Raw genomic sequence first — 142,372 nt, 5'->3', positions numbered from 1 at the left:
GGGACTTGTTCGTATCCTAAGTTGTAATAGGGCTCGAAGTCGTGTCCGATAGGGACATATCATGTATCTCAGGTATAAAAGTAAGCCCGAACCCTTGTAAACAATTAACGCTTAGTTCAATCAAATTCGGCGCATCGCCACCCTTTCGTTTTGTTCTATTTTCGACGAGTTCTTGCTTTCGAGTTGGGCTGCATCGGCTTCGATCTCTGACAAGAGGTAAAACTTGTTATGGCGGCTTGTGTTCTCGGGATTAGTGCTTCCATATTTATGACACTCTAATATTGTTTGTTGAGTTATCATATATCCTATATAGTTTCTGGCAATATTGTTATTTAACCTTCAATCGGCTAACATCTATGACTGGAAGGCAGCCGATCAAGTTAAATATCAACTTTGACTTAGATTATATAGGGTATCTACCACTCTATGAATCAACCAACAGCTTGACTTTCTAGATATTGTGATTCTCCTCATACTTATAGCTGCATCAGTTAAGTTTGACCTTATAAGTCGTGATTAGAATTTTAATCTCTAGCCTGCTTTCGGTTGCCGATTAGGGTTTCATCGGGGGTTTCAGCCGATCTTATCTGATTTAGTTGTTTTGTTTACTTCATGTTTACTTAACATGCTAAATCTGCCCTTTATATCAAGATCTCACTGTTATTAAATATATTAGGCTTATTATTAATCTGTTAATCTACTTTAACACTTGATTAATTCTTGTTCAATATATTTGGTCTATAATGATATCTTAGTATAAAGTTGTATTGGAGTATTAGCCGACACGTGTTAGGTCTACAACATCGGCTATGCTATGAGCACGTATAATCTTTATATTAAAGTACTTTTAGACATAAGTGATTCATGTTGTCTCAGCACTTGGTCCGATCCATACTAGTCACTTGGTTTAAATGTATCTCGATCTATAGATTATATATTGCTAATATCTACAGCCGATCGACTAGATCTAACTTTCCTTTTGCTTTATTTATCATTGCCGATATAATTCACGTTATATTGGCTAACCTACAAATGATACGTCATCGGCATGTGGCTGATCGGCTATTGTGGATTTAACTTTGTATCTGTGTTTGTTTCTTGTTGGTTGCAGGATCAAACCAACTGGCACGCCCTGAACCCGAAAGAGAGATTTTAGGTCCTGCACTGAAGTTAAGCAGATCTTCCAGGCCAGTGTGTGTTTTTCGCATCAACACGCTTTTGGCACGCCCGGTGGGACACGAGTGTGACAATCTTTCATCATGGTGGACGTCAAGCCTACTGATGATGATGGCAAGAGGACTGAAGTTGATTCCACAAACAAGATTCCGATAACCATCGACATGCTGACACCAGAGCAAAGGGGTTAATATGATGCATGGTTGAGCAAGCTACAGAACACATACTTTGATTCTTTTGCTCTGACTCGACAAGGAACAGTGATCCAGAAGCATAAGGTAGAAATCCCACCCCCTTCAAACAGTGAAGCTTCTGGTTCTGGTACTTCTGGACGCAACAAGGAAGAAGGCAAAGAAGGACTTAAACAAGAAGATGCCAACCTCGAGTTCAAGAATTTCCAAGACAGTGTTGACTATGCGGTTAATCATGCTCTCATCAATCAGTCAGGAATCTTAGCTAATGTGATGAGCAATGTGATGGAGAAGATGATGGATTGCAAGTTTGAAGAAAGGGGAGCCAGAGGTCCAGCGTTCTTCCCTGGTGACAAGTTTCCTAATTACAGGACCTTGGTTACAGATGGACTGCCTGTTTCTGGGATTACTTCAGGATAGCCGATTGCATCAACATCGGCTTAACCTAATCCAATAGGGGAAACTTCGGCTCTGCTGAACCCGTTGGGACCAAATCAACCTCAGATTAACTTGACGGGGACAAATTCGGCTCAACCTAACCCGATGGTGCCAGCATCGGCTCAGCCGAATTCAACTGTGATTTCATCAGCTCACAAACAACCAGAGTTCAGACCTCGTATCCTGATGAGACCACAACCTCAGCACGTTGGTCACAACATTCCTCAAGTTAATCAAGAGCAAATATCGTCTATGTTCGATGTCACTCAGCCAATTCAGCAGCAGATTCAACAGCCTGTTCAACAGCCGATTTAGAACATACCGATCAGGCCTTAGACTCCAATTCAGCAAACTCAGTTGATCGGTGCTCAGTTCATGTCTGATTGTCACGCCCAGAAATTCACTAGTAATTTCCGAACTCATTTGTGCATAAAATCCTCGTCCAGGAATCAGCCGAGGTACACAAACTGACAATTTAATATACAGATTCATCAATAACTAAAGCGAATAAATACTTACATAAGAGGCACTTAGTCCTCACCATGAAGAAAGCTGCAGCGGAAAAATAAAACCTAACGAGCTTCAGCTCCACTCCCACAGGCAGCTCAACTGGGGTATAAGCCAAACGTCTTCTTCTTCTGAATCCTTTTTCTTCAACTGAGGTTTGATGATTATTGCAAGGTGAGCATATGACATACTCAGCAAGCCACACAGCAAATATGCAAGTGCACAAGGATACCAAAGAATGGCATAATATAGGGCTTATTTGCAAAAGCAGCATTTAGCAAACATTTGAGAATTGTAAAACAGTAGAGCAATTAATCATCAATATTAATCAACACTATACAACATACCCATGCCGCACAGGCCCAACCATCCTGAACAACCATACCCGTCTGTACAGATCTATCTCCAAACCAGGAATGTACCATTCCAAACCAGGAGCTAATCAAATTATTACCAGTTATATCATCTTTCATTATGGTGAGAAGTGTGAGACTAATCACGAAAGACATTGTTAGACCCGCCCATAACCGCGGGCACGGCTATTCGAATAGTTTTACTCTGGCCAGAGGTGTACCACTGTACCCACAAGACACAGCCCCACAACATGTCACCATGCGCCTCGATATCACCACGGTACCTCGGAAAGGAGCTGTGACAGTACCCCTCGCACAACACAATCCACCACAGTGCACCGTTCCTGGATCATAATCACCCCCTTATAAACAAGGCAAGGACTCCCCAGCGACCCCCGTGGGCTTATCTCTGCCACTTCTCAGTCTGGTGCTCCGCAATGAACCATGCTATACAAAAGGTAAAGCCGTTGCCCATGCTGGCTTGTGGTTGGCACGGTTAATGTTTCACAACCGAAACTCGTGAACCGGTCCTTAATTGTCATGAGCACGACCATCAAAACCATGTGCTCACAACCCACCTTTATCAAGTTTTAGTTGACATATTAATTAATTAACCAATCACGATTAACCATCGTGAGCTTCCATTAAATATCCATAAGTGATAGTGAAGTATGATTTATCCCATTAGTGAGCTATTTTTTCTAAGCATGGCTAAGAATCTATTATAAGCATCTAGCTGAACCAAACCAATATATAAGCTTCTAGCTAATCAAATTCTAACCCATAGGTAAATAAAGTCATCTTCGGCCATAATTAAATGGGAAAGGCTCACCACCCGGTGACATTCGAAAATAAATGCACAATTGAAATAAATAGAGAATTTAAATGTAGGATCAACATGCTCAAAGGAATTGTGTTTGGGATTTGTGTGACTTGCCTTGCAAACAAGCATCTTCAATTCGTCTTCAGGAACTTCTCCAACGAACGAACGATCCTCCAAAACAACGGAAAACTAAACCTAGAACGCAAAACAAAGTAAAACACTAATAAAAAACAAATGAATAGTACAATTAAAGTTCATAAATAGGTAGAGCTTGAATTTAGATGAATCATGAGACTTGAACGACCTCATTCTGAGTTCGTATGAATTAGATATGAATTTTACAAGATTTAATTCTAATTAAACCTATTAAAGAAAAGACTATTCCAAATTGATTAAACAATTTACAAATGATTTATAGCTGAGCCAGAAGATTAAAACATTTTCCGGAAAAATATTAGATCATATTTGGTAGATGACATATATTAAAAAGGAATAATATGTCATTGAAATGAGATGACAAATTTATATTAATTTTGGATGGCCAAGATGGCGCTGATGCCAGCGATGACATGGCTGCCACGCAGGATCGACGACCGCAAGCACGGGAACGGCAGTTACCAGCGAACCACGGTACAATGATGCAAACGGAGGGCACCGGGAGAGAGAGGAGATCAAGGCGACCCTTACCACCACTTACGCAACGACAGACGACGAGGGACATGGCAGGCGACGAACTCCAAAAGGCGGCGACCTTGGGTTGACGATGGCAACGGCTTTCCGGCAACGAGAGGCAGCAACCGAGGGGCGGACGGTCTTCACCTCGCTCCTGCGATCCCGAGGGTGGCGACGGTGAACGAAGGCGGCGATGGACGGCGACGAACGGCGCGGCTGAAGATGGAACAGATTGGCTTCACAGTGACGACGGTGCTCCGATGGCTTGCGTCTTCGCGGAGGTGGCTGCCGGGCTTGCTGTTGTCGCTGCAATGCCAACGGAGGAGACGGCGGGGTTCGGCGACCACGGAGTCGACGGCAAAGCTTCGCCGAAGATCAAACCGAGGCAGCGAACTCGGCCTTCACGGTGACAGCGGCTTCCGGCGGGATTTGGCGCAAAGGAACGGGTGGCCGAGGTGGATCTCTTCACTGCGAAGCCGAGGGAAGCGACGGCGCAGATCGGGGACGACCGGGGAGGCAGCACAGCGCGGCTGGAGCGGCGGCCGGCAAAGGAGAGAGAAGCCGAACGTGGGGAGGCGGCTAGGGCTATGGAAAAACTCGGGAAAAAGAGGGAAACGGAAGAGGAGGTCTTGGGACTGCTATTTATAGCCGGAAGAGGGAGAGATCGGCTCAGGAACGGATGGAATTGGCGACGGATTAGTTAGGGTTCGCCGGAAAATAGGAACTCAAAACCACGTCGAATCCACGCGATATACCACGGGATTCAAGGGGATTTCTTGGGGATAAGATAGAGGAGATCGAGGGGAATCCGTTTTTGCAACCAATTTTGGAAACGGAGCACGGGATGCACCGGATCGAACGGAGAAGGCGGCGCTGCAACACACGTCACGGGAGGAGCGGCCGGCTGGAGGAGGAAGGCGAGTCCGACAGGTGGGCCCGGCTCGGAAGAGAGAAAGGAGGAGGAGGGTGCTAATGCAGACTTCGGCCAAGGGAGAGGCACGGGCTGCGGAAGGGAGAAGGGAGAGAGAGGAGTGGGCCGGATTCAGCCCAGACTGAGGAAGAGGATTTAATTAACTTTTTAATTTAAATAATTGCTGAAATGATCTTTCAGTTATTAAAAATACTTCCAATGCTCAAATAATTCTGGGAAAAATCCAGAAAATACTTGGGCATACAAAGTATTTAATAAAATTTTATCTAGCTCAAGTTTAAGTTCAAATTTTTCATAGATTTTATTCACACACTTTCTTTAGTTATTAAATGATTTCTAAAAATTCCTTTTTCACAACGATTTATAATTTAGCGATTTTCAGGGTGTGACACTGATCCAATTCAACAACCCCACATGGTGCATCAGACTCCACCACCTTATGATGGGGGTAACATGTTTCAACCATACTCACCTCAAGGACAGTATCGGCTAGCACCTTCACCACAGCCGTAGTTTGTGCCTCAATTCAATCAGTATGATCTAGCACAGCAGCAGTTCCAGGGTGCACCTGAGCAGCAACAGCAGAAGCCCTGGGCCGATATGATAGCCTATATTATGAGGGAGTAGTTTGGTTTCAAGCCTAAAGATTCTGGTAATTTGTATCGGAAACCATATCTTGAGTAGTTTGATAGGATTCCATTACCACACTGATACAAGGTGCTAGATTTTTCCAAATTTTCTACTTATGAACATATCAGCCGATTTCTAGCTCAGCTGGGAGAGGCATCGGCTAATGATGCTTTTAGATTTAGGATGTTCCCTTTGTCTTTGTCTAGATCGGCCTTTACTTGGTTCTCTAATCTTCCATACAATTCTATCAGTAATTGAGCCGATTTGGAAAAGCAATTCCATAGCTACTTTTACAGTGGCGTTCATGAGATGAAGCTGACAGATCTGATTCCAGTCAAGTAGAAGCATGATGAATCTATTCAAGACTATATTCAGAGATTCAGAGATATGAGGAACAGATGCTATAGTTTGTCCTTTTCAGATTCTCAATTAGCCGATCTGGCTTTCCAGGGTTTATTGCATCCGATCAGAGAAAATTTTTCGGCTCAGGACTTCGAAAGCTTGGCTCATCTGGCCCAGAAAGTTGGAGTGCATGAACAACGGTTTTAGGAAGCTAAGAAGATTGTCAAAAAGATGAATAGTGTTTATTCTTACAATTATGCTTCTGATTCCGATTATGAAGATGAGTCCGAAGTAGCAGCAGCCGAATGGATCAGAAACAAAAAGGTTACTACATGTCTGTGGGTGAAGCCATCTTCCAAGGAGGAGAAATATGATTTTGATATCACCAAGGCAGATAAAATCTTTGATATGCTACTTCGGGAGAAACAAATTCAATTGCCTGCAAATCATGTTATTCCATCGGCTGAGGAACTAGGCAAAAGGAAATACTGCAAATGGCATAATACTGGATCTCATACTACTAATGAGTGCAAGCTGTTCTGACAACAGATCTAGTTGGCTATACAAGATGGTAAGATCAAGTTTGATAACTCCAAGAGGCTGATGAAAATTGAGCGTAATCCTTTTCAAGTAAACATGGTTCATACAACTGGGAAGACAGCCGATAAGAAGGATTATCGGTCCAAGCAACTCAATTCTGCAAGGATTATCAACAAATATCAGAAGAGACATGATCGGCATGAAGAGAAATTTTATGAAGATGATGATAGCTTTGACCCCCACTGGAGTTGTGAATTCTTCAGGTTTTGCTGGAATGAGGGGATGAGGCTACCATCTATCGAAGATTGCCCTAGTTGTAGTAATCATAAAAGGGGGCATGTTGCAAGCTCAAGCCGATCACGTCCCAGGGAGAATCGGCTACCTCAGAAGAAACTTCCTGTTCACCAGATATTGGGCCCTATTCATGAAGACTACTTTCAGGATGAATCGGCTCAGGAACGGGAGCAAGTTGAGAACAAGCAATGGTGTCCTTCAGGCCCTTTCACCAAGAACCAGAAGAGGAGAGTTCAGAGTGAGGAATAGGGAGCAGTTTGAGGAGGTGAGCAAGAAATCAACCATCAGCTGAATAAGAGGAGACGTGTTAGCCGATGAAGCAAAGAGGTTAGCTAAAGGAAAATCTGTTGTTTCTTCGTCGGTTAACATGGCTTTTGTGTTGCCTGCCAAGTTCGGTGTTGATCATGCCGATATGGAGGAAGAAGATGTGGTAGAGGAATCCTCGGCTAAGTTGGTTCTGTCACCTGAGCAAGCTATCTTTGAGAAGCCAGATGGAGCAGAAAATCGGCACCTCAGGCCATTGTACGTCAAAGGATTTGTCAATGGTAAGCCGATTTCCAAGATGTTGGTTGATGGTGGAGCTGCGGTTAATTTGATGCCATATGCTACTTTCAAGAAGTTGGGGAAGACTGCAGAAGATCTGATCACGACCAACATGGTTCTTAAAGATTTTGGTGGTAATCCTTCGGAAACCAAGGGTGTTCTTAACGTGGAATTGACAATCGGCAGCAAGACTGTACCTACAACTTTCTTTGTCATCGATGGGAAGGGTTCTTACAACTTGTTGCTTGGTAGGGATTGGATTCATGCCAATTGTTGCATCCCTTCGACCATGCACCAAAGCTTGATCCAATGGCAAGGCGATAAGGTTGAAGTTGTGCCAGCCGACAAGTCAGTCAATGTTGCTAATGCCGATTTGACTATTTGGGAGATGGATGGAATTGATTGCTTGTCTGGCAAAGTTTGGGAAGGAGATTTTCTAAAGGTGTCCGATTTTGACATATAGCCAATTGGAGATGGAGAGCCCCAATTGCTCCTTTGAGGGCGTTGTGGAGGGTTCAAGCTTCTACACCAAGGATATTGTAGATGATCTCGATGGCAAACTAGGACAAGGTTTCATGTCGGCCGATGACTTAGAAGAAGTTGACATTGGTCCGGGAGACAAGCCGAGGCCGACATTTATCAGTAAGAATTTGTCATCTGAATTTAGAACCAAGTTAATAGAGCTATTGAAAGAATATAGAGATTGCTTTGCTTGGGAATATTTCGAGATGCCAGGACTTAGCCGATTGATTGTTCAACATCGGCTACCAATCAAACCAGGATATCGGCTGTATAAACAACCTCCTAGAAGATGTAAGGCCGATATGTTTGAGGCTATTAAGGCCGAAATTAAACGTTTGTATGATGCTGGTTTTATTCAGCCATGCCGATATGCTGAGTGGGTTTCTAATATAGTGTCACGTCCCAAAACGACTCTAAAATACATCCTCTAAATTATGCCTAGAATAATTAAAATCCGTGTGAAAGCCTCCAAAAAAATTAAAATGTGCAAAGTTAAAAGTCAAATAAGGCTTGGAGGATTTTTGTATATTTCCTAAAAGCCTAAAATGCGTAAATAAATTTTAGTGGAATTTTCAGAGCACAAATAATAATTATTAAGAATAAACAAAGTTAAAATGGTTTTATAAAAAGAAAAACCCTAAAGGTCCCCTTTCCCTCCCTCCCCCTCTTGGGCCGGCTCGGCCCATCTCCCTCCCCCTCTCTCTCCTCTCCCCGCGGCCCACTCGGCCTCTCCCCGCGCGCGCGCCGCTGACGGGCGGGCCCGCCCGCCACCCTCGCTGATGGGTGGGGCCCACCCGTCATCCCCTTCCTCCCGCCGCTTCCGCCGCCTCGCCCGCGCCCTAGCGCCGCCGCCGCCGCCGAATCCGCCGCATCCCATCGTCCCCGCGTGCAATCAATAGGGGGAATTATTCCCCGTGATTCCCTCTCCCTTTCCACCCATTTTTCCCTCTCTCTCTCGTGTTCAAACGGACGGACTTGCCCCCGCAAATCTCGCCGGCGCCATTGATGGCGGCCGACCTCCCGCGCCGGTTTCCTTCCTTCCCCGGCCGCCCTCTCTTGCCCCGGCTCTATTTATACCCTCCCCGCACCTCCTCCGTCCGTTTCCGCCTCTCGCCGCCCTTCCTCCTCGCCGGAATCGAGCTCGCGCCGTCGCTCTCTCTCTCCGCCGTCACCGCCGAGCTCCGGTCCGCCGCCGTCGTCGCCCCGAACCACCTCCCACCTCGGCGCCGCCTCCTTCGGCTTCGCCGCATCCTCGCCGACCTCATCTACCCCTCCGTTCGCTCGCCGACCACCGGAACGCCGTCGACCCCGTCGACCCGAGCTGCGCCGCCGCCTTCCTCCGCTCCGGCCGCCTTTTTCGTCGTCGCCGTCGACCTAGGGTGAGCTGTGGACCACCGCCTCTTTTCCCCCTTCCCTTCCCCTCTCTCGGCCGCCGCTCCGCCGTGCCTATGGCCGCCGCCGGCGACCATAGAGGCGCGGGCGCCGCCTCCTGCCGGCTGCGCCGGCTTGGCCGCCCTCGGGCGCGCCGAGTGGCTGCCGCGTGGGGCCCGGCCGTCAGCCGCCCGCGCCCTCGGGTGCGGCTGACGCGTGGGACCCACGGCGCCGGCCGGTGTGAGCCCGGGTGCACCCGGTCCACCGTGGACCGTGAGGCTGCCGCGTGGGCCCCACTCCCGTGGACCCGGTCCGCGCGTCCCCTCCCCTCGGCTGACGCAATAAACCCTTTTAAAATTAAAATTTAAATGAAGAAATTCGCAAATATTCATTTAAAGAGGATATAACTTCAAATGACCATAGCTTGGCCATTTGAACTCGGAATTGGACCGTTCAAGTCTCTAATTTTTCCTTAAGAAGTCAAGAACCCATTTTTGTGCTTTGTTCCTGCTTGTTATATGGAGTTTATCAGAGTAAAAGCCTTTTCTTTTCCGTTGGTCATGTAGACGCTGCAGCTTCGGAAGATCCGCTCTTCGTGGAGGTTGAAGCCGACGTTTGGGAAAGCGAGCAAGGCAAGTCACATCATCCTTGAACATATTGAATCCCAGTTTATAAAATTATTTTGATTTAAATTATTGCATTACCGCTTTATTTAAATTCCCGCGTTATCACTGTTTTATCTAGCCATGCCTATTTACCTTTGTTATGACCTTATTATTGTTATTGTTATTATTTCCTTGTTCACCCTAGAATAAACAAAACCCCAACTAGTGGACACTCTACTCATGGTACCACTAGTATGATTTTAGGTAGATGCTTCGCTGATTAATTAGGCAACATTAGGTGGTTTTATAACTCTAGACTTTGGGAATATTCTCACCACCTGGACACTATGGAATAGTTGGATTATTGTGGAATTGGATTCACACGTCCCCCTCTATTCAAAACCCTCAAAATGGTTTTAGGCTGGGCTCGGGGTGCATGGTTTTGATAGTAGCACCTCGGCCATATAAGGACCGGTCTTCGGGCCTCTGTTGCAAAGCACTACCGTACTTCCACATGTCTAGTGGGTAAGGCTTAGTTTGTGGCTCAGTCTGGTTATAAACAAAAGTACACGGATGGAGATGGACGAAGTTGGGGGTCGATGGACATCTCTAGGACAAATGAAGGCTACACGAGCTGCGGCCCGGTAGTCGAGATGTCATGGCACAGGGCCGGTGTCCTGCTGCTAGGGGCTCAGTCCTGCCTACCTGTCCCGGGGGTTCCGGCCGTAGGTGGGGTTGGGTCGGTACTCTTGTCTATGGCTAGGATGGGTTGGAAACTATGTCACGTCTTCCGTCCGTATACCGTGGTGGTATGTGGCACGTGATTACACGTGAGGAAGATGTGTCTTGTGGGTAAAGATGTACACCTCTGATCAGAGTATAATCTATTCGAATAGCCGCGCCCTCGGTTATGGGCAAGCCGAGCAATGTACCCAAGTTAGTGTTTTAAATTCTTAAAACCTGCTTAACAACTAAAATGTGGAATGGTTAGCTTGGGTTGGCTTGGGACGAGCTGGGACCCAGGGTCGGGTTGCCAGTTCGGTCTGAATCATCGTAGGCCTTGGGTTAAGGCAGGTTCGTGTGGGTTCACGGCCTTGATTAATAATATTGTATAGCTCTAGAATCGTGTTTACAAAATAGCTTTGAGCAACTAAGTGTCTTTTAATGCTGTTTACTGCAAACCCTAACCCTTTATATTATAACCCCCTTGTACTCCCTTGTATTTATCCTGCACTTGTGGGTGTGTCTTGTTGAGTACGGTGGTTGTACTCAGTTTTGCTCAATTTTTCCCAAACCCAGAAGTGGAGTTCCTGGAAGATGAAGGCTTTGGTGTCTAGCTCGTGGATGCCGTCAAGCGCCTGTGATCGTCGCCCTAGTCTTCCGCTGTTTCCCGTTTGTCTTTGTGTGTGCTGGGCCTTCGCCGCCCATGTAATAAATTAACTATTTACGCTTCCGCTTGATAAACTCTGAAATGTATCAACTTTTGGTGTACCTTGCCTCCTGGGACAAGGAATAATACACGCACGTAAGGAACGCCCGTTGGGTTAATTCCGGTCGTGACATCCAATGACTTGATTTTCTAGGTATTGTTCTTCTTTTTATACTTATAACTGCATCAGTTAATTTTGATCTTATAAGTCGTGATTAAAATATCAATCTCTAGCCTGTTTATTGGTTGCCGATTAGGGTTTCATCGGGGTTTCAACCGATCTTACCTGATTTGATTATTTTGTTTACTTTATGTTTACTTAATATGCTAAATCTGCCCTTTATGTTAAGATCTCACTGTAACTAAATATATTAAACTTGTTATTAATACGTTAATCTACCTTAACACTTGATTAATCCTTATTTAATATATTTGGTCTATATTGATATCTTAATATAAAGTAGTATCAGGGTATTAGCCGATACATGTTATATCTACAACATCGGCTATGCTATGAACATATATAATCTTTATATTGAAGTACTTTTATACATAAGTGATTTATACTGTCTCGGCAAGCTGTCCGATCTATCCCAATCACTTAGTTTAAACATATTTCGATGTATAGATTATATATTGTTAATATCTACAGCCGATCGACTAGATCTAACTTTCTTTATGTTTTATATACCATTGCCGATCTAATTCACGTTATATCGGCTAGTCTACAAACGATACGTCATCGGCAAGTGGTCGATCGGCTATCGTTTATGCATTTAACTATGTTTCCTTGTTTGTTTCTTGTTAGTTGCAGGATCAAACCAACTGGCACGCCCTTTGACCCAAAAGCAAGATTCGGACCTACACTAGACTCAAGCAAATCTCTTAGGCCAGTGTGTGTTTTTCGCATCAACATGGAGCCACCGTCCTCCTCTACCGTGCCTTTCTCCCTCCCCTATCTGTGTCACAAGAAAGAAGAAGAGAAGAAGAAGAAATAGAGGAGGAAGAAGGAGCATCTGATAGTGGGTCCCACATAAACAGTATCTTTTATTTGATTTTATTTCAATTTCAAACTTTAGACACCCATATCTCTTCAACCACAAACCCAATCCCAGAAATTCTTTGATCTAAATTCATCTAATTCCAAACTCTTTATTTTGATACCAAATTACCTATTTTAAACATTTTATTTAAATTTCTTTATTTATTTAAATACCTTTTATTTATTTACATTCTGAATTTAAAATTGTTTTAAATAACCTTGTTAAATTATTATATTTTATTCAAATACCTTTTTAATTTATTTTATTTATCTTAAATACCTTTAAATTTAAATCTCTTGTTTTATTTAAAAACCCCTTTTAAATTAAATTTTCCTATAATTTATTTAAATACATTTTCGTCATTTAAATATCTTTATGATTTAAAATACCATTTCAAAATTCTTTATTACCCTTTTTGAATATTCAAATTTCTTTAATTAAAAACCTTTTTGAATTCAAATTCCTTTGATTTATTTAAATACCCTTTTTATTTCTAAACCATACCTATACCATCCCATAGCCACTAAACAGCCGCCGTGAGAACTTTACGCTTTCCATGGAGACATTCACGTGGTCTCAAACCCCGATGTCAAACCGTTGGTCGTAAAACCCGGCATAAGCTAATCCCAAGGTCAAAGTATTGCTCCTCGCACCCCACGCCTTAACGCGTACAGTGGTTGGAGCCTCACTACTCCATCAACCTCCATAGCACGCCGCACACTAGCTTTCGGGCTCTGTGCGAACCTAGCAGCTTTGCTACAACTCACAGCTGTAAAGTAACACTATTCCGCCCCACAAACCGGCACAAACTTCCCAACTCTCTAGCCGTTGTGTTGTTTGACTGTAGCATCAACTAGACGAGCCAATATTTAGCCGTGATGCTCCCCAACCTTAGCATCGGCTAACCAACTCCAAATATCTAGCCGTTGTGCTGCCCTACTCTAGCACCGACTAGAAACCAAATCCACCAAATAAACCCCACCTATCCAAATTACCTTTTCTTCAATTTTATTTGATTCCCAACCTATAGAAACCATCACCTCTCTTTTGTTTTCAAATTAAAATATATTTTGAACCATTCCTTTTTCCTTCGCCTTGCTCCAATTTTATTTATTTCTCGGTTTATCGTTTCTTTGTAGCATTTTTCTTATAGGCTTTATTTGCTATCTTTTTGGTATTCATACGTTAGACTGTACAGCAAGATCTATCGACATCCAAGGAGCTGACGTGGACTCAGATAGCTACGTTGAAGCCGCAGGAAACCTCGGGGCACAAGGCAAGACATAACTAAAATTTTGATCATATAGAAAACTAATTATAATCTTCATATTTAATTTGATGCATAATACCTTACTCTTTTAACATCTCATGGGTAGATGTTAAACGATTTCAAGCATTATTGCATGAGGTTATAGAAAGATGCATTGGTTATCATTTTATGTGGTTTACTATTTCAAACATCTTTAAAAACATAAGAATCCGGTTATAATGGGCATTTATGAGTTGAGGTCGTGAATGTTGAGGATTGTGAATGTTGAATGTTTATGAATGATGAAGTTTGTTGGTATGGAAGTTTGGATGTTGAGATAATTTTGGTGGTTTAACCGGATTATAATTACCCCCTTATACCATGGAAATTACATAGTTTGTGTCCATCCACACGATCAAGTAATTGGACTTAGCCTAGTATATTGTCCCACTATATGAAAGACTGTTGGTTGGCTCACTAGGAGCAGGTTTTGGGGTGAACGTGCGTAAGGAGTTTGGGCTGCATGCTTCACAACAGTGGGTCCCATGAAAGTATGATGATAAAGTAACCTTGCTTAGGCCTAGCAAGAGTTCAACTACTATGATGGGCCAAAACCCCACTGTGCACTAACTAGTAGTAAGTGGGACCTTCGAACGGCTCTGTTATTCTCAGCCTCTAGCTAGCTGTGGGCATCGTGTGGGTAAAGCTAGATAGTATCTACAGAGGTGAAATTAAATCATTCGAATGCGCTGTACTCCCGATTTTGGAGTTGTGTCATAAGGGTGATTCATACTCCTGAAGTATAAGTAGTTTTAAAACTAAAATTTTGAGCACAAAAATGATATATGATTTTATTACTACTCTTTTACTTTCTCATTGTTTTATTTATTCATATCTCTCTACATTTAATTATTTATAATATGCCTTGTTGAGTACATAAGTACTCATTCTTGCATAATTTAACATATAGAGGAATTGTGCTAACAAGAAGATCAGAAGATAGTGAGGTCTAAAGCAACAACGAGTTTTTCTAGGCTTGTCTACACTCGAGCTTTTGCCTATGGAGTTTATTAGTTGTAAATTAGTAGTTTAGGAGGTTAGTAGTTGGGTAGTTTGGATTCTTCCTTGTATTTTCAAATAAGGATGTGTTAGTTTGGAACTTTTAAACCTTTAACAGTTGTATAATTAGCTTGTATGATCAAATTTGTATAATTAATCAAAAGTTGTTATGTATATTAATCTGTGCGTAATCGAAATCCTGGACGATCACGAGTGGATTTTCGGGGCACCAGGCCTAATTTAGGTGTCCCCACATATATGCATACAAAAAAAGTCAATTTCCATTTTAGATAAAAATCAAGCTTCATTTTAGTTTTCCATTGAAGTTGAAAATGAAAAATAAACAGAGTACAATAATGCACATGGAATCCATGTTGGCAAGAAATGAATCATTGCAACGGAGAAGAAACCAAGCCTCATTTTTATTTCCATACAAAATAACATTTTGGGAAAAATCAGAAATTAACTGCGTAGAACCATAGCTATATCTTTACATTAGATGAATAATATATTCAGATTGTTCCTAATGAAAATACATCAATATATATTGTGGTAAAATCTAGTAGGTTCACTAAATTAATTAACTTATGATCTTGTAACATGTGTCACTAATATTTAACATAAAAATAGAACAAGTACCATGCAGTTTGTCTATTGCTCCCATTATGGCAATTTGAAAAGGATGCTTCTCTTCTTCCACCAGTTCATTGTGCCCTTTGGAGTAGATTGTTTTAATCAATTTATTCTCAAATGATTTGAAAAAAGAAGAAGCATATAGCAGTACCAAGCTAGCACCAACATGACCTTGCATGACACGCTTCCGATGTTCATGGAAGTTTAGGCAAATATATCAATCCTCTGTAGCCCCGATTGCTGCAGTACAGCACCCGCACGATCTCCAGCTACACATCCATCTGCGCACCCTTACGTTGGTATACTCCACCAGCTCAGATCGCCGGCATTGCACCTGATCAGAAGCCAAGCCTCCATAACTGCAGGAATCAAGCAGCAATAAAATCCGGCTTAAAACACAAGAATCCAAAATTTGAAGCCCCATCACTGCATAGGAACAGTGATCGATACTCTGCAAACAGAGCTACTCTCGTTCTCCAAACCGGGCGAAATGCTTCAGGCACCTAACAATTTGGCCAAGTTAAGCACCGCGAAGACTTGGGTGACCCGAGTTGGAGACTTGGAGTCAACAAAGCAAAATTATCTTTTCTTTAGCAAAAAGAGGATAAGAAAAGAATATAAACATGATACCGGTTTCCTTAATAAATCTGGAAATTACCTTTGGAATATCCCTGAAGAGTGAGGGAACGAGCGGTAGCACTAACCTGCTAGAAAAATCCATGTAGCTATTGCCGGAGATTATGGAGGGAATCGCCTGTATTCCTCCGCCCCGCCCACCCATTCTTCTCCGGCGACGGCGGCGGGGGTCGCACTCGCAGCGGTTTCCCCACCCGTCCAGACTATGGTGGGCCCAAACCTAATTTTATCTTGGAATAAGTTCACTTTGTGACCCTGAAAAAGTGATCGAAATCTAATCCGTGACCCTAAACCACGAAACCGGATATCTCGACCCCCAACTCTCAAAACCGGTTTTGGAGGGCGGTTTCACTGACGTGCGCCTACGTGGCAGTATTGACTCGGTCTCCTTTCCACGTGGCGTTGACGTGGCGCTTAGGTGGTATTAGAAATAAAAAATACTAGAGGATGCCCCGCACGTTGCTGCAGGACTTGGTTAACATCAATTTGTTAGATAGGAGGTACAATCTCAAGAAGAAACGGACAAAATAAATGACTTTCTTGGAGAAATTCTTTTTAGCAGCCCTATCCAAATTTTGTAGATAATTTAGATAGCACATTCAAAGCGTAAGCTATAAAGAAGCAAAATGGTCTAACATAAGTTAACAAATTGTAATGTCAACTAAAGGGGTGTTCGGCCATAAAGCTCTTTTTATACGGATTGACGGGCCGGATACATGTAGATGTGAATGAAGATGAGCCAATGTGTTCATGTGGGCTACATTTTGGCACTGAGGAGGTGAAGAGACTCACCCGGTACCTGATGGGTTGGGCTCTATGCCGCGTTCCATCCAACGGCTAAGAAGCGATCTAATGCATTCATCCAATGATTCACAACTGATGATGATGTGGAAGCATGAGGTTTGAACTTTTGGCATTAACTTTATAGAAAGAAGGGATGTGTGGGACCTATTTGTCATTCACCAAAAAATATGTGTGGGACCTACTGACATACGAGGCCGACGTAAATCATCCTCCTCATCCTCCCCCTCTCTTTCTCTTCCGTTCGCTGTCCGTGCGCTGGCAGGCGGGCCCCGCTCGCTAGGAGCTTCTTCTACCTCTGTCCGTCGTCTGTTCATCTCTCCCGTGAAACTCAAGCACTGCCGCCTTCGTTGATCTCCCTGCCCTATCGTTTCTCCTCCAAATTAATTGCAAAAATCGGTTCCTTGTGTAGTGGGCATCAATTTCCCCAACAAATCCCACTTAATCCCGCACTAAATCGCCCTCAATCGTCAAGCACTGCCGCACGTAGGGACGACGCCGCGGAGGCGGCCGGGAGGGAGCAGCGGGGCACGCGTCGATGTGGCGGCCGAGGAGGAGAAGGACGCTGGCCACCGCGCCGCGGCGGGATCCGGCGGGGAGGGCGTTTCTTGGCCATGGTCGTCGATGCCGGCGGCGGAGCAGAAGGATAATGAGACGGCATCAGTAGCGACGACGATGGAGCTAGAGGGACATGGTCGTGGTCACAAGCGGCGGCGACTCAGCGGCCAAGCTACGACGCAGCTGGTCGAAGAAGTTGATAAGCAGCAGGAGGAGGAGGCGCCGGCGCCGACCTGCAGCATTTGTCTGCAACCCTGGACCTGCAACGGCGACCATCGCATCTGGTACTATACGTTCCTGCATGCATGACACGTCTCAATTGATGAGCTACTCGATCGATTGTTAATTAGTACTAATTTGATAACTAATCAATTATATATATAGTACTATAGTAGTCCTCCTTAATTTATATATGTTAATTGCATGCATTTCCTCTTTCAGTTGCATTCCCTGTGGACATGTTTACGGCAGATCGTGCCTGGAGAAGTGGCTGCTACATGCTGTTCTTCAACGCGGCACTGGACAAGCAAAGGTAATTACTACTCCACTAATTAATTAGTTGTGCGTTGCTTGATTAATCAGCTAGTGACTATACTGAGCAGTGTCCTCAATGCGGTGAAAGTTCGAGCCACAGCGCATTTTTTAGCGAACGCGCAAAAGAATTGCTCGTCAATATATTAGCATGAAAAGAGTTTTTGTTACACAAAGCAATCAGCCAGACTGGCTTATGCCTAAAGAGGGGGAACAAAGTAAAAAGAAAACTTGAAGCGAGAAACTACTACGACGGTTAAAAACACAACTCCAAACAGCGGGAGGGGGTAGAGGCACGCTACACTCCAAGAAATCCCCAAAAAAAGCAATGTCGGCTAAAGACCACAGCTGGCCCTCCGAGTGGATGGACTCCAAAACGACTGCAACCGAAGCGAGCGCAGAGTCGAAAACCCTGGAGTTTCGTTCCTTGCACAGCTGCCAGGAGACTAGGAGTACCAAGGAGTCGAAGCCGCTGCGGAGGTGCTCAGGTAAACAGGCCCTGGAGGATGACCACCAATCCTGGAGCCAGCTGCCACGAGGGGGAGAGAGGGCAGCCCAGCCAGGAGGGGACATCACACGGAGCCAGACCTGCCGAGCGAACACGCAATCGATGAGGATGTGGTTCGCCGTCTCAAACTCCTGAGTGCAAAAGGGGCAAGCAGAGTGGCTATCGATACCACGCTTTTGGAGAAGATCGGCAGTCCAGCAGCGCTGCTGAAATGCAAACCAAAGGAAGAACTTGCATTTAGCAGAGCCCTTCGCGTGCCAGAGTAGGTCGGCACAGGCAAAAGAGTGCTGGCCAAGGAAGAACGCCCGATACGCCGATCACACCGAGTAGCACTGGTCACCCGTCCAACTCCAGACGAGGTGATCCTCAACACCCGGCGAGAGCTGGGTAGGAAGCACCGCGTCCCAGACTAACAGGAACTGAGAGATGACCGGGACAGTGAGGGCGCCACGTATGTCACCAACCCAGGAGTAGTTCGCTAACCCAGTAGCAACCGTGCGCGATCCCCGGAAGCGTGGAGGCACGGCGTGGAGGAGGTCAGGAGCTATAGAAGCTATCGAGCGACCATCGATCCACCGGTCAATCCAGAAGAGCTTGGATTGACCATCTCCCAGGATAGAGAAGGTGTATGCTACAAACATGTCGGAGACGCTCCGCTTAATAGGGGCCTTCAGATCAGACCAGTAGGGATGCCCCGAGCGCTGAAGCCAGAGCTAGCGAACACTCAAGGCAAAGCCAGCCATCCTGAGATCCGGAATGCCCGGTCCACCGAGATCCCTAGGACGGCAAACCCTCATCCAGGACACCCGGCACTGTCCCCCATTGGCCGAGTCCGTACCCGTCCACAAGAAGGCGCGACACTTCTTGTCAATGGCTTTGATAACCCAGCTTGGCAAGCCGATCGCCACAGAAACATAGACCGGAATGGAAGAGAGAACCAACTGGACTAGAACCGAGTGACCCGCCAGAGTGGTGAGACGGCCCTTCCAGGGGGGAGCCGATGGGAGACTTTATCCACAAGCGGTTTCAGGGCCGCTTTTGGCAGCTTGCGAACTGACAGTGGAATGCCGAGGTAGGTGTAGGGAAACTCCGAGATCGAGCAAGGAAAAGAGGATTGAACTAGCTCCAGGTCAAGAACCGAGCAGCGGATCAGCGGATCGGAGTAATCGAGCACTTGGTGAAGTTGGTCCGAAGCCCGGAAGCGGCACCGAAGACAGAGAGGATGCCTTGGATGAACTCAAGGTCCTGCCGAACGGGGGAAAGGAAGAGAACTAGATCATCGGCGTAGAGGGATGCACGATGTCGAATAGCACGATAATTGAGGGGAAGAAAACCACCCGAGTCAGAGGCTTTGCGGAGCAATGCATTGAGCACATCCATGACTAGAATGAAAAGCATGGGGGAAAGAGGATCTCCTTGACGAAGACCTCTCCGATGGGGGAACCGTGGACCTGGCACCCCATTAACCAGCACTCGGGAAGAGGAGGCACTGAGAATGAGGGAGATCCAATCACGCCAACGTTGACTGAAGCCAAGCTGGGCTAGCACCTCAAGCAAGAAAGGCCAGCTGACCGTGTCAAAGGCCTTCGCAATATCCACCTTGAGAAGAAGTCGGGGAACGCGTTTGGCGTGGAGCGCCCTTGCCACAAGCTGGACAAAGCGGAAGTTGTCATGAAGAGAGCGGCCCTTGATGAAAGCGCTCTGGTTAGGCGCCACAAGCTCGTCCAGGCGAGGGGAGAGACAAGAGGCTAAGATCTTGGAGAACAGCTTCCCAAAGCTGTGGATAAGGCTAATCGGCCTGAAATCCTTAACGTCAACAGCCTCGTCCTTCTTCGGCAAGAGGGAGATCAGGGCGTCGTTGAGGGAAGTGAAACCTTGGCCGTTGGTCAGGAACAAGGAGTTAAGGGCCACCAGAATTTTGACCTTGATCACCGGGCAGCAAGTCTTGTAGAAACAGCCTGTAAAACTGTCAGGACCGGGCGCCTTATTAGAGGGCAAGGACTTAATCACCGCCCAGACCTCATCCTCTGTGAAGGGACAGTCCAGCCCCTCAAGCTGCACAGGGCAGAGGCCAAGAGAGTGGAGGTCTAGGGCGAGTTCACGCTCGACGCTCGTCCCCAAGGTGGCGCAAAAGTGAGAGGAGGCAAGCTCTTGCAGCGCATCATGGGAGATGGCAAGCTGGTCACCATCACGAAGGTGCGTGATGAAGTTCTTCCGCCTACGAGCTCTGGCGTGCAGGTGAAAGAACTTGGTATTAGTGTCACCCTCCTTAAGCTAGACCAAACGCGAACGCTGACGCGTGATGGTACGCTCAAGTGAGGCAAGACCAAGACACTTCAACTTTAAATCTCGCCGCAGCCAGGTCTCCAAGGGGGAAAGAGACCGACTCTCCTGCGCAACATGAGGCCGGAAGACAAGTTCCTTCGCCATCTGAAGCTGTAGACGAACACTGCCAATGTGACGGTCACTCCAGCTCTGTAAGCGCTTAGCCGTGGTAGAGAAGCACCAGGCAAGAGCAGCAAGAGGGGGTAGGTTGGCAGGGGGATGCCAGGCGTCCTGCACGACTTGAAGAAAAGCCGTCGAACTTGGGCCAAAAGGCCTTAAAACGAAAACGATGCGCTTTTGGGGAGGTGACGCAGGTATGAAGGAGAAGAGCACAGTGAACTGAGGCGACAGAAGAGGCCGCTTGGAGGAGGCAAGAGGGGAAAAGCTCCTCCCAATCCGCAGAGAAGAGGACGCGGTCGAGCTTAACAAGCGTGGGCGACTCGCGCTCATTGCTCCAAGTGAAGCAACGTCCGTGAAGCGGCAGCTCCTGGAGTTCCAACTCGTCGATGAGCCGACGAAAACGACCCATCATATGACGATTGAGATTAAGGTTGTTTTTATCCCGAGCTTCGAGAATGAGGTTGAAATCGCCTACGATGGCCCACGGCCCCGTGCGAGAGGAGCGTAGTGAACGAAGCTCATCTAAGAAACGAAGCTTGTCAGGCTCCTCCTGTGTCCCATAGATGATGGAGAGCCACCAGGGGGCAACATCAGAAAGGTGCCGAACCAACGCGGTAAGAGAGAAATCCGCAAGGTGAACATCTGAGATAGACCAGACGGTCGTCCGCCAGGCAAGCAACACCCCCCCACTCCGGCTGACCGCAGGCAAGAAAGAATAATCAAACTCGAGGCCTAGCGCATTACCAACCTCTACGCGCCAGGAATCAATATATGGGACGGTTGCTGCAAAAACCATGCGAATGTTAGTTAGTTAATTAATTAGTACTTTATTATACATTGTCATGCATGCATGATCAATTAAATTCTTGTGCACAGGAGGTAGGAGAGTATTACAACCGTGCGTACGAGGGGCTGAAAACACAAATGGAGTCGACGATCGCCGAAGAAGGCGCTTCGGAATTCATCTCATCCTTTATAATATAATGGTACTTTTTCTTCTTTGTTCAGCAATAACTTAATCTTGGAATAAAACACTCGTGAAGGATCTGGAAGAATTGGATGGGCTTGTGAAATCGGTCGGCAGGCAGTTTGAGAGCCTTGAATCATCTGTCAAGACATTCCTGCTATCAATGACGGAGCGGATGAAGAAGATGGTTTCACAGCGGCCTGCCATGGATCTCGTTCAATATATCGAGAAGGATGCCCATGAAATCGTATCCGCGCTCTCCCAGAAACCTCCATAATCATCATCATCCAATCGATCCTGCGTGCTAGCTCATATGTGCTAGCTTCTTGTGGTGGGGTTCGTTTAATTTGTAGAGAGCGGTGATATAAGAAAATTACTTCTTGCAACTGAATTCTCGTTTGGCTCTAGAATTGGCTAATAGCTATATATAGCCTGGGTGATTTTCGGCTACGACCTCGATGCTGGCACGGTCACCTTCGCCACCGCAGACTGTGCGGGGAGCAGCCGGCTGGCGGAGCAGACAAGCGGCGAGCAGGCGCGCTGCGGGAGAGGAAGATGGCACTGACAGGGAGCGGGATGGGGAGAGCGAGGACGCCGCCGCCATCGTCGTCCACGGCCGCAGATCTCGCGCCCGCGCCGTCAGCGGCGTCGGCGGTGGGAATGTGTGAGCGCGGGGCAGCGGCGAGCCGAGCAGGCGGTGGCGGGCGGAGCGGGCACGACGCCGAAGACAACTTCTTCCCGCGCCGGCGCCGCCGGGCGCCTCTCCCATCTCAAGCGTCGCAGCCGTCGCCGCCTTCCTTCTTCCGTGTCGCCGCCGCCGCCTCCCGGGCCTGTCAAATGGTCCGACCCCGAGGTCGCATGCGCCGCCGCCGTCGCCGCCGGCGGTGGCCGCCGGACCTCCTCCCCACCCGCCAGCCGCCCTGTAGAGAGGAAAGAAGTCAGAGAAAGAGATGAGGAAGGAAGAGAAGAGGGGAGAGATAACCTGACATTCTGACATGTGGGACCCGCGTGGGTTGCACGCTGACTCAGCCGCCACGTCAGATAAAACCGGGAGCAAAACCACCGGAGGATCTAAACTAACGATTTTATTAGTTGAGGGACACCCGGTATCTGGTTTTGCGGTTAGGGGACCATTTTGTAACTCGATGACAAGTTGAGGGACCTTCGGTGTACTTTTTCCATTAGATTTCGATTAGTTTTGAGGTTCAAAGTGAACTTATTCCTTTTATCTTTCGGGCCAAATATTCATGGGCCTTTATGGATCCAAATTCTTTTGGGCTATTCCTACTCAGTATTCTACTTATTTGATGGGCCAAAAGGCCGCAAATTCGCCGCCGTGAAGCTCTGGATGCTGTTTCTCTCTCTCCTTCCTCGGCGCACCCGGCCGCCGGCCATCCACCGCCGTCGCATCCACCGGCCGCCGCCACGCCTCCTCCTCGCCACCACTTCCTCCTCCTGCCGCGTAACCACTACCGCCTCCACGCAACAATGCCCTCCATCTACTCTCGCCCTCCTCGCCGACCACCCGCACCCGGCCGTCGCGGAGTTCCCGCGCGCCGGCTTCTCCCGCCTCGGCGACCACCCCCTCCTCGCCCGCGCCATCCACGGCCTCGCCGTCCGCCTCGCACTCCCGCTCAGCGCCTTCCACCGCAACACCCTCCTCGCCTTCTACTTCCGCCAACGGGATGCCTCCGCCGCCGCCGCCGCGCTCCACCTGTTCGACGAAATGGCCGACCGGACCCCATCCACCTGGTACACCGCCGTCTCCGGCTGCGTCCGCTGCGGACGCGACGGGACGGCCTTCGAGATGCTCCGCGGTATGCGGGAGCGTGGCGTCCCGCTCAGCGGGTTCGCGCTCGCCAGCCTCGTCACCGCGTGCGAGCGCCGGGGCCGGGACGAGGGCATCGCGTGCGGCGCCGCCATCCACGCGCTCACCCACAGGGCCGGGCTCATGGGCAACGTCTACATCGGCACGGCGCTCCTGCACTTGTATGGCTCCCGTGGGATCGTGTCCGATGCGCAGAGGTTGTTCTGGGAGATGCCCGAGAGGAATGTCGTGTCGTGGACAGCACTGATGGTGGCATTGTCATCCAATGGTTACCTGGAAGAGGCATTGAGAGCTTACCGTCAGATGAGGAGGGATGGGGTCCCATGCAATGCAAATGCGTTCGCGACAGTGGTCAGCTTGTGTGGATCGCTCGAGAATGAGGTGCCTGGGCTTCAGGTTGCTTCCCAGGTCATTGTCTCTGGACTCCAAAACCAGGTCTCTGTGGCGAATTCGTTGATTACCATGTTTGGCAACTTGGGAAGGGTGCATGATGCTGAGAAGCTCTTTGATCGAATGGAGGAACATGATACTATTTCATGGAACGCGATGATATCGATGTACTCACATCAAGGAATCTGCAGCAAATGTTTTCTGGTGTTTTCAGATATGCGTCATCATGGATTAAGGCCTGATGCAACAACCCTGTGCAGCTTGATGTCTGTCTGTGCCTCCTCAGATCATTTCAGCCATGGAAGTGGAATTCATTCCCTGTGTCTCAGGAGCAGTCTGGATTCATCAGTAACAGTAATTAATGCTCTGGTTAATATGTACTCTGCTGCTGGAAAATTGAGTGATGCTGAGTTTCTGTTCTGGAACATGAGTAGAAGGGACCTAATATCATGGAACACTATGATTTCATCCTATGTGCAGAACTGTAATAGCACCGACGCGTTGAAGACACTAGGTCAGTTATTTCATACAAATGAAAGCCCAAATCACCTGACATTTTCCAGTGCTCTAGGAGCATGTTCAAGTCCAGGAGCCTTGATAGATGGCAAAATGGTTCATGCCATCGTATTGCAGTTGAGTCTTCAGAGAAATCTACTGGTTGGTAATTCTCTCATCACGATGTATGGGAAATGCAATTCTATGGAAGATGCTGAGAAAGTTTTTCAGTCCATGCCGACTCATGATATTGTCAGCTACAATGTACTTATTGGTGGCTACGCAGTACTTGAGGATGGTACAAAGGCAATGCAAGTATTTTCTTGGATGAGAAGTGCAGGGATAAAGCCAAATTACATTACAATGATAAATATCCATGGTTCTTTCGCATCTTCAAATGATCTGCATAATTATGGAAGGCCCTTACATGCATACATAATACGCACTGGATTTTTGTCAGATGAGTATGTTGCTAACTCTCTAATCACAATGTATGCAAAATGTGGCAATTTAGAGTCAAGCACTAATATATTCAATAGTATCACCAACAAAAACATTGTTTCATGGAATGCCATAATAGCAGCGAATGTCCAACTTGGCCATGGAGAGGAAGCTCTAAAGCTCTTCATTGATATGCAGCATGCTGGAAACAAACTTGATCGTGTTTGCCTAGCTGAATGTCTGTCATCCTGTGCAAGCCTCGCATCATTAGAAGAAGGCATGCAGCTACATGGTCTTGGTATGAAATCTGGGCTGGATTCAGACTCATACGTTGTTAATGCTGCAATGGATATGTATGGGAAATGTGGAAAGATGGATGAAATGTTGCAAGTGGTTCCTGACCAAGCCATTCGACCTCAACAATGCTGGAATACGCTGATATCTGGTTATGCAAAATATGGGTATTTCAAGGAAGCTGAGGAAACATTTAAGCAAATGGTTGCAACGGGTAGAAAGCCAGACTATGTAACGTTTGTTGCTCTACTCTCAGCTTGTAGTCATGCTGGTCTAGTAGACAAGGGTATAGATTACTATAACTCTATGGCTTCTTCCTTTGGTGTTTCCCCTGGAATAAAACATTGTGTATGCATAGTGGATCTTCTCGGACGCTTAGGTCGGTTTGCAGAGGCAGAGAAATTTATTGAAGAAATGCCAGTCTTACCAAATGATCTGATATGGCGGAGTTTGTTGTCCTCTAGTAGAACCCACAAAAATCTTGAAATTGGGAGGAAAACCGCCAAAAAGCTTCTTGAATTGGATCCATTCGATGATTCAGCTTATGTTCTTCTGTCAAACTTATATGCTACAAATGCAAGATGGGCGGATGTTGACAAATTACGAAGTCACATGAAAACCATCAATATAAACAAAAGACCAGCTTGCAGTTGGCTTAAGCTTAAGAATGAAGTAAGCACCTTTGGTATTGGTGACCGGGGTCATAAGCATGCAGAGAAGATCTACGCAAAGTTAGATGAAATGTTGCTGAAACTCAGGGAAGTAGGTTATATTGCTGACACATCATCTGCACTGCATGATACAGATGAAGAGCAGAAGGAGCAGAACCTTTGGAACCATAGTGAGAAACTTGCGTTGGCATATGGCCTTATCGTTGTCCCAGAAGGATCTACAGTAAGAATATTCAAGAATCTCAGAGTCTGTTCAGACTGTCATCTGGTATTTAAGCTGGTTAGCATGGTTTTTAATAGGGAAATTGTGTTGAGAGACCCATATAGGTTTCACCACTTCAAAGTAGGATCATGTTCTTGTTCAGATTTTTGGTGAGATAGTCGTCCACAAATGGGCTATTGGTTCAATGTTTAAGTTTGAGCATGCCTACAGAAGATCCTTCCACACCCCAAAGGACACAGAACAAAAAATGATAAAGATGAGAAATTAACTCCTATCTCCCTTTGCATGGGAACAGTGATTGTCATTACTGCGCATATGTGAGTGCCTTTAGTTCTGTTTCCACTTTCCAGTACATTGATTTTTATGTTCCATACTTGGTGCATTGACAAGTAGTGTCAGATGGGAGAAATTGATCAGCTGATTGCATGGTTCTTTTCCACAATTGGTGTCTTTGTCAGATTTCATAGTAGAGTCGGTGCAATGACAACAATGGGATAATGTTGACCACATCTTTTGCTTTTGGACAATGTTGTCACACTGATTCATGGTATCATACTGGTCTTCTTTTCATGTTGTGGTTGGTGTCTCTCAATTCTCTACAGCCTCAAAAAGTATTTCTGAGACTAATCTGTTCTTTTTTTTTCGTCTGCAGCAAGGATCAGCAGTTAACACCTCTAGTAGCATTGATGCTTGTTTGGAACCTTCGATGGTACTTGGCTGCACGAATCCTTTTAGGATTTACAAAAATTATATCCTGGGGAAGTGTTAACTGACACATAGATCAAGATTATGCTAATTTGATTTCGGACCCTAGCTCTGAGGTGAGACGCAACTGGATGAAACCACTGGATGAGTGACAGCTCTGATATATAGTATAATCATCTCTTTGGTGATCTCTGTAAGTATGTCTCAGCCACCTTTTGTTGCTTATGTAATGACCATCAGTTGTTAATATAATCAAGTAAACATCTTAACACAACTAATTCAATTTTTTTAGAGCTCACATTCACATATGTCTTCATTTAGTTGTTGGGTTGTTGGAAGTCATCCTATCTATACAGTGGCATGGACAGTGATTCTGTAGCAGGCTGTGTCTGCAGTATTGGCAGGCTGTATCTGCAGTATAGTTGTACTGTTGGTCGAATCCGCCGTATATATGCTTGATGGGATTTACATACAGTGAATAAGAGGACATGGACACCTAAATTAATGCGTGCAATCAAATTGCTTGAGAAACTGTGTGGCCTGATTTTGAAATTTGTCCTCACAAGAATGTCACAGTTCGAACCACCTTATTCTCATCTACTGTTGATGGCTTGCTGCGGCTGCAACTTGCATACTACTCCACGGATACACTAAAATGAAGGAACTGATCAATAATTGACATGAACCATGCCATTCCTATCCAGATCTCAACTACATTTCCTTGCAACTTAATTGAGTCTGTCCTGGGAGCAGTTGCCCAGGGAATTCAACAGAATGCTTGTTGTCCATGATTAAATCATTGTGTCTTAGCTAGCCTTGTTCCTTGCATCCCACACATCTTGTTTAATTTCTGCTCTCTTCTACATTTGCGTCTGGCACTTGGGATATGAAATTCAAATCCTCCAGGCTATCATGATCCCTTGGCAATCTGACGGGTGGCTTGAACAAAGAACTCGATTGTTTTTATGACTTCTCCATGTTTTTTTCCTCCTATTCTCTCCTTGAGAAAATTAATGCAATTATATGCAAAGTCTTCCATGTGTTCCTAGAAAAATGATTAAATCTGTTACTACTACACCAAAGAGCTGATCTTGTGGATGCTCTTCCTGGCTATGTTATGGATATCTGAAACTAAAAATCTGAACTTAATTAGTGTTAAGTCTGCAGTTAAAGTTTCCACGGTACAACTCACCGTAATTACTGATTCAGTACAAAACATTTTGCTTTTTCATGCAGGGTCGCAGCAGAAGCGCGGCAGTTCAATTATCCTGGACGAGCGCCGTGGTGGTCCTGGCAGTTCAATCACCGAAAGGAGACAGTACGAGCAAGAAACAACTGGTTTCATCAAAGGTTTGCTACTCAGATTTGGTCTGTCCATTACACTAGACTACAAGTTTTGGAGATCTGATTCTACCAGTTCAGTGTGGGCACGCAAGCTGAGCACACATGTATAGTACATAAGTACATTTGGGGATCGAAGGAGCTCGTGCTGCAACAGTAATAACATGGTACTGAACATAACTGTTCCCCTGGTTCAGAATTCGATCAGGGCCTCTCTTGTGGGGGTCCGTTCCTGTGCTGAACCTTTATTCTGTTGGTAGGTAGCATGTGATCCAATCCTGATCACCAGCTTTTTTTTTCAGATCATGAGGAGATCAGACGGCGACCAAGATGTAGACGAATTAAACATGACATCACATTTTTGTTCTCTCCCCTCGTAAGTGCGTACAACTCGGCGGTGCATTAATACAGTACTACTAGTACGTAACTACCACTTTGTTCATAGATCATGGTCCATGATTATAGATTCATGGCCCATGATGATAGATTGCTTTGCAGCGTATGGGCTAATGGAGATGTGATGGCTGGTGCTGAAATGCTCACCTCAACTACTGAACTTTGAATGCACAGCACTACTACTACAAGTCAAGTAGACTCCTGTTCGTTGTACTACGTGGTCACCGGAATTAGCAGGGGCAGGCAGAGTCCACCATGATCAGGAAGCTCAAGCATCGTAGGCTGATGAACTCTGAGCCGACATGAACGCAACCAAGCAAAGCAGATCAGTGTGCATTGCAGGTCGACGATCGACGTCGAATGCATGGGTCGATGGCCGCTGTTTTCATTGGGGTCGTTGTTTGCTTGAGATAGAGTGTGATACATTTACTTCCTTTCCCTCTGAGATAGGCGTCAATCTATGCATGAATGTCATGACAGTGAGAGGTTCTTGATTAATTAGTTTTATGCTAGAAAATGATTGTGCAACGATCCTTATGAAGTTATGATCCATTAATCGCTTCCACCGTCTTTTTGTTAGGCACCATAGATAATTGCCTGACAATGATTAGTAGTGTCACACGTTGTGCTTAGCTTTGAACATTAATAAATTTGATTAATAACTGACAAATAGCGTTTGTAGTCCAACGGTTAGCATAATTGCCTTCCAAGCAATAGACCCGGGTTCGACTCCCGGCAAACGCAATTATTTGCATGGTTCTTCCTTTTTCACTTGCCTGAAACCTTTTCTGATTCCTTTTAAAGTTCATCCTGTCCATTTTAAATACTTGAATAAAATACATAATGGTCTTTTCATGTCTTTAATTTAGACACTTTTTCACTTGCCTGAAGCCTTTTCAGCTTTTCTGATTCCTTTTAATGTTCATCCTGGCTATTTAAAATACTTGAATAAAATACATAATGGTCTTTTCATGTCTTTAATTTAGACCGTATAGAAGATCATGAAAGCCTTTTCTGATTCCTTTTTAAGTTCATGATGGCCATTTTAAATACTTGAATAAAATACATAATGGCATTTTCATGTCTTCAATTTAGACAGTACAGAAGATTATGATCCTTTCAAAATTAAGAGCGACAGTTTATTATGTTTTGTGCTGGTTTACATATTCTAGTATAAATGTTTTATTAAATGAGATAGTGGCATGTGGATTGCATTGTTGCTTCTCTATTATGTCATCTTCATGGAATGGACCCATGATAGATTGCATATTTCTTCCAACAGACAGGAGTAATGTTCAAACTTCCAAAAATTTTATCTTTCAGCTAGGATATGCCAGTCTTCATAATGAACAATAAATAGTTGATAAATGGTACTCCTAGATCACTTTCCATTATATGTTTACCCAAAATTTGTGGTACTACAAGTCCAAGATGCTCCATTTTCTCCTTTTGGGATTTTCTTCAGAGAGACAGCAAGTCTATGATTCCCATATTCACTTTCATTTAATAGGATGTCAGAGTATGTACAATAATTAATAGCAGGTTCTTTGAGTAGGTAACAAGGTAAGTTTGCTGATATACTTACTCTGTCCCACATTAAGTTTATTTTTAGAGTAATCAATGCATCGGAATTTGTAAATGTAGAAAATAATTGTATTTAGAGGTGGATAAAATGATGAATGGTTACATTAGGATTTGATAAAGTAGGTGTATTCTAGTCCTTTTCTTTTGTATTGATATGTGTGTAATGGATAAAAAAATAAACTTATTTTAGAACATAGGTAGTAGAAAAAAGAGGAGGAAGGAGAGAGAGAGAAACATACTAAGAGTAGGTACAATAGCGGACTATAAGCCAAAACTATAAACATATTTCGAGGAGATAAATGAGGAGAGAGGTGAGCAGCAGACTACAGATTTATAGCCAGCTGTAGCACTAACTTCAAGATGGCAATGTTTGTATGACAGGTGGGACCAGGTATTAATAATATAGTATATATATTCATAGGTAACTATTGTATGAATTAACTATTAAATTGACTATAGATGATTTGGAGCTAGTAGCTGGCTATACTATTAAACTTGCTCTAAGCTTAACAATGACTTAACATCAATTCTTAGCATTTATAAAAAGAAACTTTGCTTGGGGAAGAGAAAAGAAAGATAATAAAAACTTATCTTAGTTCACTAATTATTATAGCCTTTGTTATCTCAATGGTTATAAAATCATAGTCTACAAATAAACTAAAAGACTATATCAGACTCTATCTTTGAATATGCCCTAAGAAAATATACATAGATTTTTTTTAAAACAAGCAAATTGCAACAATGGTCGAGCATACCTAACAAATTAAATGCACTAATTAATTCACACACGTAGTAGTACTTTCTCTACAAGCTCCTTGATGGTGCCAGCTTCTTGTTGTTTCTATACAATCATTAATTTGATTAAAACACACAGAAGAAATCAACCTGATGAACACACCAGCCAAACTGAAGCAAGAATGAAATACAGTATAAACACACACCAAATTAAACTACCCAGCAACATAAAAAAATAATTAAAAAGATAAAAGAACAACCGAAATCTATCTAGAACTTTTTTGAGAACTTTTTTGGCTAATCTAATTCATAATTATTGCATCTTCTTCTTCCCCGGAGCAGAGTGGTTGTCTTGGGTGGTGTTGACGACGCCATCGTTGCCGGCGAGCATGAGGTACTTGTCCTTCCTGGTGAGCATGGTGCAGCGGTAGCCGAGCGCGTCGCCCATCCTCCTCTGCACGAGGTTGGCCACGTCGGTGGACGGCGCCCTCCGCTCCCTCGCCGGCGACGTGTCCACCCTCTCCAGGAACTGCACGGCGTAGCACGTCCTCGGGTTGGCGATGTAGTAGAGCGGGTCCAGGCACTTGAGCCCGCCGGCCGTCGTCGCGTAGAACATCGCCGTGTCGACGGCGATCCCGACGGGGACCACGTCGTCGCTCAGCTCCGCGAACAGCGGGCTGAACCGGAGCAGGCACGGCTCCCGGCACGTCGTCCCCTCGGGGCAGACGACGACGAGGTCGCCGCCGTCGAGGAGCCGCGCCATGGCGCGCCCGTCGCTGTCGCGGTCCCGCGTCAGCCGCACCGTCCGCCCGATCGGCGAGATCAGCTCCGACAGCCGGCTCAGGCTGTACGACACGGCGCGCACGGGGCGGTCCAGCGCCACCGACACGTACACCGGGTCGATCAGCGTCCGGTGGTTGCACACGAACAGCTGCCCGCGCCGGCGCGCGCCGTCGCCGGCGCCGGCGAGCGGCGTGGGGGCCTCGCCCTTGAGGCGCCACGACAAGCCCGTGGCGGCCAGGATCGGCGTCGAGTACCTGTACGGCACGGCGAGCGCGACGGCGAGGCGGGCGACGGCGAGGGCGGCGCCGAAGGGGAGCCAGGTGAACATGGCGAGCGTGTCGCCGGCGGCTGGCCGGAACGCGAGGCGGCCGTCGTGGAACACCATCGGCTTCGGGTACTTGTCGCGCGGCAGCGCCGACCACCTCGCCTTCTCCTCACGTGTCACCAGGTACACCTCCTGTGTTGTGTGAGTGAGTAATTAATAATTAACTTGTCAAATTAAATACAGATTTTTTGCGAATACGTAAAAGGATTGTACGTCAATATATTAGTAAGAAATAGAGGTTTTGATACACAACGCAATCGGCTAGACATACGTATGCTGGAAGAGAGTAAAAAAAAAATCACTGCAACAACCAATTGCGAAAAGAAAAGGACTACTGCGAAAAAAAAAACTACTCCAACAAACAAGAGGGAGGGGGTGGCACCACACTATGCTGCTAGCAAATCTCAAAAGTGGTTGGGGAAATAAAATGAAATGGAATGGAATGGAATGCATACAGTAATTCACATGAGGGAAATTAATTTGAAAATAGTGGTATTGGTTGTATCTCAAATTGTTCTCAAATTTAATTAACGTGGGGAATGGAACTGTTGTGTGATTAAATGGTCAATTTAATTACAGATTTGACAAGATGGAATGCATACAGCAATGCACATGAGGGGAATTAATTTTGAAAATAGTAGTATTAGTTGTATCAAATTGTTCTGATCAAATTTAATTAACGTGGGAACACGAAACTGTTGTATAATTAAATGGTCGAATTAATTACAGATTTGACAAGATGAAATGCATACACAGTAATTCAGATCTCAAATTTTATAACGTGGGAACGAAACTGTTGCATGTGTGATTAAATGGTCAGATTAATTAGAGATTTGACGAAATGTTGTGTATGCACTATACAGTACTACTTCACATGAGGAAAATTCTCTATTTCTATCAAAATATTCTCTATTTTTTTGGAGGACTATCAAAATATTCTTAAATTTAATTGACACGGGAAAGTGCTGGGGAGTTTGGGAAAAGGGGTAAAACCTGTGACTTGATGGTAAAGGTCACATTCTTTCTGGGAAAATTAATGAGTGGCCGTCTAACAGTAACAGATATTATGCTTTTGTTGGTCTCACATGATGAGATACAAAAAGAATACATAAAAAGAGGAAAAAAAGTATGTATATATGATCAATGATTGCACGATCAGCATGAGACCGGCCGTTGAAAAGACGTCGTGCACGTAATTAACTATTACATCTAATTTTACTTTCAGGTGTAAATATGCAGATATTATATACGTTGTTTCAATCCAATCACGCGTATTACATGCATGTCTAATACCTGAACTAGCTAAATCACACAAACCAAAAAGGGGAGTTTATACATGTAAAACTAGCTACCTTAGCTAGGTGATCTAAACTCACATGCAAGTTAAGTCAAATATATATATATATATATATATATATATATATATATATATATATATATATATATATATATATATATATATATATATATATATATATAACAAAGTATAAGAATTAACACAAACATGCAAATTTTACATGTTGAATTAATTACTTATGACATATTATACCTTGCAACAATGTGAGAGATGATGTTGGAGGAACTCCAAGGAGGTAGAGAAGCCCACAACATCAACCAACATTTTCTTCTCCTCAAGCAACACCTCCTCTTGATCACCACCTTCTTCCTCCTCCATGATGCCAGTGAAGAACCCCCAAATCACCTTCATCTCCCTACCTGAAACAACCTCAACCTCCAAGTACTCCTTCAAGAACCCTTCAACCATGATCCTAGGCATCTTTGTCACACACACCCTCCTCATGGCACTCCTCATCACATCAAACCCTTCCTCCCCAACATCCTCAAGGAACCACTTGGGAAGCACGGCTCGCCCGGCCCGAAACCGGCTTGCCCGTAAACCGCAGAAGGACACCATTGCCATGACCTTCAAGGCCATGTCACTTCCCATGACACATAGCAATGGGTAGAGGAGGAGGAGCACAAGGCCCCTCAAGAACCCTCCTGCCTCTAGTGCCACAAGCATGAAGTAGGGGAACAAGGAGGATGATCTAAGCAAACCGCCTTCGACGTCGAGTACTAGGGTTTTCGCGGCGAGCTTCTCCATGGGAGGGAAGCTTGAGGAGGACTTGTGCAGCAAGGAAGGGTGTGGCAATGTGGTGTTGGTGTTGGATGATGATCTAGAGATAGGCTTCCCATGAAGGAGTAGGGATACCAAGGCAGAGAACAGCCTATGTGACAGCTTCTTCTTGGGCATGGTGTACTGTTGTTGGTGGCAAGCTAGGTATAGTATGGTAGAGGAAGAAATGGATTGAATTGTGGAGAGGTAGATCAATGGTCCCTTCTTTTATAGGACAAGACAACACTTGGATTTCCTGCCTGATCATGCATGAAAGAGCTAGATAGATAGATAGGTGAAAGTTCCATACTTATTACTAGTACTTAATTTTCAGGGACCATATGCATGGCATGCATGCCTACATGGCTGTCCTTCTCCTTTAGTAACAAACTCTGAAATAAATAATGCACAGTTTACTTTCTTATTCAGGATAGCATGTTAGATATTTGGTCATAGATCGCACACTAGATGTCTTGATCTCATTGAGAACCGTCCAGCATGAGCTAGTAGCCATAGTACATGTATATTCATGGCAGGGAAGAAAGGGACTGTAGAACTACAGTAGGTGTGATCGGCTTCAATTTTTGTTCAATCTGACGGTTACATTGTCGCCACATGTGCAAGCAGTCGGTATACCAGCTTCTCACATGTACAAGCACTTGTACATTAGTACTAGCTACCTGGCCTGCAGGTTCAGTCTGAACTCTGAACCATGAATGGCCTCTTTGTTCTTCAGTTGATGGATGAATGCTATTGATTAGGCCAGCACATACAGGTCAAAATACCGTTAAGATGTTAAGTTCTATCTAGGCAGTAGGCACAATCAACAGCTGCCGAATTGTGAGAAATCGCAGCAGGTTTGGTCTCTGATTGGTACATGTGAAACAACAGAGCAGGTACTGCTTGAACTTTTTCCTCTGAATAACTTAACCTGAACTTGTATACCACGTGTCATCTGGAATTATGTGGGTGTTTCTACACTCCATATAACTAAATAATCATTATACACGGTGGTGGCCAATGATTTGTGCGTGATTTGCGTGCCAAAGTTGGCATTTTTGGGTTGAGAACTTGAGATAGATGCAGCATGCAGCCAAAGGAGTTTGTTAGCGTGCTTGGAAGAAAAATGTATGAGTACCACAAGAAAGAGATGGAGACTGCATACATGCAACAAGCATGAATCTATCGCTGACGAGGTGCAACCATATCATTTCAGATATAATCACAAACACTCACGATAAGTCGAGCTGACTAATGATAGTAGAATTTTTAATTTCCTTGCAGATCTAAGAAGATCAAGCAGTAAAGAAGTTCATTTGCTTAATTGTTTGTAATGAAAAACAACTAGGGGATTTTTCTGCGTAATTTTGCGTGAGATTGTAAGATTGGACTTGTTATACGTCTATTTAGATGTGTCTATTTACAACATATATTAAAACTAACTTTAAATTTAATATACAATTCTAATTCTATATATACATAATTATATTTTGTATACAACTATTATTATCGATTTACACTGTTATAATTTGGTTTCATCAAAATCTGTCTAACGGTTTACAATATATTTTTCTCCAGCTTTCTCCACGGTCCACAGAGAAAAAAAATTGAATGACTGATGCTGAGTAATTTTAGACCTACAAAGCGAATATGTTTTCGATCTATTCGTATAGATAGAAAAGAATTATGTTTTCAGTCTCCACGCTTGCCCTAGGTGCAGTTTATCCGCTTTAATTTGTGGCTCATCCGATATGTGTGGTGAAAAAAAATTAAATGTACTCAGTTTGCTTTTGTACTTACTTTGCTTTGGCTCGTCGCAGGAAATTAATTAAATGTTGAACTTGCTTTGTTAACTGACACCAAACTTCTTAATTTTCATAATGGAGTACTACACAGTGACAGTGCCTGTAAGATTCAAGAAACAGCGGTGCTAATTGAAACAGTACTGTTTATACTCTAAGAAATGCAAACAGTACGTTGCGTATGCGTCAGTGATTTAACCCCCCTCGTGTTGGTAGGTGGCTGTTGGACATAATTAAGTACCCTACAGTCTCTCGTAAACACTCTCTGTCTTTTGCAATGCATCACGGTAGGAGTATCTCCTGCTGTGTTTCCTGTAAAAAAGAATAATTAAGTACTCTCTGTTTTATATTATAAATCATTTGATTTTTTTTCTTATTCAAATTTTTAGATTTGATTAAATTTATTAAAAAATTTAATAATATTTACAGCACCAAATTAGTTTTATTAAGTTAATGTTGAATATTTTAATAATATACTTTTTATTAAAATTATTAGTATATTTTTCTATAAACTTATAGCTTGACTAAGAAAAAAAATCAAACGACTTCTAATATAAAAATTAGAAAAGGAAGAAGTATGATAATAATGCAGTAAAACATGCCATGTAAGTATTGATTTAATCTCTGCTCAGCAAATTTCATTTGATATATGTTTCGGACGAAGAATTATTGTTCCATTTCTCCTTCATATTAAAGCCAAATATTAAGCCATCAATTAACTACATGATCAGCCACAACTCTTTGTAGCACGCCTAGTACATCAGTAAAATGTTGGTCGGACATATAACTGTCCAATAATTAGGAATGCATGCAAATTAATGAGATCCAAGTTCAGTCGACCACCCTCAATACGTCCCCATCATTTTAGAATTTAATTCAAAGTTTTCTTTTCACTCGCAGGTTTGGCTTTAGAACAGCTAAGAATATGTAAATATAAAATCCTCAACGGTGATAATTTTGTGGTACCCTAAAATTATTTTTATCAATTCAATTATAATATGTTGTTGACTTATAAGCTATCGTGAGGAATTCTTTTTCATCAGTTTATTATATGTACTCGACTTATAAGCTACAGTTACGAAAAAATAGAATATGATGAAAAAAAGGAAACTAAAATCAAATTTATATTAATTAAATTTCAAAATTTGAGTACTCCATCTAATTCAGATTACTTGCATTCTAGGTTAATTTGTTCTGAATCAAATATTTCAATCTTTGACCATTAATTTCTATGCACTCATATGGTCTAATATTACAAAATTTTATACTTTTAGCTTCATCGTAAAGAAATACCTTCATAATAATACATAAATCATATGTTGTTAAATTATACATACATTCCTAAGAATTAATGATCTGATCAGACAAATCTAAAATATGATAATAATTAATTTGAAACCGAAACGAGTATAAGCTATGACAATAAGTTAACAAAGCAGACGATGAGAAGTATGACGTGCTTTGTACGTGCACACTTACTTACTAGTGGTAGTTTAATTAGGGGTTATAAGTTTTCATATCCCACAAGCAATTTGACACATCTGCAACCAAATTTACATAAGCAACTATATTGTCGGAGCAGCACGGCACCAACATGGCCGGCCAAGGTGGCGCCACAACGGCTGCCTAACATGCCGGTTAATTCGGCAGAGAAGCAACTTTGCACGTACGCCACGTCATCGACCAACATATATATGCACACATTTCAAAGCCGGAGCACTGTTAAATTTCCTCCCAGTGATTGGGACCGTCTTGTCCCTGAGCACAACCTAATTTTGTCCGAACCTAATACTCCTTCCATTTCCAAACATTTAATACGCACTGTTAGTTCAATTTTGAGCTAACCAACATCACAACATCAAACAAAAGGAGTATATTACTACCATATTTTCCAATACACACTTTTTTAATATATATAATACAGTTAACTTTTATAGTTTGTTTGACCATTCGTTTTTCTTAAAAATATTGAAGAAAACAAACAAGCATACACGTTTTAAATTAGCATGACAATGTGATAATATTTTTTTACTTCACGTTACTAAATAATTTAACAAAATATTTCTGATCAAAGTTTCAAAAAATAATTGTGTTATATAATATTAAAATCTAAGCTATGCATCTCAATCTGTGGTCAAGTCAATGGTGGTATGCTTGGATAATGACTTCGTGTACTGTGTGTCAATTCAACACCAAATAGTTTGACAGAAACCTGCGAATCTTCTGCAAAATATTATGGTCCTTTTCAGCTGCAGGGGTTTTGGTTTCTTTCGTTGCTATAGCTGATAACTGTACCGTGGTTTTGCACGTACGTCACTGTTAGGTTGTTGCTGCCTTTCACGACGACTCAAAAGAGTTGTTACTAACTTTTTCAAATGTTAAGATAAATTAATATGAGATATATAATTGCACAAACATATTAAGATTAAATTTAACTTCGATGGGTTGTAATAAAAGGAACAAATAGAGGCTGTGTTCGGCAGCCCGTGGCTGCGGCTGCAACGCAGCACTGCCGCTGCATCATAGCGATCTGAACAACGTGTGTACTGTTGCAGCGACTGCAGCCACCGAACAGGCCCAGAGTTAGTATGGGCATTCAAATTTATATTTATTATTATTTGTTATAATCTGTAAAGTTAAATTTGTACTTGTTTATCGAGTGGTATGTCACATATTAATTTAAATGTTGTTATTTTTTCTAAAAAAATCGTAGTATATAAAATAAAAAAGCGAGGGTACATTCCCTCAGAAAAAGAAAACTTTCCCATTGTCAAAATGATAGGATTGTGAATTGTGATAAAACGATAAGGTCCATATTAAGATGTGTCGCCTTGACATGCAGGCAGGCAAGCACGAGCTTTGCAGTTTTCTTCCTCTGAAGCGACGCATCAGTCAGTGCACGATTAGCGCCTCGATGACATGAGTATCTGCTGATATTCTTGCAAGTGGAAAGCTAGGTTTTTTACATGAGGTTGATTGGACAATCAGGCAGTAATTAAGTGCTATGTGCTGTGGCAGAGTTGAATCAGGATTTCTCCAGCCTGCTCAAAAAAAATCAACGGATATGATAGGTAATCTGGAAGCAACTAGCTAGCTAGCTAAAAGTGTGTTTGACTCATGATTCATCAAGCTACTTGATGGATGATGTGAAGTGAAGGACAAAAAAAAATTGCAAAGACCAGAACATATATATCAGGTTCCTTGAGGGGATTAAAGACGAATTTTGCTTGAAATTCAGGCATTTCAGTTCATATACCCTTCGTTTGTCAGGTTGGTCAATGGTCAGGCTGCTGGTTGCTACAGCAGGTCTGAAATTGCTGCAAGAAGATAGCTAGCTTGTGTTGATCTTTTGATTTGTCGGTATTATGCAGGCTTTGCTTATGGGATACAAACACTACTTATCAGATCGAGGATTGAATTCAGATAATATTTGAAGATCTGAACTGAAGGGACGATGCCATGCTCCTGTTATAGATTGACATTTTCGGAGAAAAACATGTTGCATATGCATACAAAATGTGATTCATATGCAGTCCTTATCTCGGGGTTTATGATGAAATTAAAGAGGTTATCACCGTTGTTTGTTTGAAAATGTAAGATCAGTCAAACTCATGTTTCCCTCTTTGCTTAGGCAAGGGGAGATGTTCCAAGAGAATTTAATTGTGCAGACATGGTATATGGTGTTTTTGTTTCCTTAGAATGGGTTGGATTTTTTTTTGTCCTTGTTTTGGTGGGATATTTGTTCCAATCACGCTTCGTTTATTTTCCCATCCGTGTGCGAGCCTCCCGCCGTCACCGGGCCAAATCTTAGCACCGCTGCCACGTCAATATGTCCCGCTGCCACATCAATATGTCTTTCCGTGTGTTTTCTCCTCCAATTAATTGCAAAAGTGGATTAGTTTTTCCTCATTATTTTTTTCACGATTTCTCTTTTCAATTCAGCTTTAATTTATTAGATTTAATCTTCATCGTTGATGATGGCCGACTGGCCGTTTATCCTTAGTTTTAATTATAATGTATAGTGGCCCTAATGTTTTAATTTATTGCTCAACTACTCATATATGTTGTATCATTGAAGAAACGTCTTTACCCGTTGCAACGCACGGCCATTTTTTCTAGTCAACACCCATTGCAACGCACGGGTATTTTTCCTAGTCAACTTTATAAGAGAATTCCGCCGTGGCAACTAACAGATTAGATGTTTTTACATCACTGACTTGAAAAGAGAATTTCGCTGTGGTAAATAACATATCAGATGTTACTACATGAATAATATAAGTGGAGAACAATGCAATAGTGAGGTTTAGAGTACGAGATGCATATTTTGTTTTCCTCGAATCTCCCAAGAGTATTACATACTGATAGCAAACATAAAATTCTCTCACCAACATGTTCTATATATAATACACTAGCTAGTAGAGCAAGATTGTTGTGTAAGAGAAGCTAGTAGAGCAAGATTGTTGTGTAAGAGGTTTCGATTTAGACATCAAATTAAGTAGCATCTCTCCATCATGCAATTCTGTCACGGTAAGTTTTGCGCCTTGAGAACAAGTTTCCTAACATTGTAATCGTGTGTTTGTGTATCACGCGAGCTGGTCGCAAAGGTTGATTTGCATGCGTATTCAGAAAAGATTCAAAATAAGAAAAGAAAACAGTGCAAAACAGGGATGATATAGCTGAAATCACATTCAGGATCTGCATCGATTTTGTCTCTTCCATTTACTCTGAACAGAACTGCAACGAATATCAAAATTTTCTTCTCTTCCTCTTTTATTACTTCCTTCGGAGAGAACACAAAAAAAAGGGTTAATTAAATGGAGAATTGGTTTGCAAATCTCGTTTCGACCCAATGCAACTCATAATGAGCCGTACGACTACAGGCCCAACCAGATCAGCCGGACTTTCATGCGGCCTCTGTGTCCCACTGAACGTCGGCCCAAGTAAGATTTTAGGGCCCAGCGCCCGCAAGCGTTCACTATTGCACCATTCCGGCCCAACTAAATTTGGAAACCGAGGCGGACCGTGTTCTCTTGGGAAAAAGAAAATGAGAGAGATTGAGTTTGCCGCTTGTATTTGATCGCTGCCTCTGCAAAGGAAACCGTCCATTTTACCTTTCTCACCTATAGCCCCAGTTTAAATCACATTTCTCAACCCTAAAATCAGATAGGGAGACTCCTTCCGCTATCGAAACTCCCCCGATAGATTGAATGGTAATTTTGTCCTTTGTGACCAGAAAACCTGTGCTAACGTGTCATCGACGTAAGTTCCGGTTAATTCAAGAGCTACTAGATCAATTGCATGGTTGGGCAGTCGTCCTTATGCACCTAGATGCTTCAGTACACTTTTGCTAAGAGGTAATACGAGAACAAGAGTGATGCACCCTCCACCGAGATCACCGCCTGACCTGGCCAGAGTGATCGGCGATGATGAGGGATCGGAGCTGCTATGCCTTCTGGCACATGCATGACCAGCTGGCAATGACACAACGGGAGAGAGCAAGGAGGGCACCTTAGCTTAGTGCTGGCCAGCCTAGCCCTAGAGGTGGCTAGTCCTGCTCCATCATCGGCTCGTGCGATGACAACGGTGGTCATCCACCATCGTCCCCATCATTGTCGCCGCGTCCTCCCCTGCGTTGGCTAAGGCTCGAGCTCTTACCGTCTCGAGCTCGGCACAGAGGACAGTTTCAGCGATGCGGTCAGTAGGCTAGTGGTGCGATAATGGGGAAGCAACATCCCACGGCGGTGCTCAAGTGATCGATTACCCTCTGCCGCTGGCCTACTAGGTTCTACAATATTATTTTTATTTAAGCTAATCATAACATGTGGGTTCTGTTGAGTTCTTTTATTTATTTTTCTAATCATATTCTCTCATAGACATATAGCACGATGAACAATGTCACATAGACGCCAAATTTATAGTGAGGTAGGCAGTTAAATTAATAGCTACGTGGCTCTCAACGGAAAGTAAGTACGGCAGACAGAAGGTGCCACATAGACGCCAAATTTATAGTGAGGTAGGCACTTAAATTAATATCTACGTGACTCTCCACGGAAAGTATGATAGACAGCAGGTGTGACAACCATGTCCATCATCCCTTCTATCCCCACGTTTACTTACATAGATCTCTTGGTAGACCAGGGATGAACTGGACACCAATTGATAGATTTTTATTTAGTTTAAGCTTAGTTAATTAATTCATAGGAATCCCCTCTAGTTTAAGCCTACCATTTGTATGGTAGAATCATGTTTGTAGATATACACATCTATTATTCGATATCCTTGAAATACTGTTAGGTGGAGTGTTGCAGCGGTATTCATACACTTGGATTTATTGGTAACTGTAACAAATACCAATAATAACCAACTACAAAACCCAGACATGGGTATCCTAATATGTTTCACTCTAATATTTCACCTCAAAACAATATTACTCAGACACATGTTTAATTTTTTTTTGCGGGGCAGACACATGTTTAATTAAAACCAATTTACACTATTTTGGTGTCATGTAGAGCTTTCTATGATTATATACTTACGTATTTATATGGAGAGATATAATATGCTAGCTAAGCTAATATCTATCGATAAAGGTCAAAAGAAGAACGATCTGCTTCTTTAGGAGTAGTGTATCGGCCATCAGGTCAGGATGCAACCAATCCCATTCTAGCCTAACATGTGTAGAACTGCATATCAATCAACCAACGCTTCGATGTTAAGAGGGAGCCTTCAACACTTGTGTTATCACTTTTCCGGCCCAACTAAATTTGGATGTTAGGAGGCAGCAGAGCTTAATTTGCAGAGGCAGCAAGCACATCCATGGGCGTTGCCGTCACTGATGCTGGTGATCATGCATGCATGATTAGATCATGGGATCATGCATTCGGCTACAAAATTGTGTGATCATGCATACATGCATTTACAGTGATGTTCCGATCCCTTGCAGCCCAATACTTAGAGAACTACTAGAAGTGTAACAAGACCTGTCAGCGCTTCTCAGCCCAACTAAATTTTGGCGCCCACATATGTGTCATGACACCATTCTAGCCCAAGTAAAATGTGTGCATGTAGTTGATTTCATATTCAAATTAAGTGCTTTGTAACACAAATAAGTATAATTAATAATTGTGGTACACAAACATAAGACCAGATGAAGATGGTAACTGACATGGCATCATTGATCATATCTTCTATAGAATTAAATAAATTTTCTAGTGTTAAATGTGATAGATCCATCAGGAATAGAATACATGCGAGTGTATGGATAATTATTTCTAAAAGATATTGATTATTTCACAACAATTATGTTTGTTCTAAGTTATAAGTATGATCAAATCAATAATTAAGGATAGACATGGCCATTTAATTTTGTTCTACCCCAATATCTCACTCCCGACCGCACACGTGACTGCTTGGGTTAGTCCTTATTTAATAATCTTACATATAAGGTAATTGTGACATACAATAGCTACTCTACATTCCTTAACGTATTTATACTGAGATTTTGGGAGAAGCATGCATTCTTCCCTTCATCCCATTTGTGTGTTAGGAGTGAACCGGTTATTTAATCAAGCATGTATAGATCATCATATCATGCATTCTGCTACAAAATTGTGTGATCGTGCTGTCACACCCAATCTGATACCGCTGTACAACGGTACCTGACAGGAGCGTGTCGTAGGAAAAACAGTGCGAACCGCTTCCTACGAAACCATGATCTCAGTACCAGTCCCAGGACATAGCGCTGGTACCCACGGTGACAATTATGATTCATCGCAATCCTTAAAATAAATAGAGGACTTATTTACCTTAACTTAGGTTGCAGCTCAGAACAGCCCAAGAATACAACCGACGACGCGGCAACAGGGCATGGGCGGCGTCAGGGCTGACGCGGCGGCGACCAGGCGGCATGGCGCGCGTGCAAGGAGCGGCTGGCGCGGCCAAAAATTGAATGGCGACGGGCGGGGGATTTGGTGCCGGAGTGACGAAGGCGGTGGAGGTTCGGATGGCGGTGGCGGGAAATCGGCGCCGGTGAGAGAGGAGAGAGAACGAGCGAGACAGAGGGGAAAGAGAAGACGGCGCTCTCTCGCTCGCTCCGAGCACGTCCGGTGCACGCGCAGGAGAGAGCTGGGCCGAGAGGAGGGGATGGGCCGGGAGAGAGGAACAGCCCATTGACAAGGGAGGCGAAATAGACTTTGACAAAGATTGAATTTGGAGAGTATTGGAGTTTAGGTTTGAATTTCAAATTTGATATTTGGACTTCGGGATTTGGGATTTGGATGAGAGGGAGGAGTTGACGAAGGAATTCCAAACGGGGATTTGGTATTCTCAGAACCAAGAGAAATATTGGCAAGGAGTTCAAGGACGGGATTGAATTTCGGTGTTTGACATTGGGAGTTGAATCAGAATTGACATTTTGAGGAGGGGGATTTTGATGGCGATGAGAGGGAACAACGGGATTTGAATTGAGATCCACGGCACGACTTAGACTCGCACACAAAGAACCAAATTTTTGAAATTATGATTTTGCCGAATTAGTTTCTAACGTCTGGCTAAAAGCGCGACGTTACACGTGCAAACATGCTTTGACAACCGTATTCCCTTGCGGCCCAAATAATCCATAGATTAGAAATAGAGACATGACAAGATCAGCCAGCGTTTCTCAGCTCAACTAAATTTGGCCGCCCACATATTTGTGATACTGCTCTGGCCCAATTAAATTGGTACAGCTGGGTGGAATAATTAAGAGTTAACGTAAATAAGAAACTTCATACGGTTATTTTGAATGGAAAATAATGTCTGAGGTTTAATTAAGAGTTAACATAATCAAGAAACTTCATACGGTTATTTTGAATGGAAAATAATGTCTGAGGTTGTTCTTAGATTTTGCAGTGATGCATGAACAGATATAAATGCTATATTAAAGGGAAATTAATAAAGGAATTAAGTTGGATTGTTCTTAATGAAACTGCTTTGTTTTAGAATATATATAGTGTTATATTATTTAAGCTTCAATTGATGATTCATCTCTAAAATTGGGTAATTAATCTATAGCTGCAGGACATGTAAACAATGATAAACTTTTGGAGTTATTCGGTTTGGAGTAAAAACAAAGGATTTGGATTTTGAAGGATTAATCTCTATGATTTTTTTTGTTTGTAAGAGCCTAAGCCTGGACTAAAGATTCCCTCTTACATCTTATAATTAAGAATCATAAAATTAGGTTAGTATATATACTACATGACTTACTATGAATAAATTTGCAAAGTGCTATATAATTTATTAGAACACATATAACCCCGAATAATAAATTTTTATAATATTTAGCAAAAGTTGAACAAGCTCATGCGAGTCGCTTGGTGGGAAACTGTGCTGGCTGAAAACAACATGAAGAATTAGAGGTTGTTGTAACTTGGAATATAATTACGAGTGCCAGATTCTATACTTATGTTACTATTTTCTATCCTAAGTTACCTATTAGCAAATTAACTGTTTATACATGATACCTTGCTAGCATTGTATAGTTCCTATAATTTGTTTCACTCCAATCTCTCGCCATATACATATAAGACGTCACATATCTCGCATAAAATTATTAAAGTCAGAGCGTACATTTCTTAATTAACATAGCATAGTTACCTTATATTCACTGATCTATTTATACCGAAACATTGGGGAAGCATGCATACTCCTTTCATGGGCGAGTAGTCATGAACCGATCATGCATACATAATGCTTGCAGGCCTAACAGGACAAGCCAACGCTTGTCGGCCCAATTAAACTTTTTTCTGTTCAAAATTTTGCACATCTGAAGAGATCTATTGTCATATATAAATACGTGTATATCCAAAACAAAAATGACAACAATTAACTGTACAAAGATATAAGGGGCATTTAATGCTGGAACATTTGAAATGACAGCAAAGAAACCTTAGGCTGTGTTTAGTTTAACACAAAGTTTGGATTTTGGTTGAAATTAAAGATAATGTGATTGAAAAATTGTGTGTGTATGACAGGTTGATGTGATGAAAAATGACTGAAGTTTGGATCCAAACTTTGAATCTAAACACAGCCTTACACATGGAAAAGCAATTAATTGTACACTAGAGATTTCTGAAGGCATAAATGCAAGAACTCATCTAAAAACATGAGCAAAGGTGCACAACAATGAGCGCATTGCGAAACAGAGCAGGCGCACATATATATATATACATATATATATATATATACATATATATATATATATATATGTATACATATATGTATATACATACACATATATATACATACATATATATACATACATATATATATACATACATATATATATATATATATATATATATACATACATATATATATATATATATATATACATACTTACTGTATACTGTACAATAACAGCTCGATCGGAGCCTGTTTCTTCATTAATCTCCTAATGGCAGCTACCAAGAGGATGTCCTACTCCATCGCGGCGGTTTTGATGCTTCTTCTGATCATGTCCTCCACCTTCTCCTGCTACGCAGGTAAGCATTGAACCCAACGAAAGCTATCCTACCCAGAATTTTTCAAACATTTAAACTGATTGTTTACCCTAACACTGCATGTGCGTTTTCTCTGTGCGTGTTGTTTAATTTGAGTGGTTCATGATGCTTCAATTGCGTTGCATTTGCAGAATTGCAGCTAAAGAAACGATGGACCAAGAAATATTACAGCACTATCGCAAAACAATGTAATAAAAAAGTGAACAATCTGGCAGTTTTAAGAGTAAAAATATGTCAAAATTTTGTCTCTTTTGTTATGACTAAAAATGAATTTAAATATCAGATTTCACATATAGATGCAATACTATTTAAAGTATATGTCCAATTTTTTCTAAAATTTTTAGTGGCATTTGTTATTTGTTAGTTGGTGTGCATGAAAAACTTATGTACATAGTATATGTTTCCCTCTAAATTTCTTCTCACATTTGTGTCACTTCTCATGTCTGGTGTCCTGATCGAATGTCAAAACACTTCCCAACGGGTGCCCGATGCGGAAGAAAACATGGGCGCCTCGCCATTATATAGGGTTTGAAATTTCGGTTCGAAATTTCTGAAATTTCAGCCCCCCACCAGCATGCTCAAATCTCGCCCAAAATTTTTGGTTTTTTGCAATGTTTTTGAATTTGGTCAAATTTTATTCAAATACAGTCAAATTTTCAAATAATTTTGGCTCAAAATTTCCAAAATTTCGGTAACCCCCAAGTATAATATTTAATTTCGAAATTGAAAACCCTGCCCTTATCCCATTTCCACATTAAGCGCTTGGTAATTTGCATTGCCGGTCACGAGCTAGTCTACAATATTAATTAATTTCCATTGATAAGATTAAGACTGATGAGGGTCGCGTCATTGTTTATCAAGGATGTGCCTTTTAGTAATTGTCGTATGATCACGGCCTCACGGGCGTTCGCTCGGCTCCAAACACACAACATATATACATATCTATTTGTTCCTGTCTACAACTCCGTATTCTCATTTAGCTTAAGCTGATCATACCAGCTCTCGATCTGCACTCAACGCGCTAATCCAATTGAGAGCTAGCTAGGGAGAGTGATTAAGATTGTACGGTATTCTGGATCGACCTGAGCCATGGCATCGTCCAGCGCTGGGAAGACGAAGATGGAGGTTATGATCTGATCGATCTATATGGCTGTTCTATATCTTTGATTAAATTAGTTGTTGTTAGTTGTTTTTAATTTGTTGTTGGCCATTATTCTCTGTGTTGTGCTTGCTGCAAGTAAGGAGCTATATATCTATACATGTACATTGGTTGGCTGATCTGCAGTATCTGTAGGTTGCAACGAAATTAAATTGGGGACTTATTAAAAAAACTTAATTTCGGGAAAAAATTGTAATAATTCTTTCAAATCGATCAAGAGTGGATTCTGGTTGAATGTTCATCGAATTGATGGCAAATACAGTACACAGCTAGATAACATATATAGCTATCTAATACTGTAGTACACTACTTTTCGTCTTCCCAACGCTGATCAGATTAATGATGAGCTAGCTAGCTAGTGCAGGCAACGTCGAAGGCGGCTATTGACCGGCAAGAGGTGCGAGTGAGCACCACCCCGATCCGGGCGGCGATCGCACGGGACCAACGGAAGGACGACTTCGAGGTGCTGGTGACGGTGGAGGCGCCCAAGGTGGTGGCGCCGGAGAAGCGCGCCCCCATAGACCTGGTCGCGGTGCTGGACGTCAGCGGGAGCATGAACAAGGAGGAGTTTGTCCGGGGAAAGCACATGTCGTCGAGGCTGGATCTTCTCAAGATCGCCATGAAGTACATCATCAAGTTGGTTCGCGACGCCGACCGGCTGGCCATCGTGTCCTTCAACCACGCGGTCGTCAGCGAGTACGGGCTGACAAGAAATTCAGCGGACAGCCGGAAGAAGCTGGAAAATTTGGTAGACAAGCTCAAGGCCAGCGGCAATACCGATTTCAGACCTGCCTTGAAGAAGGCAGTGGAGGTGCGTGCGTACGCAAAATTTAACTCTTTTAATTGCTTACTACTCCCTCCGTACTCTAATATAAAGGATTTTGACATTTTTCTTACACTGTTTGACCAGTTGTCTTATTCAAAGAAAATTTGGAATTATTATTTATTTTTATGACTTACTTTATTATCTAAAGTATTTTAAACACAACTTTTCGTTTTTAATATTTGCACAAAATTTTTGAATAAGACAAGTGAACAAACAGTATAAGCAAAACGTTAAAATCTCTTGTATCATGGGACGGAGGGAGTATATCCTCCGATGAGGTAAGACTACTCGATCCATTGGATTAACCTGTAGTACTAACTAGACGGTGTAAACAAGCTTAGCATATGCTCATCGTAAAAAAATTCAAGCAATTAATCCAACAACATCACTTGCTATATTTTTTAAATTCGATTAACAATATACAAAAGAATTTCTGAACTTCGCATATTTGTACATATAAGAAATTTAAATTAATTTTATGATAAAATCCCATAGAAAATTTGATATTAGGACATGAACATTCAGAATATAAAGAATTCAAGTGCTTATAACAACTTTCAGGTATTTTGAAACCGGACAGTACTTAATTTTATTTTAACACCCAGAATTTGATATTTTAAAGTACAAATTCGTTTTGATGCATTTCAGTTTCTTTCCGTACTACTAGTTTTTGTAGAACTTTTATTGGTAGCGAATTCAAATAACGGACTGCTACAGAACGGTATCCCGTCCGGACTAGATACTTGATAATGTCGTATCAACACCAATGTTAATGTCACTATATACGTACAGTTCGGTACCATGCATATGTGGTACCTATTAGTACCGAACATGATACCTAAGTACCATGTCTGATATCCTAGATAACACGTCAATGATGCCATCACTATATACGTCCGTGGTACCATGTGTAATACCTATTAGTACAGAACATGATACCTAAGTACTATGTCTGATATTCTAGATAACACGTCAATGATGCCATCACTATATACGTCTGTGGTACCATGTGTAATACCTATTGGTATCGAACATGATACCTGTATACTAGGTCTGGTATTTTATAGGTACCAAGTACGATATATACCTCTATGTACCAGCCATAATATTTCGCTACTAGATTGATACCTATAGGTACTAGATTCAAGACCTATATGTACCAAAGTATCATGATACAACTAAAATATCATTGCAATAAGAACAACAAATCATATGATCATCAAGAGAGAGCTAAAAAAAATCAATTCCAGGAAAAAGTTGCTATGGATGTAGAAACACCCATAGAACATGTAGAACACCCCATAATCAAACTCCAAAACAAACAATGCAAGAGCACAGGGTCACAAGCCCAGATCTGGATGTAGGATCCGCACCTTGAGAAGCCTTGTCCTTGATGACGGTGACCTTATCGACGATGGCCACCTCCTATAGAAAATGGCAAGCAGCTCTGTGTTCCATCATGTGCTTGGGCACCTGCCACACAAACAACTCCACACTCTCCTCCTCTACTCCACCCACACCTCCACCATCACCACCAGCGGCGCCTGTGACGGTGGCTCCTTCCACGCCCAACACACCACCGGCAATGGCTGCGCCGGATGAACCACCCACACGGCCAGCCATCATTGTTACCTCCGTGCTCATGGGGATGGTAGTCAGAGAGAGAGAGGTAGAGAGAATAGAGTAAATCTGTAGAGCGCTAGATATTTTTAATTAGGGTAATTTTACTATTCTTGAGAATTATATTTAGAGGTACCACATTTTCTAATATAAAATTTGGTACCTCAAGGTACCAAAATTTTTTTTCAAGTCCTATAAAATTCCTCTTTAGTTATCCCGTCCAGATGGTTGCCCGTCTTGTAGTATTTATGATATAACCAAACAAAAATATTCGAATTCACGAGCAGTTCAAATGGCCGGTATAAAGTTTGCATCTTTAACCGTACCGGAGCATTAATTTCTTGTATGGATGCATATGCTTAAATTTAGATAGGGTAATTATGGACCTTGGTGATTTCCTTTTTGCTGTGATCGATTTATTGATCCGAAATTAAAAAATAATATTTTTTATGGGACTATCTATACAACATTCGACTAAAAATTAGTCTAAAAATCTGTCAAATGTAACTGTAACATAATTACAATGTAATTTTCATAATTAAACTATATTTATACTATAATTACGTATGTAATTTTCATAATTACACTATATTTGCACTATAATTACATATATAACTTGCATGTAACTCGCATGTAATTATAGTATAAGTAAGATATAAGTTCAAACTGGATCATAAAAATATAGTAGCCCAATGGGGCAGTCACGTCTTCATCCTATGAGGTTACAGGATCGATCCCTAAATATGATTTTGTTTTTCTTCCTAAAAGCACATATCTTGATGCGTATTAAACTGTTAACATGAATCTAGGACACATCCAACGGTTTAGAAAGTGAAAGATTTAGCCATCAAAAATCTGTCAACAAATATTTAGCAATTCCGATTTTTTATTGGTGAAACAAATGAAAATTCAATTGTTTGCTCTTACCACCCTATAGGTCAGAAGACCTTAATTAAAACAATTTTCATTTCTACAGTATATCTTTATCTTTCTATACACCAGTAACATGCCCACACATTAATTGCAACGGGTCTATATGATTAGGATGGACTATACTTGCCTATATAATTGGGTATGGGTTGATAAGAATAGGATTGAAAATAAAGATGAGGGAAGGACTATACCGGCCTATATTACTGGGTATGGGTTAAGAATAGAGTTGGAGAGCAAGATGAGGGAAGAAGAATATAGATCTAACCACTTATGGCCGATGGGATTAAGAAGAGGAAAAAAGACAATTCCGAATATTAGCTTGATCATATATATTATTCTAACCGTATTAGAGGATATTCTCCCTCAACCAGTTGTTTTGCTGGTCTTTTTGTGGGAACCCTCTTTCTGGGCTTTCTGTTTCTAGTTTAGAATCTGTAAGACAATTATGCCGTTCCATTAATGGAAAGGGGGGCTTTGTGCCCTAGTTCTTAAAAAAAAACCGTATTAGAGGATATGCACAATGATAAAAAAAACGGAGCTGCTAAAAAAATGGCTCCATATTTTGTGGAAAGAATATGTCGATTCATAATCCATACGGTATATGTTAAGATTCGTGCAATACATAAAACAAAAAGAATCAGAGATCCAAGAGACGAGCAGAATTATACTCATGCCCTGAGCATTACAAACCAAGACGCTTACCATGCGAGCAACTAACTCATTTTGTCTAACTTACCCATCACTTCCATATGATTTACATATGTAATTTTAGGACTTACATTTTTAATACACTAAAATACATATGTAATTTTAGGACCTACATTGTTAATAAGCTAAAATTACATATGTAATTTATATGAATTTACAATGTAAATATATGGTGACTATTTTTTGGTAAAAAATATAGCGCCATAAATATAGCTACTACTAAAAAAATAGAGATTTCTTAGAGTTGTTAAGAGGGTAAGTTTGCTTACATGGAAAAGAGAGAAAGATAATGGCGACATCGACTCATAGCAATTTATAAAAGGAAACTATTTGTTGAAGGAAACTTAGCATTCTCCGTAGCCATATTTTAATCGGCTATTTCTCAATCCTTTAAAGATGAGTTACTCGTGAAGGATTGTGGATGTCTGAATCTGTAGTAGCGACTACTACTCATAGCTAGCTTGCTGAGTACTGACTAGTATAGGCCTGTTTAGTTCCCACATAAAAACTTTTCATCCTGCCACATTGAATGTTTGGACACATGGAGTATTAAATATAAAAAAAGGTGTAAAATACAAGACGAATCTTTTAAGCCTAATTACGCCATAATTTAACAATGTGGTGCTACAGTAAACATTTGCTAATGATGGATTAATTAGTCTTAATAAATTCATCTCGCAATTTATAGACAGAATTTGTAATTTGTTTTGTTATTAGACTACGTTTAATAATTTAAATGTGTATGTGTCCATATATATGATGTGATATGCCAAAACTTTTCATCTCTGGATGTAAAATTGTAAACACAGCCATATACAATGTGTCGTTGCCTGCATGCACGCAGATCCTGGATGGTCGCGGCAAGGAGGAGAAGAAGAAGCGCGTGGGATTCATCCTCCTCCTGTCCGACGGAGTGGATCAGTTCCAATACTCGAGGATCAATTGGGAGAAGGTGGCGAAGAGCACCGACGTCGACCACTCCGAAGTTGGCGCCATGCTCCGCAAGTACGCGGTGCACACGTTCGGCTTCAGCGCGTCCCACGACCCCGTGCCACTGAGACAGATCTCCGCGCTCTCCTACGGCCTCTACTCCTTCGTCTGCAAGAACCTCGACAACATCACAGAGGCCTTCGCCCGCTGCCTAGGAGGCCTCCGCACGGTCGTCGCCGCCGAAATCCGCGTCGATCTCAAGCCCAAAAGCAGTGATAAGCAGCAGCAGCAGCAGCCGGTGCTCATCAAGAGCATCGATTCTGGGGGCTATGAGAGTCAAGTCATCGGCGGCGGAACCTCCGGCAAGATCCTCATCCCGGTACTCTACGTCGACGAGGTGAAGAAGTTCATCGTCCACCTGAAGGTGCCCAAGGTGTCGGCCACCACCGTCAATAACCAGCAGGAGATTCTCACAGCCGACGGCGACGCCAACTCGGTGGACGGGAAGACAGTCCGCATTAAGGAACACAAACTGGCCATCCGGAGGCCGCCAGAGGTCGTCGACCAGGCCGACCTCCGGCCAGCACCACAGGTCGTGGAGCAGGTGGTGGTGTTCAAGCTGCTGGACATGGTACCCAAGACGTTCCAGCAGCGTAGAGAAGATGATCACAAGGGCGTGAAGAATACCAAGGTGGCCGTGCAGCTGCTGCAGCGGAACATGGACGAGATAAGGCGCTCCGATGCCTGGACAGACCTGGATGTGGGCACGAGGCGACGCATCGACGAACAGGTGAAAGAGATTGCGGACCACGTTGAGAAAGGAGAAGGGCCAGCCTATGTCAACTCGTGGGTGTCGAGCCAGGAGATGCAGCGCGCCAACACCATGGGCTCGCCCAACAAGGTGGTGGCCGGCCGAGTTCGCGACGCCGGCGATGAAGACAATAGTGGAGGAGGTGAAAAAGCCACTGGAGGAGAAGATCGTTGAGGGTGAGCCCAGCACGCCTACCAGTACCAAGACTACACCTTCTTCAGCTGATCCAAATCCAGCTCCGGCTCATCCGGCTCCCACTCCTATCAAACAATATTCTCCACGTCCTGATGAAAAACCAGCTGATTATCCGAAATCTGGTCAGAATCCACGTCCGGTGGTCCTGCCTTCTGAAGATCTAGCTCCGATTCAGCCTCCGGTACTTTCTTCTAAACAAGTCGTACCAGCTCATGTGGTCGTCCCTCCAAGCTGTTCAGAGGAAATTAGCTTGAGGTGCCCGCAGTGCGTGGAGTTGGACTTTGTCGACGAGCACCTCGCTTACTGGTCCAACGTGAAACGCGACCTGCTGCGCGTGCTAGACGACGCGGAAGCCGCCGCAGGGCTCCGCCACGGCGTGGCATGCTTCCATGACCTGTCGCTCGGAGCCATCAACCAAGCCATGTATCAGAGCGTGTGCCAGGTAATTCCTCCGTGTCCCACGGTACCTGTCTTTCTAGCATTAAAAGATACCATTTTCAATTCAAATTTCTTCCTATATATTCTACTCTCAACCACCATCCCATATCTAACTATACATTATTTATTAAGAGTACTATAGTTCTTTTCTTTGAACCTTAATGCATGCTAAATAATCTAGAAAAACAAGTATTCTGAAATGGATATAGCATGTACTCTCTCTGTCTAAAAAAACCAATCTAGTATTAGGATGTGACAATGAATCTGGACATAGATTAGTATGTCCATATTCATTGTATCGAGATGTGTCATGTCTAATAATAGGTTGGCTTTCATTTTTTAGGACCGAGGAAGTACTACGCAATCCATAGTAGTAGTATCTTGCATATATAGCTTAACCTGACTTTGTGTGTAGGCCGTCGAGCAAGCCCGGAGCCTGAGCAAGTACTAGCGAGCTGCCATGCCAGCCACATATATGCACTCATGCTGCAAGGAAGAATCTCAGCAAGGACGACTACTACCATCATCCATCCACATTAATTATCTAGCCTACTTGCTCCCTTCCGGTTGATAATATACGTTGTGGACAAGGTCTATTTGTAAACTTTCACTATTAATAACGACTAAAATATATTTGAGTTAGAAATATGTATGTACGTACGTACGTATACAGATTACTCTTAAAAATACTTCATCCGTTTTACAATGCAAGTCATTCTGTCATAAATATAAATGTGCATTGTAAAACGGAGGGAGTACTTTAATAAAATTATATATTTATTGGTGTTTCTATAAACTGTAAAAATGTTTGTGCTTTGCACGCAACCGATAACGGTGGAGAATCATAAAAATCGACATAAGCACTAAGGCTACATCCTTTTCTGCGTTTTCGAAGGAGCTACCTTTTCGTTCTCTGTGACCATATTTTCCAAACTGTTAAATTGTATGTTTTGTGTAAAAAAATACATATGTTTCTTCAAAAAGTCAAATAAATATGTACTTTAATTAATACTTAATTAATTATATGCTAATAGTTTTTCTCATTTCACATAAAATTCTCGCTATTCTGCTAGCTTGAACGGAACCTAAGAATTTGGTGTTGGCGAAACTACATGTTTACATGTAACTACATGTTTACATGTTTGGGATCGTGACATCACCTTGTTTATGTGTAGTATTTGGGTGTAATGGATCTTGTAGCGTTGACTCGATCGTATAGTTAGCTATCACGTCGCACTCACTTTATTTCGCCCCTCGCCTCGCCACTGCTCGAGCGAGGTGCCGGCAAAGCTGGAGGCTCATCAGGACTACGGCGGCGGGGCTCGCAGCTCCCACCTCTCCAGATCTAGACGGGCGGATCTCAAGTTAGAGGTCGACGGCGACACTTCGGCAGTGGGCAGAGAAGGCCGACGCTTGGGAGCAAGGCGGCGGCTCGCGGCCGGGTCACACGGCCAGATCCGGTGAGGGGCTGCGACGAGAGGGGAGAGGCTGCGGCTGGACGGCGGGTGGCGTCGAGGAGGACGCATGCGACGGGTGGCCGGCGGCGGCATTGACGGTGATGGCTTCATGGCGGTGGTGGTGGAGGACGCGGATCCGACACAGTCGCGCCAGATCTGGCTCCAGGTCTGGCCCCGGCATGGAACTAGTCGATGACGGCGCGACAGCATCGGCGATGACATAAGCAATGGGAGGACGGTGCCGCAGGGTAGGCTGGAGCGGTGATGGATGGCACAGGCGGCGGGGAAGGGGCCGTGCAGGCGGTGTGCGGCCAGTGTCCCTTTGGCCAGATCCGGTCTCTCTCTCTCTCTCCCTCTCTCTTTCTCTCTCTCTCTCTGCCCTGGCCTAGTGTCGGCCCAGCTTCGTCATTGTCCTTGAGCGCGGCCGCACCGCGTGTAGGACGGGTGCGAAACAGGAGGGTGAGGCAGCAGCCGGTGGTGTGCGAGGTGGCGGCCGGCGAAGCATGAGCGTGGCTTTGACCAGAGCGACGCATGGACATGGCCAGTGGTGGTCTACATGAGGAGGACGCTAGCGTGACTCGCGCTTGGTCACTCGGGTGCTAGCGGTGGTGGTCCAACGATGGTTGTTGTGCATGATGGTTGTGTGGGGTTTTGATTGGGACTCATTGGTAAAAGCCTTGCTAGGCCATGGGCCAGCATGACTACGACGACGCCATTAGGTGTCGTTTCCCTTCTTGGAGGCGTCGTTCTGGCATTGACCTCTCGTAGCAGCAAGAACCTTCCGCGTGCAACGATAGCATTGGTGGACTCCTGCAATGCCTCTGATCCCCTACAAGCCTAGGGTGTTTGACGAGGCCTTCGCTGCCTTGGTTCTGTTCCTTGCTCTACGGCGGGTGTTCATCATTCTTATTTGTGTACTGCTGGGTAGAGTCGGAGCTGCTTCGTTGTAGGGGTGCGACAAAACTTGGCAACGGTGACACACTCCAATCTTTTTATAGGATTGTTGATGCTAGCTGCGTGCAGGAACTGGTTCCTTGGTAGCTTAGGCTGATGTCCTTCATCGATATCGTTTATGTTTGCTCCTTTTGGAGTTGGGGTAGCATCGTAGTGAAGTCGAAACTGCTGTGTCGCTTGGGTGGCAAGCTTGGCAACGATAACATGTGTGGGCTATTGTGTCACCTATATGTTAAGCTTGGCCAGAGTCTTGTGTCGGGCTCCATCGTGGTACCTTAGGTTAGGTTAGCTGTTGGTGTGGTGTTGTAATTGTGGTTTTCGCTTAGTTTTCCCAAATTAACTAGGCACTGTAAGATTTGGTCTCATTTACTTCTTAAAATGGGACATGCGTCTTCTTCTAAATATAAAACGTCGGCAATAGCTTGACCGTTTAAAAAATATTAATTTAAGGATCCTAAAATTAAGGAGGAAGGGAAAATACTATAACACCCCTTATTAAATTAAAGGTCTGTTGAGAGTGGGAAGGTGGTTGGAGTATGATTGGGTAAAAAAATAAATAAGAGATAGTTGGATGGGATAGGTAGTGCTCTAAAATCCCTGTTTTTTTTTATAAAATTTGAATACTCAGATTTATGGGATGGAGGAAATATAAGTAAATATAAGTTTATCTTTCGTTAGATGAAGTAGTGCTATTAAGCATATTTTTAATAGAAAATATCACCAACCAATATATCCTAAAATATAGAAAGACATATGTATACAGTATATAAGAAAAAGATGTTACTTAAAGTTAGAAACTCCAAAAATAAGATATCCTAAATATTCTAAAAAATAAACAAATACAACACAAATGATATATAGTTTCGTAGAAACAACTCTATTAGTGCGACACTATATTTTCTCATAGATTTAAAACTGCGTGATTTCGAGTAATTTTAGTTCAGAAAATTATATTTAGAATAGAGTAAAAAATAATTCAATAAAAATGCATCCACACATAAATAGGTATCTGCCAATGTGAACGGGCTACCTTTTAATTTTCTCTCTACTTGCATCGTGTGATTACATTGTATCTATGTACTAGCTAGTATGCACTGGTGGATAAGGGGTTTTTACTCCCGGTTCGTAACCCCCATGTAGTCCTGGTTTTCCAACCGGGACTACGAATCCGGGACTAAAGATCGTTATCTTTAGTCCCGGGTAAAAAAACCGGGAGTAAAAATCCATTTTTAGTCCCGGTTGGTGTTACCAACCGGGACTAAAGATTATCTATCTTACCAACCGGGACTAAAAAGACTAGATCCGGTTGCTCTTTATTATTTTCTTTTCTTCATTGTTTTTAATATATATTGATTTCACCCCATCCCATCCCCAAAATCCCAAATCAATCATCCTCAAATTGCCTCCAAATCCACAATCGATCATCTCAAATACTCAAATACATCACAAAATCTCAAAAAAAAAAATACATCAAGCATAACAAAATACATCCCCAATACATCCACATCCACAATCCACAAATCAATCACAATCCACAAATTAATCACAAAATCATCCCTAAATCAACCAACAAAATGCTCCACCAAAATATACAAATCATTCAAAAAAATTCGCAGTCGCCGCCGCCCGGCCGTGGGCCGCCGGCCGCCTTGCGCCTGACTGCCGCGCGGGTCACCGCCGCCCGGCCGCCACCCACCGCCTTGCGCCCGGCCACCACCGCCCGCCGCCTTGCGGCCAGCCCTCCGCGCTGGCCTCCGCCGCCGCCGCCGCGCTAGCCTCCGCCGCCGCTGCTTGGGGCGGCCCTCCGCATGCGACGGCCGCCGCCCTCTGCCACCGCCACCCGGCCGCCTCCCCTCCCGGATCCGACGAAGGGGAGGCCACCGCCGCCGCCTGGCCGCCTCCCGCCGCCGGAGGGGAGCCGGAGGGGAGGGGAGGGGGGAGAGAATGAGGGGGAGGAGAGGGTTGAGAGGAGAGGAGGAGGAGGAGGAGAAGGAGAAGTGAGAAAGAGGAGGAGGAGAAGTGGGAAGGAGAAGGGATAAGATAGGGCGGAGAGGACGAGGTGCTGCTGGCCGTTGGCGCATGGGAATCTTTACTCCCGGTTGGTGGGACTAAAAATACATCTTTAGTCCCGGTTGGTAACTCCAACCTGGAGTAAAGCTTATGTTGATCTTTTTTCCCGGTTGGTAACACCAACCAGGACTAAAGATCCCTATCTTTAGTCCCGGTTGGTGTTACCAACCAGGACTAAAGATCTCGGGGGGCCTGACAAGGCCTGACAGATTTAGAACCGGGACTAAAGATCATTTTTAGTCCCGGTTGGTAACACCAACCGGGACTAAAGATCAAATATGCCCGCTGTAGCCACCAACCGGGACTTAAGATCATTTTTAGTCCCGGTTTTTAGTGGAACTAAGATTATTGTGGATTTCGGGCGACCGACCAAAGACGGTTTCTCCACCAGTGATGATAACTATAACACAATTCGTCTTGTTGTTTATAATGCACATTCTTCCATCTAGCAACAACTGTGGTTTAGCTGTCCTCCATCTAATTGACCCCCTTGTGATTTTAAAAGAAAAAATTGATACCAAATGTTTGCCCCCGAAGCTTCTATGCCCATTTGCGGGAGATTTACTTCGATCCAGCAAAAAATATATCGAGGTACGATCCTCATGGTATTAAATCGTTTCCGATCCTTAAATCCAGCTGGGCAGAATGGCATTGTTAGATCCAACAATTGGAAACAATTTGGTATCGCGAGATATTTGTACCTCGAGATACTTTTTGTTGGACCGGAGCAAATCTCCATTTGCTTATATGCCAAACCATGGAGATACAGACAATTCATCACTGATCTGCCAGGGTTGAAAACAAGGAATTCCAGTTCGATCTACGGTGTTTGTATCCCTCCACATCCATTCATATACAATAGCCAGTGTCTTCGTCGTATACGTGGATATTGTCTGCCGTTTACGTCCGTTGCCTTCTTATTCAATTCCATCCATTTTATTTTCTCTGACCAATTGGCTCAATTGGCTAGCCAATTGGAACATGGCCTTAGGTGCTATGTTAAGATTGACGAGAGGACCCAAAGAGTTCACGAGGGTCAGTCTTTCGGCCAGGGACAAAACTTCTTCGTTTTTTATCTCTGCAATAATTGTTATTTAATGTTAACTTGTTTCAATTGCAAAGAGAGAGGGTGACATTTTCTTTTAAGAGGCAAAAGCTTTGTCATTTTATATTGATAGATAAGAGTAAAGTCATAACAAGCTAAGTACTACCTCCTTGTACAAATGTTTGACGTTGGCTAGTACAATTTTGAGCTAACAAATTAAACGTCAAACGAAAAAGAATGGATGGAGTAATATTTATAGGGCGAAATCGAGGTAGGACACTACTCTCCACAGGGAATGGTCTCTGTAAGCCTAACAGCTCTCGTCATGATCCAGGTTCTCGCCTCCTCCTTGATTTTGGCCACGATCATGGCTGGCGTTGTGGCTAGGCGCCGAAAAATTCTGGCATTACGCTCGCACCAGAGCTCCCAAGTCACGAGGATGATCACCAACTTTAACGCTTTCCGCATGACGTATGGCGTGTTTGAAACTTTGTACCACCAATCTTCTTCATTGGCGTAGGCTTTCCATTTGTTTATGCGGAGATCGATTTTTGTCCAACTCTGTAGTGTGCTCCAGATTCTCTTTGAAATCCTACGGTTGGCGAGAAGATAAAGAGCCGATTCTAGCGAGGCACAGCAGAGTGGGAAAAAGTGGTGGTTCGTCCATCCCCTCTTCTACAGCCTGTCTACCGTCGAAACTCTATTTTTGATTACGAGCCATGAGAAGACTTTGCACTTTGGCGGCTCCCAACATTTCCTTATTGATTGGTTGAAGATTGTTCATGCTGCCCCCATGAATTGCATTCTATAAGCCAAATTACTTGAGTAGACTCCATTAGCCATAAACTTCCAAGTGATGGTATCCCGTTGCGCGTTGAGAGGAGCCATGCACTGGATCATTGTCCACAGTTAGACAAATTGGCATAGATGGACTGTTGTGCACTGATATATTCTTGCGCTTGGAGGCTGCGAAGATGGCCGGCGCCAATTTGTTTCGGGTCTTATCTTCCAACCAATGTGAGTGCCGAAATCTCGCCATATTACCGTCCCCCAAAGTGATGGTCGTTGCTGCTGCAAAGAGATCTCTATCCTCTTGGTCACAGGGGACCGTGGTGCCACTCCATGGTTGTCTGGATCGGTCCACTCGTACCACAGCCATATAATTCTCAGAGCCCTAGCGAAACGATCGAGATCAAACACCCCTAGTCCACCCAAATCTTTGGGTCTACAGACCTTGTCCCAGCTAACTCTGCATTTTTTTCCCCCTGAAATTTCCTCACCTCCTACCCAAAGGAATTTGCGTCTCGTCTTTCGAGGGAGTGCAGGACCCCGTCCGAGTTCTTTATTGCCGTGAAGGAGCAAATCTACGGTCCTTGAGGAGGTACTATGAGGTACCAAAAATTCAGTATAAAATTTGGTACCTCATGATACCTTATAGTACCTAGGTACCAAGAGGTACCAAATTTACAATAGAAAAAGTGGTACCTCCTCAAGAGGTAGATGGATTGCACCGTAAGGACTAACTTGGTCAGGGTCGTTCTGCCTGCCGCCGACATCAGTTTGCCTTGCCAAGGAGCTAGCCGCGTGCGACATTTACCAAGGAGTGGTTGAACATGGACCATTTTAAGCTTGGAGATCGATCGCAAGCAGTAGGCTATGTTACTTCATTGGGAAGCTAGTGATGTTTGCATGGAAGGCCTGTAGGATGCCCTGGAGGTCTCTCCCATTGCAACGGATGGGCACAATTTGTCTTTTTGGCACGTTGGTTCGGAGCCCTGGCACCTCTCCGAAAGAATATAGTATGCGAACCAGGTATCCCATGTCGCACATCGTCGGGCATGAGACATATCCTCGTACAAATCTGAATAGATAGTTTGTCCAAATTTATAGTATAATATATTCCATACTCCAATTCATCTTAAATCCTTTATATATTAGGGGAGGAGGGAGCATGTGTCTTTATCAATAGTTTGTATATGATGGACCTAATTTCTCTTCCTTGATAATATATATACTACCTATTTCTGAAAAATCCGCGAGAAGGCGTAGGGTAACCTTTTAGTAATAATATTTCTCACTCCGTTTCTAAATATTTGACACCGACTTTTTAGCATATATTTGACCGTTCGTCTTATTCAAAAACTTTTGTGAAATATGTAAAACTATATGTACACATATAAGTATATTTAACAATGAATCAAATGATAGGAAAAGAATTAATAATTAATTAAATTTTTTGAATACGATGAACGGTTAAACATATTTAAAAAAGTTAACGGCGTCAAATATTTAGAAACGGAGGGAGTACTTTGTGCTGAAAAAACATGATTTCTTTCGTCTCTATCCAAAAGAGTCGTCTCTCTATCTCCTCTTCCTAACAGAGAAATAGTGATGATTTGTAGCCTGTACAAACAAGACTAGCTAGGAATCTTTTGGGAGCGCTCTAAACTAAGACGTGCCTAATGACATGTCTTTATTTATGCTGCTTAATTAATTAAGGCTGCTGATAGCCTGGTAGAGGAAACTGAACCAAAACAATTAGCAATTCGGCACCTATGGGCCAATCATTATGTAATTTCTCGGTATCACGAGCCTCTAGATCCATGCGACAAGTTCCTAAGCTAGTCTATATAAAGGGATGAGTCATATACGAGCTATGAGCATCACATTCATCCTACACACCTACTGCAGAAAGCTAGTGAGAACTTGGTAATCTCCCTTGTTCCTGCTATATACATAATGGCGCCGACGCAGGTGATACTCTCTTATCCTATCATAATATATGGGTGATCGAGTGATTTTGTTACTCTCTCTGTTCTATACATTCTGGTCTAACGTTTTGGTTTCACCTTCCCTCCTCTATATTCACTGACATATACTCCCTCCATCCCAAAATATTTGACGCCGTTGACTCTTTTAAACATGTATCAAATGATAGAAAAAGAATTAATAATTACATAAATTTATATCATTTGAAGTTACGTATATTAGTGATGAGCATATGTGTGTGATATACTAATGTAACTATCAACTATGCACCCATCTAAAGATGTTATGATTAATCATCATTATAAATTTAAGCTTATTATTACTGCCAGAATCTATAGACACATTTAAAAGAAAGAGAGTTGTGCAAATGCGCAACTTAATATACTAGTTTGTCTGATCAAGGGCGGACGTCGGATTGGCTCAACTCCTTCTGGACCAGCCGACCAACCTATGGTTGTGTGGTTGTGTTTAGTCCCTTCAAACTTCCAAAAATTCCATCACATCAAATGTTTGGACACATGCATGGAGCATTAAATGTAGATGAAAAAAATCAATTGTACAGTTTGCATGTAAATTGTGAGACGGATCTTTTGAGCCTAATTACGCCATGATTTGACAATGTGGTGATAGAGTAAACATTTGCTAATGATGGATTAATTAGGCTTAATAAATCCGTCTCGTAGTTTACAGGTGGAATCTATAATTTGTTTTGTTATTAGTCTACGTTTAATACTTTAAATGTGTGTTCATATACTTAAAAATAATTTGGAGGAGGAACTAAACTGTAACGCTCCGCTTTTCGTGAGTCGTTAAAAACTAACTCGGCAAAATCCTAATTGCGAAAATTTTCGTTCTTTTGTGAGAGTCTAAGTTGTGCCAAGGATTTCAATTTAATCCCGTTGTTCCCCCTCATCGCAATCAAAATCCTCCACCTCGAAAATTCCTCTTCTGATTCGAGTCTCTGAAATCAAATTCTGAAATTCAAATCCTTCCTTTGAATCCTCGCCAAATACTTCTACGAATCCAGAATTATTCAAATCCCGCCTCGAATCCTTTCCTTGACTCCACCCTATGTTCCCGAGAACAAATACCCAAGTATTCCTTTTGAATCTTTTCCATGACTTCTCCTTGAATTCCCCTTGATACATCCCTAAACCCTCGAGTTCGAATATCAAATTTGAACTCGAATCCAAACCCTAAATCTCTCCAATCCTATCCAAATCAGTTCTCTCAGAAAAAGTCTAAATAGCGTCCCTCTTGGCTGTGGGCCGTTTCTCCCTTGCTCGGCCCATTCTCCCCTCTCGGCTGCTCCTCCTCCTCCCCGCACGTGCGCTGCATGCGCCGAGAGAGAGGCATCGCCTCTCTTCTTTCTCTCTCGTTTTCTCGCTCCCTCTCTGTTCTCTCTCGCGCCGACACCGCTTCCCGCCGTCGCCGCCCAAAACCTCCACCGCCTTCGCCCATTCCCACGCGCGCCTAGCGAGGTGGCCGACCGGCCGGTCGCCGCCAACGCCAGCGCTGCCGCCATCGCCGATTTTTCCCGCTGCCGCCATTCGATTTTCGGCCGTGCCGCTCGTTCCCGCGCACGCGCGCTCGCTCGAGGCCAGCCGCTCGGTCGCCGCCGCGTCAGCCCTGACGCCGCCCGTGACCACGCGTCGCCTAGCCCCGCCTGTGCGCATGCGTCCAAGGGAGGGAGGCAGAGCCCCAGTCTCGCTCCCTCTCCCTTTCCTTTATCCTGAAACAGCAAGGAGCAGAGCTCCCTTTCTTCTCCACCTTTTTCCTTTTGCCCGACCACCATCGGCGTCACCGCCTGCCACCACCTTGACCACGCCAGCTCGTCGTCCTTGCACCCTTGACCGCCTATGTCGGTTCCCCCTCCCAAACCGCCTCTTCTCCATCTATAAAGCCCAGGCCGAGCCTCCCTATCTCATTCTCTCTCGGCATCTCTCTTCCACCGCCACCGCGCCTTTGTTGCCGCCTTGCAGCTGCCGACCCTCCCTTCGCCGTCGCGCGTGCTGGTGAAGCCGGCGTGTGCGCGAGGAGCCGAAGAGGACTCCGGCCACCCTTCTTCTTCCCCTTCCCTGGCCCAAGGCCGGAGAACTCGCCCCGCGCCGTCGACCGCCCATCACTGCCCGCCCGGTTCGGTAGTGCCTCCTCCCGTTTCCCTTCCTCGCTCTCCCTCGCCCCCTCTAGTCTGCGTGATAGCTCGGTGGCACTCCCGAACACGCGTAGACGCCGCCCCTAGACCCGCCGCCGCCCGGCCTGGCCTCGCCGCCGTTGCCGCCCGCTCCCGGAAGCCGCCGCTCGTCGCCAGCCCTCCTTGGTGCTCTTCCGCCCCATCCGACGCCGGAAGTGGACTCCTTGAACCCCGGAGATGCTTCCACCGCCTCGAATTGAATCCTCGTCGCCCCTCCACCGTTTGCCCTTTTTCTCACCGCCGGCGAGGGCCGCCGCGATTCGTCGTCGCCGGTCTCCCTTCCGTGAATCCGAGCCGGTGGCACACTTTATCTCCTCCGTCTCATTATTGCGGTGTGCTCCCTCCCTCTCGAATCGTCGCGACAAGCTCCGGTGAACTCGGCCGCCGTCCGCCGTCCATCTCGGCCTCCCCTTCTTCCTCCTCCCGCCGGCCCGCGTGGCTGCCACGTAGGCGCCACGTCGGAGCCACATCGGCCGCGACCGGGTCAGCACGACCAGCCTGCCGCCTCCCCCTCCCTCGACCGGTGCGCGCGGTCCACGGAGAGCCCTATGGCTGCGCGTAGGCCCGCCGCCTCTCGGTCCATCCGGCGCACCGCCCGTGCGCCATCTTCACCAAACCCTAGCGCCGCCCCCGCGTGAACCCATTCCTCCATGAACCCAGCCGCCGACAGGTGGGCCCGTCCCGGGACCCCGCATGGTGGACAGCGGTCCACCCGGTTGGTCTCCTCCCCCTCCCACGCCCCATTGGGCCGCCCTCCTCGCGGCCGTGCCGGCCCATTAGGCTCGCCCGAGCTGCGCAAGTCCCTCGGGCCGCGCCAATGCCACCCGAGACAAGTCTGATTCACATCCCTCGTCCATTTCCTTTTTCCAAAGGATTTAATAAATCCTTTTCCTTTAGACAGAAAATCCAAATAATCTTAGGAAATCCATATCTCCTCAACCGCTCGTCCGATTGACCCCGTTCCACTTCCAGTAATTCCGTAAAATTGAGATCTATATAATGGCACTACTAATTAGTCTAAATAGGATCCTTCTTTTGGTCTTTTGTTTAGGTTTTTGATTGTTTGCGTATAGTTGCGGTTACCGGATTTTCGTCGATCGCGGGTTTTCTTGAAGGTTCGTGAAGCTTCGTGAAGACCTTGAGCAAGGCAAGTCACCCTTTGATCAATTGCCCCTATAATTGAAAAGTCATTATTATTTTGTTTGAAACTTGCATTATTAGAATCACACACTTAACTTGCTTGGCCTCGGTTTGCGTGCCAAACCGACGGACCTACCCAGTAGTCGCACTAATTTCCGTAGGTCGTACTACCCTGATTCCTTGTCGCTCCACCCTTGTGGTACCTCGGTATTCGTGCTCTCTGAGCGCGTATACCAAATATCCCACATACACCGTTGTTTGTCGAAAACTTGGGAAATGGGTTTGTGAAGCCCTCAAAACCCGACATGTGGTGTCGGTGTGTTGGAAAATAAAATGAATTGTGAAAACTCGCGATGCGGGGGTTGCGCCTATGTGGCACTGTCCCGTATTCGCATGTAAGGACCGATTCCTGTGGGAAACTCATCGAACATAATCAAAGTGCAACCACAAGGTGGAATGGGACACCCTGTCTAAGTAACTAGTCGGTTCAGGGAAACCACGCATGCCAATATTGGGAACGCCGGGGCGGGGTCGGTTGGAGCCAAACCGGGTTCCTGGTAATGCAAGAACGAGAAGCTTGCTGAATTACCGATCGAGGTGGTTGGAGTTTGATTTGTGAACGCCTAAAATGGCCTATGTTTCTGTGAGGATTTGATCCTTCTATGTGGCATGAGGTATCCCTGGGTCGGCTTGGGAAAGGTTTTGTCGCGAACCTCTGACACCGGCCAGTGTCTGGAGTAAGTTCGTGTCTTGTGGGTAAAGTGTACCCCTCTGCAGAGGTTAACTAACTGTTCGAACAGCCGTGCCCACGGTCATGGGCGGATGTGAGGTGGTTCCCGTTGCGTAGATTTGTTTGCCTGTGCTTTGTGAAAAGTTGTTTTGGTGTGGGAATCGTAACCAGAATCAGCCTATGTGGCAGATGGATGACCTGAGTGGTCAGAAACGAATCTGTGTGATTCGGGATGTCTGTGGGCATCATAGACTAGGCTTCCCGAGTGGAAGCGGATTGCTTTGCTGCTGGGCAGCAGGACTCTAGGAGTCCGAGAAAATGAAAAAGGCTCTGGGAGCCGATTAATCAAGTGGAATGGCTCTGGGAGCCGAGAAGTAATGATCTGACCCAGGAGGTCGGTACATTTCCAATTGAGCTGTTGAAAAGCATCTCTTAAGTCGATTTGAGACGCAAGTCTCTTTTCGACCCAAACTTAAAAGAAATAAATCACTTAGTGATTTCAAAATGTCTTCAAACAAAAGATTTGCAAAACAACCTTGCCTCTCTTCCAAGCTTGGATTAAACACCTAAGTTCCCGTGACTTGCTGAGTACGAAAGTACTCACCCTTGCTCTATATAAATATATATATATATAGTTCCTCCGCCCTGAAGAGAAGATAAAGTGAAGTGAAGATTAGGGTTTCGTCCTATTTCCCAGCCGTCGCCTGTGGTGTTGGGTGTTAGACCGTTGGTTTCGCTACTGCTGTTGTTGTTGATGTTCGCCTCGTCCGTGTCGTCGGTTGTATTCTCGGGCTGTCTGAGCTGCAACCTAAGTTAAGGTAAATAAGTCCCCTATTTATTTTAAGGATTGCTATGATTCATATTTGTCTCCGTGGGTACCAGCACTATGTCCTAGGACTGGTACCGAGATCGCGGTTTCGTAGGAAGCGGTTCGCGCCGTTTTCCCTACGACACACTCCTGTCAGGTGCCGTTGTACAGCGGTATCAGATTGGGGTGTGACATAAACACGGCCTATATATACTGCAGTACTACCCCTACTATACTAGGGTAGATTAGCTACTATGGATAAACATTTTTTTTTGCGGGGATACTATAGTTAAACTTGAGATGATGGGCTTTCACATTCAGGCCTTAGGACATGGCCCAAAGTGACCAGTGAGACCTATCCCACCTTCAGATTCTGTGTAAATTAATATATGTCTATGAAATTATTGGTTACTGCCTACTATAAAGACACTTAAATTTGGAGCAAATTTATAGTCCTTGATGAGGTATATCACTTTTTCTAATATAAATTTGATACTTCTTAATACCTGCTCCCTCCGTCCCAAAAAAAATCCAATCCTAAGTTTGAATCTGGACAGTGTCTTCATTTGTAGGATTATATTGGGTTTTTTTAGACGGAGGGAGTAGGTATTAGGAGGTACAAAATTTTACACTAAATTTTTGGTATCTCATGTTATCTCCTCAATGACTGTAAAATTGCTCTAAATTTATATTCTTTTTGAAAAAAAAATGAAGACACTACATATGAGAAATTTAATTTCTTTTCCGTGAAACAACTTAAATGCATTTGGATTTATTAACGGTCAAATTGATGCATGCATATGTTTCCCGCTTAAAAAATATGCTTGTTTACTGTCTCTTCTTTCTGAAATGCCATACATTGCTTACATATATACATATTATAATTAGGAAAAGAAGGAAGTATGTTTCGTTTTACATATGAATACGTATTCAAATGAACATTATTAACTGTTTAATAATATAATAGATGTTCAAGAAAGGCTTAAATAAATCAGCACCCTACCGTTGTGATGTATATATAGGCTGCTGGGAAGGTGACGCTGCGCAGCGAACCAAAGGAGAAGGCGATCCCGAGTAACGAAGAGCGCAAGGAATGGCCTGTCCTGGTGCACGTGGTGGCGCCGGCGAAAACGGAGCGTTTCCCCATCGACCTGGTGGCGGTGCTGGACGTGAGCGGCAGCATGACGAAGGCGACGTCGATGCACGGGTGGACGAGGCTGGACCTGGTTAAGGGCGCCATGAAGATGGTCACCAACAAGCTCGGCGCCGGTGACCGCCTCGCCATCGTGCCGTTCAACGGCAAGGTCGTCGCCGCCGGCGCGACGCGGCTGATGGAGATGACCACGAAAGGCCGCGCGGATGCCAATGCGAAGGTGAACCAGCTCAAGGCCGGTGGCGACACCAAGTTCCTGCCAGCCCTGAAGCATGCCTCGGGCCTCCTGGACAGCCGTCCCGCCGGCGACAAGCAGTACCGGCCAGGCTTCATCTTCCTGCTCTCCGACGGCCAGGACAACGGCGTCCTTGACGACAAGCTGGGCGGCGTCCGGTACCCAGCACACACTTTCGGCATGTGCCAGAGCCGGTGCAACCCCAAGTCGATGGTGCACATTGCCACCGCCACCAAAGGGAGCTACCACCCCATCGACGACAAACTCTCCAACGTCGCGCAAGCGCTTGCCGTCTTCCTCAGCGGAATCACGTCCGCCGTCGCCGTCAACGCGCGCGTCCAACTGCACGTCGCCGACAACTCCGGCGTGCTCATCAACAAGATCGACTCCGGAGCCTACGACAAGACGATCGAGAGCGGGAACGGGAAGGCGTCGTCCAAGGGCACCATCAACGTCGGCGTCTTGTCCGCTGAGGAGGACAAGAAGTTCATCGTCTACCTCGATGTGCCAAAGCTGGAGAACGCTCAGGCGAAGCCGCCGCAGCTGCTGCTAACGGTGGCCGGTGAGTATAGCACACCGGCTGGCGGACGGAAGGTGGAGAATATGGAGGAGTCCAGCGTACAAGTCGAGAGGCCTGCGCCTGCGGGCGGCGCAACGAAAACCGGCGATCATCTCGTGACGTGGTCGGAGGCGGTCATGGTGGAGATGGTGAGGGTCAAGGTGGTCAGCATCGTGAAGGAGGTGTTGAAGAAGCACGAGCACGACGAGGAGCCGGACCAGAAGCAGATGGCCAAGGATCTCATGGAGGAATGGGACAAGTTCATCAAGGAGACCCCAGCCGGGAAGGACGCAGCGGAGCGCCTCAAGGAGAAGCTTCCCAAGCATCACGTCGAGGATATGCGCAGGAGCCTGACCAAGGAGGAGCACGACGGCGTGCTGTACCTCTACTCGTGGCTGGCGAGCCACCAGACGCAGCAGGCCACCACCATGGCGTCGTCGCCGCCGGCCGGCGTCAGCGGATGGTTCCACCAGCAGTACATGAAGCAGGTGGCCGTCGACGCGGAGTTCGACGCGTGCGGCATCCAGCCCGGGGTAGAGACGACCGAGATCGACGCGACGGCGGACTGCGGCTGCGTCGTGGGCCTTCAGGACAGGATCGACCGCCGGCTGGAGCTCTGGTCCAACCTCAAGCGCGAGGCGCCGCTCATGTTCCAGCCGTCCGAGGACGCCGAGTCGCACCACCTCACCGCCGTTTTCCGCGAGGCGTCGCTCGATGCCATCAACCGTGCCATGCACCACGACATGTACCTGGTACGTACGATTACACGTACCCACCTTACTAGCTACTCCTCCGTCTCAAAATATATGAACATATGACCGAACAAGGACATTTCCTAGAATCTATACTCCTCCGTCTCAAAATATATAAACCTATGACTGAACAAGACATTTCCTAGAATATGTACTCCATCATCTCAAAATATAAGAACCTATAACCGAATATGGCATTCCCTATAATCTAGACAGATAGATGGCCTATCTAAATTTGTAGTATTTGGAAATGTTTCATCTAGTTATATATATGTTTCTATAGAAAAAATGCCCGTGCGTTGCAACGGGTAAAATTATTTTTGATCGTATACATTTACTCTTTTTGGGCCAAAAGATTATTTCTTCGTTCCATTTATGTTCCAGCCCAGCCCGCTACCTCTCTCTACTTGGCCTGAGTCTCTTTGACCTAGCTTTGACCTAGCCCAGAAGTGAAGCTATAGGCCATCCTCCCCATCAAATCGTATCGAACCTTTCTCGATCTCCCATTAAATCGTATCGAATCTTTATCGATCTCCCCTAATTGGTTAAGGGTTTCTGATGCACTTGATCTACTCTTTTGTTTTTATCAAAATCTAAGCGAATCTATAAAACTCAAGATATAAACGCTGACTTTTAAATAGAGATTAGATCCGATAAACTAAAGCGGAATTGAAAGGAAAAATTATGGGGAAAATAATAAGGGAGTAGTGGGGAATCGATTTTTACGACCAATTGAAGGAAGGAATGCGGAGAAAAAGGAAAAAAAAAAGAGAACAGGAAAAGGAGGAAAAAACGGCGGGTGAAAAAAAGGAAAAAAGAAGCGAAGGCAAAAAAAAATGGAGGAACGGTAAAAACGGAAAAAAAAAGGCGAAAATAACAAAAAAAAAAGTGACGGACGAAAAAAAATACAAAAACCTTACGTATTTTTATAATAGGTATAGATATAGATATAGATTTTCCTTATTTTACGGAAGACGGAAACTCTTTTGTCGCACCTTTTTTGGGATCGGGCAGAACAAAATTTTTGCCCTTTTCTCGCGCTTGATTTTTTTTCATACAGTAATTTTTCTTTCCTTTTTTTCAACGGAATTTCCAAGTGAGTCGGAAGTTTTGTTTTTAATGGGAATCGGACCTTTTTTTTCGTTTTTTTCTCAGCGTTTTATTTTTCACGGACGACGGAAGCAGGTTTTACTTTTTAAGTAGTAGTAGATATCCTGAGACGGAAGTAGTAAGTAGCGAGTTACTCTCCTCATCCCAAAATAAATAACACCGTGGAATATTTGAACTCATTTTATTATATACGTGCAGGCCGTCGTGCATGCGAGCAACCTGAGGCGATGCTACTCCGGCGCCGGGAAGCAGCAGCTGCATGGATACGGCTCGTCGGAGCTGCCTGCACATGATGATGAAGCGCTGCCGGCGACGCGTGCTGTTGAAAAACACAGCGAGTGAATGATCGAGCCACCGTGCAAGCTATGGCGTAACGGTGGACGATCGATTGAATAAGCCGGCGACGGCGAGGTTTATCAATTCCTCCACTTTGATTTCAGTATTGTTATGGGGAGAAAAGAGTCAAGAAAAATAATAAGATAGACGACCACCTCGTCCCCCATGGGACGAGTGCCAGTCTGCTTGTGCGCTTTTCCTTACGCAAGTGTGCTCGTGTCTTTGTGATCAATCAATCAAGTCAAATTTATTTCGTCAATCGCGCATGTATTCGTCATTCTGGCTAATTGCATTGTGTGTAACATAACTCTTTTCTTCTAATACAGTGACGTGCAATCCTTTTGCGCGTTCGCGAAAAAAAAAACGCATGTATTCGTCGTCAGTTTGCTCAAGTTTAATGAACGAATGTTTAATAATTCGAATCTTTATCCGTACTGCTCACCGTATTATAATGTTATCAATATTTGATATTTGTATTACTCCCTACATCCAATTTTAAGCGTAGCCATGAGTTTTCTTATCCAACTTTGATCGTTCATCTTTTTTAATCTTTTTATGATTAGTATTTTTATTGTTACTAGAAAAAATGCCCATACGTTGCACCGGATAACAACTTTTTTTAAACTGAGCAATGAATTGAAACATTATGGTCGCTATGTATTATGATTAAAAAAGTTAATAAAAATTATTCTTTGGTTTTAGGCCTAAAGCCCATTCTTTCTTTCTTGGTTTTCCTATGCTCGCACGGCCCTCCGTCGTCTTCAACCTCTACCTAGTCCCGTGCCTGTATACCAGAGCTGATCCTCCCCACAAGATCCCTTCTTTCCATTTTTTTCTCTGATCGAATTCGCAAAATTTATCAATTGAAGGAGAAAATACATGGGGAGACCGATCGAAGTGCAGGCAGCACTAGGGTTTGGTCCGGCGATGATGAGATAAAAACCGGATGGAAAAACCGGGTTTGGTCCGGCGACGATGAGATAAAAAACCAGCGAAAAACAAACCAAATAAAAAAAGGGGGGAAAAACCAGCGAAAAAACAAACCAAATAAAAAAAGGGGGGAAAAAGGAAATCGGATAAAAAAAGTAGCGAAAAACAGAAAATAAAAATGAATCATAAAATAAAAAGAGAGACGGAGCAAAAGATTAACCGGAAGCCTTGCGTATTTTTTAATTAGGTATAGAATTGTTTTGATGATTGGGCTACCACTTTAGCATACCTGGAGCAAGTTGAACCGCCACATCAAAAAAAATATTGTTTTCAAACACTGAAGGAGTCCATTTGAATTGATTGTTGAAATTGGGGGAGATGTTATATTCGGTTGTGCGGTTAAGGGATGCGATTTGATCAAGGGCAAGAGAGGAGGGATAATAAATATACTTACGATTTTGCTATATCTCACTCGAAAGATTTTTTCTTATCTCTCACTCGATTTTCTCACTTAAATTTATAGTGCATTTTCTTGTAATCTACAGTGTAATTTATGAAACTTACACTATAACTTTTGTAAGTTACACTGTAATTTTTTAATCTTCACATGTAAATTTTAAATTTTGTATTGGATTTGGTCTTTTTCTTGAGGATATGGTAATTTAGTGTCCATTATGGTGTTTCTTAATTGCTTTTTTCCTTTTATTATATCTATCGGATTTTAATCCAAAGATTAAAAATCTGTGTGATACGATCATAAAAATCTTTCGAAAGATATATAGGTACTCCCATATACTTATGAAGATTTGGGACATTTCTGGTCCATCTTTCTTTTTTTTTTCACATGCCAGCCCACTTCTCCTCTCCTGGGCCACTCTTCTTTCTCCTCCTCGGCCCAACATATGTCTGGCCCATCAAGCTAGCTCAGGTTGCCTTTCTCCCTTTCTCTAACTGGCGCGTCGGGCCCGCTGGCAGCGTCATCGTCTTCCTCTAGATGGGATAGAAATCCCGTTGCCGCACAGGGTCGAAGTCGATGCCCTTCTCAAATATAATTTCTCCACTGCTTCTCCTTCCAAATTGGATGCGAAAATGGAATCCCCTCAATCTCCTCTCCGTTTTCGCTCAACCAATTTTGGTTAAGCCCAACGAAATCCCGCGGATTTTGAGTCGTTTCTATCCTTCGCACGGACAATATCAATATAAATCCCTTTTTATCCTTCGCGCAGAGAACGTCGATATGAATCGGATTAGTGAATCCGACGACGGACGAAAAACCCATACCGGAAGCCTTACATATTTTTTAAGTAGGTATAGATTAGATAATAAAACATGAATAATACTTTCTGCGTGACTTATATTTTTAATTTTTTTTTAAAAAAAATTATCGAATAAGATGGACGATTAATGGTTGCTCTGAAAATAGGATGGAGGGAGTATTTGTTTAGTACATTTTTATTAAACTTTACTGAAGGTTATAGGTAAATTTATTTCAAAAATTTGTGAGTATAAAATAATTTTATTTGATTCATATTTTCTAAAAGAATATTGTTGATTAAAAATACATATAAAATATATCTTAATATTTAATATATTAATTTATTTTATATGTATTTTTAACCAACAATATTCTTTTAGGAAGTAGTATGAATCAAATAAAATTAATATATTTTTTGCAAGGATAAAATAATTTTATTTATATGAATGAAATAAAATTATTTCCAGCCTACCATCTATTGTTTCTAGATACACACGTTCTTGTAATTCGATACCCTTAAAATAGTGTAAGGTGAGGTATCTTTATGCTTGTGGATTTATATGTAACAATAACCAATACCAACTATATGATCAACTAAAAAATCCAGGCATGGGTAATATTTCACCTCAAAACTCGTGCAGATCAATGTTGACTCAGGCACATGTTTATCTGAAACCAATTTACACTATTTTTATGTCATGTAAAGCTGTCTGCCTCTAGATTATATACTTACATATTTATATATTTATATGGAGACATATAATATGCTAGCTAAGTCAAAGATAATATATATAGAGAGGTTGGAGAAAGCTCGCTGCTTGTTTAAGAGAGAAATTAACATGCGTTGGACTGGATATCAAGCCCAATCAACCAGCGCTCCGAATCTTCGATGCTAGGAGGGCGAGCCGCCTTCAACACTTACGTGATCACTTCTCCAGCCCAACTAAATTGGGATGTTAGGAGGGATCAGAGAGCTTAATTTGCAGAGGCAGCAAGCACATCCATGGGATGCTGGTGATCATGCATGCATGAGTAGATCATATGGCATCATGCGTTCGGCTACAAAATTGTGTGATCATGCATACAGGCATTTACAAGACCAACCAGCACTTCTCAGCCCAACTAAATTTTGGCGCCCACACACTTGCCATATGGGCATTGTCGTCGCCGAAGCTGGTGATGCGCAATGCTAGACCGAGATCACGATCGAGAATCAGGAGACCAAGATTAACGAGTAGGGAAGTTTAACAAGATCTGGTGATTTGTCTTTAATTAGCAATTTTTTTTCGTCCGGTATATCTCATGAATAGAACTAATTATCAAACATTTTACCTTTGTCGTTAATAGTAGTCACTTTTATCTAATCTATCTATATATTATTAAGAACCTTGAAATGAGACATCACATTTATCGTATATTAGAAATTCCCATATTAATAGGAGAAAAAGGAAACAAAAATTTACCATTAAATCATGTTGGGCATGGATTATAATTGGATTATAATGGCATAGATTAATTGGTATAGTTGTATGTAAAGTATAATTCATTACTATTATAAAAATTGAAGATGTTTTTGCCGGTACTTTAGTACGTCATCCGTATATAAGTCAGTTTTTAATTTCGTTCACTTTTGGAAATACATATTCATATTTGAGTCGATTTTTAAATTCGTTCACTTTTGGAACTACAGAGGGAGTCGTACAAGAAATCTCTTTAAAAAACTAGCATGCTAACTTGAGACGATTGGATTCCTAATTGCAGCCCATGATTTTCTAAAAACACATGTATATTTAAGCGAATTCCCGTAGTGAATTTAATCTTAACTAAACCATATAACAATAATAAGATTAAAATAACTTTCACCCGTTGCAACACATGAGCATTTTTTCTAGTATATCTATAAATATAGAAGTTTTAGTTGTGTATGAAATCTAAGAGTTGTATATAAAATTTGGACCTTACAAATATGAAAACTAAGAGTTATATATGAAATCCAAATATACTTCTATATATAAAGGTTCCTATACAAATAACTATAATTTAAACATGAAATCGGATGAAATACGTATGAGTATAATTGGTAAATTAATAACAGTCGAACAAACATGAGTACGGACGGATGAAGATTGCAGATAACTCAGGAACATCATCCAAATCTTATCAAGTATTAAATATATCCAAATCTTATCCAATGTTAAATATATTTTATAGGGTTAAAATGGGATGATCCATTAGGGATAGAATTAATGTTAAATGATTTTGCTGCAGAAGATACCGATTATGTTGCAGCCGCATATCTATTCCTGGTTAGAGGTATAACAAAATTGATAGGTAAAATCAGATAAGGCCATTTAAATTTGTTTCACCCCAATAACTCACTTCTAACCATACATCTGCTAGCATGATATATGGAAAGTTATTTTCAATGGAAAATTATGTCTGTGAGGTTGTTCTCAGATTTTGCAGTGTTGGGTGAAAAGATAGAACATCGAAAGAAAGTAACTAATACACACGATCGATCCATCTCAAAAAGAAAACAAGAAATTTTTTTAAAAAAGCATGGACCATTCATGTTTCTATACTGGTCAGACATGCACAATACGTGTGTTCCTATGCCCGTGTAATTATTTTGCATTCAAATATCAGAAATAGAGTTTGATCATTTTACAGTCTTTTAACTGAACGCCCAATACTGCAAGGCTTTTAACTGAACGCTCAATGCAAACTATTTGATTGAGCTCCATTTGGCAAATGTCCTTACACGGCCAACAAGGCAACAACTGATATGCATACATAGGCCCAACAATTCATCTTGTCCCTGATTGAGTTATTCATGCATGCTAGGTAAGTCCTATGTTACTTTCAGTAGGAATAAGTTCACTTTGACTCCCTTAAAAGTGACCCGAATCTAATCCGTGACCCTCAACCCCAAAACCGGATAGGATAACTCCCCGAACTATTAAAACCAATGCAATTTGACTCCCTCGGCGGTTTTGGAGAGCGGTTTCGCTGACATGTCGTCTACGTGGCAGTGTGTTGACGAAAAAATCGAACACACCGGCCTGGGAGATCTGCTTAACTCCTGTGCAGGTCCAAAGATTGATGAGATGCGGGAGTGCCAGTCAGTTTGATCCTGCAACTGACAAGATATACAAACAGCAAATCAATGAGCCGATCGGCTGACAAGCCGATGGAGTAGTTCCAGCCGATGCCGATACCAGCCGATAGTGATAGAGTTTGGAGCTATCGGCTATATGTCCAATGTAGATGATGATATAAAGGCAATCGGCTGATGATAATTAATATGATTAAACAATATAATCCAGTAGAAACCAGTCGGCTAATAATGGTATGATAGAAAAAGCACTGATCCAAAGGTTAAAGCATACATCGGCCGTAGGTCCGATGTCATAAAATCCACAAGATTAGATCAACAGTAAAACCTTTGTTGCGATCGGCTAAATCCAATATGTATGTATATGCAATCCTTACAAGCCGATGCAACGTCCAGATAACTCATCGGCTGAAACCCCGATGAAACCCTTATTGGCAGTCAAAAAGCAGACTAGAGATTATGGTTCTAAGTACGAGTTAGTAGATCAAACTCAACTAATGCAGCACTAAGTATGAAAAGAAACACAATATCTAGATAATCAAGCCGTTGACTGAGTTTTCAGGGTGGTAGATATCTAAGCTAATCTAATCTAGCAAGGCGATTTAGCCGATACCGGCAGAAACCCTAAAACAAGAAGCAGCCGATAGAGCTAAATTGATATGCTAAGACTAGATTAACAGAGACATATGATAAATAGGTAGGCAAGTATATCATCCAAACCAGAGCAATCCAAGAAGTCGAATGTCCTGATGCAGCCTTGAACGACGCCGACGTAGACGATATAATTGCCTGGGCCGACGGAACATTGGACTTACCCCTTAGCCGGAGATCGAACACCGATGCAGCCCCGCGTCAGGTGCCAAGTTCCGCCGGAACGTAGAAACAAAAGTAAAAGTAAAAAGGGTGGTGATGCGCCGAATTGTATTGATCGTAGAGATAGATTACATAGACCCCAAGTGTACATATTTATACCCATGGGTTGATACAAGTCCTTGTCGGACAAGAAAGAAATTTTCCTAAAGATAAAAGGAAAAGATAAAGTCCTTATAGGACACTAAACACACTTTTCTAAAGATAAAAGGTAACTAACAAACTATTCCTAATTAATAGATAAACTGCCATGCCGCATCCTCTTTAAACTCGGTCACTTAGGGATAAGCTTCCTTTAGTAGATTTATTTCCTTAACCGAATATAGCAGGAATCCGACTATTGGCGACTAGATAACTCCCATCGGCTGATTCCGAGATACTGCAGCCGATAATGATTCTAAGCCGATGACGTCTTTGCCGATTACCACTGTTAACACAGTGTTGACCCGGTCTGCTGTTGACGTGGCGCTTAGGTGGCATTAGAATTAAAAATATACATGTGGGACCCATTTGTCATTCACACAAAGGAAAAATTTGTGGGGCCCACTGACATGTGGGTCTATCCCTTCTTCCTCCTCGCTCTCTCTCCCTCCTATCTCTCTTTCCCCCCCTTCCGCAGTTCGGCGAGCAGGGGCCAGTACAGCGGCGGAGTGGTGTGCTGCGGGCGGGAGGGCGGCGGAGTGGCGGGTGGCGGGCGGCGGGCGGGAGGGCAGCGGCGTTGGGGAGACGAGTCGGACCTCGAGGGAGCCGTAGGCACGCGCGGCGGCGACCTAGGACTTGCCCGTTGGCCCGCTTATTGTGGACTTCTGCCCTTGGACGATGGCGCCGCCCCACGCTTGCGGGAGCTGCATCCGGACGACGACGGGAAGGAGCAGACGCCAGCAAGCCATGCTCTAGGGGCTCTAGGAGGCAGCCGCAAGATGGAGCTCGGCGAGGGGGCTTTAGGGCAGCGGCGCCGGCAGTGATGGGGATGGCTCTCTGTCTCTCTCGTCTTCTCCTCGGTCTCCTTTTCTTCTTCGCGAAGGACAGTGAGGGAGCACGAGACGGTGACCGATGGTGGACGGCGACGGCAGTAGGACAGAGCTCGGCGCTGGGCGGAAGCGTTGCCGCAACCGGCAGGACCAGCGGCGGTGCTTGACGCCCGACGGAAGCGTCGCGGCGACCGGCGAGACCAATCCCCGCTCCGGGGTCGCCGCACGCTGCCGGAGCCGCCGCTCGACCTGCCTCAGCACTCCTCCACCTCCTCTTCCCCGCCCGCGCCACCAGGGTCGCCACACGCCATCGAAGCCGCCGCTCGACTCATCGAGTTCCTCTCCCGCTCATAGAGCGCCTCCGCCGTCAACGTCAAGCGCCCGCCGCTGCCGCCGCGAGGGTCCATGACGCCCCCGCCCTCAGCCTCGGCGGCGCTCACCGCCGACGCCCCTCCAAGCCGACCGTACCGCGAGAAACCTCTGACTCCCCCCCCTTCTGCAGCGACGACGGCATGCCCCTCCCCGCCGACCATCTCTAGATCGATGGCGCCGACGCAAGAACGCCCATGCCTGCCCACTATGTCACGAGGTGAAGAGAAAGGGGATCGACATGTGGAGAGAGAAGGGAGAGAGGAGGAGGAGGAAGAAGAGAAAGAGAGAGGCCACATGTCAGTGGGGTCTACAACTTTGTGTTTGTGAATGACAAATGGGTCCCAGCAAAATTTTTTAATTCTAATGCCACGTAGACGCCACGGTGGAATGAATACCATGTCAACACCGCCACATCAGTGCCATGTCAGCAAAACCACACTTGAAAACCACTGAGGAAGTCAAATTACACGGTTTTAATAGTTCAGGGAGTCGTTCTGTCCGGTTTTGCGGTTGAGGGTCACGGATTAGATTCACGTCACTTTTAAGGGAGTCAATGTGGACTTATTCCTTTTCAGTATATGAAGGCATGAGACTATTAATTTGAATGCGGCCCATCTGGCACATTCCCTTGCATGGCCCAGCAACTGATCTGCATACCGGCCCAACAGTTCATTCGGCCCAACTATCTGATGCATTATATATTTATTCAGGAAGACAACGCGCATTTAATTTGCACATCTACATTCCTTTTAGAAAATCCTGCACATCTGAAGAGGAAATTTATTCTCATATTTGAATAGGTGTATATCCAAAATAAAATGGCATACAATAAATTGTAGGAAAAAAAAAGGCATTTAATGCTGGAGATATAAAATGGAATTAATAAACCTTACACATGGAAAAGCAATAAATTATACAAAGATTTGTGAAGGCATAAATGCAAGGACACATCATCGTAAGATTTGGTTGTGCCCCTATATAAACATGAGCAAAGGGGCACAACAATGAGCACAGTGAAACTGAAGAGGGCAGATACATACAAACAAGAGCTCAGAGCTTGTTTCTTCAGTGATCTCTCCTAATGGCAGCTACCAAGAGGATGGCTTACTCCATCTCGGTGGTTTTCATGCTTCTTTTGATCATCTCTTCCACCTTCTCATCCTGCTACGCAGGCAAGCATCGATCCCAATTCCTCACCCAGAAATTTACTGTCATTCAGACTAATTGCTATGTGTGCTGTTTGATTTGAGTGGTTCATGATGATCTTTCTTTTCTTGAAAAAAGAAAACAGAATTGCGCGAATGGTGGCTTATGATGCTTCAATTGTGTTGCATTTGCAGCTAAAGATATGAAGGACCGAGAAGCAATAATACAGCGCCATCGCGAAGAGTGTAAGAAAACATGCAGAGAACGTCATACTTACTGCCCGCCTGAGATGCCATGCTGCTGCATGAAGAACGCCCCGGCATCATCTCCCAGTAGTGTCAAGAATGAAAGCGGCGATGGGCTTGTAATTAATTAATTAAATTGATTGATCATCTCCCATCCAAATTTGTAACGGATCGATTTGTTAGTTTGATGCTATCTCAATGAATAAACATTCATGATTTTGTTATATTATGAAAACGTGGTTATTACTCCATGGTTGCAAACAATTAAGGGGCAGCAGAGAAGAGCATGAAAGTCTGAATAACTGTGTGTACCGTACTGTACCTGACGAAACAAGCAACGTTTTATTGCCTTGTTGCATATGCAGGAAATCACGTTTGTGACATGTCTTGTGTCTGGTGTAGTGGTGTGCTGAATCTCCAGCAATTCAGCATCGGAATAACCACTCGTTCTCCATTAACGTAGAAACGAAGAAAGCAGGCGAAGACATCAGGCAGAATGCTTGTGTTTTTGACATAGTGTGAATCGAGGACACACTGAAAGTCTGAAACTCTCAATAATGTAGATGAATTTGACAACAAATAGACGCTATATATACGGCAGCAATTGGAATCGGACCAGATTAACGACTTGATTGATTTATTTAGCCAACAGGCCCAACACACATGATGGACTAGAACATGGCGGAATGGTTCCCATAGCGATGGCTGATCGACAACTTGGAGTGGTTTTGTAGGTTTTTGTGAAAACCAGTGTAGTGGGGCTCAAAAAGATGCGAATATTAGAGAATGACCTAGAATGACCTAATATCAAATAATTAGAAGGGGTCAGGTTTCGAACCTAGGTCGTCTAGCCCACCACCTTGTAGAGCTAGCCAGAATACCCCTAGGCGTTTCTCCAGTGTTGTGGGGCTCAGCCGCCACCTTCCCTCTATATAGAGATGTTTTATGGTGTTTGTAAGGTACATAGAGGTATTGAGAGGTGGAGCAATATGGGCCGTTGATCAACATACGGGTAGGTAGGGAACAAAATTATTATAACTGATGGCATGGGAGTAATTAACTAGTAAATTAGTGGTATTTTTGATTTTGTGTGAATACCTTTGTTTGATTGAATGGGTACTTTTGCATCTATTTGGTGATCTGGTCATCGCAAGGGGAAAAATCAAGATCGTTTTTTTTCTCCTCGTTCAATATTTCTTTACGGTTTGAACCGGAGATCGATCGAGGGAGAAGATATCGGATGCCGCGGCCGCCTCAGCCTCGCTAACGATGTTGCTGTAGTGTGCTCTCTGATCGGCCGCCTCCGGCAACGATCATGACAACGACGGCGTATTCTGGCCCGCCGCCGTTGCCTTTACCTCTTTAGTTCTCCATGTCACTGATGCTGCGCCTAGTCTCAAGGTAGCATATCTGCTAGAGCTAGAGATGAAGCTTTTCGATCGTAACTTGATCTCTTGCAGAATTAACTGATATTCAGATAAGAGGGTTCTATCTAGTTCTGCTATATGCATTTGGTTCAGTCAGAAAAGATGGATCGAACCAGATGTCAGCACGTGAAAAGATATCGAATTCAAGCGATAAATTGATAACCAGTTTCATGCGAAGATTTACATAGTATAGGCTCATCTACATTTTCATTATTTTGTCGCTACTAAGAAAAAAAATTAAAACTGGTAGAGACAGCCACGGGAAAAGGGCACGACAATATGCAAATATAAAAAAATACAATGCAAATAATATAATGGAAAATTAGAGGCGATGGAGATGACTTACCGCATATTTGGTGATGAACTACTGATGCGGTACCTATGTACCTACAACTAATACTATAGACAATTCTACCATTTTTCATCTTCTAGCAAATTATCATTTTACCCTTTCTACCTAAGTACCTATATTAATACTTAAATACTTTTTGTATGATACCTTTTATTATGGAGCGTTGGATTTTTACTATTTCTGGAATGCAAATACCGTAAAACTTCTCCTCTATACAGGAGCAACGCTCTCTTTACACTAGCAGTCTTTGTTTTTTTCAATTCTCTTGTTTCCTTGCCCTCGGGCTGGCCGCCTGGGCGGTTGCATTGCGTTGTGTAACAAAAACATTGTTTTTCTTCAAATATATTGACGTGCAATTCTTTTACATGTTCGCGAAAAAAGTGAAAACCAGAGTTATAGATTTTTTTTTAAAAAAAGTGGAATCTAGTTTGATTTAATTTTTTTCAATTTGGCTGTTTATTGAGCGGTTTGTCAACCCAAGTAGGCTCGAAATCTCAAAAATTTGTGAAAACCAAGCGGTTTGTTACTCAAGCTGGTTTGAAACCTCAATATTTCGTGAAAACCGAATGGTTTTTGTCAGTTTTATGGAACCTTGAGGGCAACAAGCATGTATTTGTACATATACAAATGTTTTGCAGATTTAGCACATCCACCAAAAATATTATTGTCGTATACAAATATATGTATAGAACGATATGACAGCAATAAATTATACAAGATATAAAGTCATTTAATGTTTCTTAAGGAAGTTATGTCATTTAATGTTGGAACATATATCTAAAACTACAACAATAATATGTAAATGGAAAAAACAATAAAATGTGTAAAGATTTGGGATGTTTAATCTATCTAAAACTACAACAATAATATGTAAATGGAACAAAAACAATAAATTGTGCAGGAGATGGCATAAATGCAAGAAACCATCAGTACATCTCCAAGATTAAGTTGGTTGTGCATATATATAAACATGAGCAGAGGGCCATGGCAACGAGCACAGTGAACTTGAAGAGTGGAAAATCATAAATACATATAGGAGGAGAACTTAATTATCTTCTTAATAATGGCAGTTGCAAGGAGGATGGTGTCCTCCATCTCTGTGGTTTTCTTCATGCTTCTTCTGATCGTGGCAGATTCCACCTTCTCATCCTGCTATGCATTAACACGTATGCAGCAAAGCTATTAATTTTACTCTGCATTTTTTAAAAAATATCCAAACTACACTGAATATGTTTTCTCTGTATAATTTGAGGGGTTCATGATATGCCTTTTTCCCCCCTCTTTTAATTTAGTTTGCAATTAGTGGCTCATGAATCATGGATGGTTGAACTGAATTGCGTTTTTGCAGCTAGACAAACGTGCAATGACCTAGGAGATTTAGCGTGCACTGACGAGACGTGCAAGAAGATATACGGAGACAGATTAGAATACTACTGCAAGCCAGGCGTCACCCCTACGGTATGCTGCTGTATGAACGTCACAGCATCAGTTCCCAGTGGTGTCAAGAATCAAAACGGCGATACGCTTCTTAATTAGTTATAATTGATCATGTTCCATGTAAAGTTCGTCGATATGTTTGGAGTTTGGTGCCAACTCAATAAATAAACATGCATACATAATTTGGGTTTGTTAATAAACGCGGTTACTGAATTGGCTTTGTGCTAGTATTGTTGCACAAAGTGTTCCCCTCCAGTTAACTACTCCATGATTGCGTACTAGAGGCAGCAGAGAAGAGCTTTCCAATGCAATCTGAAACGTACGTGTTCTTTTGCCTTGTTGCTTCCGACGTACGTTACGTGACATGTTCAATGTCTGAATCTCCAGCAATTCAGCATGAAACACAGCCCGTTCTCGTTCATGTAGCAACGAAGAAAGCTTGTGCTGGTAATTATATTTACGCATCCAAAAAGACTCTGAAAGTCTGAAACTGTCAAGTCTGAATCGCTGCAACAGACAGAGGATCAATAGAAGGCGAAGGTTGCCTCATCTGTGGCTCTCTGACGCTGATGCTCAAAGTCAATCTGAATCACTTGATTTACCTCAGGGATTGAACAGTGCCCATGATTGTTTGCTCTTTTTTTCTCTCGTGAACAAACTGCAGACAAAGGCACCGATCACTGAATCTCCTGCATTTAAGCATTACAATTACAATGGTCAATGGCAAACTGTAACTGTAAGAATCAACAGTCGATTCATTAATGCATGTAGAAGAAAACCATTCAGAGAGGCAGGGGACATGCAGCATTAGGATTTAGAGTAATTTTACCATCCAACGAATTAAACACGTGATCTCGGGGTTAAAACCATCACCCCTTACGACTGCACTATCATTCTCATGGTGCCCGTCAAGTTAAATCCCAAAGTCTGAAGAAATAAATGCAGTCTATCGCTGCTAATCCTAAAAAAAATGTACGCATGTAGTTCTCGATCGAGCCCATACGTCATTTGTAATGACGATTACACAAGGACCTTGAGGAATCTGAGCACATACATGCATACATGAGCACTGTTTTGATCAAACAAAGTCTGCCGTAGATGGATAGCATCTTTGGTTTTCAGCCAGCAACTTTCTTTGCTAATTTGTCAAGGATCAGCTGTACTTCAGCTTTGAGTAATTTTACCGTCCTTAAAAAGCTACCATGAGGTACCACTTTTTCTAGACAAAATTTGCCACAGGATATCCAAAAATCATGTAATTAGCTAGAAGACACTCAAAAAACGCGACACTGCCAATGGATACTACAAAATTTGTGTAATTAGCTGTAGGACACCCGAGACAATATTTTATTATTTTCGGTGAAAAAGAGGAGAGAGAAATTTCAAAAGGACGAAAATGCCCTCAGCCTCAGTACCTGAAATCCCCATCCAACTTCAACTGCGGCGGCGGCTTCGGCTGGTTGCGGCGTTGGGAAGCGACGGCGGTGGTGATGGCTCGGCCGGTCATGGTGCACCAGGAGCTCGCCGCGCTGCAAGAGCAGCAACACCATGATTTCCGCGCTGCAGGAGCTCGCCGCGCACGCCGCGAACTCCGGCGAAGGTGCCACGCCGCCGCCGTGGTGCGTCTCGAAGCTGAGCCCCACGGCGCCGTCGCTGCCGCCGCAGGCCACGGTCTGCAGCTCCTGTTCTCCACCGACCCGTCGCCATGGATCCACCTCAAACCTGCACACACATCAACAAGAAACCAATCAACGGCAACAAATCGATCAAATGCAATGCACAAATCACAATGGCGATGGAGCCGCTCGCCACCACCACCCGCTGCTGCAGCCGCTCTGCAACGCCGCCGCCGCCGCAGAGCTTGGCCAAGTCTGCGCCACCGACGCCGTAGCCGCACCAGCAGCTGCCCGCCGCCGCCGCGCACCTGTCCGCCACGACTGTGGACCCCCGTTTTTATAACAGGAATCAATCGTGTAAACCGTACCATTTCCCTGGATCAAGTAGTCTGGTACACACGAATTCATAGCTGGAATACCAAATGCTCATATACGAGAGTCTAGTACGAATTATTACAACATAAGCCCGCAGGCATTGTCTTAAATCATCAGACCGAGCGGTCTGGAATACAACCAAAAGCAGAGTTTAGATAAGGCAGTGGAATTTAGGCAGCGGCATGCCATTGCCACAGGCAACGACCGTACTAAGACCTACTGGGCACCATCGTCTTCGTCTCCCTCCTGGTAGTAGGCATAGGGATCCTCCGTAGCTTCATCGCCCGCTTCTGATTAATTTTATATTTGCAAGGGTGAGTACCAACCGTACTCAACAAGCCACCACAGCAACAATGCATATGAAAGGGGGAGTTCAAAGGATGGCCATAGTTCTTTTGCACAAAGCAAGTTTTGTAATTCTTTTCACAAGCCTAAGACCTAGCATTGACTGATCAAATTTTAGTACCAGAGTTTGTATTTAAACAACGACGGTTCTGTCCACCATCCATTGTGATCCCAAGGATAGCTTCCCGCCATTGATTCGTCATGGTTTTCTGAGGACGTCCACGTTCCCGCCTCTCAGGAAGTGGCTCCAACAGTATAAAATTCATCATGCAATATCCCCTCCCACACAAGTTAAGAATTTAGATTCTAGCCAAGTGTAATACATGTCCCGGTGCTCAATAACCGCGAGCACGGCTATTCGAATAGATTTGGTTTACTCACACTGCAGTGGATGTACACTTTACCCGCACTCCGCGACTGCCCAACACATGAGCCTCGTCCCAACACATGAGACGCGTCACGGCAAAGCTTTTCGATAACCTCGCATTGGCAGTACCCGCTCTATGAACTTTTCATCCTCATGCACTCTAGGCGTACACGGTTTCTAGCAGTGAGAGGAGTTCTGGCGCACCCGGGAAGAGAAGACTCACACATGCATTAAGTTATAATTATGTTTTAGATTCTCACATGGCAGTCCTACCGATGGCGACACCACTGTAGACACCCGCCTTGCGGTCCTACCAATGGCTGCCCCATCGTAGAGCCCCTGCCTCACACATCAAGAAACCACTATGCATGGATACTGCCTCCGCTCAGCTATCTACTCCGCTAGGTCTATACCCATACGAGAAGTGCGGTTGTACGGGGGTCGTTTCATGCTTAACTTCATGGCTCGGTCCTTAATTGACCAGGGACGACACTAGCCTTTTCCGGATACCACCCAAGTCCTCCAACCGCCCCAGTCGAAAACAGTTGTTTTACTTTATTTTCCTTTCACAAATCATGTCATCAATATCATGGCAATGTGGCGCTCATGTCTCCACATGCCGCATCTCAATTACCTTCCCAAAGGTAATTGCCCAAGCATATAGCATTTGATAAATATGAGTATGCATGAATCTAAAATAGCATTTCTAAGCAAGTGTCATAGTTGACTAGGGACTCGTACGTATCTATGGTTACAAAGATTTAAAGGTGAACAATAATCAAGGCATGGTATAATCACAAGTAGGATGTTCATAATTGCATGCAATTTTATTTGTAAACAAAACAATTTCGCAATTGGGATCAACATGTTCAAAGAATAGTGTTGACTTGCCTTGCTCGAGGTCTTGCGAGTCTTGGCCTTCACCTAGATCCGCGGCTCCCTCGGGCTCTATAGTTACGTGCGAAAATTGATTTGAATTCGGTTAGAATTCAAATAAAAATCCAAATAAATCCAAATGAAAGTCGAATGCGAAAGTCAATTCCTTTATATTAACTTTACTATTCGCGAACTAAGGCAAACCCAATTTCGAATTAAACTATTTTGCGGGTATAAATATTTGTTGTCATAAGTTTTTAATTTAATCTACTCGAGCATTATATCCATATAATAGGTTAGAAATTTCTATCGCGAGCTAAAAATCGGACAAAATCCTAGAAATATTATACGATTTAATTTAGTCTATGACTAAATGATTAAATATATTACACGGCTAAAATCCCTAGTAATTAAATCCGAATTTCTACCGTGAATCGATTACTTATAGAGATTACCCAACAATAATCCATAATTTATATGAAACTTTGCAATTCTACGACTATAATTAATCTATAATTAAATTCTAATTATTTTAAATTTTCTAGACCTCCCTAATCTCCCTCTAATTTCTATTTATTCTTTTCTCTTCTTTTTCTCTCTTCTTTTCTCTCTTTTCTTTTCTTTTTCCTTCTCTTCCTCTCTTTTCTTTTCTTCTTCCTTCATCTCTCACTCTTTTCTTTTCTTTTTCCTTCATCTCTCTCTCTCGGCTCTCTCTCTACCCGGCGGCACGGCAACAAACAGGGGGGGGCAGCGGCTCACCGACGGCGGCGGCGGCGACAACGGCGGCGGCGACGACGGCGCACGGCGCGGCACACTGGGGTGGCGGCGCGGCGGCACGACGGTGGCGGTGCGTGGAGAAGGGGAGAGGGAGAGGAGGAGGGAATGGAGTGGGGTGGAGAAGGGGAAAGGGGCCGGGGTTTTTATAGGGGAGAGTGGGGAAAAGGGGAGAGAAGGAGGGGGAGGGGTGAAACGACGGCGGCGCGGCGGCGCGGGGCGCGAGGCGGTGAGGAGACGGGCGCGCGGCGACGGGACGGGCGACACGACGGCGCGCGGCTCGGGGCGGCGACGCGATGGGCGGGCAACGCGACGGGCGGTGACGGGGCGCGTGGGCGCGCGGGGCGACGAGATGGCGGCGCGGCGCGGCAGCGGCGAAGTGACGGCACGCGGCGGCTCGGGGTGCGAGGCGACGCGACGGCGCGCGGCGCGGCAGCGGCGAAGGGACGGGCGCAGCAGCGGGGCAGGGGCGCGGGGCGCGAGGAGACGCGAGGGCGCGCGGCGCGGCAGCGGCGACGCGACGGGCGGCGGCGGCGCGGGGCGCAAGGCCGGCTAGGGCGCCGGGCGCGACGGCGACGGGACAGAGGGGGCAGAGCTAGGGGACGCACTCGAGCACCTAGCGGGCAATGAATAGTGACTTTTCCTATTTATCCCGATTTTAGTTTATTTCCCATATAAATTTGATTCTATAATTTCTAAATCTTGCATAAATGAAGTTTACTCAATATGTGTATTATCCCAACCAATGGATCCATCCCTGATTAATTTTACCCATATTTTATTTTTATATAATTTTCTTGAATTTAATTAGGGTTAATTCTTATTCCTACACTTTTAAATTTAATTGATACAAATATGATCGTGATAATATTTTATTTATTTCTATCCACACCTAATATTTATTTTAAATTATATTTATTTTACCAATTTACTTCCAGGGTTTATTCCTAATTAACTATTCTTTATTCGCGATCAACATACTCCGAAATCAAAATCCAATAAAATAATCGAACAAAATCGGCATGATGCAATTTATTTAAAAAGTTTTTGAAGGCCCATATTTTTGGAACTTTGATTTTTGTTGGTCGAATTTTCAGGGTGTTACAACAACGCACCTGTCCGTCGCGCCGTGCGTATGGTGGCCGTCGCGCCTCGCCATCGCCGGCGGTGAGACCCTAGCAGAGCGCCGCCGCTTTTTCCGCTGCGCGCCGAGCCGTCCCGGCTCGGGCCGTCGCGTCGTTCCTCCGCTCCGCCTCGTGCGTGAGGAAGAAGAGGATAGAAGAGAGATGTGGACCCCACTTATGATTAGCAAATAGTAATCACCCTACTAATTACGAATAAATTAGTCCATGACTCGTGGGCCCAGGTGGTTAAAAACCTATTAAAAATTAGATTAAACATACGCTATCCATGACATGTGGGACCCACCGGTATTTAAAGAAGGTAAGAGAAAGGGCAATCTAGGCATTTAGATAAATATCTCACCTTTTTTTACCCGGAAATAATAAAATAATACGACCGGTGTCCTACGGCCAATTACACGTTTTTTTAGTGTCCATGAGCCGTGTCACATTTTCGCGGTGTCTCTCAGCCAATTACACGTTTTTTGCGTGTCCTGTGACAAATTTTGCCCTTTTTCTATTGTATATTGAGCAATGAGAGGTTTTACGGTGTTTGCATTCCAAAAAGGTAAAGATCCAACGCTCCTCAATCACCGGTACCATGTTAAGGTATTTAAGTATTAATATAGGTACTTAGGTACTAAGGGTAAAAACAAAATTTTGCTAGTAGAAATTATGCTAGTAGAGAGAAAAATGGTAGAATTGTCTCCCAAATTATAAAAGGTACCGCATAGGTATAACGGTACGCATTAACATTGTAAAACCTCTCTCTGCATGGTTTAATTTCCTATTTTGCGTGGTTTCTTGTAGATTTATGTTGTACGTTTACCACGGCACTAGGGTTTAATTTTCTGTTTTGCGTGGTTTATTATAGATTTATGTTGTATTGGAGTCTAGATTTACATTGTGTTATTATAACACATTATTGGCCTAATTATGTGATTTTTTTCTACATTTACATTTTATTCCAACGAATACGTAAAAACTCCTACCTTAATTCTGTTGAAATTTATATTTTATTTCCAGCAAGAGATTTATATCGTCGACCATGTGATCTAGTCTCCTATTCAACCCTCAACCATACCTACACTTTTCCCTCTATCTCCTTCCGGTAAAACGTTCAAACCGTAGAACAAGAACAAAGCAGGGAAAGAAGACGATACGATCTGGTACTATATTTGGTACCCCTTGATACTATGAGGTACTAAATTTTACACTAAATTTTTAGTAGCTTATGGTACCTCTTCAAAGAATATAAAATTGCTCTAAAAAAATTGGTTCCTTTTATTTCTACTAGCTAGCAACAGCTAGCTACACTGCATAAATGTGTGAGAAATTAAATGCATGCTTATACAGTGTGAGTTGTACTATTACTGAATATTACAGTTAAACTTGGGCAGGAACGAAATAGATTCAATCACAGGAATGTCTAGTAATCACAATGGAAATATTTTTGCAAGCACTGAGCCACTGAACTAGTAGTAGAGGTACGTAGTTGTAATTAAAACGATAGCAAATTAAGCCATAATAAAGTAGGCAATACGAGTTGAATAAGCTCACATGCATGCAGGCAGCAGATGCAACCACGGTCGGTCGATGAGGTGAGGCACTCCTAACGGTTCGATGCACGCGGCCTGCATCTATCCATTTATCATCCCCTCATCCATTCATGCATCAGAGGCGCGCATCAGAAGCTAGACTGTATCGCCATCGGATACTGCCAATTCTAGAGCGGCGCAACGCCATGAAGAAGTCCCAAGTGATCTCCAGGAAGTACAGATACTTGAGGGTGGGCAGGAGGAAGATGATGTCAGATGGGACCTCTGTCATGCCACGGAGGTTTATTAGATGTAGTTCCTCCAGGCTTGTTATGGAGCCTTGGTGTATCTTCAGCCTCTTCAGATTAGGCATGTCTACCAAATAGAGTGTCTTGAGCCTAGGGAACCATCCTGGGAGGAAAACCACATGTTCAACGAGATATGCTCTCGTCAGCCTAAAGTCCGTCAAATTCGACCACCGAGACAGGGATGGCAGTGGGTCCTCTGCTAACTGTGACCAAAATAGACATAATGAACACAATGAGTGACTCCCTGCTTCAGGTGCACACGACAGCAGTCCTGTTTGTGCCAATCGCCCAATCAATCTTAGCTTTTTAACGTTTGGATGCAACCACTTCAGACCATTCAATTGGAGGACCTCTTCCTCATCACTTGCTGCGATGTTTAACAAGGAAAGATATTCCATCTGACATAGGGACTCGCAGAGGTCTTCAAAGTACCTTCCCTTAACACCCAATATCCTAATGCTTCTCATCTGCCTCAGCTCCCTTAAGCTCCTCACAGATCGTTCATCTTGCACCTCCAGTGCTTGCAGCGTCTGTAGCTCGCTTAGCATCTCCAGTCCCCTGTGGATGCGTACACCAGTGCTCCACTGGAAATCTCGCCAAAACTTACCGTTCAATTTCTCAGCAAACAAGTGTCGAAGTTTCTTTAGCTTAACTATCCCGCCAGGTAGCTCTTGTATTTCCGATTTACAAAGGTCTAGTGTCATCAAGTTGGAAAGCTTCTCAATAGAATTTGGGAGGAATTTCACCATGGAATCCCGCAAGCTAAGATGTTTGAGGTTAAACAGATCACCGATGACATTTGGAATGTTGTCTTTGGGCAGCCCAATTAACTCTAGTACTGACATATATCTGCACTTGCCCGCTACCAGAGTTAGCAAGTTGGGTGATGACATATTTCTTTCCAATGTGACGAAAGACCGAAGTCTGCTCCATTCACTTGAAATGGCTTGGTTAACATCCTTGTCTAATTTGTGTATTACCATCCGGCGTTCATCCTTCTCAAGAAACTCTTCATGTTTATTCTTGGAATTGTATGAATGACCGAAACACTCTCTTCGGCACAAATCAACTGCCAACTCATGTAAGATATCATGCATTCTGAATGATTTCATCCTACCAAATGAGTTCTTCTGAACAAGCTGTAGCATGTTCCTGTAAACCAATTCCTTGATATACCCTTCTGCCACTTCCTCCATTGTGCTTATGCCCCTCTTCTCCACGAACCCCTCTGCTATCCACCATCTTACAAGCCTCTTTCTTGTAAAAAGATAGTCCTCCGGAAACAAACTACAATACAAGAAGCAACTTTTCAGATGTGTCGGAAGATAGATGTAGCTCAAGTAAAGGATATTCCTGACGTGTTCAAGGCTTGGGTTGTTGACTAGCTCCCAGTCAAGCTGGTTATGTATGCGCTTGAATTCCTCTTCAGTCTTTTCACACACAAACAGAACCCTTCCAACAGAAACAATTGCAAGAGGTATCCCTTGGCATTTGCTAACTATTTGTTTTGCTAATGTCATCAGCTCTGCGGGGCACTCATTGTCTTTGTCTCTTGGAAAAGCCGTCCTACAGAAGAGTTCCCATGATTCTTGTTCTGATAGCGGCTTTAGTGTTATCCTCTTGTCTGGGAAAGCAAGGTGAGCAACACCATCAATGCGTGTTGTCACAAGAACTCTGCTCCTGCTGAGATTTGAGACAAGTGCTCCGAACAAGTCATTGACTGCTTCTGGTACCCAAACATCATCCAATACGATCAAATATTTCTGATCCTTTAAGAATTTCTTTAGTTCATCTTGAAGACCTCCGGTATCCATGTCGCTAATGTTACCCCGAATACTCTTTTTCTCATCTAGTTCATTGATCAAACATTTTAGAACGGCCTTGATGGAGTAAGTTTGAGAGATGGAGACCCAGGCATGGCATTCAAACTTCTCTTTTTCACTTCTGTACATTTGCTGCCAAAGCTGTTTTACCCAGACCTCCCATCCCATGCACCACTATCACATCACGTTGCAACTCATTACTTGACAGCCACTCGTGGAGTTTTTTTTTGTTTTCATCCACCCCCACAAGATCTTCTTCATCGAGGGAGCGTGAAATGCTAGCTAGATGCCGGGACTTCTCAACAACAATGTAGCTTGAGCTTTCACCACCAGTAGCCGCACCGACATCCATAAACACCCATCGTTCTTTGGCCTGGAACAAGTGCACTAAACTGGCCTCCACGTCCTTAACCAATGACGCTATCTTGTTCAAAGAGAGCAGAACATTTGGTCTCCTGAATCCTTTCTTCAGATAGGTACCCCATCCAATGTGATGCTTGTGGCCAACAAGATGCAAGTAATTATCCACAATGTCCTCGATCTGATAGACTAGCATCCTCACCTCCTCCACCCAGATTTCATACTTCCGGTTGTTGCGATTACGAACATCCATTCCGGAAAAAAACTCATGCATAAGCCGGAGTTCCCTCCTGATGCGCCCCATGCTACCTTGAAGCTCTGTCAGCTGTGTGACAGATTTTTTGAAATATGATGTGGCTTGGTTTATTGCTTCATTCCCCAGGGCAACACCAATCTTCTTCACGGTTAGAAGAATCACAGCCTCAGCCATTAATTGCAATTGCTAGCACTTTGAGTCTGGTTCTACAATAGGACGAGATTATAGGATAAGAACAAGTATAGTGTATTAATTCGCAGTCACAAATACTCCTACCATGTGTTGCAAGGAAATATTTATGCAAAGCTAGCTTGAGCTGAAAATATAACTACCATATATAGGTGGTAAGAAGGTATATACCTTCTAAGGATGGGAGGAAACCTCAAGTTAGCACTGAAATCCCCAGGGAAAAAAAACATCTAGACTGGAAGATTGACCATAAGAGCATCACCAACATATAGGTTACAATCCTAAGATTGACCATAAGAGCATCACCAACAGATATAACTCACTTAAGAAGAAAAAAAAAAGAAACTCACTTCAGAAGGAAAAAGAAGTGAGAAGTACGAATACAAACTTGCAACTCTATGTTAGGAAAGACGATTCACGATTGGTTTAGTTTGCATACCTGTCGGTGTATATTGGATAATCAATCCATGTCATGATGGTTAGCAGAACTTGTATTGCTTACTTCTTGGCCATCCCTAGAATGTTGAAGCCTCCTTCGGAATACATGAATTTTACAAGATTTTCGTAGGAAATAGTTCAATTCCTTAAAAATTCCTGTGAAATTTCTCAAAACCGAATAGGCATGTTCACACTAGAGGCCAGCTGGAAATAACTCTTACGCCCTTTTACTCATGTCTGTGACGAAACAGAACTTCAGGAAGAAAGAACTTCAAGAGCAAAGGCATATCTATGTGAGAATCCTATGAGGCCTCAAAACTCTCAAAATTTTCATGCCTTTCTCTTTCTGAAAGATGAAGTCCAGAATCAAGTTTCAGAACTAATAAGAGTTGAAGTGTTGTGTTGGGACCTCTCGTCACCTAACCACTAATTATTGCCTTAAATGCAGCTTCCGCAAACACTTCTTATATTCGGTGCAGCTGTCTGTCCTCTTCATAGCCTCACGTGTCTTCCATGCAGCTTCCGAGGTCAAACAATTAAAACTTTAACTATCAATGACTTAAATATTTTTAAATTCACTAAACCAAGATGTATAGATTAGTCTTAAAAAATCATTTTAATAAAATAAACATTTACTTACTTTATATATATCATAGTCAAAGAAATTTTTGTAAATCGTGTCTTTGTCTAAAATATACAGTTATGAAATCGGAGGAAGAAATATTTATAGCCACTATAACTTAAAACATAGTCACAACCGTATAGGGGGTATTTAGATCAGTGTGTAAAGTTTGGCGTATCACATCGGGTATTATATAGGATGTCACATGGGTTGTTCGGACACTAATAAAAAAACTAATTACAGTATCCGCCAGTAAACCGCGAGACGAATTTATTAAGTCTAATTAATCTGTCATTAGCACATGTTTACTGCAGCACCACATTGTCAAATCATAGAACAATTAGGCTTAAAAGATTCATCTCGCAAAGTAGTCGCAATCGGTGCAATTAGTTATTGTTTTAGCCTATATTTAATACTTCATGCAGGTGTTCAAGCGTTCGATGTGATAGGGTGTAAAATTTTAGGGTGGGATCCAAAGAGACCCTATATACACTACCAAAGCTTCGAGTCATATCGTATTGTAAGTCTTCCTAGGCAAGTCCGTTGTGGCAGTCCATCGGGAAGAGCAACTTAAATAACTAGGTGATTCCCCGCGTTTTGCTATGGAAATTTCTAAATAACTTTTAATTTTTTTAATAATATATCGAGCTAAAAATAAAAAATTATATTAGTTATTAACAACAAATAAAACTGATTTATAAAACTATGTTCAGAGAGAAATACAATACATTTAGTAACTCTATATGAGATTGTAGATGAAATATAATATCCCGCACTTTAATTATGATAGATATATATATATATGTTAAAAATATTATGAAAAATAATGTGAATGAAGATGATTGGATGTTGATTTGTAGAATTCAATGAATTATAGATGATGTTGCATGCTTGCATAAGTTTTCTATGTAATTATTGCTAGTGGATGATGAGATGGCATGTTTGCATATTAAGTTTTAGGTTGCCAGTGAATGATGAAGTAGCATGTTTGCATGTCGAGTACTTGAGTTTTAGGATTATTGGGTTATAACTCTAAGTAAGATAGGATTAATTAACTCAACAACCTAGCTAATTATTGATAAGTTGGACCTAATCTTATTGGAGCGTCTGGCACATGGCCTTGCACAGCTCAGCGTCACATGTCAGCTCAACTGATCTGCATCCTTGGTTTGCTTCTCTTATTCAAACTGACATAAATATATTAACACTAATGTGAACTGTTCAAAATTTCAAGAAGAGCCTTACATTGCCGGTCGAGTCCAGATTAAACTGCCTGCTTATGTGTTAATTCAGAAAGACCATGTCTTAATCTTTGGAGGTGATTTAACGCAAACAATCTGATGCATTGTTTATTCAGGAAGACCATGTCACGCCTAGAAATTCACTAACCCGAATTTCAAGTAGGATGTGTATTAAGGCATGGTTTAGTTCCCAAATATTTTTTTTCCAAAAACATCATATCAAATCTTTAGACACATGCATAGAGCATTAAATATAGATAAAAATAAAAAATAATTGCACAGTTTACATGGAAATCGCGAGACGAATTTTTTGAGCCTAATTAGTCCATGATTAGCCATAAGTGTGTTGGTATTTCTTAACGATATTACTAGAAATCTTCATTCCCAGCAATGGCGCCGGAAATAGTCATGGTATATTTATAGTTACAGAAGTAATCCGCAAGCGCACGGATATATCATTGTAGCATTTCACCCGGAAGTATTTTGAGGTATCGTATTTTTAATCCCAAGGGAGGATAATAAGAGTGAAGTTTGCTAATGCACTTTATACATATATTACTTATAATCATCAAAGCCTAAACATGGGTTAAGTGCAATATAAGGGTAGAGTGACACGAAGCAAAGCTGATCAAATCCTCATAATCAAATAAGTCTAACTAAGTGGAAGAAGAAATAGAAAGCATTCAATTCCTATACTTCTAGTATATACTCAAATCCTAGTTTACATATGCTAATATACAATCATGTGGCCAATATCCTCTAACAGTGTCCTGATACTTCGAGAGACCACCCTGGGTTGCTGAGTTTCTTACGACAACCTATCATGGCCGTCCAACCGGGGCTAAATACGAAGGAATGCCCTCCCCAGAAATTTGTCTTAGGAATATATACTAACGTGGAGGAATACCCGTACTGAGCTGTCACCATCAGCGGCCCATCTCTACTGTCCCACAACATATATGCTCAATTAATGATATTTAATAATCTAAGCACCATGCTTACATTACTAAACACTACTCTATACCTGTGCACCCGACATAGAGCAACTAATAAATCAGACATTAAACCTACACCATTACAGCTCTCTGGTATGCTACCCATACAATTAATATAATGATGATATAAAGTAAGACCAGTACTCAAACTAAGCAAAGTACCGAAGATATATAAAGAAGAGTGTTTCATTAATTCGGAAAGTATTACATAAGAGATTACAAGAGCTACCACAGCCATACCGAAATTCTTCCGAAGACTCCGAGGACTTCTGAACACTATTCTATACTACTCCACTTAGCACTATACTACTACTACTACTAAAGTATGAAGAGGAATTGAGCTTGCTTGAGTGTGTTGATAAGTGAAGTGAGCTCCTCCTTTTATAGGGTCAGTATGACGGTTGTAGCCATGCGAAATGTCCATTTTACCCTCACAACCATCATTGAGAGTGCATCCGGAGCACACACGTGGAGGGCCAGGCTGATTGGGCAACCCTCGGGTTTGGCCGAACCTATGCTGGCCCAACAGGCCTCCAGCTTCGGTACAGTGGCTGACAGATGAGTCCTTTAGGCGGTTGTGGCAGTTAAGGTCGGTTTCCGACGGTTACACCTGACTTGTGGGCCCATCTTATCCATTTGCTTGCGTAGGAGTGAGGTTTCTTCACTTTCTCTTTATTTTCTTTGATAAATTCCTGCAATATGTTATTCTCCAAGTACAAGTGGAACTATATTATTTGAAAACAAACATGCATTGTAAGCATAGCTAATTCTCTATCATTTTAGTTATATTGGTGGTCGAAATTTGTCTGTAACGACCGTCAACAAAGTGCTATAGTAACCCATATGTGCTAATGACAGTTTAATTAGGCTCAAAAGATTCGTTTCGCGGTTTCCAGACGAGTTATGAAATTAGTTTTTTCATTCGTGTCCAAAAACCCCTTCCAACATCTAGTCAAACATCCGATGTGACACCCAAAAATTTTCTTTTCACGAACTAAACACACCCTAAATCTCTATCCAAGACTAGCCAGAGTATACAAATGACAATTTGATAAACAGTTCCACATCTTACAAAAATAATAAAATAAAACTCACAAACGCAGCGGAAAAACAAGAAAAAAACTAGACTTAATCTTCACAACCAAAAGAAGCTTCCTCCATAAACCACAGGAAATCCTCGACGTCCTGAACAAGCTCAATCCTAATAGAACTCACCATCTGAACCAATCTCTGCTTCTGTGGGGGGGGGATAAAGCAAGACTGAGTACCAACCACCATACTCAACAAGTCATACCAACGGGAAGGCATGATGCAAGGTATTCTCAAAGGAATGGCTCATTGGATATTTGCAGTAAAAGCAGCATTTATAAATCATATTTTGAATAAGTAAAACATTACCCCCCCCTCCTCGTCCAGATTCGTTGTACTAGGATATGTCACATCCAGTGCTAGGTTGGTTTTTTATGGGACGGGGGAAGTATATAATTAAGAAATATTAAATCATCATTGTCCAATGCTAAAACCACGTTGCAACAGGCCCAACCAAACTACCTGAACTACACCAGTTCTATAGGTCAAATTATTATAGTGAAACTAATCATGGTGAGCTGGTTGACCGCCCAACAACCGCGGGAACGGCTATTCGAATAGTTTTAACTCTAATCAGAGGTGTACAATTTTACCCACAAGACATAATTCCACACATGTTACCATGCCCCGAAGTACCGCCACGATACTGCAAAGGGGAAACCGTGACAAAAACCGTCATATAACCTTCCCTAACCGAACATAACCACCTCAGGTTTCACCCTCTCCTTGTGCCAAGTCGGGCAGTCCCCTCTCATGCATAGGTAAATTCGGAAGCAACAAAGACCAAAATACAGGTCCGAACTGCACCATCGCCTCTACCCTTGCCATGATATGTCAGCTAGTTTAAGTTATACTCTAGATTTAGCATGGAGCCCACGCTGGCATGTGGTAAGTACGAGTATATCTTCCAGGGATTCCTGAGAACCGGTCCTTAATTGTTATGGGCACGACTTCCAAAATCATGCATGTACCCACAACCCACCATTAAAGTATATTTTAGTTTAATTAAACCATAACCATGGTGGTACATCATAATATAATTAAGGACTAAATTATAATGAATCCAATTGTGAGCTAATTAATCTAAGCATGGCTAAGCATTCCTAACCCAATCATCTAGTCAATTATAACCCAATTTATCAATGGCATAAAATATTCAACAAGTAGAGTACGATAGGCATCCATCCCATTCTAAAATAATGCAATTTAATAGAAAGCAAGGGATTTTGTAAAATAGGTTCAACATGATCAATGTTGTATGTATGACTTGCCTTGCTCTTGAGCTGATGAAACCTTGGCAACCACTTCAAAATAAACTGGATCACCGGAACTGACGGAATCTAAACGACAAACAAAACACACAAGAAATACAAGCAATAAGGCTACTGAAACAGCAAAATAAACCAATTTTAATGGATTCTATACATTTTAATGGATTCACTGTAACTTGAATGGATTAAAACGGAGCTCGGATTATTTAGTTATGAATTTTACAATATGAGCTGCTTTATTAGTAATAGCTGAAAAAACTTAATCATTTATTACATATTATTGCCCATAGATAAATAGAACAAAGGAAATATATCACCGGTAAGCATGACTCATGAATTAAAGACTCAACAAGCCAATACTTCATGACACAGGACCATCCAAATGGTCAACCGAACCGGCGAACGGAACCGGTGGCTTAGAACGATTACGGCTAAACCAGTAAACTAGACACGGTTTACGACAAAGACTCGGTACGACAAACGAAAGGCCGGTAGGAGTTTAGGGATGCACCTACGGCTTTGCGACTCGGCTACCGAGCTATGGGCAGCGAACCAACCATGAAAACGATGCGGGAGAGCGGCGGCGGCGACAGCTAAGGCGGCGGCTGCGGTGCCTCGGCTAGGCGGTGGCTAGGCGCACGGCAGAGGCAGCGCAGCTAGGGCAGCGAAGCGGCAACACTAGGGTTTAGCATGACTAAATAATTAGGGTTACGACGATAACGCTAGGAAAAAATAAAGCCTAAACCAGGAGATCACGGGAATGGTCCTCACCAAACCGAGACGACCGGCGAGGAGGAGATGATGACGGCGGTCCGGCGGCAACACACGAAGACGACGGCGACGCTAGATGAGAAACAAATGGAATAGATTAGATAAATTGATGGTTGCAGCGGCAAGCGCACCAATAGAGAGGGAGAACGGAGTACCGGCGATGCAACGGCGACGGCAGCGGGACAGCAAGCGGCGGCGGCGGCGCTAAGGTTTAGGGCGGAGGCGGCTTGCGGCTCAAAAAAAAGATTAGAAAAAGGTGGGGGACTAGGACATATATATGAGAGGGAAAATAGGAGGGAAGGCAGGACCGGTGGGGAGTTGGATTAGGAGGGGAAAGGGGGCCGACTCGGAGGGGGAGAGGGGGAGGGCGCGGCCGAGAGGGAGGGGGAGGGAGCTGGATTAGGATTAGGACTTCACCAAACCGGAAAAGAAATGCGGTGCTGTTTTAGGAAAAGAACGGAACTGGAACCGGAAACTGACTCGGACTCGGCTCGTCATGCAAAACGAAACCGCGAACGAAGAGAGGAGTGAATCAGGCATGATTCATGACCAAAGGCGGGAGAGAAAAAATATTATTAATTCAAATCCTGACAATTTAAATTAGCAACATTAATTGCGATGCTCTGAATATTCCGCCTTAAGTCTTGTTAATTATTTTAGAGCAAAGAGAATTCGAAAAAAAATTATCCCTGACATTTTCGATTATTAAATACATTGTTAATTAGGAAACTACGAAAAACTACGGGTTAACCAAAGTAATTTCTATAGATAATTTGTTGGTGGATTATAAACTACGGGAAACAGGAAACTCCGTGTGTGCAAGAGCACGTGTATTTAACTTGCACATCTAAATTTCTTTTCGAAAATCATGCACATCCGAAAGAGGATATTTATTCTCATATTCTGTATATCTCGTGACAGAAATAAGAGATGAAGTCATTCACATTTTGGGCCACCGGATACGCTTTAAGATTCGTGTGTGGAAGAAGGAAAAAAAACTAAACACTCGAGGGCGTGCTAGTGCAACAAGCCAACAAAACTAGCACCTTAGCTATTGATGTATGAATAGTGAGATACATACTACTTATATATCAAATTTTGCTACAGGACATTGTGACTTTGTGGTTTTAGCTATAATACATCGTGCGAAGTGACTTTTGAGGAAAAACACTCTCAAAAGTTAGATATTTATTGGTGGACACGGATGCGGCTTCCCTGTTCCGACGCTGTGTTTCTATCTATGTCCCCTGCCAGATGTCCTCGCTCTATTGGCGATCACTTCTCCAGCGGGCCCAGGGCCTTACGCTCCTTTTTTTCATCTAAACGGCTTAACCTCTCCGTTTCTTTTTTGAAGCAAACGGCAGCAATCTCCGTTTTCTTTCCCTTACACTGCTGTGGCGTGCCCTAGGCGGGGCAATTAGGCAGGCAAGGCAATTTCAGTGCTTGCCATTGCCATCGATGGACAATATGCGCGTGCAGGACAGCTGCTTACCGGTGAAGAAGTTGAAGCACAGGACAGCTGCTTGCCATTGTTGATTTGTTGATGAGGAGGATCTCCTTGTTGGAGAGAACAATGAGGAAGACAAGGGTGGTCGGGCATGGTCCGGCCATTCCTGCATGCCTAGGAAGTTCCCATAAATTTCAGGTAATACTTAAGAATTTAAGATGATATGTGCTAGGAAGCTAAAAGAATCACATGAGCAAGTGATCTCGCCGAAGAAGTCATGTAGTTCGGGCGTTCGGCGGTGGAGTCAGCGTCTTCGAAATTTCCTGGGCGCTAAGATTTTTTTTTACTTCATGGATCCATAGCGGCGGTGGGTGCATCCCTGCCGCTCTCCAGGCTGTCACCGCGCTCGCTCAAGGCGATGAGCGCCGCCCTGGACACCCTGCCCAGATTGAATGTCATGGTCACCGCGGCCTCCGGCGGCGTCGGCCACTCCGGCGCTTCTTCCATGTCACAGCCTACCTTTGGCGCGTGGAACATTGGTCGGCAACCTAGGCACCGATTAGGAACGAGCCATTCCAGATGTTAACGTTGTTTGCGTTAAAAAAAGAAAACGAGCGAATGGCCTGGGTCCACTAGAAAAGCCGCAGCCAATAGAGGGAGGACATCTGGCAGTGACAGGGAGGGGAACACAACATAGGAACAGGGAAGCCGCATTGTGACTTTGTGGTTTTAGCTATAATACATCGTGCGAAGTGACTTTTGGGGAAAAACACTCTCAAAAGTTAGATATTTGTTGGTGGACACTACATCCATTAAAATAATAATTTCTGGTTGAAGAGGAGAGAAATGGTATAAAAGTTCTAAAATGCCTTGGGCCCACATGTCAGGTCTTCCATCTCTCTTCTATCATCTCCTTCCACAATGCCCACATGTCAGGACTTCCATCTCTCTTCTATCATCTCCTTCCACAATGCCATGGCTAGGGCTGTGTTGTTCCTAGCCGGCGTTCCGCAGCTGTCTGGGGGTTTGTTCACTTTGATGCCATTTTCAACCTTACCAAATTTTGGTTAAGTTATCAAAAAAGTGGCTACATTTAATTTGCTGCCAAATTTTTGTAACTATATAAAAAATCCTGACAAAATTTTGGCAAAATTTTAGTAAATTTTAATAAGGTTTTTTTTGGCATTAAAGTGATCATGCCCTGGGTTGGGAAGATGTAGCTTGGATGGTAATGGGATTGGGGTGGAGGCGTTGGCCGGCGGAGGAGGAGGAAGAAGTGCTCCCCCGTGAGCGACAACTGCAAGGTGGGTCCCACGTATAAAAGGCGTATTTCCATGGTCAGCTAGAAAATGGGTTAAACGCGGGCAAGCGGGGAAATACCCTGCTGTGGTCGGGTGTACGCACGAATCGCTGCGCATATCGTGTGGTGCGGAGCTGGGGAAGACGGCCCCCCCCCCCCCCCCCCAAGCAGATAAATTACTTTCCGTAGCAATTGCAAAATGATAGCCATTAACAACCTGCAGTACAAGCTAGGATGGTAAAACACAAGCCAACACAAGCCAGAACAAGATGGTAAACAGTTCTTCAGTTCTACTCATAGAGGCCAAATAAGACCATTCTAGATAACTTTTTTGTTCAGTGACAAAATCATCATCGTTGCTTCAATTCCATTCAGAAGAAAAAACATCCAGATCCTTCAACTACTCCAAACTAAAAATTACTACATAAAAACTATTCCAAGTTATTTTTTTCCAAGGAATGAAATTTCAGGAACTAATTAAACGGAACTCGGAGGAAATCCACCTGAAAGATTTTATCACTAACCATACGCCCTTTGCCAACTTCAGATCCATCAGCACTAGTGATGGTGCAGACATCTCCTGCAATCTCAGTTTTGAGACCAATTGCAGTGAGCTGACCAGCAGAAACTAAGCCAATGTAGGCACTCATCCCCGGCACATACCACACATCTTGGAGCGCCACCTCCCATGAGTACACAGCTCCAATGCCGTGCATCGGCAACCCTGCGCCGGCGCCGGCACGGTCGTCGATGACAAGGCCGGCCATAGGCTTGAGGTCGGAGAAGATGCTCTTGTCGCTGGTCATGTGGTTTGTAGCAGCTTCTGTGATGAACCATCTAGGAAATGTTGCTCCGGGCTCTGCACTTATGAAGATGTTGTTGAGACTGCTGACATTGACATTTGCTCTTTCCTCTGGTTTTCTGGAGATGATGGCAAGTGACAGTAGTTGCAGGTTAGGATTTGGATTTGGAATGAACGCAGTATAGCAATCAAGAGATGATAGAGGCTGGATTAGGTTAATTGTTACAAGAACAAATTAAAATTACTGAAGGAATATTTGCATCTGGTTTTCATGTCCAAATCTTTGAATTCTTGACAAAAAAAAAAAAGTCTACTCCCTCCGTCCCATAAAAAACCAACCTAGTACTGGATGTGACACACCTAGTACTATAGATTTGAACACACCTATGTCCAGATTCGTTATACTAGAATTTGTCATATCCAATCTTATATTCGTTTTTTTTGGGACGGAGGGAGTAAGCGGCTTTAAGGGTTATGCCACAACTGATAGATAATTGACATGTGCAGAAATGCTACCGAAAAGAATGCAGTACCATTGATGCCACCCAAAAAATAATATGCCACCTAGCTGCTACTTTACCCATATTATTTCAATCAATCATGTCCATGGCGCGCAATATCTACAAATTCTTGACTAAAACTTATTATAATATCACAAATCTAGGGTTCTCTGTTCAAGTTCTGAGAATATACATGAAAAAAAAAGAGAAGGAAACAAACAACCTAGGTATATTCACTGGAAAGCCTCCAATCTCAAGCATTTCCAACATGTATGTCAGAAATCACAAATCAGCTACAAAGTAGCGTTTGACTACAAATTAAATACAAAAGAACAAAAAAGATTCGAACCAAGGCACAATAATCCTCCAAACAAATGAGTAGCCGAGATCTAATATAAACCCAAATTAAATGCAATCAATCTAGCACTAAAGATACAGAGCACGTACGTATATATGCATCATTGAACATGAAGATGAGGATGAGGAGGAGAATTAATTAAGGCACGTTAATTACCTTCTAGGATGCGACCTTTTGCGAGGTGCCATGATCGATCTCCGACGACGAAGACTATCGACGCGTACGACGACGCAAGCCAACTGGATCGATCGAGTTAGTTCGGATCAGCTGTTCTCATAAAAAGGGAGTTAGCCACCAAATACGCTCCAAATTAGTTGTTTGACGCGTACACACACACACATATATATATATATATATACATATACATATATATATATACATATACATATACATATATACATATATATATATATATACATATACATATATATATATATACACACATATATAGGGCCTGTTTGGCTAATGGGTTGGGGAAATATTTTCCCACCCACCAAAGAGTTTCTTCTAATCCTAGCCATCTATTATCCCTCCCTCATTTCATCATAGCCCTTCATCCATTTCCCTGTCCCGATCCCAATACTCTTATCCCATTAATTGCTGCTAGTGGATCTCATTCCTCCAAACTAATTCCGCTTTGATCGCCGGTTTAAAACCTCATAAATCAACTGATGGTAAACAATCTTTTTTCAGCTTTAATTTGTTCACGAGAGTACACGATGCTCTTGAAAATAACTTCAATTCAGCAAAAAATTCCGGCGGCAAAGTGATTTCTTTGGCGGCCAAAAAAAACAGCCAAAGAAATTTCCTTGGCGGGGTTCCGACTGCCAAGAATAAGTATTCTTTGCGGTTTCATTGCCGCCAAGTAAAGGTATATTTTTTGTCGGTCCAAACCGACAAGGTTATTTTTCTTGGCGCTTTCGAAAGTTGGCAATCTTCCCTCGTCGAAAAGGCTACAGATATAAACAGCCCACAAGGCTACAGGAACTTAACAAGGATGGTAAAAAACATAAGGTCGAACAAAGATGGTAACAATTTTAACAAGCTAGGAAGGTAAAAGACATGGTCAAACCAACATGGTAAGCATTTCTTCAGTTCTGTGCTCATGGTCATAGGCAGCAACATAACCAGCATCATTCATTCAATTACATTCAGAAAACCTCCAGATTCTTAACTAACTACTGAAAGGTGCCATTTAAGTTCTAACCCAACAAGCATTCGATAGAGTAGGCGATATTAGCCACCATATGAGTCTGACTACCACAACTGATACTGCAGCGAGGAATTTCCAGTGCTAATTAAGCGGAACTTTGAGGAATTCCACCTCATAGACTGCACCTGATCTATGCGCTTTGCCAACTACGGATCCATCACTAGCTCTAGTGACGGTGCAGACACCTCGGAAAATCGAAACTTCAAGCCCGAGTTGACAGAGCTGGCCAACAGAAACCAAGTTGCAATTGATCCCCGGCACATACCACACGTCTGGGATCGCCACCGTCTCTGTGTTCACAGCTCCACTGCCATGCACTTGCAATCCTGAGCCGTTGCCACCACCAACGACACGGCCAGTCACGGGCTTGAGGTTGGAGATGACGCTCTGGTCGCGGGTCATGTGGTTGGTAGCAGCAGTCGCAATGTACCATTTACCCTTCGCTGCTTCCTCCGGGCTTCTGGAGATAGTAGCAAAGCAACAGTAGCAGGTTAGGACTTGATTTAGGAGTGAATGCCAATGAAGAAGGTACAAGGTTTAGCTACATTAGTTTGCAAAACAATGATCGTTAATCGCTGAAGGAATTTAGTGTCAATCGGTAGACTGTTGGCAAAACATTAGCATCAGATTTCACTTCTTAATCAACAAATTGTTGACATAAACACCATTACAGCGTCAGAAATATAGGCTTTTGGGTGGCTTTATGCACTCCTAAGAGTTGACGTTTTGATAAATTCTACCGCAAAGAATGTACCACCATTGATGCTGCCCAAAAAATACATCCCTTGCTACTTTACATAAATTTCAACCCTTCATGTTCATGTACAGATTCAGAAATTATTAACCATAGCTCATCAGAATCCGACAAATCTACAAGCAAATGCAGTGTAAGCAATCTAAGAATGGCACATGCTAGCTAGATTATTTCAGAAGAACGGTAACCACTGAAGAAATTTTAGTGTCAAACGGTCAGGGGTGTTGGCAAAACATTAGCATCAGATTTTTCACATCCAGATCTAAAAACTCTTGATGTGAACCCCATTAGAGTATCAGCAATCTATGGTTTTGGTTGGGTTTATGCAACACCAAAGGAATGTGCTGCCATTCAAGCTACCCTAAAAATAGGCAAAGTACAACACTTTCTACTTTGCCCAAATTTTAATTATTGCTGTTCATATCCAGATGTTCAAATTATTAACTAAAACCCAATAAGACTCACAGATCTAGGGTTATGTGGTTTTGTGTAAATGATCAGATCTACAAATTCGTGGCATAAAACGCCTTAAAATATCACAAATCTAGGGTTTTAATGGTGTAGTTACCCCTAAAAATTGAAACCTTGAAAGTGCTATTACAAATAATGCAATGCCTCATGTGCCACAACAAACTAAAACCCAATAAGACTCACAAATCTAGGGTTATGTGGTTTTGTGTAAATGATCAGATCTACAAATTCGTGGCATAAAACGCCTTAAAATATCACAAATCTAGGGTTTTAATGGTGTAGTTACCCCTAAAAATTGAAACCTTGAAAGTGCTACTACAAATAATGCAATGCCTCATGTGCCACAACAAACTAAAACCCAATAAGACTCACAGATCTAGGGTTATGTGGTTTTGTGTAAATGATCAGATCTACAAATTCGTGGCATAAAACGCCTTAAAATATCACAAATCTAGGGTTTTAATGGTGTAGTTACCCCTAAAAATTGAAACCTTGAAAGTGCTACTACAAATAATGCAATGCCTCATGTGCCACAACAAAGATGCACCAAATGCTTCTGTGCTATTTGCCCATATTTTAATCATATAAGATCATGTCCAGATCTAAAAATTCTTAAACCTAAAACCCATTATAATATGAAGGGGAAATAAACAAAGTAGGGAGGTGTTCCCAAGAAATCCTCAAATCCCAAACCATTCCTCCATCTTGCACAGCATCTTCCAAGAAATGAAATTGAACATGAAACCAGAGCACAATCCACCAAACAAAGATGGGTCCAGATCGATCAAAGAAAACGACGCGATAAAGAATCAAGCTCATATGTACAGAGCACGTGTTCAGGGGTTGAGCTAGGAGGAGGAGGGGGAGGAGAGAGGGCACATTACACTTGGAACGCCGGGTAGGAGGCCATCTCCGACGAGTCGGCGGCGGTGGCGAGGCCGAGGCGGCGAGGGCGTGAGCTCCGGGAGAAGATGAGAGAAAGTGCTACGCGCACACAAGCTGGTTCACACCGCAACACACATATGTATCGGGTCCCTATGTATCGTGGTTCGTGGACTCCTCCTGGTGGGCCCCGGTTGGCATAGGGAGTATTATTGCTATTATTAATTTTTTTGAAGGGTTATTATTGCTATTACTCCAGTATTACGGAGTAACTTTTGAAGGGCAATTATTATTCCTTTTATTTTTGGGAGTAATTAGTGTTTTCCTCTGACCAAATTTTGCCATGAATTGAATAATTGATATAGGTGGACGGACGAAAAATACACGTCCCATTTTTACCCCAAACGTGGAGAATTGAGACAGGAGTGACAGTTTATTAGAGATAAAAAAAAAGGTAATTTTGCATCTAAAACTTATATGTATAAATAATCTTAGCAACTTAAAAGCCAAAGCTAAAAAAATTATGTTAAAAATACCTTAAATCCAACTTCAAAATTAAATTTTAAAATTTAAATTTTGGCTTTAGCTTATTCATTTTAGGACTACCGATGGAACTCTATCATGTACCATACTACCATGCAACATGAATGGAGATTTGGTCGACGGAAGAGAATCTTGCAAAGATAATCAGACATAATTCAGCGATGCAGGAAGACTGAAACTGGAATAACAATTGCAAGTCGATGGATATGAACAGCCCAACGGGCTACAGGAACTTAACAACAGTGGTAAAAGACAAGGTCAATCCAACATGGTAAACTCATCAGTTCTGCTCATAGCCAGCGACATAACCAACATCATCCTTCTTTCACTTTTTACATTCAGAAAAACCTCCAGATCCTTAACTAACAACTGAAAGATCCCACTTAAGTTCTAACCCAACAAGCATTGGAAACAGTACGCGATATTAGCCACCATATGAGTCTGACTACCACAACTGATACTGCAGCGAGGAATTTCTGGTGCTAATTAAGCGGAACTTTGAGGAATTCCACCTCATAGATCGCACCTGATCTACGCGCTTTGCCAACTACAGATCCATCACTAGCTCTAGTGACAGTGCAGCCACCACGGTCGAACGAAATGTTGAGCCCAAGTAGAGAGAGCTGGGGAACAGAAACCAGGTTCGCGTTGATCCCCGGCACATGCCACACGTCTGGGATCGCCACCGTCTCTGTGTTCACAGCTCCACTGCCATGCACCTTCAACCCTGCGCCATTGCCACGGCTAACGACACGGCCGGTCACAGGCTTGAGGTCGGAGATGAGGCTCTGGTCGCGAGTCATGTGGTTGGTAGCAGCAGTTGCCATGTACCATTTACCCTTCGCTGCTTCCTCTGGGCTTCTGGAGATAGTAACAAGCAACAGTAGCAGGTTAGGACTTGATTCAGGAATGAATGTCAATCAAGAAGGTACAGGCTAGCTACATTAGTGCACAAAAACAATAATCGTTAATCACTGAAGGAAATTTAGACTGTTGGCAAAACATTAGCATCAGATTTTCACTTCTTAATCTACAGATTCTTGACATAAACGCCATTGCAGTCTCATAAATCTAGGCTTATGGGTGGCTTTATTCTCTCCCAAGATTTAAAAAATGAAATTGCAAAGAATGTACACCATTGATGCTACCCTAAAAGCACATCACTTGCTACTTTACCTAATTTTCAATCATGTTCATGTCTCAATTTCGAAATTATTAACTAAAAACCCATTAAAATCCCACAAATCTAGGAGCGAATGCAGCGCAAGAAATCTATGAATGATGAAGGCTAGCTTAGATTAGATCGCAACCATCAGAATCAGATTTTTCGCATCCAGAACTACAAATTCTTGGCATAAACCCCACTAAATCTCAGAAACTAGGTTCTGAGCATTCGTACAATTTGATACAACAAAGAATGTACTGCAATTCATGCTACCCTGAAAATACAACACTTGAAACTAGGGTTATGGATGGATTTATGCCACAGCAAGGAATACACTGCCATTCAAGCTACCATAGAAATAGGCAAAAATGCAATACTTTTCCCAAATTCATTATTCCTGTTCATGTCCAGATCTGCAAGTTTATAAGTAAAGACCATTCAATACACACAAATCTAGGGCTTCGTGGTTCTGGGTAATGATCAGATCTACAAATTCGTGGCATAAAACCCCTAAAAATCTCACAAATCTAGGGCTTTGCTACAACAATCACCCCCCCCCCCCCAAAAAAAAAAATTGAAACTTTAGAAGTGCCACTATAAAGAATGCAATGCCACACCAAAGGTATACCAAATGCTTCCATGCTACTTTACCCATATTTTAATCATGTAAGACCATGTCCAAACCTACAAATTCTTAAACCTAAAACCCACTAGAATATAAAAGGGGAAACAAACAAAGTAGTAGGTATTCCCAAGAAATCATCAAATCCCAAAGCATTCCTCCATCTTGCACAACATCTTCCAACAAATGAAATCTGAACATGGAAGACTTGAAACAAAGCACAACCCACCAAAAAAAGGATGGGGTCCTCCAGATCGATCCAAAGAAACGACGCACGCGCGACAAGGAATCAAACCCATATGTACAGAGCACGTGTGCAGGGGGAGGAGATGGGAGGGGAAAGACGGCACATTACACTTGGAACACCGGGTAGGAGGCCATCTCCGACGAGTCGGCGGGCGGTGGCGAGGCCGAGGGCGGCGAGGCGGCGAGAGCTCGGGGAGAAGACGAGAGAAACTGCTACGTGTACACACAAGCTGGTTCGCACACCGCATATATGTAGGAGTATCCAGTATCCTCGACTAGTCGACTCCTGGTGGGCCCCGGTTGTCATAGGGAGTATTATTGCTATTATTAATTATTTTGAAGGGTTATTATTACTAATATTATTGCTATTGTTTTTTTTGAACGGCAAATATTATGAGATTGCTATTATTATTTTAGAGTAATTACTATTTTTCTGAACCAAATTTGTCATGAATGGAGGTATAAGTTGTGTTATTTTGTCAATGTGTCCTACTTTTTCTCTCGTTTTTCGTGCACATTTCTTAAACCGTCAAACGGTATATTTTTTATAAAAATGTTTTTATAGGAAAGTTGTTTTTAAAATTTCATACTAATTCTTTTTCAAAAAAAATTAAGTATGAAATTAATTACTACCTCTAAAATTCAGGGGCAATGCTAGAAAGTCTTATAATATAAAACGGAGGATGAGCAATTGCAAATTTACCACTACTTTGAATTGTTATTGCAAGACTACCACTAGAAAATTGCAAAAATACCACTAGAACTGTCATTCGAATAGCATCCTTGCAAAATTGAAAAAAACGGTGGCAAATTTGCAAATGCCCTGACGGAGGAAGTATATGCTAATCTATCCCATTGTTATTAATTATATACGCTAATCTATCCCATCATTTTGCGTGCGCCAACCTCCACACACAGCCTAAAGAGCTTTGCTGTAACGTGTAACATCATGCATGGAAAATTGGTCGACAAGAGAGAACCTTGCAAAGATAATCATTGACATACTGAAGTTACAGGTTACAGCACAAGATTGAAAATGATCACCAATAAATCAGCAGGGCAGGAACACTGAAACTGAAATGGCAATTGCAAGTCGATGGATATGAACAGCTCAACAGGCTACAGGAACTTAAAAACAGTGGTAAAAGACAAGGTCAAACCAACATGGTAAAATCCTCAGTTCTGCTCACAGGCAGCTCCTTCTTTCACTTTTTAGTTTTTACATTCAGAGAAAACTCCAGATCCCTTAACTACTGAAAGATCCAACTTAAGTTCCAACCCAACAAGCATTGCATATAGTAGGCAATATCATCATACGAGTCTGACTACCCCAACTGATACTGCAGCAAGGAATTTCTGGTGCTAATTAAGGGGAACCTTGAGGAATTCCACCTCATAGACTCCACCTGATCTACGCGCTTTGCCAACTACAGATCCATCACTAACTCTAGTGACGGTGCATACACCTCGGCCAATCGAAATACTGAGGCCAAGTTCATTGAGCTGGTCAACAGAAACCAAGTTTTCATCAATCTCCGGCACATACCACACTTCTGCAGGGAGAACCACAGTTTCTGTGTTCACAGCTCCCCTGCCCTGCACCTTCAACCCTGCACCATTGCCATCAGCAATGATATTACGGCCATCGGCGACAGGCTTGAGGTCGGAGATGAGGCTCTTGTCATTGGTCATGTGGTTGGTAGCAGCAGTTGCGATGTACCATTTACCCTTCCCTGCTTCCTCTGGGCTTCTGGAGATAATAGCAAGCAAGAGTAGGTAGGTTAGGAATTGATTTACTAGCGAATGAATTGTAAGCAATCAAAGAATGGTACAGGCTAGTTAGAATAGTTTTCTGTTTTCAAGAATGATGAGGAATTTAAGTGTGTCAATCGGTGGTGAAATATTAGCATCAGATTTTGTTTCTAATCTATAAATTCTTGACATAAACCCCATTAGAATATCAGAAATCTAGACTTTTGGTGAATTTATGCCACCCCTAAGATTTTTCACTACAAAAAATGCTACCACAAAGAATATACTGCCATCGGTGGTACCCTCAAAATACATCAGTTGCTTAAACCAAATTTTAACCATTCATATTCATGTCCAAAATCTGCAAATTATTAACTAAAACCAATTATAATCCCACAGATCTACGAGCAAGTGCAGTATATATAAGCAACCTAATAATTTTCATAAGAACGGTAATTACTGAAGGAATTTTAGTCTCATAGCATCAGATATTTCGCATCCAGATCCACACATTCTTGGTGTAAACCCCATTACATCAGAAATCTAGGATTTTAGATGGGTTTATGCCACAGCAAGGAATGTACTGCCATTCAAGCTACCCTAGAAAGTAGAAAGACACCACTTTTTACTTTGCCCAAATTTTAATTATTCCTGTTCATGTCCAGATGTGAAAATTATTAACTAAAACTCATTCAGGTTCACAAATCCAGGTCATTTTTTTTCTATCTAAACAATCAAATCTACAAATTCACACAAATATAGGGTTTTGCAACCCAAGTAATGTAATGCCACATGGCCCACATATACCACACCAAAGATGCAACAAATGCTTCAATGCTACTTTACCCATATTTTAATCATGCAAGATCATGTTCAGATCTACAAATTCTTAACCCTAAAACCCATTAGAATAAGGAAGGGGGGACAAACAAAGTAGGCATTAAAAAAAATCCTCAAAATCACAAGCATTCCTCCATGTTATCCATCATCTACAAGTAGGAAATCGAAGGCGAGAGATTCGAACCAAAGCAACAAGCCACCAAAAATGTTGGGGGGTCTATATCGATCTAAGGAAACGACGTGATAACGAATCAAGCTCCTGTACAGCTGAGAAAGAGGAGGAGGAGGAGAAGGCACATTACACTCCGAACGCCGGCCATGAGGCGGAGGAGGCCATCTCCGACGAGACGACGGTGGGCGGTGGTGGCGGCGTGCGTTCGTGAGTTCGGGGAAGGGATGAGAAGAAGTGCTGCGCGTACCAAAGCTTGGCTCACACTCACACACCGCACATGCTATACATATCCTGGACTCTTGGTGGGCCCCAATTGGCATAGGGATTATTGTTGCTGTTATTATTTTTTTAAGGGCTATAATTATTATTATTGATGTTAATTTTCTTTTGGCGAGTTGACAGCAAACACATATCGCACGTCCGTCCCCTAACTCATTCGCTAAGAGATGAATTTTGAAGAGAAAATTCGATCCATAGCATAAGAAGAAGAAAAACGGTAATAAAAAAATAGCACAAGAATTGTTCGCTTTCGATCAGAAGGACAGGCCACCGATTTTTCTTCGCCCCGTAGCACTTTCGTCGTGGTCATCGTTCCAATGAACAGTTTAGCTGTTAGTCAAGAGTTAGAAAGACCATATTGTCCTGATTCATATGAGCCATCCAGAGTTCCTCGACAGCGTTGTTTCGTCCCTCGATTGGCGCGGCTCAGCTTTTGCCAAGAACTCGAGGATAAAGCAGCTGTTGAGGAGCAGCATCTCCGCAAAGTCATTGCCGTCGCCGTCGCCGTCGAAGATGGTCGCGCTCTCACTGTAGCAGCATCGAGCGCACTGCTCAACAGCCCAAACCGCGTCCACGAAGTAAGAGAGCGGGACGGTTGGTGCTCGCTGGAGGAAACGGCGGAGGAAGCGCCACTTGTGTTGCTTTGTGGCACGGAGCTCGTCTCGGCCGCGGTGGTAGGGCCCGATGGAAACCAGCTAGGGCTCCTACAGCTGCTGCAGTCATCGCCACGGGAGCCGGCAGGGACAGAGAATGGTGAAGATGTGTGGTTCGGCTTGGCAGTGCGGTTGGGGATGGGGACGGCGGTGGCGCGCCTGGGGACGGGGATCGTCGCTGCGTCACTGATTGGCGACGGTGCCGACGCCGTCGTCGTGGGCACTAACCCGAGAGGACGAGATGACACAGGATGGGAGATTACAGCGAGGAAGACGAAGGACAAATGGGTCCAACAAAATTTTTATATACTTCAACCTAACTCTGTTAGCTCCAAACCTGACGGAAGTGCTATGGGGCGAAGAAAAAACGGTGGCCTGTGCTTTTGATCGAAAGCGAAAAATTCTTGTGCTATTTGTTGGTACCGCTTTTTTTCCTATGCTATGAATCAAATTTTCTCAATATTGAAAGTCCACTTATATAGAGTACGTAATATTTATAGGCACCAGGATTTGAACTTGGTGAAAGAAGTTATGCACCCCACGACTCCACCATCGTATCAATGCTTTCACCTTATTGTTGTTATTTTTGAAGGGTAATTATATGTAATTATTGCGAGATAGTAAATTCCCCGTGCTCTATCATTTTGGATACCTTAGAGTTTAGAATTTCGAATGTTAAAGTATTTGACACGTAACATACTCCCTCTATAATTGACAGCATTGATCACTTGCTCTGTGAATTTTCTTTTCTTTTTTTCTGACACTGATTAACTCGGCGATAATCTCAAGTACTAGTACATTGCAGAATACCAACAACAACCTTTTCTTTTTAAAAAAAATCATGTACATGGTTAATAGGGTGAATACAGCATTGTATTCGATGACTGCCGAAATTTCATCGGTCATCACTGCTGGAAGATTGATTGAATTGCAGTTGCAGAGCTTCAGGCTTCAGATCGAATGCACCATCTTTTTCTGGCACAAACTCAATTGCTGCCACAGCTTCTTCAGAAAAGTAGCAAAATGTTCAGAATTCAGAACCCTTTTTGGTTAGACTGGACTCCTAACGAATCCCATTTTGCTGGCCTGCTGGGACCTCATATTGGCAACAAGCTGAACATGGACCATTCAGATTTTGAAGTTAGCAATCGTCAACACTCATCTTGGCAGCTGCAGTTCGCTGCAGTTGAGCCTGCAAGTTGTATTGCTTCTGCAGATCTCGGAGCTGATCTAGCAGTTCTTGGAACGAAGGGCGACGCTGCGGGTCACTGCTCGCAGAAAGGATAGGTTTGTTGAATACTAGGATCAGTTGTTTTACATTGAGAACAGTTGTTTCTTCGGAATTTGCAAAGAAGTAGTATGTTGAAATGTCGAAAAAATATATATAGTATGTGCACCTGTCCCAGCAACTCTCGATCATCGACGCCCAATGAGGATCAACATCGCTTGGAATGTCCAACCTGTGGTCCATGAACCCCACTGCTCCAACAACCTGCAACATTTGGGATCACACTGTTAGGAATCTTTCATGTTCTAGTAATGCTTTACCAACAGTTCAATTAGACACATTGCTAATACTTATGTATAAATTGCAGAGATGGTATTTATGGACTTCTCCTATCCTATCCTGACAATGAGGACCATTTTGACAAGATAATATGGTCTTTTTTTTTTAGCAACAGCAAACTGACAAGCATAGTCTGAAACAGGAAAACTATGTGCAGATAAATTTAGACAATGACCAGTGCACCCAAACACATGATGAAAGATATATGTTGTTGCAACTTGCAAACGGCTGTTAAGTCCTAATATCACCACCAGTACACAATTATATTATTGAGGTTTGCTTTTTTTATATGCTATAAGTAAATTATGCTATCGAATTCACAACTGCATAGTTTTTCAACGAATAATATGATAAAAAAACTCTGATGAATAAACTAACCAACAGACAAATACATTGCCAAAATGTACCTGCATTGTATTGAGATTATCCCATGGTATCTTCTGAGTAGCAATTTCCCATAGGATAACTCCGTAGCTGTACACATCAGACCTATGCTTTATGAAAAGGAAAACAAAATTGAGCAAACCACCTATGGATAGTCAGAGAAATTATGTTGAGCAATTCTGAACGGTGAACTTACTTTTCATTTGAAGGTTCATTACGTAATACCTCTGGAGCCATCCATTGTGGCTGAATATCAAAACAAAAACAAGATATTTTGCAATAAACAGAAAACATTAGCACAAATTTAAAATTTATCTAAGTCTTGTCAGTCCGGAGAATCCATGTGAAATTAAGTAGAGCTTGCTTGCACTTACTGTTCCTTTTCCAGTTTTTGTTGTCAGAAATGTTTCGAGTTTGAGACGTGAAAGACCAAAGTCCGCAACCTGATAAAATTAAAAACAATGAGAAGATAATTAATACATAAAAGATATGAAGAAAGAACTAACTTTCGGATTTACCTTAACAGTCCAGTTCTTATCGACCAAAAGGTTTGATGATTTTAAATCACGATGGACAATAGGTGGGCTGGAATTGTGGAGATAATTCATGCCTCTTGCCTGCAGAAATATATAAGTTATGTTCTGAAACACAACATGGTAATCGAAGTTTCTACACAGGCAAAATATGTAATTATTGAACAAAATTTGGAGTCACAATATATTATTCCTGTAGTTCCAAAGCCTCAACAAGAATAAGAATGATACAAAAGTTGGTTGGAACAACAATAATTCACATCATAATCATATCAGTTCAATTATTGATTGGATTTCAGTGATAGAATCCTCAGTTAAATCATAGTAATGGAATGTATAATATAGAACAAGCAGCCTTTTTTGCGGGGAAATAGAAGAAGCAACTTTGTTAGATGGAACATATATGATATCATTTTATTTTTTGCATTTCATCATTTCACATGCTGAATCTTAAAGACATGGTTTAGTCACACACAATTCAGCTTTTTTTTCTACACATTTGTGAAAATAATTCCATAACAGTAAAAAACTTCTCTTGATTTCTTCAGGTGAAGAATGTTCATCCAGTTTTTGTTACAATCTGCTCATGCCACAGATGTTCCGCAGAACATAATGTACTGGCCATTTTTAGAACGAGCTTTTAAGAGAAAATGCACTCACAATGTCTATAGCCATGTGAACTCGCCGTCTTGGATCCAGCTTGCCAGCATTCTTTTGAAGTAAGCGAAACAAACTCCCTCTGCATTATGTGGTACAGTTTTTGGTGTAAAGTAAAGGTAGGCAAAAAAAAGAAAGAAGAAAGAAAGCTTTGGCCTCTTATGAGCATAGAAACAATTACATAAGAATAACACAAGTAAATCCGCAGTAATACTTCAAGTTCCATAAAGAAAAGGTTCACTTACTACACAACTAATGTTAATAATACATTATACATCACTATGTCTGTAACCATCAAGACTTCAGGTTCATCATTTTATGGCCCCACTCCAATCATCTCACAGGTACATAATCTATGGATTGGAAATTTTACAGAGCTTTTCAAAATATATGTATACAGGAAAGTTCAGTCTTAGATGTTAACTTCTTAAACAGGAAAGTGTCCTTCAAATCACCCTGGCTTGCGAAGAGTGGAAACAAAAAAACAAATGTTGGGTACTACTTAGATTTCATACTGTGACATAGATCATCGAGAATCCTCAATAAATATTTAAATTTTGCTGTTATCTGTATCATCATAATTAAGCCATATACCTTTTTCAAAATACACACCCTCTCTTACAACAATAAAGAAGAAATTCACAACCAGAGGGAAATATGTACACAATTTTTTACAGTGTCTTGATTCTTTCAGTCGAAGGAGATATGAAGCATACCGTGGCAGAAACTCCGTAACAATGCAAAGTCGTTGGAGAGACGCAACTGCACCCATGAAGAGTATCACATTGGGGTGGCGTAGTTTCTTCATCAATGCTACCTAGACAAATGAAAGATGGAAATATGGGCTATGTATATAATTACAGATTATAAATCATAATAATAGGATAAACAAAGCTAAGAGCATATTATTGATCTCTATGGCATTACGGCCTAAAACAATTCACAAGATAAAAAAAATATTCTGTCTCTCAGCAGCTCACCCTTATTTTTCATGTTTGTCTATATGACCGTGTCAATACATAGAAAAAAAGAAAGACATAACTACTATGAGCCCTGTGAACTCTAGTGTGTGCAATCTGAAAAAGAAATTGCAGTCCTAATTATTTGACTCAATAGGACAGTAAATATCTACCTCTTGCCTGAAGGTGAGTATCATGTCTTCTGAGTATTCATATTTGGAGAATACTTTAACTGCCACATCCTACAAGGAGTAGGACATGATAAATATTCAGGATTTATTGTTAACTGTTACTTCAATAATCACATAATGGGGCATACATACCGAACCATACCACAGAGCATGATACACTGTTCCACAAGAACCTGTTTGGTCAAACATGGAAAGAAGTATATCTATTAGAAAAACAGAACAGTGCCCGTATGCATATAGCAGGCAATTCAGGCAATTAATAGATTATTTCTCCCTCATTTTTTTTCTAATTATGCACATGAACATTCGTAAGTAAACAAAAGGAAGTTCCATTAACTTTCAGATATAACCATATGGAGGCTATATACATTTGCTCTTTGGAGAACAAATGTATATGATGTCTTTCCTTGCAATACCTAGCGGGGTATGTAAGAAACTTGACTACTTTCGATCTAGGTTCTATTGGCAAGGGGATGGACATAAGAAAAAATATCGGCTTGCTAAGTGGGACATTATTTGTCGTCCCAAAGATTAAGGTGGGCTTGGAATTCACGATCTAGAGGTTATTACTTTAGTCACCCGGTGGCTTCGCACCTGAGCTATCCTCCACAAACCGGGTCTTCAGGATACTATTGTGGTGGTATCGCGACGTTTGGACAAGGTGGCACAGGAGTTTTTTTTACCCAGGAGCATGGTTGGCGATCTAGTCTACGGATTGATAGCCACTAATATTTCTGTTTTGTGAGAGGGGTCTTCATAGGTCTTTCTTTGTGTGTGGTTGTGTGCATTTTATGCAGAGGCCGGGAGTGGGCTCAGTTGAAATGTATCATCTTGGTGTATTTGACTGAGTTTTAATAAAGCTTCCATTATCGAAAAAAAACCATATGGAGGCAAAGTGCCATCCGTGTAGCCTGTCTTGATATGCAAGACTAGTCATGGTACCATGACCATTGAGAGATCATGAAACCAACTAAAGTGATTATGCTTGAGTACGAATGTGTTGAAGTAAATGTGTTTCTACATGTGTACACAGAAAATTTACCAAGTGAGAAATAACTACCTTGACCAACTTGTTCTCCAATTGCCAGGTCTTCCCACAGAATTTCAAAATCCAGGCAGTCTGCTTCACGATCTGCTCTCTCGATAGCACTGCTATTAGTGCTTCCAGTACTGCTCATACTACTTGTGCTGGCATTGAAAGACCACCAGGAACCTGAAACCTCATATTTGACTTCCTGGACAAATTCAGTATCTTGGCAGTCTGGTAGTATGATTGGCTCTGGAACTTCCTTATGGCTCTGTCCATTCTCTTGAATTTCATGGAACTGTGGCAAGTTCGTTCGATTCTTCCCAGCATCATCATTTCCATGACCTCTCCAAGGCCATGGAATTCCCCTGTTGGCCCACAGTGCCTCTGCTGTTGAGCTAAGAATTTTGTGAAGCCCCAGTTTTCCTTCTCCTGAGTCATCACTGTTTGTTTTGCTTGACTTCCCAGAGTAATTGTCTTCACTAACAAAGGCCCCATGAAGAACATCCCCACTTGGGGTGCTTCCTTCACTAGATGTCTGCTCTTCTCTGGCATCATGTTCAGAATAATGGCTCTCACAGGCACCACCGAACTGATCATCGCAATTCTGACCCGTCTTGACCCGAGAGCGAACTCTATTTGTAACCCTGGTAGCCTGTGTTTGTTACTCTAAAAATCAAAGTATACACTACAAAATAAATCATGAAGAAATACCAGAAGAGACTTTCTATTATAGTCAATTATTTTGTTTGCTCAGAGGTATGACTTACCAAATTTGTTATCCTGGAGGTGATAGCAGATTGAAGAGGTTGCTGGGAGTCACAAGAAACTTTGTTTAGCAAACCACTTTTGGACCCATTGAGTTGAACGCGCGGCTTTGCTGAACTCGGATACACTTTCCCTGAGGTTGAATGGCCAAGTATCTCCTCCAATGTCCGCGTATCAGTTGAGAGACAGATGAGGCCTACCAAGCTACCATCATCATCATACAAAGGCGTGTTACTGGCGACGATGTTGAAACGCTCCCCTGACTTGTGTTTAACTGGAAATTTCCCTCTCCAACACTTCCCCATGAATATATTCTGTATGATGTCGTTTGCTGCACCATAGTCACTAGGATGAACAATTAATTCAAGGGCATCCTGACCAACTGCTTCAGGAACAGAATAGCCGTACAGATGCTCCGCGTACCGGTTCCTGGGTTGAAGTAAAAATAGAAATATCTGGTAAGGAATGTTGTACTTGTTGCATCAAACTGTGGTAAAATGAAATTTAGAGCAAACATGCCTGCTGAGGCAGGTTAATGATAAGATTGTGCATGAGATCTGATATAGTTACATGCATTGAACAATGCTATGTATTTAGTTACCTTAAAAGTATTCCAGATGTATATTCATATAAGGAAATAGGAAACTACAACCATTATTCTTGCAACATGTCTCTTCAGGTCCTGCACCATACATTCTAATAGTTTTTCCAGAAAACAAGTGCAATTCTCTGTACAGTAATACAAGAAGGAATAGATACTTGGAGTTGCTTGCACTCATAGCTATTCACAGTAGGCACTTGATCAATTATTCCACTATTAATTTACTTCCATACTCATTATCTAATTTAATAAAACTCTAGAGGATGTCACTGAAATTAAAGACCTGGCATCTACAGAAAAGTATTTCTCCATTCTGAATTTAGCAACAGAGTTCATCCCACTAAACCTCCATTTTTCTCTATACACCGTCATAATGCAGGTACCATCACATTAGCCAGGAATACCGCACTAATACACCATTCCCAGCAGCAAGATTGCACGAACTACAGCTCAACCGTCAAACTAATTTCAGTAAATTTCGCTTCAACCCTCTGCATCAAACTAGTCTAGCATTTCGTCAAGCACTTGATGAGCAAGAAAACAAGCAACAAAGGCTCACCAATACATGAGCTTGCCGTCGAGGGAGATGACGTGCACGGCCTGCCCCAGCGAGTGCAGGATCCTGACGTAGTGCCGGTCGGGGAGTCCGGCGCGGCCCACGCGCTGCAGGAGCCGCGACGACGGCGCCGCCGCCGCCGCCTGCGGGAGCGCGGTGCGCCTCTGCTGCGCGGGCAGCGTCGGCGGCCGCCGCGCGCCGCCGCGCTCCGGCACGATCCTGGATATCTCCCGCTTGAGCTCGGCCTGGCCCTCCTCCAGCTCCCGTATCTTCTTCACCAGCTCCGCCGCCTCCATCGCCGCCTCTACTCTTCGATCACATCACCAGCTTGATCGCAAGGAGACGCCTTTCTCTCAAAAATGGCGCCTTTTTTTACCAATCTCTTGGATATTTCTTCCTATGATCCAGGAGCACACAAAGTTTGGCGCCTTATTTTTTTCTTTTGCCTGCCTCCAAGCTAATCTGAAGAACAAAACTTTGCACAACTTGCCTTTTCTTGCCTTGTCTACTGAAAAAATGGATGAATTTCAGACAAATGAGAGAAAAGAAGCAGCAAGCTTTGGTTTCAAGTTGGAATCCTTTCAGGTTGGAGAGTTCCTTAGAGATAGGAGCAAACAATCAAAACAATATATGGAATCTGTCACAATCTGTCTTGCCTTTGGCTTTGGCTTTTGGCTTTGGGCTTTTTTTCCTTTTGTTCCCACAATTTCACTTGCAAAATATGAATTTCTTTATGAGTTGGATTTTTGGTGCAGGGATGATCTCAAACAGGGATAGCTTCTGCCTTCTCACCATCTGTCTCCATCAATCTGCCCCAATTGTTGCAGTCACCATCACCAACTTGGGAAAGCCGTTGATCTATTGACACACCCTGACTAAACTCTCCTTGCCTGATTAAGTGGCCTCTGAATATTTGGCATTAGAATATTGGGGTTCAGAAGAATTCAACTACTCCTAGAGATGATCTTTTGGAGATTATTGCTGCTCTTGGTAGTATATACTCCTATTTAGAAAAGTGCTCCTTTTTGGCTGGATGTGATGTTGATTGGCATCAGCTGTGGCTGCCCTTTTTCTTCATGTGCTTGTGTTGGTGGGAACTTGGTGAGTTCTGACCGGTTTTTTAGGCCACATCTGTGTTGAATGCTCACTGCACCTTTGCACCACACTACACTTATCTGAATTTTCTCCTCGTATCTGGTATATCCATTATCCACTATATTGGTTTTAAGTTATATATGTACTCGCTCGGTGTGATATTACTAACTCCATATACAAAATTGATGATAAATCATTTTCATGTTTGTTGGTTTATTAGCTGTAGCCAAAATGAAATTTTTGGAAAGTTGATTTTGGGGCTTTTTTTCAGAATAGTATATTTTTCAACGTTAGCTTTTAAAACATAAATTATACACATATAAAATTTTTAATGTTTTATTTATATTTTTATGGTTTATTAGTTGAGCTCAACCATTCAGACACTTTCTCGCAAATACGAGGAGAGTTGTATATTCAGATTTCATAAAAATCATTGATAAACGAAAAAGAAACAATAAAAAACAAACTTTGTAAAAAAAGAGTATTAAAATTCAATATGAGTTTTGTGAACTTAAAAATTATAAACGGCTTATGATTTTCGATCCGGCCTGAAAAGTCCGAAACTGTTTTTTATGGATGTTTGTAATACACCTGACCCTCTGTCTAGGAATAGGATCTGTGGCTGTGGCACTGTGTTTTTTTGTCTGCATTGAAGATTTGCAGTGCAAGTTGCCTCCTCCTTGGAACCCAAAACTTTGTTTCTCCTCTCCTCTCGACACCTCACCTTAGAGAAGTTACAATAGCGGGCTATAAACCAGCTGTAAATATATTTTAAAGAGATAAATAATAAGAGAGAAGAGCAGCGGGCTACAGATTTGTTGCCAGATGTAGCACGGACTCCAAGACACACTGTGTGTATGATAAGTGAGACCAGATATTAATAGTGTAGTATGTAACTATTGTATAAATAAGCTATTAGGTTGGCTATAGATGAATTGGAGCTATTAGTTGGCTATGCTATTAAACTTGCTCTTATGAACAGTACATTGGGCTGCCTGTCGGCAGCAGCTACTCGATGGATCTCGTGTGTCTATCTGTCTGTCTGTCCAAACGCACGCAAATCCGGGCGCAGTTGCTGTGACTCTCGTTTTGTTTTCACATAACCAACCGATCGATTTGTTCGCCTGCGGTCTGCCACTTTGTTGTCTTCTGTATGTGTAAGTGAAAAAGCATAGAAATGTTTAAAACTATATATATTCTCTTTTGTCTTAAAATAGATCTTCTTTTAGTGTTGGCATTTGTCTAAAATATCCAAGTAATTCTTTTAACTATTCTTTTATCTTAACTAATCGTAATTATTTCTCATTTAGATTCTTTTCCTACTTCTTCATATGAACCAATCACAAGTACCTCTAATTTAATTTGACCAATTTATCTTAATTTTCATGCAAAATACCATAATTGTTTGTATTTTAGGATGGATGATGCAAAATACTAGAATTTGACCTATATGAAGTATTCAGAATGGCTATATCTCTACTATATCATTCGTGTATGAGCCGGTTTTTAAGTTCGTTTGCTTTTGGAAATACATATTCGTATTTGAATCGGTGTTTAGATCGTTCATTTTTGGTAATACAGAAGAAATCATATAAGAATCTGATTAAAAAAACTCACATACTAACTTGAGACGATCGGACTCCTAACTGTAGCTTATGATTTTCTAAAAAAATATATATCCAAGCGAACTCTCACAGTGAATTTCATCTTAACTAAAACCATATGACAATAATAAGATTAAAATAGATTTCACCCGTTGCAACGCACGGGCATTTTTTCTAGTAAATTTTAAATTTAATACTAGATTTATTATAATGAAATATATTGTTATAAATCAACTTTATATTTTTTTAATTGAGTGAGCGAATTCACATAAAAGCATTGGTCAAATTTGCATGTTGAAAACAACATGATGCGTCTGATCAAAATAGACATTGTCAAAGGCTCAATGGAAATAAAAATTGTTGACCATATTTTAAGTATAATCAAAATATTCATATTTCTGATATTGTTACATTTTCCCGGTGCTTTTTTTAAAAAGTCCGTGCGTTTCTCTGAAATATGGCCATACAGCATGCAATTAACTTGGTCTCTCAGAAGTCATAGTTTGGTGCTCGTACGTTTTGTGTTTTCAAACCTCTTGTTTGTAGCATTATTGACCCAACCTTAACTATTTTCATATGGAATATGAAACAGTAGTCGATCGAAAAGTCTTATTCTTCTCAACTTGCAAGGTCGAAATCTTCTGTTATTTGTACCTCAGAGCTAGCATAAGTCATGTCAGTTATGGATATGAATCCCATATTTCTTTCTCTCTGCATATATAATAAGTACGTCAGAATATATATAAGTCACTTTAGTTATAGATAATATATAATGAGTTCTGTATATTCCTCCTCCTCCATGGTCCACAAAAAAAGAATTATATTCCTCCTCCATGGTCCAAAAAAAAAGAATTATATTCCTCCTCCTTTTTCTAAAGAAATTTATGCTCTTTGAGCAGAAAAAGGTCACTTTCAGTCAACAGGAGATACTTTAGTCAGCCACACGTGAGTTCTAAAAAGAAAGCATAAATATTTAGGAGTATATCCTCTGAAGCAGAAAAGGAAGAATTATAAAACTACTAGCAAAACTAATTATGAGAAAACTAGCTAGCTAGGAAGCATATGAAGCAGACACTATCAGCACAAATTGAAATTTAATTACCTATTAAAAACCATTGATAGCTAGTATTTATATTTACTCCATTTACAGTGGACTTTAGGCGTCTTTTTGACCCACAAGTTTATCATCCATCATTATAATTATAATTTTAAAGGAAATACTAATAATAATTAGCCACACAAACAAAAGTTCAACTGTTGTGAAGAAAGTGAGGGCGACGTAATAAACGCCCTGGAAAACGAACACATCACACAGCTGCTGACCACCAGTTTAATAATATAGTTTTGGCCTCTCATGTCGACATCAGGCTGCAACTTGCCAATAATTTCGTCGGACTAAAATTAAGTTGAGAGTCGACAATGACCGATGATCTGTCGCGTAAACGCAATTAACTAACACAAAGCCAAAGTACACGCTATGTGTACTTATCTCATATTCTTATCTACCTTATAAAGGTACTAAGTGTTTATAGTTAGCGGCTGGATGAAACTTTACTCCTATATATCTAGACATGCATCAAATGTCAGCATCTATTTGATCATCTCCCAGAGCCAAAAGTAAGCGTAAGTATGCATATGGTTGTTTCGATGGATAATTAAACCTGACATATATAATTATCCAAAATATGATCATCTACGAAAATCAAATGATTGCGTAAGACCTATATTCACAACAAAAAATAAAAACCAAAATATTCAGAGCTAGCATAAGAGAAGAAAGAAATTAAACCATGATGATAATCGAGTCTCGAAAGAGTTTAGCTTGAGTACTGGGCCACGTACAGCCCACGCGTAGTTGGGCCTTGCCGTTTTGATAAGGAAAAAGTACACCCAAGGTCCCTTAACTTGCTATTGAGTTACAAAATCGTCCTCGAACCGCAAAACCAGATACAACGTATCCCTCAACTCACAAAACCAGTACAAACTAGGTCCTCGGCGGTTTTTGACTCCGGTTTTGTTCGACGTGGCAGCTGACTCAGCGTGGGACCCACATGGGTCCCGCATGTCGGCCTCTTCTTCCCCTCCCTTCTCCACCTCTCTTCCTCTCTCTCCTCTTCTTTTCACTGGCAGCCCAGCCGGCGTGAGGGGAGGAGGCCGGTGGGGGAGGCGGCGGCGACGACGAGTGGGAGCAGGAGGGCCTCCCCCCACGCCGCCGCCACCACCGTCGCCGACAGCGCATGCGCCAAATCCCGCCGCCATGGCTCCTCGTCGATCCCCAGTGCTGGTGGCGGAGATGACCGGCGGAGGCGGGTCAGCGCTGACAGGGAGCGGCGCGGCGGAGGCTGCCCAAGGTGACGGCGCGGTGGCAAAGGTGATCATGTGATCAACGGGAACTCGGCGATGGCTGGACTCCAGCCGCGACGTCGGGGCGGCCTCGCCCCAGGTGTGGCGCACGTCCCCGGGCCGGTCGACCTCAACGTCCCTAGACCGTCAGCCGGTGCCCGATGACTGCCTGGCCACCACACTTGCCGGTCCTGCCGAGTTGCCGCCGCGCCATCCTCCGCGTCCCTGACTCCTCCACGCTGACCACCGCGGACTCCCGCCGGTCTATCCCCTCTACGCCGGCCTCGGCATCCACCTTCGCTCACGTTGCTCCAGGGAGAGGTCCGCCACTGTCTCCATCGCCGCTCGGGGGAATCTGTCTCGCTGCCATAGCCGGCGGGCTCGTGGCGCCGCTGTCGCTTAAGCTCACCACGCTGCCGGATGCCGGATCTCCTCTACCATCTACTTCCTCCGCCGTCGACTAGGTCCTGGTCCCCTGGCTATTCCCTGTCGTCGCCCGTCGACTCTCTCTCTCTGGTGCTTGAGTGCTTCTCTATGCAGCATGAGTGAGAGGCCGAGGCCTGAGGGGTATGTGGACTTGGTCTATGGAGGCTATCCAACAAAGGGAGGGGAAGAAGAGGCTGACATGTAGGACCCACGTGGGTCCCACGCTGAGTCAGCTGTCACGTCAGATAAAACCGGAGTCAAAAACCGCCGAGGGACCTAGTAATTTGCATTGGTTTTGTAAGTTGAGGGACGTGTTGTATCCGGTTTTGCGGTTCAAGGACTATTTTGTAACTCGATGACAAGTTGAGGGACCTTCGGTGTACTTTTTCCTTTTGATAAGCCTTCCAGCTGGTCCAGTCATCGGTCAGTATATACGTACGCAGTCGGAGTCGATATCATCGTCGATTCGGAGTCCTACACTAACAAACTATCAAATTAAGACTCGGATCCACGATTATCGGATCATAAATTGTAATTAAAACACAAGCTCCAAAGAATATTATAGACACAAATTAACAAGCTACCTCTAGACTACTAGAATTGATTCTCACCGGCGACGACGTACGGTACGGGCACTGCAGCTTAATTAGCAGGTTCCATGACGACGACGGCGACGTCCGCGGCGAGAAACGGCAGCGCCGCCGTCGGTTGCCGCACCACCACCGCCACCGCCACGGCGGCGACCTTCGCGAGTACTTCTTCCCCGGCGCAGGTCGCGCTGCTGCTACTACCACCGGAGTTCCGTTGGTGGTGGCGGATCGCGTGCTCCGTCGCATCGACGACGTCGGCGGCGATCACCTGGGCCGGATCCTCGACGCCGGCGCGGCTGGCCGTCGCCGTCGTGCGTACGTCGTCGCTAGAGCCAGACGGATATAGGGTTATATCGTTCGTCGATCGCCCTCCGGCAGCTGATCCATGCTACTCCCTCCGTTTCAAAATGTTTGACACCGTTGACTTTTTAGCATATATTTGACCGTTTATCTTATTTAAAAAAATTTGTAAAATATGTAAAACTATATGTGTACATGAAAGTATATTTAACAATGAATCAAATGATATGACACTGGTGGAGAAACCATCTTTGGTCGGTCAACCAGATTTTACAATAGTCCCGGTTGTATTAAAAACCGGGACTAAAAATATCTTTAGTCCCGGTTTAAAAGTTACAGGATACTTTTCAATCTTTAGTACCGGTTGGTGTTACCAACCGAGACTAAAGATCTATTTGTAGTCCCGGTTGATAACATCAACCGGGAAAAAAGATCGCCATACGTTTTACTCCCGGTTGGTGTTACCAACCGGGACTAAAGATCTATTTATAGTCCCGGTTGGTAAAACCAACCGGGAGTAAAAATCGTGTGTGCACGATCGGACCTCCTCTCCTTTAACTCCTCTCTCCTCCTTAACCTTATCTCCTCCTCTCATTTTTAACTCATCTCTTCAACCTTATCTCCTCTTCTCATTCTTATCTCTATTCCTCTCCTCTTCTTCTCCTCTCCTTCTCCTCTCCACTGCCAAGCCGGCGCGAGGGCAGCGGGTCGCGGAGGGCCGGCTGGCCGGCGCGGTGCGCGGTGAGGCGGTGGCTGGCGGGGCGCGGAGGGCCAGCTAGCCGGCACGGCGGCGCGGTGGTGGCCGCACGGCGGTGCGGCGGCAGCTGGCGGCTGGGCGCGGAGGGAGGGTCGGCCGGCCGGCCGGCGCGGCGGTGGTGGGCGGCCGCGCGGCGGCGGGGCGCGGAGGGCCGGCCGGCCGGCGCGGCGGCGGGGCACGGTGGGCCAGCTAGCCGGCACGGCGGCGCGGTGGTGGCCGCACGGCGGTGCGGCGGCAGCTGGCGGCGGGGCACGGAGGGAGGGCCGGCCGGCCGGCCGGCGCGGCGGTGGTGGGCGGCCGCGCGGCGGCGGGGCGCGGAGGGCCGGCCGGCCGGCCGGCGCGGCGGCGGTGCCTCGCCGCGCGTCTTCTCCTTTTTTTTTCTTTTTCTTTTTTTTGCAGAATCTGAGATTGTTGTGGGAATGTATTTGATTGGATCTGAGATTGTTGTGTGATGTATTTGATTTGTGTGTGATGTGAATATGTGATGAATTTTGTAGAAGTTGTGATGTAATTTTTTTTTAAGATTTTGTGATGTATTTGAGTATTTGAGATGATCGATTTGTGGATTTGGAGGCAATTTGAGGATGATTGATTTGGGATTTTGGGGATGGAATGGGGTGAAATCAATATATTTAAAAATAATGAAGAAAATAAAATAATAAAGAGGAACCGGAAAGAGCAACCGGATTAGCCTCTTTAGTCCCGGTTGGTAACACCAACCGGGACTAAAAATGGATTTTTACTCCCGGTTTTTTTACCCGGGACTAAAGATAGCGATCTTTAGTCCCGGATTCGTAGTCCCGGTTCGAAAACCGGGACTATAGGGGGGTTACGAACCGGTAGTAATAACCCTTTCTCCACCAGTGTGAAAAGAATAAATAATTATTTAAATTTTTTAAATAAGACGAATGGTCAAATACGTACTAAAAAGTCAACGATGTCAAACATTTTTAAACAGAGGGAGTACAAGCTAGCCGTCATGCCCTTAATTTGGGCTATAGCTAGAATATTTGCTTACATTTATGCGCGTTGTTGCATTTGTAAGTGTAGTGTGTTCTTCGTCCCCACCCTCTCGTTGATTGGAGCAGTTGTTTTTTTTTCTTTTACCGAGTTGTAGCCTTTGTTTTTTCGTTTTTTCTTCTCACCCTTTGGCATAGGCTTATATGGCGGATTGTGTTGTGTAAAAAAAAACCCTTTTCCTTCTAATATATTGACGTGCAATTATTCTGTGCATTCGCGAAAAGCATTGTAACCTTATACTATATCCATGCAACCACAATATAAGATGTAAAACATTTCTATTATCTAAAAAGTTTTGAGTCTTTTTATTTATCTTTCTCCGACTCACTCATTGATTGTGTGTAGGGCTGTCAACGAGCCGAGCTCGAGCGAGCTCGTCTGCCTAGGCTTGAGCTCGGCTACCGAGCTTGAATCTTAAGTAAAACAATATATATTTCAAAGATAATCTTTAAAAAAATAATTAATTTCTAGTTCATCATATTAATAGAAGAGGAAAAAAGAATAAAATAAATATATGATGTCAATATAAGATATACAAATAACATATTTGACCTTCTAATTTATTAAATAACAACAAAAATCATATATTACTAAGCTCGTTGGAAGCTCAAGCTCGGCTCGTCTGGAGCTCGAGCCGAGCTCGAGCAGCTCGCGAGCCTCAAGCTTTTTGACAGCCCTAATTGTGTGTCTGTTGGTAGATATATAATGAAGATGTAAATCATTTTCATTTTTTAGAAAAACCACACCAAGTCTATAATACTTATGAATGGGAAAAGGCAAATATTGTCGAAAGAGAGCTTTGTGCAAGACGTACTCATTTAGGTTGACGTTACTCCAAATCCCAATCTCTCTTGTCCCTGTAACCCAAATTAGCTCCAAAAGTGAAAATCTAGTCCAAAATCAATGCAGTCGCGTCGGGCGAGCCCGACTCTGTTTAGGCTGTGTTTAGTTGAGGGGGAAGTTTGGATTTTGGTTGAAATTGAAGATGATGTGACTGAAAAGTTGTGTGTGTATGACAGGTTGATATGATGGAAAAGGACTGAAGTTTGGATCCAAATTTTGGATCTAAACACAGCCTTAGTTTATAGGCATGCAGACACCGACTCCAGTCTGGTTCTGATCCGGCTGCTCCCCATCCCCAACAGGCCCATTGGCCGTGCGTAGTCTCCACCATACTGCACCGGCGTCCCTTCGTTGGCCGACTTCCGAACTTGCCGTAGTACCCTACCACCAGCTCGCTTTATCCTACCACTCCTCCCCTAAGAGTTGGCCTAGGCCTTCTCCGTCCCTCCACCCGCTAGCTAGCCTTCTTGCCATGTTCAGCCAAAGTAGAACTCGAGGCTGAACGACATTGGTTCGGCAACTTGAGCTTCCCTCGTTGACCAGCAACTGCCTCAACCCGACCTAAAAACTCCTCACGAAGGAGGGGAGAAGCTCCAGAAAGGAATAGGGTGCCGACCAGCAATGAGGAAGACGAACCACCGCCACCAACTCCTTTTCCTCTGCCGCCTCTCTCTTGCGCACTGTCACCAGGCCTTCCTCGTCGAATCCGGCCGCCGCCCGAGGTCTCGAGCTATGCCGGTGCCGGTGCCACCACCACCGTCAGCTCCAACGGAGATGACGTCGATGCCCAGCTGCTAGCCGCCCGACCACCGCGCCACCCTAGCTGCGCCTCCTTGCCATCAGCTGCATGGGTCTCTCGCTGCCTTTGCCCTCGCAGCCTCATCGCCACGCTGACATCCTTGCTGTCGACCGCTCTGACCAGATCTAGTGCGGCAGCGGCAGATCCACATGCAGCGTAACCGGATCCGTCCACGACGATGTTGGATCCGCCGCGCCCACCCTGCATCGTCTTCGATGCCCTCCTCGCACAGAGGCGTGGCGCCCTGGGGGGATTGGCCTCGCCACCGCCCTCCTAGCTGGCTGCTCAGTTCTCCGGCGATGCGCTCCGATGACGATGAGGGGAGGGAGTGAAAGGGAGGAGGGCGCGGTGGCGGGAGGTAAGGTTCGCCTCCCGTTCATATCTCAACGTATATACGTTCATCGGCCGATCGAGTATATACATACGTAGTCGGAATCGATATCATCGTCGATTCACAGTCCTACACTAACTATCAAAGACTGAGACCCAGGAAATATCGATCGGCTCACCTCTACATAATTAAACTGCGATTAAAGTATACAAGTCCCAGAATAATAGACACACCAAGCTAACTACTAGATACTCCTAGATTACTAGTAGAAATTAATTTAGAATTGATTCTCACCGGCGACGTACGGGCACTGCAGCTAGCTAGCTGGTTCCATGACGACGACGACGTCTGAGGCGAGAAACGACGACGGCGCCGCCGTCGGTTGCTGCCCCACCGCCACGGCGACCCTCGCGAGTTCTTCTTCTTCCCCGGCGCAGCTGCTAGTACTACCAGCAGAGATCCGTTGGTGGTGGCAGCTGGCGTGCTCCGTCGCCTCGGCGACGTCGGCGGCTCACCTGGACCGGATCTTTCACGCCTACTTCGGCGGCGCTCGCCGTCGTCGGCGAACGTATATATACACGTCGACGGAGCCAGAGATCGAGATATAGCTAGGGTTATATATATCGTCGTTGAGTCGATCGATCGATCGCCCCTCCGGCAGCTACAAGCCGTCATGCCCTTTGCCCTATAGCTAGAAGAAGAGAGATGTTACATTTTATGCAAGTTGTTGTACAACCACAATATGTAAGATAAGATGTAAAACATTTCTATTATTTAAAAAAACTTTGAGTAGTATTTTTATTTTTTTTATTTTTTGACTCATTAATTTTGTGTCTATTGGTAGATATATACCAAAGATATAAACCATTTTCATTGTTAGAAAACACATCAAGTCTTTAATATTTATTGAATATATATAGGTCAGAAAAGCCAAACTACATGCTCCTTGCAGGCCTTGTAGTTCCCGGCCCATCCCAGGGCCTCAATCTTTCTATTAGGCCTAATATGTACTAGTACTTCGCAACTTACACCTTACACAGACCTCTAGTTATCGTTAGGAATAAGTTCACTGGCCGTCCTTTTACCCGAGTCTGTTGAGGTCCTATAACCGTAATATCATAAATGTATACCACTAAACTATATATAACCGTTCAAAAAAGTCCCGATACAGTATAGATGCCTGGTTTCGCTGATGTAGCATCCTAGTCAGCAAAATAATTAAAATCAATATACGAGCCCCACATATACATGAGAGAAAATGGTATGGGCCCATATTTCTCCTTTCTTTTCTTTTTCTCTTCTCTTCTCTCCTGATTCTCTCGATCTGGTGTAGCGGCAGAGGGGAAGAGAGGTGGCCGGTGGCGGAGCGGGGACGGCGGTGGTGGGAGAGGGAGAGAGGTGGCGGCCGGCGCGACTAATCTAGACTCTAGACTCGTGTATGATAAAGAATAAAATTTTGCTAAGAAAAAGAGGCCAAAATGAAATTTTATTAACAGTGAAGGGGCTAATTGCATAAGTGTCCATAATAAACCCTTAATCTCTCTCCAAAACCCTCTCTCCCGCTAGCCAAAAAAAAAAAAAGAAAAAGAAAATTCCTCTCCGATGGCCGGCGTTCCCCCGCCGCCGCGGCAGCTCGACGTGCGGCGCTTCGCGGCGGCTCGAGCCGGCGAGCTCCGTTCCCTCCACGAATCCGTATCCGCCCGCCTCGCCGGCCGCTTGACGCAGCCCCGCTCCGCGCGCCGCCGCACCACGGGCCACCTCCCCTCCAACAAGCGCCGCCGCCGCCGAAGCCGGGATGCCGAGGCGGCCGACGGTACGGAGGAGGAGGAGGGAAGGCCCTCGAGGAGGGTGAGGCGGCGGCGGGAGCTCGCGGGCAACACCGCGGAGGGGTTCTCCGCCGCCGGCGACGGCGCGCGGCGGCTGCGCACGCACCTGTGGCACGCCAAGAGGTTCTCCATGGAGAGGCGGTGGGGATTCGTCTTGCCCATCGGTGCCCATGGGAGGTACGCCTCGAATCCTCAGTTTATGATTACAAGATCCTTGATAGTAGATGATAATCTGACCTGACTTTCATACGGAGAGGGGAAATAGTACAGCGTTACTGAATTTTCTGTGTTAAATTAACTTTACTGAATTTCTGTGTTAGATTGTATTTGATCTGAGTGTACTACAAGCTTGAAATGAGCTCACTGGGTTGTAATCATTGCATTGGCGGGGCTCATTTATACTAGAAGAAATTCCCATCATTCCACTTGCTTTCCATTTTGTAATTTTTTTGGTGAGTTTGTATTCCACTAGCTCATCTCTAGTGAGAAAGGATTAAAGGCAAGAGTTATATGCTCGTTCTGGTTGTTCATAGTCCAACATGGGCACCACTGTTTAGGCAGTTCTAGAATTCTAGCAGAGCAAGTTAAACCGATTTGAAGGGCAATCAAATTATGAAAGCATTAAGCTAGTGTTCTTCATACCAACATTCGTCTTGTAAGTGCAATAAATTCTTAATCAGTTTCATCACCTTGAGGAGAGTGCAATAAATTCTTGTACAAAATGTAGAGGTTGATGTCTTACATGTAGTTTATCTTACGCTATCTTCATGACCTTCATGCTAAGGTTTATCATATATGTAAATTCAAATGAGTAATGCAGTTCACATTCTATCATGCAGAGGAAGGGGTTCAAGAACTGTTCTGAAGTGGCTCAAAAATGGAACAGTTGTTCATGATGCTAGCTACTTCACTCCAGTTGAGCTAGATGGTCCAGAGGTACAAGTTTCTCTATGTTCCTTTTTAGCCTTGCTTATCTCCTATTTCTTTTATACTTAAAGAAACTAATTATGTTGCTGGCTAACTGACGTAGGACTCCCTGTTATCGATTGTCAGAATGGTTCTGCATCCATCTCCTCAAGATAAAACTCCTGGCTTGAAGCATCTGCATGGTCAAGTTATGCGAGGTGTTTGCTATGAGAATGCTATGGTAGTTATACATTTACCACAGACAGCATAGGTAGAGGATTGTTTGGAATGAAAAATGTGACTTAATTGTATTTTCCAGCTTTGCCGTGTTGGGTGTCCTCACCTCGAAATTGTTGGGCCGGTGACATACATGTGGCGTCCATTTTTAAGGGAGGGTGGTGAATTGGAGACTGAAGATGTAGATTTGTCCAATTCTCAAATTATATCTGATGAAAGAAATTCTTTACGGCGCCAATTATGGATATGGATCCACCCTTCTGCTCTCAGTGAAGGGCTTGAAACATTAAGAGCCGCTTGTCATCAACAGGTTAGTCCTCTTTGTATTTTTTTTCTGCTACATGTAGCTTCCAGCTTTTGAGCTTTGAGATAAACATTTGTTTAGAAATATTGCTTCATTTGTTCGTCTATGTGCAGTAATGTCATTCTTACATTGCAGATGCAAGAATCTGGTGACACAATCAGTTGTTGCTCACTGGAGGGGAAAATGGCAAGATTAGAAGTCATGGGAAGCAATGCTATGCAATCTCTTAAGAGTATATTGAAGCCAGTTAGCAAGTAAGTTCATCTTTCCCTGAGAAAATTATAGTGGTCACTCCTGGCTGGAGAAAAAGATGATGTCGAGCTGTGCTAATTTATATTTTTTCAATGAATGCAGTCCAAGTATATCCACCAAGCTAGTTAATAAAAATAATGTGACTACATCAACTGATCCTCTGTATTGCTCTACTGGCTCTCATCTTTTGAAAAGATCTGTTTTTGATAATGCTGACATTCTTCAGTCTGGTGCTATACTATCCATGATAGTCCATGACCCCAGAGATAATTCAGTCGAGGGAACAGATTCTTCTAAAACAGTTTCCCTGGACCAGAATAACCAACTCATGGAGGAATACCAAGTTCCAAATGCTGATGAGACACCATCAGGGATTGGGAATATTTTGTCATCGATATGGCTGAACCCAGGAAATCACGATTTGGCCCTTTCAGACTGTAGAGAATTGTGGGATTCCAGCCTTAAGATAAATCCTCCTGTGGATGAGAAAATTCTTTGTATGGAGAAACACCACAGACGTATGAAGTTTTTCTGCCTTGATTCTGGAAATGATCAAGGACAAACAAGTCAAGAGAAGGATTCCATTGGTCGATCCTGTCCTGTTATTCTTCTGAAACATGCAAAAGGCAGTCTGATCTCTGTAGGGTAAGGCCCATTTTCTCAATCATGTTACATTTGCTGTCCTGCTCTTTTATGTTAGCTCTTATATGGTCCCATAATAGAAGTGCAACCATCATAAGTCTTAACATGAGAACTAGACCTACCTCAGTGTATCATGCTCATATTGGTTTAAGTTATTTTAGCTTTGGCTTCTTATAAAAAGTTTATTCAATATCTGTTATCACTAATTTTGCTTGATTATTTGTTGAACATTGGCTAACAATGATCTGTTTTCTTTCTGGTGCATTTGTGAATAATTTTTTACTGGCAATGATTTGTTTGAGAGGATTGTGCGATAATATTCCTAAAAGCTAGGATTCTCTACATGCTATTGTTATGTCATCATCCTGATGTGCAGCTATCTTGTTTCATTTTTGTTGACTTCACAGGTGGTCTGTTATTCTACCTTTGAGTTGGGTAAAACCTTTCTGGTTTTATCTTGTATCTCATGGTGCACATGCTATTGGCTTAAGAGAGAGACGGTGGATAGCCTCAAAGGTATTGTTATTGATAAAAAGATAGAATGCGCCAGAAAACAAGCTAATGATGTAATCTTAGATCCTTGCAAATTTATTATGTTATTACTATTGGTGATTGGCCTCCTGGTGCAGTAGTATGTTTAACATTGCCATCTGTATTCATTCAATAGTATGAAATAGTTGATATAGTTAAAGTAACAGTAAGATTACAGCCTTGGGGAAGCTGAGGATTGTGCAGCTTTGATTTATGTTTTATTGTTAATTGTGAGAAGTTTGTTCTATAGCAATACACTGATCCCTCTATTTGCAGCTCAAGATGCCATGCTTCCCTTATGATTATCCAGACAGCAAAGCCTATTCATTATTTATGGCTGAAGAGGCTGCTGTTCTCGATAAAGCTACCAACTGCCGCCCTTCTTCCATGAGACCTCCAAGGGTTCCTGTACCACCTTTATGGCATTGTGTCATTGCTAGTTTTCGTAAAGGAGATGGCATACTGAGCAATCTTGAAGATGACTTAAAGAGCGTCGCTACAGTATTATCTGAAAGTATCCCAGTAAATTCCAACTCTGGTGATGCAGAATCATCACCAACAAGTGCTCCTACATCCTTCCAACTACTTGTGCCAAGAACCATCCAAGTGTTGAGACAGTATGTGAAAAAAATTGATGAGAAGTATTTGAATTCATCTGACATGGAAGCAGTTACTGGCAAGTCCAGTCTAGTTTCTGGTGATAATGTGAAAACGGGATGCTCTATAAACAGATTATGTCTTGTAAGGGTGCTGATTAGAGCATTTAAGGAAGGTTCTTTTGAAGAGGGTGCTGTTGTTTGTGCCCCACTCCCATCAGATCTTTCAGCCTGGAACCGGAAGACCAGGTCAGTACTCACAATTTATTTCTTCAGCACCTCATGATGAGGGTATATTATTCATGTAGCTGTAAATTTTTTAGTTCACATGCAACTGAAGTGATACTTTACAACATTGGATCAATGTTGCTGTCCGATTGATTGTCATCTGATTTCTTAAGTTGATTCTGGCTTGAATCATTTTAGTTTTGTATCCCACTGCATTCTTCTGTATGAGATGAGTGCTGGGAAATATCAATTCAAGAAGCTCATCCCTGTTCACACATCTAACAGATCAGAAGAGGAGGAAGAAGAATGTCTAGAAAAATGGGAACTCCAGCTCCCTCAATCCCATGTAAGTTCTTATTTCTCTTGGCTGGATCCTAGCACCAGCAATCTCCAGCTGCCAAACGGCGATTCTACACGAAAGGCATTCAGATGGCCGATAGGCTTCGTCACGACGGGTTTTGTCCATGGAAGGTAATCTTGCCTCACCCAGTCTCCCTCACTATATGCCAACGATGCAATACTGAGTAATAAACCTTAACTGAACAATCCGCTTTACATATTACAGTAGTGGGCAAGATGCTGTTGCAGTTGCCTTCTGCGAAGCAAAGCTTCTCGCGGTGTTGAGGCGGCAGCAATGGAGGACACATGAAAGTCTGAAGCGCAAAGACATCTGTGTCCTTGTAAGGAATGCAAGATCAGCGGCATACCGACGAGCACTCGCAACAATTGTCCTGGAGCAGCAAGAGGATGACCTTAAGTTTCTCTAGTCTGTAAACCTTAAGCTGCTTATTTATCAATGTTGTAATTTTTTGTTCAGAATCTTTTACAGCTGTCTGATTCATGTTCGAGGAGTGAGAAGCAACAGGGTGGCAAACTTCCAACTCCCCAGTAAAATGTGAATCCTTTTTTATCCCTTCATAAATCAGTTGTCACATGGAGTCTGGGCCCACATGTCTGGTTGTGTCCTCTCCTTTCTTCACGGCAAATGCATGAAGGGGTGTTGGTTGCAACTTGCAAGTCACCGGCCAGCATTGCCCCCTATTTTGCCGGGAAAATTGTCCGGGAACAACCTGACCTCTCATTTCCCGCCAAATAAAGCCAGCCCTCTCCTTTCCCCTCCCTATTCAAATACATCTCCTTCACTTGCTTCCTCCCTTGCAGATTTTCAAACACCACCCCCCTACCCCAAACATGTCTTCAAGGATCCCGACGAGGGCGAACCTCACCCTCGCCGCCCTCCTCATCCTCCTCACCGTCGCCGCCACCACCGTGCCCCTCGCATCGGCGAAGTGCACCGTGAAGAACAAACCCGAAGGCAAGGTGGAGAAACCCGGTGGCACGGACGCGGGCTTGGGCTTGGCGGCGGCCCACATTTCACCGGAGAAGAATGCCGGGTTCACCAGCGGCTTAAACCACCGATGAGGTCCTGTCTTCGCTCGTGGCGCCGCCGTCATCAGCCGATCGATAGGACGGCCTCCTAATTAAGCCTTGTATTCCTTCAGAAAACAAAAGCTGTTTTTTCTTTCTGTTTTTGATAAATTAGTTTTTACTAGGAAAAATGACTATGCGTTGTAACGGGTGAAGGTTATTTTAATTTTATTATTGTTATACGGTTTAGTTAAGAGAATTCGCTTGGATATATATTTTTCTAGAAAATCATGAGCTATAATTAAAAGTCTGATCATCTCAAGTTAGTATGCGAATTTTTTAAAGAGATTTCTTATACGACTACTTTTGTATTTCCAAAAATGAACGAACTTAAAACCCGAGTCAAATACGGATCTGTATTTTCAAAAGCGAACGGACTTAAAACCGACTCATACACGGATGACATATCAAAGTACCAGGAAAAACATCTTCAATTTTTATAATAGTAGAGATTTGGATATGCACCGTGCTGCATATCCAAAATTTATTTGTAGATGTGATACACATTTATAAAGAAATAATAAGTAGTAAATAACTCGATGTACTAAAATCAACTTTCATTGCTGCATAAATAATTTTTCTGGACGAGACCTTTTTAGGTTGCAGGTGCGTCATAACTGCTCTCACCTAAAAAAAAATGCTCTCCAAGCACATTAGGACCGCATGCAAAAAAAATCAATTTTCCTAAGCGAGCCTCTTAACAAGTTCGCATGTGAAAATACCACTCTCTCTCCCCCACACTTTTTTAAGCAACATGCAAACAACAAGATGACGTCCTCTCGATAGTTTAGAATAGTTTCCTAGCAAAAGATGGGAAGGATGTCGACGCAGCCGGGGCGGAGGGGAGACGGGCGTCGCCTACAAGTTCACCATCTTCATCCGTAGTTGCGACGCTTGATCTGCGAGAGAATCATATATTTTGATGATACTGTCGGTCTTGGCCGCCTCACTGCGCTTCGTGGAATCAGCAGCCGATGCCCAGTCCCGCGTCTTCCTTAGCCATCACTATGTTTTTTCTAAAGACTAAAGTCATCAAACTTTCTAAAGTCTTAATATAAAAGATACACAATCCTTATGCGCAGTTGAAAAAAAGGTATGCGGATTTCAGTCTAACTCTGAAATGCATTCAATTGTGTGATATTACCTTCCTGCAAGCGACTCTCAACAATAAAGGCAATTGACAGCCTCATCGGCTCATCGCTTCCTACGATAAGTTCGACAGGCTGCTCGTACACTGTCACTAGCAGCGACGCCACTGCCTACGTTGGTTGCCGCTGAAGTCTCAAGTTGGCAGGGATGCCTCTCGCCCACGTATCAGTTGCCTTTGACGTTGGCCATTGTATGCATTGCTTGTTGGATTGCTTTGGATCGGTTTGGCACAAAGTGGGACTACAAATTGAAATGGGATTGGATCATACCTTGATCTCCTGGAGTTCCCATCTCTCTGTCTTTGTTCTTCTTTCTTCTCTTCTAGTTTGGAAGCACAGAGAGAATCGTGTCTTGGTTCTTCCCTGTGTTTCAGTGGGTTGCTTGATCGGGTAGCGAGAGAAATCTCTTAAGGTTTAACACTTAGGTATTGATCTCTATTTATAGCCACTGCACACAGGGGGAACCGACACTAGGGTATGGCGGTTATCCCCCGATCAGGGATGTTCATGAGAGATCGATCACTGTAGCGATCGCCCTAAACAAAATATCTCTTTGCCGACTTTAGGTTTAGCCGCAAGATCATATTTTGCGTTCACACTAACATTGCTAACTTTCGTGGCACCTTTGTGGCATTGTATCATTGCTAACTTTCGTAAAGGAGATGGCATAGTGAGCACTCTTGAAGTAGATGACTTAAAGAGCGTCGCTACAGCATTATCTGAAAGTCTCCCAGTAAATTCCAACTCTGGTGATGCAGAATCATCGCAAATAGATGCTCCTACATCCTTCCAACTACTCGTGCCAAGAACCATCCATATGTTGAGACATCATGTGAAAGAATTTCATGAGAAGTATTTGGGTTCATCTGTCATGGAAGCAGTTACTGATAAGTCCAGTCTAGTTTCTGGTGATAATGTGAAAACAGGATGCTCTGTAAACAGATTATGTCTTGTAAGGGTGCTGATCAGAGCATTTAAGGAAGGTTCTTTTGAAGAGGGTGCTGTTGTTTGTGCCCCACTCCCATCAGATCTTTCAGCCTGGAACCAGAAAACCAGGTCAGTACTCACAATTTATTTCTTCAGCACCTCATGACGAGGGTATATTATTCATTTAGCTGTAAATTTTTTGGTTCACTTGCAAGTGACTTTACAACATTGGATCAATGGTGCTGTCCGATTGATTATCATCTAATTTCTTAAGTTGATTCTGGCTTTTAAGTTTTAAATATATTCATTTGCTAGATTCTGCTATTTGTTCAGATCTTTTTTTTCTGTATCCCACTGTATTCTTCTGTATGAGATGAGTGCTGAGAATATCAATTGACGAAGCTCATCCCTGTTTATGCATCTAACAGATCAGAAGAGGACGAAGAAGAACGCCTAGAAAAATGGGAACTCCAGCTCCCTCAATCCCATGTAACTTCTTATTTCTCTTGGCTGGATCCTAGCACCAGCAATCTTCAGCTGCCAAACGATGATTCTACACGAAAGGCGTTCAGATGGCCGATTGTGGAGATTATGGGTATCCCATATCTACACGGCGATGGTATTCGAACTGGGTACAGGATACCTAACGTAGATAGAATATCTTATTTGTATCGTGGGTTTGTTTCTTAACTTGTGTATCATGGAAACACCCTGAAACTTAGTCGGTTACGACTGTATCTTACCTATATTTTCATATTCCGTAAGGGATATAGGTTATCTTTTGTAACTCGGACTCCTTCCCATATATAAGGGGGGTCTGGGCGCCTATAGGGGCATATGTTGGTTTTTCCCGAATCACACAATCAATAATACACTCGGCGGATTCATCCCCGGACAGGAGTAGGGTATTACTTCTTTTATAAGAAGGCCTGAACCTGTATAAATCCTTTGTCTCCAAACCCATACACTTTCCTAGCTTGATAGCCACCCCCTTTTATTATTGCCGAAATCTAGTTTCGACAGTTGGCGCGCCAGGTAGGGGTAGCGTCAAGCTTTTCGCCGATCAGTGCAATGGGTCCTTCCTCCGGCATCGACGACCTCGTCTTCCCACCCGGGCAGACGTTTCGGTTCGGCAGCCTCGACTTCGTCACCAACAACTTCGGCAAGATTTCTCTCCTTGACTCGGAATCGGACCAGTCGGGAGAGAACCGGATCTCAGTCCCGTTTGGATTCCCAAACGCGGCTGAAACTTACTTCAAGACCATCTCAATCGAGTCGGCTTCAAACCACTCGGCAGAGATCGCATCTTCTCCAACGACACCAGATCAAGATGATGGGGCTTACCCGCCAGTCCTGATGAAGCTCCCCGACGATTTAGCGGCCGTCTTCACCACGACAGCGTCTTCATCCCGTAGGCCTAGGCGGAAGTCGGCTTCAACACCGATTTCGCCTAGCTTCAGGGAAGTCGGCGTCATCCTCCAACCACTCGGCACGGTTTCGACGGATCAGCTAGATGACTACAACAGCTCTCCCACCGTCGACTCACGTCCTACTGACATCGTGGAGTACGATGAGTTCAGCTCTCGCTACCACGACTTCGACGACTTCGACGACTTCGACGACTTCGACGGAAGCCTAGATGACAACTACACTCCTCTCTACTTTGGCGTTTTCATGGCCAATAACGAGACGGAGGAGCAACGCCAAGCCCGGGAAACCGAAGAACGTCGCCGACTGGAGGAGGAGCATCAAGCACAAGAACAAGAACGGCTACGGCGTGAGCAGCAGGACCGTGAGCGGATCGCCAAGGAGGCTGAGGATCGACGTCAGCGAGCTTTGGAAGCAGGGCGCCGAGCGCGTGATCTCATCGGCCAACAAGATGTCGAAGGGACACCGGTTTTCCGCACCCCTCAACAGAATGCGGTTGCCGCGATCACCCTTCTCGACACCCTACTCAACCAAAACGAGCTCAATCGATCCGACCACGTCGTCAACATCTTGAACCAGACGAAGACCATGATTGCGGCCTCGGTCCCAGTTAACTCCGAAAGCGTCCACACGCCGACTGGCAGCCGAGTTCCCCACTTCCGATCTCACGACTAC

At 43.3% G+C, this 142,372-nt stretch overlaps 10 protein-coding genes, 1 long non-coding RNA gene and 1 other non-coding gene across 33 annotated transcripts; 7 read left to right on the top strand and 5 right to left on the bottom strand.

Moving 5' to 3' along the window:
* The first annotated feature begins 17,037 nt into the window (after positions 1-17,037).
* LOC107279245 (uncharacterized) lies at positions 17,038-22,596 on the top strand. The gene is made up of 3 exons (XM_015759753.3): positions 17,038-17,630; positions 17,788-17,878; positions 21,707-22,596. The coding sequence occupies exons 1-3, from the start codon at positions 17,413-17,415 to the stop codon at positions 21,812-21,814; spliced, it is 417 nt and encodes a 138-aa protein (XP_015615239.1). The 5' UTR covers positions 17,038-17,412; the 3' UTR covers positions 21,815-22,596.
* Positions 22,597-23,130: 534 nt separating this feature from the next.
* LOC4351121 (pentatricopeptide repeat-containing protein At3g24000, mitochondrial) lies at positions 23,131-29,144 on the top strand. Of its 17 annotated transcripts, none has more exons than XM_066305534.1 (7): positions 23,131-26,456; positions 26,598-26,686; positions 26,792-27,037; positions 28,081-28,194; positions 28,267-28,352; positions 28,488-28,561; positions 28,756-29,144. In XM_066305534.1, the coding sequence occupies exon 1, from the start codon at positions 23,146-23,148 to the stop codon at positions 26,290-26,292; it is 3,147 nt and encodes a 1,048-aa protein (XP_066161631.1). In that variant the 5' UTR covers positions 23,131-23,145; the 3' UTR covers positions 26,293-26,456; positions 26,598-26,686; positions 26,792-27,037; positions 28,081-28,194; positions 28,267-28,352; positions 28,488-28,561; positions 28,756-29,144. The 17 variants fall into 17 exon arrangements, with proteins under 17 accessions (XP_066161631.1, XP_066161630.1, XP_066161627.1 ...); XM_066305533.1 differs by having other exon boundaries at positions 28,684-29,144; XM_066305530.1 differs by having other exon boundaries at positions 28,488-28,604; positions 28,684-29,144.
* Positions 29,145-29,253: 109 nt separating this feature from the next.
* Positions 29,254-29,325, top strand: TRNAG-UCC (transfer RNA glycine (anticodon UCC)). Its single transcript has one exon. It is a non-coding gene; the product is annotated as a tRNA-Gly (tRNA).
* Positions 29,326-30,917: 1,592 nt separating this feature from the next.
* LOC4351119 (probable glycerol-3-phosphate acyltransferase 3) lies at positions 30,918-34,398 on the bottom strand. Its single transcript, XM_015760074.3, has 2 exons — positions 33,558-34,398; positions 30,918-32,140 (listed from the first exon to the last, which is right to left on the bottom strand). Exons 1-2 carry the CDS (start codon positions 34,260-34,262, stop codon positions 31,214-31,216), a joined length of 1,632 nt encoding a protein of 543 aa, XP_015615560.1. The 5' UTR covers positions 34,263-34,398; the 3' UTR covers positions 30,918-31,213.
* An 11,963-nt stretch (positions 34,399-46,361) lies between these two features.
* LOC136354236 (uncharacterized) lies at positions 46,362-54,538 on the top strand. The gene is made up of 6 exons (XM_066305930.1): positions 46,362-46,449; positions 46,599-46,645; positions 47,991-48,437; positions 52,558-53,596; positions 53,889-54,091; positions 54,503-54,538. Exons 1-6 carry the CDS (start codon positions 46,362-46,364, stop codon positions 54,536-54,538), a joined length of 1,860 nt encoding a protein of 619 aa, XP_066162027.1.
* A 7,737-nt stretch (positions 54,539-62,275) lies between these two features.
* LOC112936871 (uncharacterized) lies at positions 62,276-71,801 on the top strand. The gene is made up of 3 exons (XM_026021231.2): positions 62,276-62,367; positions 68,277-69,953; positions 71,262-71,801. The coding sequence occupies exons 1-3, from the start codon at positions 62,353-62,355 to the stop codon at positions 71,403-71,405; spliced, it is 1,836 nt and encodes a 611-aa protein (XP_025877016.1). The 5' UTR covers positions 62,276-62,352; the 3' UTR covers positions 71,406-71,801.
* Positions 71,802-79,924: 8,123 nt separating this feature from the next.
* Positions 79,925-80,527, top strand: LOC136354048 (uncharacterized). The gene is made up of 2 exons (XR_010737749.1): positions 79,925-80,084; positions 80,253-80,527. It is a non-coding gene; the product is annotated as an uncharacterized lncRNA (long non-coding RNA).
* Positions 80,528-83,610: 3,083 nt separating this feature from the next.
* On the bottom strand, positions 83,611-92,890 carry LOC107279313 (uncharacterized). Of its 3 annotated transcripts, none has more exons than XR_010737571.1 (4): positions 90,554-92,890; positions 88,988-89,199; positions 84,935-87,170; positions 83,611-84,208 (listed from the first exon to the last, which is right to left on the bottom strand). XR_010737571.1 is itself a non-coding variant. In XM_066305391.1 (4 exons), exons 2-4 carry the CDS (start codon positions 89,029-89,031, stop codon positions 84,197-84,199), a joined length of 363 nt encoding a protein of 120 aa, XP_066161488.1. In that variant the 5' UTR covers positions 89,032-89,199; positions 90,554-90,670; the 3' UTR covers positions 83,611-84,196. The 3 variants fall into 3 exon arrangements, 2 of the variants coding, with proteins under 2 accessions (XP_066161488.1, XP_066161487.1); XM_066305391.1 differs by having other exon boundaries at positions 84,935-85,241; positions 90,554-90,670; XM_066305390.1 differs by lacking the exon at positions 83,611-84,208 and having other exon boundaries at positions 84,553-85,241; positions 90,554-90,670.
* A 10,021-nt stretch (positions 92,891-102,911) lies between these two features.
* On the bottom strand, positions 102,912-104,601 carry LOC107279481 (uncharacterized). 2 transcript variants are annotated; one of them, XM_066305665.1, is made up of 3 exons: positions 104,458-104,598; positions 103,305-103,562; positions 102,912-103,221 (listed from the first exon to the last, which is right to left on the bottom strand). In XM_066305665.1, the coding sequence occupies exons 1-3, from the start codon at positions 104,487-104,489 to the stop codon at positions 103,200-103,202; spliced, it is 312 nt and encodes a 103-aa protein (XP_066161762.1). In that variant the 5' UTR covers positions 104,490-104,598; the 3' UTR covers positions 102,912-103,199. The 2 variants fall into 2 exon arrangements, with proteins under 2 accessions (XP_066161762.1, XP_015616765.1); XM_015761279.3 differs by having other exon boundaries at positions 102,912-103,562; positions 104,458-104,601.
* Positions 104,602-111,362: 6,761 nt separating this feature from the next.
* LOC4351117 (uncharacterized) lies at positions 111,363-113,233 on the bottom strand. The gene is made up of 2 exons (XM_015761050.3): positions 113,092-113,233; positions 111,363-111,947 (listed from the first exon to the last, which is right to left on the bottom strand). The coding sequence occupies exons 1-2, from the start codon at positions 113,124-113,126 to the stop codon at positions 111,560-111,562; spliced, it is 423 nt and encodes a 140-aa protein (XP_015616536.1). The 5' UTR covers positions 113,127-113,233; the 3' UTR covers positions 111,363-111,559.
* A 1,388-nt stretch (positions 113,234-114,621) lies between these two features.
* Positions 114,622-121,600, bottom strand: LOC107278404 (probable serine/threonine-protein kinase SIS8). Of its 2 annotated transcripts, none has more exons than XM_015762019.3 (13): positions 121,140-121,600; positions 119,982-120,408; positions 119,245-119,866; positions 118,317-118,357; positions 118,167-118,235; positions 117,751-117,851; positions 117,038-117,116; positions 116,363-116,461; positions 116,219-116,287; positions 116,041-116,090; positions 115,868-115,954; positions 115,291-115,385; positions 114,622-115,161 (listed from the first exon to the last, which is right to left on the bottom strand). In XM_015762019.3, the coding sequence occupies exons 1-12, from the start codon at positions 121,430-121,432 to the stop codon at positions 115,310-115,312; spliced, it is 2,013 nt and encodes a 670-aa protein (XP_015617505.1). In that variant the 5' UTR covers positions 121,433-121,600; the 3' UTR covers positions 114,622-115,161; positions 115,291-115,309. The 2 variants fall into 2 exon arrangements, with proteins under 2 accessions (XP_015617505.1, XP_015617504.1); XM_015762018.3 differs by having other exon boundaries at positions 115,868-115,949.
* Positions 121,601-132,820: 11,220 nt separating this feature from the next.
* Positions 132,821-137,715, top strand: LOC4351115 (ribonucleases P/MRP protein subunit POP1). Of its 2 annotated transcripts, none has more exons than XM_015759829.3 (10): positions 132,821-133,247; positions 133,910-134,006; positions 134,101-134,217; positions 134,296-134,523; positions 134,653-134,771; positions 134,872-135,414; positions 135,819-135,927; positions 136,219-136,787; positions 137,052-137,237; positions 137,332-137,715. In XM_015759829.3, exons 1-10 carry the CDS (start codon positions 132,847-132,849, stop codon positions 137,531-137,533), a joined length of 2,571 nt encoding a protein of 856 aa, XP_015615315.1. In that variant the 5' UTR covers positions 132,821-132,846; the 3' UTR covers positions 137,534-137,715. The 2 variants fall into 2 exon arrangements, with proteins under 2 accessions (XP_015615315.1, XP_066161414.1); XM_066305317.1 differs by having other exon boundaries at positions 133,187-133,247; positions 134,124-134,217.
* The last annotated feature ends 4,657 nt before the right edge of the window (positions 137,716-142,372 follow it).

Source organism: Oryza sativa, chromosome 11, assembly GCF_034140825.1.
Source record: "Oryza sativa Japonica Group chromosome 11, ASM3414082v1".
NCBI classification, from domain to species: Eukaryota; Viridiplantae; Streptophyta; class Magnoliopsida; order Poales; family Poaceae; genus Oryza; species Oryza sativa.
Note: the sequence above shows the minus strand (reverse complement) of the source record. Positions and strands in the feature narration are given on the sequence as shown.

Bases quoted from the DNA above. Each gene is read 5' to 3' on its own strand.
- LOC107279245 (XM_015759753.3), top strand. From the start codon at position 17,413: ATGCCGGCGGCGGAGCAGAAGGATAATGAGACGGCATCAGTAGCGACG. The intron at 17,631-17,787 runs GTACTATACGTT...TTCCTCTTTCAG, and splicing joins AACGGCGACCATCGCATCTG to TTGCATTCCCTGTGGACATG. The intron at 17,879-21,706 runs GTAATTACTACT...TCTTGTGCACAG, and splicing joins GCGGCACTGGACAAGCAAAG to GAGGTAGGAGAGTATTACAA.
- LOC4351121 (XM_026021475.2), top strand. From the start codon at position 23,146: ATGCTGTTTCTCTCTCTCCTTCCTCGGCGCACCCGGCCGCCGGCCATC.
- LOC4351119 (XM_015760074.3), bottom strand. From the start codon at position 34,262: ATGCCCAAGAAGAAGCTGTCACATAGGCTGTTCTCTGCCTTGGTATCC. The intron at 32,141-33,557 runs GTATAATATGTC...CACACAACACAG, and splicing joins ATCTCTCACATTGTTGCAAG to GAGGTGTACCTGGTGACACG.
- LOC136354236 (XM_066305930.1), top strand. From the start codon at position 46,362: ATGGCAGCTACCAAGAGGATGTCCTACTCCATCGCGGCGGTTTTGATG. The intron at 46,450-46,598 runs GTAAGCATTGAA...TTGCATTTGCAG, and splicing joins CACCTTCTCCTGCTACGCAG to AATTGCAGCTAAAGAAACGA. The intron at 54,092-54,502 runs GTAATTCCTCCG...CTTTGTGTGTAG, and splicing joins TGTATCAGAGCGTGTGCCAG to GCCGTCGAGCAAGCCCGGAG.
- LOC112936871 (XM_026021231.2), top strand. The intron at 69,954-71,261 runs GTACGTACGATT...ATATACGTGCAG, and splicing joins TGCACCACGACATGTACCTG to GCCGTCGTGCATGCGAGCAA.
- LOC107279313 (XM_066305390.1), bottom strand. From the start codon at position 89,031: ATGGCGAGGCGCGACGGCCACCATACGCACGGCGCGACGGACAG. The intron at 85,242-88,987 runs GTGCGTTGTTGT...ATGTGTGTGCAG, and splicing joins ACGCACGGCGCGACGGACAG to GTTTGAGGTGGATCCATGGC.
- LOC107279481 (XM_015761279.3), bottom strand. From the start codon at position 104,489: ATGGCACCTCGCAAAAGGTCGCATCCTAGAAG. The intron at 103,563-104,457 runs GTAATTAACGTG...CATCATCTCCAG, and splicing joins AAAAGGTCGCATCCTAGAAG to AAAACCAGAGGAAAGAGCAA.
- LOC4351117 (XM_015761050.3), bottom strand. From the start codon at position 113,126: ATGGCCTCCTCCGCCTCATGGCCGGCGTTCGGAGT. The intron at 111,948-113,091 runs GTAATGTGCCTT...TATTATCTCCAG, and splicing joins TCATGGCCGGCGTTCGGAGT to AAGCCCAGAGGAAGCAGGGA.
- LOC107278404 (XM_015762018.3), bottom strand. From the start codon at position 121,432: ATGGAGGCGGCGGAGCTGGTGAAGAAGATACGGGAGCTGGAGGAGGGC. The intron at 118,358-119,244 runs GTAGTTATTTCT...TTGACCAAACAG, and splicing joins TGGAGAACAAGTTGGTCAAG to GTTCTTGTGGAACAGTGTAT. The intron at 116,462-117,037 runs GTGAGTGCATTT...ATATTTCTGCAG, and splicing joins TTCACATGGCTATAGACATT to GCAAGAGGCATGAATTATCT.
- LOC4351115 (XM_015759829.3), top strand. From the start codon at position 132,847: ATGGCCGGCGTTCCCCCGCCGCCGCGGCAGCTCGACGTGCGGCGCTTC. The intron at 134,218-134,295 runs GTAGTTATACAT...TGTATTTTCCAG, and splicing joins TTTGCTATGAGAATGCTATG to CTTTGCCGTGTTGGGTGTCC. The intron at 137,238-137,331 runs GTAATCTTGCCT...TACATATTACAG, and splicing joins ACGGGTTTTGTCCATGGAAG to TAGTGGGCAAGATGCTGTTG.